The following is a 144179-nucleotide window of genomic DNA, read 5'->3' as shown; positions in this document are numbered from 1 at the left end:
GTCAAGTTGATTAGAATTGTAATGGAGGCTATGAAACAGTCCCTGAGTCAATAAACTCCCAGCATAAACCTACTGATATGTCATTTTCTCTTTATCTCCTTACCCCCTACTTCCCGTCACACCCACAGCAGCAGTCTGGCCTGCGAGTTTAGGATGACGGGATTTGGGGAAGGTGTGCGTGGGAGGAGGAACGACTGGACTCAATCCGCGCAGATTAACTGTACTTTGAGGTTTTTTATCAGCGTATCGCCACCTCTTGCTCCAGATTATACTCTGGCCACATCATAAGGACCGGGCGTTTAATCTACAGAGTGCAAGAACATTCCCTTGAAAAGATATTTGACCTTTCCAGCGTTCTTAATCTTGTGTAATTTGATACTACTGTGCAGGACGTATAAGAGACATATGTTCCAAATTCTCCTCTCAGGTTTTTTTTTTTTTAAAAGGTGACATCATGACTTATGTAACTGCCTCGCATGTGTTTTCCTGCGTGCATGTGTGCATGTGCACGGCTGGCTAAGAGATGATGTATTCCTTCATGGCTAGAACCAACAGATGCTCCAAATATTTTCATGACTGTTTCTGATAAAACTTCATTCACGACCTCAGGCTCTCTAGTCATGGCGGTGTGCATGAAAATACTAGTCAGCAGATTAAAGTGCGGCGCGTTCCTGGAGTCAAGATTGTTGCCTTGACAGTTTTTGTCCGCTTCACCTCTCACTCCCTCGGGCCAGCGCAAATTGTTGGCCTATGATGCAATCCGTCGTCCCTGCTAGTTTAGGTTTCCCGGCCAATCAGAGCGCTGCAGTAGGAGGGTATCCAGTCAGCTCATGCTTGTAAACAGCACTGACAGTAGGAGGGACTTTCAATTTACAGTCCCACCCTCTGTTGTCATCCCTGTTCAGAGTGTGTGTGTGTGTGTGTGTTATGTGGAAAAAGGGCAGGCGAGAGAGGGAAAAGGAAAAAGGAAGAGTGGTCAGCGGGGCCGAGGGGAGCCTGAATGCGCGAGTCAGGGCGTGTGCTGGTTCTTCACCGCTACAAATGACTGAGCACAGGGCTGCCATGAAGCCTTCTAGACTGACGCACTCCTCTCTAATGACAGTAGGTAGCCTCTCTGTCAACTCTGTGTTTGTTTGCTTGTGTGCATGCGTGCCTTTACAGCATCAGCTCAGCTGTCACCTTACTCGGAGTTTGTTTGCACAGACTGTCAGCAGATATTTGTCGGTTCTGTACAAGCGCACCGGAGTGAGCGGGGAACAGAGGGGATAATAGTTTTACTGTTCAACCATCGGCCTCTCTGTCCTTTGTGTCGTGGAACTGAGGAAGAACACATTTCATTTCCTGCCTTGCCTACAGCCTTTCACCCCCCCACGTCATTTGCGACATGTTTGCTGTAGTAAACATAAAGTGTGAGGATCCTGTTATAGAAGCACAGCAGAGGTTTCAGTTCTGAACGAGACAATGAAAAGACTTACTTTTGTGTTCTGTAAAGCCAACAGTGAATAGACGCATTGTGCATTAACTTCACGGGGTGTTAGCTCGTCACACACAAACCTGCTGGCCACACACACACACAGACAATTAGTTACACAAGCAAATACTGTAATCCTGAGAGTTTGGGGAATTACTCAGGCGAAGGTCATCAGCAACGTTACTGCTGTTTGCATGATGGCCGGGAGAATTATAACACGTCTCATGTTTATGGCATTAGTCGGCAGCTCTCCGAACGCTCGCCGTGTCCTCTCATACATCATTTTTGAAGATTCCTGCAGTCCTGCCCGGGCTTGGCTCTATCTCATCCCGCTGCCTTTAACTGCGGAGCCTGAATTCTAAATCTGCATGCCTTCACTCACTGCAAGCCTGTCAGTTAACTGGTCATGGTTACTTTGGAGCTTCAAAACTAAGCGTCATGGCCTACTTAGGAGCTTAAGTGGGCCTAGCTGAAGACATCAAACATGTCAAAACTGCTGAATTCATGGAACCAGAAAGAGTTTCGACTCTTGTGCGTGGTTAACGTGACAGCCACGTGCGTTTGTTGTTGCGCTGTGTATCCATAAAGGTGGAAAATAAATAAAAAAGTTCAAAAGTTATGTAATTTGAAAGCCTCTTTTGTAAGAATTGGTATTTTTTGGGGGCTGTCAAAATGGGCTGACTTGGCTTATGAACAAAAACTAGTTTGATAACGTTGCTACCACAGCACAAAGCAAATCAAACCAGCTAAAATTGCTAACTAGTCTAACAGTAAGTAGGCCGGCTTGGAGTCTTCCTTGCAGGCCTTGTATTTTGTCAGTGTGGCATTTCGTCTTGTTCAGCCTCTTGCTCGGCCCTATTCTCTTTTTCTCCACTTAGCTTCCTCTGTAAACTTCTTCTTCTTCTTCTGTCTCTACGCCCCTGCAGTGATGTCCTGTCTTGGAATACCGAGCTAGCTTCTTGTCATAGCTAGCTGAAGACCCGTATGGGCGTGATGTAAAGTGTTACGCACTTCTCATGGGTTATCATGCCTGATTATCCCGTGCATCCACGCCAGAGCAGGCATCTGGGCCATCTGGAGGCAATGAAATATGAGACACTCAAAATTATTCTGAAGCTTTATGGTAAAACGGTTTAGAAATGACTGACTCCATAACTGACACTGGACACATGTTTTAGCTCTTGTTCATACCCCACTGTTTTGAGACAGAAGCCTTGTTTGGGATTTTTTAAGAAAAGGAGAAAAATGTGTTTTCAAACCGTGCCGTATAAAAACGGACACCAGCCACCTCAGTGTCTGTCAGTCCTAAGACCAGTGATCTTATTTTAGTTTCACTGTCACCGCTTTCCCTCCTGCCCACTAATACATGTGTCTAAATTTAGACAAAACGTCACTGCCGATGATGTTGGTATCGTTGTGCTCTAGTGCAGAAAGAGAACGACAGAGAGGTGTGAGAACTGCACAGAAGATCATAGTACATCCTGTGGTTGATCCCTCCTTAATTCTACAGTCTGTGGAGAGACGTTCAGGCTTATTTTCATCCGACTCCGACAGAGAGAACTGTATACTCTTGAAGAGCCGGTTTAAAGCTCAGCACTTATAGAGAACAATCAATATTTAGATTTAGACCAAACATAAGCTACTTACCACTAATAATTCCTGTGAGATTTACCTAAACAGAGTGTGGATGTGACTGTCGTTCTCGTGGTTGACAGCTTAAGATGTGACCTTTACCCTCCCTGTGTAGAGGCTGTTTGTCACTGGATCCTCTTTGCAAAGACTGGAAAGATACAGCCTGGCTCTTAAGCACCGTGATCGCGCGCGCGTGTGTGTGTGTGTTTGTGTGTCGTGCAGTGGGCAACAACCGACAATAGGACGTGTGCAGAGATGGGACACAAGGGATTGAGAGTTGTATTAGATCCAGCAGCGACAGATGTGCAGCCTGGTGGGGGATGATGATCGTCAGGGTGTTTGAGGGTGTTTTGTGCGCGCACATACGTGCGTGTCCTTTTTGTTGACTTTGTGTAACTACTACTGTATATCATAAAGCATCTCAAATGTTTATTTGAGATGCTATCTGCTCACCCCTACATCAGCATGAGCATATGAGTGCGTGTCTGTGTCTGATACATGAATAATACACGCACTGACCTACTGAGAAAATGTGGCTGAACTACATTGCTGGAACCAGTTAGCAAGAAAGAGATAAAAATGACTCGCACAGCGTTTAACAAAGGTCCCAATTTAGCCGAAAGGTCAAGCCAAGCAAAATAATTTTCTGGCAAATGTGGGTTTGTTGAGTTTCAACAATACTTTCGTCGTGAAACAAAACTCCAGAGATCAGGCCTGTGAGTTTCTAACACAGGCCTGATCTTCCCATTTATTTTACACAATAGGGGGTAAAGTAATGAGAACATGCCTCCGTAGCATATTTCCTGCTGTAATTATTTTCGCCATATGTGTTTGCCCTGATGAATATGGAAGTGGGCCATGTGGAGGCAGCACTGGCTGGTGTTGCTAGGCAGAATATCCATACCCTGCAGCTGTATTTCCATAACGGATGAGATTATATAACGCACGGGATTCTTCTGTTCTGGTCAACTCACAGAGTTTTGCTACTTTTAAATTTACATAAATATATGTGCTTTACAGTAAATCAGTTTTAAGTAGGTAACACGATATGTATAGTCTAAATATAACCAAACTGGTTGCTTTGCCATCAGACTTTTATTCGAGGACTGTATATAAAAGACTGAAGAAGCCACTGGGTCTGAAAAGTGAAGCCAGTGCAGAAGCACTTTGAAGTGCGATAACGCTGATGGTTGCTAGGTGCTGGCTCCAAAATATCTATAGACTCCCCTTCCAAAATTGTCACCCTCTGAAGATAATCTCGTAATTAAGCAGATATCAGACCTAACATCCGTTTGGGTGCATGCTTAGTTTGATTGACATATCTGGTCTCGAGTGAGAAGCATGACCCCTCACCCCTCCACAGCTCCTCCCTCTGGTCCATATATGGTCACTTTTGTGTGCCAAAAAAAAAACAGCCAGATCCCAAACTCAAAAGTGTAGTTGCATTAACATCCACAAGTGCAAGTCTGTGGTTTATGTCACTGTGACCACATCCGTCTTTTAAATAGAGTCTGAGCTCGCACTACACTACAAATACAACTGCATCATCAGAAATGTGTGTGAAACATTTAATGTTCTTACTTACATTAACAATTTATAGATTGGAAATGTGCACCGATCAGGCATAACATTATGACCACCTTCCTAATATTGTGTAGGTCTCCCTAGTGCCTCCAGAACAGTTGAGACTCATCAGAGAACGGACATGGGCCTTCTGAGGGTGTCCTGTGGTGTCTGGCAACGGGATGTTGTTAGTGGGGGGGCTTTGGGTCCTATGGGTTGAGGGGAGGGGCCTCTGTGGATCATCCCACAGATACTTGATCAGTTTGGGATCTAGTGAATTTGGAGGCCAGGTCAACACCTTGTGCTGGTCTTCATGTTTTGTTTTGTTTTAGTTGTTCCTAAACTGTTTTTGAAACCCATTGCTATGGGGTGGGGTGTCTGGTCTGGTCTAGGTGGGTGCTACATGTCTAAGTAACATCCACACAAATGCCAGATCCAAAGGTTTCCCAGCAGAACATTGAATTATCACAACATGGTGAATGTTAGTTCCTTCTCCTGTCAGTGGTTTTAATGTTGTGGCTGGTCAGTGTATGTATAGATGATCAAAATAATCCAAATATTCTGTCGTTCACTAACTGAGTGAACGTAACGATACCAGTGTTGCATATCTTTATTAAATCTAAAGATCATCTGTTTCTGTGGTAGAATACAGTGTAATCAAAACAAAGTGTCCCACTAGTAATTTGGAAATGTAGGTAGACTGACTAGCGAAACATGCCGTAGTCATTCCTCAGCACATTCTGTTGTCAGTCACGTGTGTGTGTGTGTGTGTGTGTGTGTGTGTTTTCTAAGTGTGGGTGGAACTGTCACAACGGGTCCCATTCTTCACGTGCTTGTATTTTTAGCATGTTTTTGTGCACAGCTTTCATTGATGCCTTGTTGTGGACTTGTCCCTTCTTTGACGTCAGAGTGCACTTATTATTTAGTCACAAAGCCTTTTATTTCTTCCCATTCTTTGCCTTTTTAGTTTTGGCAACTGATATTTGAATGAAAAGGCCGGTACATGGACCTGCCTGTTTGTCTACATCTGCTGTGCATACCCACAAGGCTGCACCACGGCTCTCTCAGCGCTCATTCAGATTTCATTTGTCTGGTATTAACCTAGAAACAGCAGCGTAACAATGGACACGTTTTTGTACTGATCGAGGAATTAAACAGCTTTGTTAACTGTGGTTCCTGGTACCTCCTGTGGGAAATTTGCTGAGCATTAGCGGCCGAGGAAATGACACTCGGCTGAAAACCTGAGTCTGCATGTGAGCGTTTCCCCAAAGGCAAATTTCATATTTTCGCCTCTCGTCTTTTTTGCAGGTGCACTGCTGTCATTGTCCGTGGCTTTAAATGTCCTCTGCCATGGCAAAGCGCGAGGCTGGGAGCCCCAGCCCTGTGGTGCGTCAGATAGACAAACAGTTCCTTGTCTGCAGCATCTGCCTGGATCACTACCGCAACCCCAAGGTCCTGCCTTGTCTGCACACCTTCTGTGAAAGGTAACAAATGTCTATGCTCTTTTTTTTTAACTTCAAGAAGTCCTAATTAACTTTCACTCAAGCCTGACACAAACCAACATCTTCTTGTTGTTGCATGTATCCATTTCTGCCTATGCATAGAGGCACAACTCATTTTTGACTCTAGCTGTTTACCTGCTAGCACTGCCCGCCTCACTTCCTATTACCGCAGAATTCATATTTACATATCCCCTAACAGAGGAACCTCATCTATTGCAAATCCCTGCGCAGAATTAAACAGCTCAGACCACTTGTTGCCATTGGCTCCACTGGGATAAGTGCATTCCTGGGCATCAGAGACCTTCAAGGATCGCATTCTGAGAAAAGGCTCATTGTTGGGAGACGCAGTTTACAGAGGCTATGACAGTTCCTCGGGATAGACGCCACCCCCTCACACGTGATAGCGCTGGAGAGCCTCTTCATGCCAAGCAGAGGAGGCTCTCAGAGAGCTCGTTTCTGGTCAAGGTGGGAAGATAGAGAACAAAAACGGGGCTTGTTGCAGATAAAAACAGGATTATGTTTCAAACTGGTTTACTTCTAAACCTATGATCTAACAAATATTTACGGAGCAGTTTTGAATAGCCGCACAGTATGAGATAAATCCCTTCTCCATGCAGTGCGAGGGGCATTTGATCACCGGAGGGCATGGTTTAATCCCCCCGGTTTAACTTGATGGCATGTGATCTGGAGTCCTGCTGAGGTGAACAGATTTTTGTCTGGAGCTGTACATGATGTTGCCCAACAGATGTTTTAATGCTTTAATGTATTATAAGGGGGTGTTAGGCTGTGGCGCAAACACCCGCTGGGTTATTCTCTTTTTCCTCTTCCCTTGATTATCTTCATGTGATTAAATATTTGAACTTAGAGTACAACTGCTTCCTAATATCCTTGTTGTCTGCTCTGCACTGCTATAATGCTACGAGTAGTGATGCCAATATCTGGCTTTTGGCATGTTATAAACAGATAATTGGCAAAAAAAAAACATTAGTTGTGGACTCACATTTTCACCTCAGCCTGTGGTTCCCAGCTTGTTGTTTGTTTGACAAAGCTAAAGTCATGTATCCAGTTTTCAGGTGGTGGTTTTGACAGATCGAGGTAGACCGAGCTGCTGTTCGTGCTCTCACTTGCTCTCAGTACACTGTAGCTTACCAAGCCTTTGTTGATGCAAGCCGTGGTGGTGTCATAAATTAATTGTAAAACAGTGTGAGTCTGTCTATGTTGGACTTTTAACTGTCTTAACCACAAACCACAGAGGCAAATTAAAAAAACAACCTTACGTCACCTTTCGGATGAGGAGCTAGACTGCAGCTCTGGAGTGCGGTGTAATCAGCATATTGCAGCTGAAATTTGCTGAGTGGGTTATTGGTATTGATTGCTAACTAAGGGCAACTAAGCCCGCGGAACATCCTCAGCCTTCAGGGGCGGGTGGCATAGATGTGGGACGTCTGCCAGCCTGAGGCAAAGCCAGAATTCAAACCCCCTTTTTGTACAAACAAACACACGGAAGCAAAGACAAAGACACCTCACATCTATTCTCGACAGAGTATGTCACCCCTCTGCATCGCTGTTAGGTATGTTAGGTAGATTGGTGTGCCAGAGACAATTGCTTCAAGAGGAAGTGTACACGGTTTCCCCTGAGGCTGCGCTCCATGTATTGACTCAGATTCTCTCTATTTGTTGGGACAGGGGCACTATTTAGTTTCTCTGACTAGCGCCTTCCTCTCCTTCTGTATTGACGATATGGCTTTCTTTATTTGTTGGCTCTCTCCCTGCAGTTGTCTCCAGAACTACATTCCCCCAGAGTCTCTTACGCTTTCGTGTCCAGTGTGTCGGCAGACGTCCATCCTTCCAGAGAAAGGAGTCGGTGCTCTACAGAACAACTTCTTCATCACTAATCTCATGGAGGTGGGATTATCAGTAACTTTATATTACAACAAATAATGCATTGGACACATGTTCACCACATGGGACAAAGGAAACACAGAATAAACCAGTTGTGACACAGCAAAGGAAAGAAAACACAGTTGCAGACAATGCTTCTTTTATGTGCAGTTTTTATGGGAAGCTCTTTTTGTGAGAGGGAAGGAGGACGCTGTTGCAGACTGAGGTCATTTGGACAAGCCTTGCTTCTCCGAGGGGTTCTTTACTGGATTTGTTTTAAATTTAAGATAATTAAGTTTACCTCAGGCATGTAGTGGTGATGATCAAGTTTAACATGAGGACACGGGGAGTGACTGTAATGAAGTGAGGCTGCTGAAAATTAGAAAGAAAACAGACAGCCATCTCAGTGATAAACAGAACCTGATTGAGTTTGTGATGTTTTGGACCAGGTCCTTCAACGAGACCCGGAGTGCTCGAGGCCCGAAGCCTGCAGCGTGTTAGAGTCAGTTAGTGCTGCGGCTGCAGGGAAGCCCCTCTGCTGCCCAAACCACGAGGGAAAGGTAAGAAGCCAATTTTTTTTGTGAGTCATCACATCACAAACAAAATCGCCCCACCTCTTTAGTTTCGGACAATTACTGTAAAGGCAGCTGAATCCTGTTTCCCCTGTGATGCTCAGAATGACACAGTTTGTCTCCCTCTGCAGGTCATGGAGTTCTACTGCGAGTCATGTGAGACGGCCATGTGTCTGGACTGCACGGAGGCCGAGCACCGAGAGCATGTGACTGTCCCTCTGCGGGACGTCGTGGAACAGCACAAGGCTGCGCTGAAGACACAGCTGGACGCCATACGCAGCAGGTAGGGCGTCAGCAAAGCTTTCAGAACACGTCTTTCACGTTTTCCTGTTTGGGAGCTCAAGCAGTTGGCCCAGATCCTACCGTAGGTGTTACGCGCCACGCTGTGCCTAGTGCGCACTTAGAATGCAATACACGATGAATACTTCATATTGGGTCATCTTGCAGGCTCCCTCAGCTCACGGTGGCCATTGAGCTGGTGAGTGAGATTTCTCGGCAGCTGAACGAAAGGAAGACTGAGGCAGTGGCAGAGATCACCAGTACATTTGAGGAGCTGGAGCGGGCGCTGCATCAGCGCAAGACGGCCCTCATCACAGACCTGGAGAACATCTGCAGCACTAAGCAGAAGGTTATTAGTGTTTCGCGTGTTTTCACACATACAATACATGCACTCATGGGTATGCACTTGGATATTTGTGTGCGCAGTATATGCCTCGCACTCTCACTGGCAAAACCACAAACACACACACACGCACGATAAGACTCTTGCTTTCTCCCTCATCAGCTTTCTCTCAACTTTGATATGTTACACAAACCTGTCTCTTTTGTGTTCCTTTTCCCCCTGTTCTTCCACTTTCTTGAGAACAGGTCCTACAGGCCCAGCTTTCATCTCTTCTCCAGGGGAAGGAACACATCCAGAGCAGCTGTAGCTTTACAGAACAGGCTCTCAGCCACGGGAGTGCCACTGAGGTGGGCTGCCAAATTCTAACTCACATTAGCAAGCTAACAAACACCATTTGGGAAGCAGCCATCGAATCTGATGTGGCAGTGCAGAATGCCTTGTTTTTCAGATAACTGGATATTTTCGTATTTAAAGGACACAAAGGAAAAAAAATCTCTTGTCCCCCTGCAAGTGTAGGTACTGCTAGTTCAGAAGCAGATGAGTGAGCGGGTAACGGCGCTGGCCAGGCACGACTTCCCAGAGAAGCCGCATCAGAACGCACACCTGAACTGTCAGGTATTGACCGCTGTCTGTTCTGATTCAGACTGTTCATCTGCAACCTGTTTTCACTGTGACGGTAATACTTTCCGTCTTATGTCTGCGCCAGGTGGAGACCGAGGGTTTGCGACGCTCCATCCAGAACCTGGGTGTTCTTCTCACTACAGCAGCCGTGGCTCACACCTCCGTCGCCACAGGGGAGGGCCTCCGCCACGCAGCAACGGGGCAGCACCACACCATTACTGTGACAACAAAGGACAAAGTACTGTTTTTAAGTTTGTAGGGTTAACTATGACTAAATGCAACAGCTTTGCCTTCACCTTTGTTTTAAATTGTTGACTAACTTAGCAACAGCATAAATTCACTAATATTTACTGGTTGTTTTTTGCAAGATTCCGGTTATTATACTTAAAATGGATTATTATTATTTTCAGAACTATCTGTTAAGAGTTTCTGCTGCATCTGTAGAAAGTGTGCATTATGCATAATTGTTTAAAAAATAATTTTTTTATCTGCAGGATGGGGAGCTGGTCCGGACAGGAAATGCTGTTTTAAAAGCAGAGATAACGTCCGCTGACGGGAGCCGGGCTGCGGAGCCAGAGATAACGGACAATAAGAACGGAACATACGAGGTGGGCTACACGTTACGCTCCGAAGGAGAGTACTCGTTCGCCCTGCTGCTGTACGGGCAGCCTGTACGGGGCAGCCCGTTCCGCCTGCGGGCGGTCAAGCCGTCGGACGTTCCGCCATCTCCAGACGACGTGAAGAGGAGGGTGAAGTCCCCCAGCGGGACGGGGGGCCACATACGGCAGAAAGCGGTGCGGCGGCCTTCCAGCATGTACAGCACCACCAAGAAAAAGGAGAACCCCATTGAGGATGAGCTCATCTACAGAGTTGGTAAGACGGGTGACCTTGTAGACTTGTGTTATTGAAGGACAAATCATGGAAGTCAAAAGTTACATTTGCCTGGAAAAATCTAAAACTACTGTTATGTGCATTTGATGAAGATACAATACACTGGGACTAATATTAGATTTAATGAGTGTGTAATTGTCTTTCTGTCAGGTTCCCGGGGAAGAGAAAAAGGGGAGTTCACGAACCTGCAAGGAATCTCGGCCTCTAGTAACGGCAGAGTAGTGGTGGCTGACAGCAACAACCAGTGCATACAGGTGAGACGGACACAGAGAGGAAAATCCATATCATGCATATCAGTGTGGTCATGAGGGAAATGAGTGTAATGGGTTCCGATTGCAGGTATTCTCCAATGACGGCCAGTTCAAGATGCGCTTTGGGGTCAGAGGTCGGTCTCCGGGGCAGTTGCAAAGACCGACAGGCGTCACCGTTGACATGAACGGCGACATTGTGGTGGCTGACTATGACAACCGGTGGGTCAGCATATTTTCCTCCGACGGCAAGTTTAAGGTAAGATCTCAAACGCCAGGCACCAAGCTGGTTTTTGCAACCTCTTGGAAAAACACCCCCCTGCAGCAGTTCACCTCCTCTCCTCCGTCACAGAACAAGATCGGTGCAGGCCGGCTCATGGGTCCCAAAGGTGTCGCTGTGGATAAGAACGGACACATCATCACCGTGGACAACAAGGCCTGCTGTGTCTTCATCTTTCAATCCAATGGGAAGCTCGTAACCAAGTTCGGAGGCAGGGGGACGTCTGACAGGCAGTTTGCAGGTGAGAAGGAGGGCGGGAGATTTTACGACAGACCTATAACAAACCGACAGGGAGCATACAGACGATGTCTCACAGTGCTTGGGCAGCAAACAGCACACAGATAGGCACTGCTTGTGGCCTCATTGCGTTTTCTGAATGTTGATCTCCACCTAACATTGCATATCACATTCTGTTTAACAAAATAAGCCTGTATATACATTATTAGACATAACGCCAGGAGATGCAGTGTCACCTCCGGCCCGTGGACACGCTGCGTCTGCGCTGACCAACCAGCTCTATTTTCTTCTGCTTTTCCTCTGACAACCTATTTTTTTCTGTCTTTCTTTCTATTCTCTTCCTCCTGTTTTCCGATTCAGAAAAACTTGGCCCAAACATAAATAAATCTGGCTCAGTTTTCAGTAAGTACTAAGTGTGGCCTTGCTGCAACCTTAATCCCACAGTGCAGTGCCCTCCGTCTAACCCAAGTCCCTGATCATGTGTCTGACCTCCCGACAACTCTGATTGTTGGACCAATCTGTGCCTGAACAATAATGATCAGAGTAAATGCCATTTTATTATTTATAATAATGAACATTTTGTCATTGTGTTTTTTAGTGTAAAATAACTACGAAAATATCAGCGTGAATGATTTTCACTTCTCCCACTTAAGTGTTACGAAACTAACTGATGGTCCATGTTTGCTATAATCAGTGTTAGGATCCACTACGCTGAACCATAGATTATACAGAAATAGCTACCCAGGACAACATCATATGCTGTGATTACACAGAGCATGCTCTAACATTTGCAAGCGAGGGTGCCATTGAATCTCAGAGCCTTGAGCCTTTTAGCACTGTTATAAAATTATGAAAACTTCACACAACGAATAACAACAAACTACTAAAGTCAAATCAGAACAGCTACCTCTCTGATTAACCTATAATTCCAGTTTTAGACATAACTCATTGAAATTCGTGTTCAATCAGACTACTAACCGTGCAAAGTACAGGAATCAGCTAATCCACCTACAACTTCTTCACCGTCTCTTTCCAGGTCCGCACTTTGTCGCAGTGAACAACAAGAATGAGATTATAGTGACCGATTTTCACAATCACTCGGTGAAGGTAAGACAGAAGAAGAAATGTCACTGATGCGGCAACTCTAAAGATGCAGAGAAAACTCACTCACGTCCTGTTTTTAGGTTTACAGCGCAGACGGGGAGTTCTTGTTCAAGTTCGGCTCTCACGGTGAAGGCAACGGCCAGTTCAACGCTCCGACCGGCGTAGCTGTGGACGTCAACGGAAACATCATCGTAGCCGACTGGGGCAACAGCAGAATACAGGTGAGGAGGCTGTTAAGATCTTTTTATGCGGCAATTCAATTAGAGAAGACAACGACATACAAAACAAACTATTTTTTATATTAATTATTAAAAGAAATATTATCTAAACCTTTGTGTTTCTTCTGTCAGGTGTTCGACAGCACAGGATCCTTCTTATCCTACATTAACACGTCTGCAGACCCACTGTACGGCCCCCAGGGCCTCGCCCTCACCTCAGACGGACACGTGGCCGTTGCAGACTCTGGCAATCACTGCTTCAAAGTTTACAGATACCTACAGTAAACTGAGGGAAGGCATCATCACCTACTACTGGTTAAAAAAAAAACAATGTCACATACTGCTTGTAGACATAGAGCTGCAACGTGGCTGCACAATTTACAGAGGTCACATGTCAAAAGTAATTTCCTTTTCATTCTGTCTGTACATACCTTAGAAGTACTAATATCAAGAATCTACTAAAATATTCATATTAAAAAAAAACAAAATGTGTAATTATAATATTTTTTAAAAGCCAAAATAAGCTAATTGTCCCAAATATTATTTCAAAATTAAGTTCTCTTTCTAGGTGAAAATAATGTCAACAAACTGAACTGTCTTAAAGCAGCAATCTCAAACATTTCTGTCACAGAATTCTCGGGGCAGCCAGAACAAACTATTGTTGTTTCAATCAAAAACTCTAGCAATAATTGGCCTTTTCACATCTTCGCATTCTGTGAGCAACCGTGCTCTGTTTTTACGCTACACATGGCGCGAGTCCGAACAGCAGGGCACCGTGAAAGGATCTGGTTTGAGGTTTGTAGCCCGTCGCCTGCAGCTTCACGTAGCAGCTCACTGCGGCTGCTCCTTCTTGTTCCATTACTCTCCGCTTGATTTTAAAGTATCTCGCTGTCAAAAAAATTACAAAACAATATTTATAAATGCGTTGTAATGAGCGAGAGAGCTACAGCGTTAAGTGCTAAGCTTACTAAACGTTGCATTTGCTGCGACTGCTTCAGCCGTTGCCGTTGAAATGGTTTTAACGTGAAGCCGCAGCACTAGGAAACATTCAGTTTGTAACACCAGCAATCTCTGAACCAGCTGGCTATCATCTAACAGTTTTAGTGTCCTGCATTCATATCCAGATATCTGTTTATAGAGGTGACACTAGCAGCAACTTAATCAACCATTTTCATGGGAATGTCCTCACAGACACCCGGTTTGTAATAATACAGATATTGCAGTGCTTTCATCAGTGGGCTATAGGCTCAGTCACCATCATATTACCTCATTTTAATAAGGAGAGACTTATTTATTTACGACATTTATTGAGGAAACATGAACGCGTGTGGTAACAGTTTGGGAGTATATTAGAAGTGAATCTAAGACGGTGCAGTTAGATAGGGACAGGGCGCCCCTGGGAGACTTCTGGGGTGTAAATGGGGGAGAGGGAATGATTGGCTGGGAGAAGGCGGGCAAATAGTTCATTGGATGGAGGTAGTGACGTGCCAATTGAGGATAAACTGATTTTAACAGCGTGGGAAAATGACAGAGATAAGGAAATAGAGCGAGCGGCCATATTCACAGAAGGGGAACAGCTCTTCCTTACTGAACTTTCACCTAAGCATCATTCGGTGATAGACAGTGACCAAACAGTTATTTATTTAAATAAAAATCTTTGAGATTGTCTCATTCACGCCAGAATCAAATTCACAGAGTGAAAAAAATCATGTCATGTCATTCTAAAGATGGTGATACCCTGCAATTTTCTGGGCAACGCAGGTGGGCAACACTCCCAGCAACCAGCAAACAAAGCAGGACACGGAGGCATGGCTTATTTTTAGCCGCTCTCCCGATGGGAACAGGATGTTTTGTGATACAATTATTAATGCTCAGGCATTTCCTCGAACGCGGTCACATGTCAGCGCGCTCCAAAAAAAAGTAAAATACCTTGTTGTCATTGCCTTGCAGTTTATAGCAGCAAACACATCAGACGCTTAAAAGGAAATGTTTCTTACTCTCATTCTGGCGCCTTATCAGACCGACACAACCCCTACATGTAGATGCTTCTTTTCTAGTGAGTCAGGAGATGAGCTGGCCTGTATGCAAGTTGTTCCGTTTGAAGAAGCACAACCGTTAACGCAACGTCCAAACCAGCCGTCTGAACACTGCAAGCTGCCCCATCTCTTCCACTAACCGGACCTTCTTATATCTGACCCCACTGGTTCTTGCACTTTTGTCTATTCATACCTTATGTAATTGTACATATGCATATTCAGGTGTATATACGGATCGGGTGTCCATGTTACTTCACTATATAGCCTACTTATTCCAGCACTTAAAACAGAATCAAGCTCATGCCAAGTAGTAGCCACGTGGACGGCGTCGATGGAACCAAGTTGTATAGACATTACTTGCTGTATCTTATTTTTTCAAAGGATTTAATTTATTTCTAAGTTTCTTTTTCTACATAATTTGTTCTACAAATTATTTTTCTAATCGGTGCGTTTGAACCGTCTCCTCTTTGCCAAAACATCGTTGTGCATCGTGACCCACAGCACTGACAGCCGCTCCCCTCCTTCGCCCCCTCGCCGACGCGCCCACCTTCAGTTGAACAGTGACTTCTCCTTCCGCCGAAGCGTATTGTTGTAAGTTGTCGTTGAACATTGCACAAAATACATATATTATAAGAGCTGTATAGTTTGCAAGAGTAATATATGCCTCTATGTATAGTTCTTTTAACATAATCAGAAAGTGTACTGTATATTATCATATTCCTGTCGTAGCTGACGAGCACCGTCATCATATATTTTCCAGTATTTGTATTCATTTGCTCTAGTTCAGTGTTTCGGAGGTTGTTTTTTTTTTTTTTCTTTTTCTGCGTGTGTGTGGAACGCAACACCAGCTAATACACAGTGACAAAAACAAAACGTTTCATAAAAACTGTGTGTCTCCAATAACTGATCTCTAATCCGTGCTGTCTTTCCATCTGCATTATTATTCCTGTGATGACAGACTGAGTTCCTCCATTAACTGGATCCCCGTGTTACTACAGTTTTATTATCAGGTCTCTGTCTTTTACTGTCACATGACATATCTGTGTGAAATAACCGGAGCACATTAAAAAAATAAATAAATAAGTAAAACACTGCGTCAAACAATTTGTGTGTACAGTTGTATACTACCAGAGGCCAGAACCTGCAAGAAGCACTCACTGCATTTATGTTATCATGGAAACGGTATGATTGTAAATTAAAGAATGACACTACAAACTGTATGGCGTGCAAATCGTCTTTTTTTTTTTTTTTTTTTTTTACAGTATATTTTGTTTTTATGCATTTCCTTTCTCGCTACTTTGCTGCCTCATAAAGGAGATTACTGTAGTTTCTGAGTCCCATCATCAGCTTTTAATAAATACACTTATACACTTAAGTTTGACAAGGCTATTCAAACTCATCTAAAATCCCAATATGATAATAAAATGAAAGTTTCTTTAATTATAGCATAAACTGACGTACTCTGCATTTCCTCCAAATCCCAGCTTTGCAGAGTCTGTCCCAAGAGCAACAGACCTGTGCTCGGTCAAGTACTTTACTGCAGTCAACTTACTCGATGCCCTACACGCGAAAAGTGATATTATCTGATCTGTTATTGCTCTTGCTCCTTTGTGGACAGCAAAAAAATAACTCTCTTCCCTTTTTTTTTACACCCAAGATTCATCCCTACTGTGGTAGCAGTACAATAACATCATATTAATGCATTTAACTGCTAAACCTACATGTTGCTCTTGACCAAAATTAGATCACGAGAGGCATGATCTAAAACTCTGAGTAATTACCTGTATTACAATGAATTTTAAATAAGAACAGATGAAGTAAGTCCCGATGTCCACCACAGGGGACACAAACAAAATATATTCTGCTCGGTGGTTGAATTTAGGCTCAGACTCTCCTAGACGGACTTTATTCATCCACAAGGGAAATTGCTTGGTAGCTCAGTTGCACATAAAGAAGCACACTTTTGTGAACCACTAGTAAAAAGGAAAACAGGCGAAGAAAATACATAAATAAATAAATAAATAGAAAATAAAATAGTATAAGCAGAAAATTTGCATATGAACAAATGTACAAAAAATAGAGACAGAAGTAAATAAATACTATATACTATATACTACCTGTTACAGAAAGGTGAGTTGTTGTACATCTGGTGTGCATATGAATTAAACTTAAGTGAGGGTTAGCTATAACCCTTTTTCTAACTAAAACGTATCAATTTTTTTTTAAATTACAATAAGTTTAAACAGTTTACCTCTCTTACTCCCATGAAATACGGCTGCTGAGCTACCAGCTCTTTTGACAAAGCAGAGCTCCTGTTGCACAGAACATTTACCACTGAAGAGGCCAGGATGTGCCCTACATGGATCAACATGTTTCAACTCTGTAGCTTATATTGGTTTAAGGTAATTTTGTATACAACTCATTACAAAATAACTTGTTTTTATTACAGCATTTTTTTCTCTTTCATTCATTTTACAGATAATTCAGTCTAGGTGTATATGCATCTACACTTTCTTTGTCCCTCTTTGGAGACTCCTCTGTGAATCAAATAGCAGCGTGCCCTTCAGAAATTGCTGTATAAGCCCTTTATAGTTAGCGCCTTTGATAATGCTGAGCACTTTAGTGTGCTTTGATGAGGAAGATCCCAGGTGTTACCATGGATACCAAGTCATCTCCTACAGAGCATGGCATCAGGCACCCACTGGTGGAGCTCACTAAAATAGTTTTAATCAATCTAATGAGAGGATGTATAATTTACGTTCAAGTTTGCTTCCTGACAAAGTTTATTTAAGAGGCTCTGAAATGGAGAAGCAGCTGGAAACACACAGCTACAGACAGCGAACAGATACCTGCTCCCTTTTATTTCAGTCGACTTACCGTGAACAAAACCTAAATGAAGAGAAGCTCATCAGCAACGTGTTCTCATCCAGTGTTAAATAAGGAGCCTGTGTATCACATCTTATGGTCATTCACGTGTCCAGTCATCAAACCCACGTCTCCATTAAGAGAATGGAATAAGTCACCGCTGAGTCATAACCGAGGCGAGAAGAGGGGACGGAGGGGGACGTTTTCTCACCTCCTCCTCCTCCTCCTTAAATGTTCTTGCAGTATTGAGACTGAATCAACATCAAGCTGCCTCCTGAGGTTAAATAAGGATGTCTGACGAAACTAGCACACAAGACGGCGTTGAGAAAGTAACACGAGGCGACGGCCTTCTTTGAGAAACGTCTTTCCTTAGCAGGAATGTGGACACTGATCCTGTGACAGGTTCACAAGATCAATATGTTGAGGCTGCAGTGGCAAAAAATAGATTGAGATTCCTAATGAAGTGTTAAACTGTAATGTCTGATCACGACAAGACAGAAATCCACACAATGCAACTATACAGTATGTGTTATTTAGTATACACACACAACAATAGACAAGTACAGTGTGACTTGAATGTACAGTATTATTTTTAAAACAAAAAATTGAAGAAAAAAAAAGAAAAATCACAGGAAGTTTTTCCTCTTTTAATGTCACCGTCTGAGAAAAACTGAGCACACTGATAGCAGGTGGCGGGGCCCGGAAACGGGAAATTATTTTTCCTCCCCCAAGCCAAAGTAGTACAAACCCGAAAAACCGCTAAACTGGACAAATGGATGAAATTCAGTAATGACAACTGTGTATTAAATGAGGTACACCGTTTCAGACAAAACGTTTAACAGCCAGTACTCAAATGTAAAGAACAGAATAGTTTTCATTCTGAAAATGTGACGACCAAAGAAAACCAACGGTTTCTACTCTGGTCCTTAATACTGTCATTTAAAAAAATAAAATAAAAATAAAAATAAAATGAAAAAAAAATAGTCACCTCACTTGAAGTTATTTGAGGCCTTAAAGATCTAAAAATAAAAACATTAAAACCAGAAATATCTTTAAAAAAAAAAAAATCATAAACATATGAAAGAAAAAAAATATATAAATATATATATAAACACCGAGATACGTGTATTTTCACATTCAAAATTCAAAACGGCATTAACTGATCAAAAAACGTTACAAAACCAGAAATATGTATATCACACCGGACTGAATCAGACTCAAAATGGCTGCGACAACTTAACTGGATTAATACTGTAAAAGCAGGAACAGTTAAAATAACACAACTGAAAAAAAAAAAAAAACGCTGCCAGGTATTTGTAACAACAACAAAATAAAATAAAATAAAGCTTTCACTCGGTGGTTGGTAGCTTTTCAGTCAAGTCCACCATGCCGTCGCTGTGAGTGTTTGTTGATGGAATGTAAAACCCCATCTATTAAGCTCGAGGCGGCTGCAAAGCTTATTAAATCAGGATATATGAGACGTGTTTGCTTTGTCTTACGCTAGCTTATTCCCACAGAGACTGATGAGACATTTTTATTATCAATGAAAACAAAACGGCAAGACTTTAAGCCTTTGGTGTAGATAATGTTGAGTCTCAAAATGGCTTGGAATAAAAAGAGGAGCTTTAGCCTAAATGTGTCAACGCGCAGAAATTAAAAAAACAAAAAGGTTAAAGATTTGACTCATTTTAAAAGGTCAGTAAAACAGCCACCCTTGAGATTTAAATCATGGAACTCTTAGTCACCGTCAGAGCTGACATCTGAGCAAAAGAGGGAATGTTAACAACTATCAATGTGATAACTACGTCAAATTCAAGTTCTGCCCAACGAGGCGACAGCACTGGCCCCGTCTGGCTTAAACCGACATGAGTTAATGAAGCGTACAGTAGTATGGCGTCGTGGTTGCTAGTAGGATTAGAGCTGTACGTGCTCCGATCAACGAGAGCATCTGAGGCATCTGCAACCCAGCAGACACAGTGATACAGAGAGCAGAGCACCTCTGCAAAGCCCCCGGCCACAGCAGCAGTCAGGGGCACGAGCCTACAGTGTGTGTCTAACTTGGAAAAATAGCAACTTTCCTTCTCAGTGTGACGAGACACTTCAATGTAAACCTTATAATCTAACACCAGTAAGGCCAACAAGTAACAGCTGGGAAGCATGCAGTACACGGCTCTAAGAGTCACTCTGACCTGGTCTATGAGAGAAAGCCTTGCCAACGGGAAAAATCTGAAAACACTGGCATGAGTTTACTCTTCAGTACCTAAATGTAACCACTCCTTGAACCTCTGCCTCAGTAATAGTGGCATATCTGCAGCCTGCTGCCTGGATCATTCTTCCCCGGGCTGAAGAAAGGGTACACGGGCTCTTCGAAGCAGGTGTCAAACATGTACAGTCTCTTCATCGTCACGGCGTCGTAGAAGCTAAGGCGCCCGTTGTCGTAGTCCAGGTACACGCCCACGCGAGGAGAGTTCCAGTAGTCGGCGACCGGTATGCGGCCGTCCTCCCCGTTGGCGTACAGCCGGTCCTGCAGGCACAGGCTCCAGTAACCAGCGGAGGGGGTGAGGCTGACGAAGCCCTTCCTGTTGCTGCACTCCGTGGTGACCCCCAGGTACCACACACCTTTGTCCCTCACGTCCACCTCCCAGTAGTGCTGGCCGCCGGCGTACTGGGCTGTGGCAAGGACGCCACAGAAACGATTGAAGCGGGCGGGCAGGTCTGGCTCCTGGTTGCGAACTCGGCCCTCCTCCACTTTGGTGTCAAAGTCTGAGATGAGCAGGTTCGGGTGAGCGGTGTCTGGGTCCAGGGTGAGGTTCTGAGGCACTGAATGGGAACAAAGAGTGAGCGATTAGAAAGAGGTGCACTTATTCCTGAACAATGATTCTTCCATGTATTGTCATGTGATACTGCTGTTTGCAATAATATAATTTATTTATCACTGCACTGAAAATAATTACACTGAAATACCACCCTCTTTTTCATAAAGTGCTGGTTTTAAAGCCAGAACATTACTGTGGTGATGCAGCAGCAGTGTTTCCCATACAATGTCAATACTATGGCGGCCCGCCAGGGTCTAATGTACTCCACCGTAGTCTCATAACAAATTGGAATTTTTTTTTCCATATTTCAAACAATGTTGTGCTTGCGTTGTTTTTCCTATTGCTCCTGAAAGCACCCCCCACCCCCCGAACACACCGGTCGCCCCCCTGCTCTGTAATTTAACCCGACGGAGAAAACGGCATGGACAACTCACGCAGCATGTGAAGCCATTCGTGTTGTTCACTAATAAAATTTTACGTTACCTCAACTTTTTAAAACCCAAAGTTTGTGCTCAAGTTTTTAAACCATGGAGATTTAAAATTATTTAAAGAGAGTTGGTCAAAACGACTCCAGACGTAGCGTGAACTAGCTAAACTTTATAAGCGCTAGCTAGCTAGCCAAGTTAGATTGCAATTCAACAGTTTTCTTAAAATACGTTTTATTCGCTGATACTTTATTTAATCTTACATACCTTTGTCCACAGAATGCCACTAATACTTATTAATATTAGTGTTCATTGCCGTTAAATCCAATATTCGTGTTATTACGGTAATTTAAAGACAGACCGATATAAAATGCATGATCTTATTTGATGTGTAATGTACTGTATGTATATGTTTAAATAGTTTTTTTTTTTTTTTTGAGTTAAGTGGATTTGAAGTGTGTTCAGTGCATTAGTGTGAACTTACTGGTGTGCAGCACGTGCATCATCTTCTTCCACATGATGAGCTGGAAGGGCCCTGAGAAGTCTGTAAATTCAGTCTGACAATTAACCGGCTCCAGAGACGTGAAAGGCTTACAGTGGATCACTCTGTGGAAGAAACATGGAAGAAAAACAATCATGCATAGGTTCAGTATTTATTTTCTTCTTTTTCATGAAAGAACTATAAGATACTTACTCATTGAATGTCTGAGAAAGGCTCTGTTGGAAAAAAGGACAATTAGTTTTGACATACAATCAGTGGTAAATCAAACACTGCAATAAGCATACTCTTATTCAGTTTTACAGAGTATGAAAGAGAAAAACACACAACAGATATGACGCTGTAGACATGGGAGTAAAAGTATTAAATTGCTTGTGTTTATTAGAAATCTAACACACTGAACTGACCTCAAAGCTTGTTTTCCCATTGACGTGGCTGTGGATATCAGCGATGGCTTTGTCCACAGTTGCTACCTCCGTCTCCACAATTTTCAAGTTGTCATCTATGACGGCCATGGTGGCCACTTCCTCAGCATCCAAGGCATCGAGCAGGGAGTCCCTCTCATCTAGCAAGAACTGGACCAAGGCGCCAACATCTGCCTCAATCTTCTCCTTAAGTCTCTGCTTCTTCAACTAGGAGACAGAAAGGTTTGAAGGAGGAGATACATTTTTATACAGTATGTGACATTTATCATGTTTGCAGGCCAAACAAAAAAAATAAAAATGTGCTGAAAAGGCAAGTTCCATACCCTGACTTCACTTTTGGTTCTCTCATCAGCCGTCAGAACTTTTACACATTTAGACTTGTGCCAGTTGAGCTCCATTTGCCTCAGCTTCAACTCCATCTGTAACAAACATGGACATCAAAACAAATGCACACAAGAAAACACACAGTACATTAGTTATTACGAGACATTCTAGGCAAAAGATATGTAAAATATTGAATTCTAGGAGACTTAAGTATGCATTTGTTTGACTTGCCTTCATTTCATTCACAACTTCAGGCACTGGGGCCACCTCATGGTGTCTGAAATGACAGAAACAGTGATCGGTTAAATAGCAATGTGTTGCAAACACAAAGAGTTTTCTCTTTAGATTCAGACTGAACATTACTGAGTGTATATTCAAGACCTTGCACACAACACTGAGTGCGTTTCCTCCTTATGCAGATTTTAAAAAACAGTTTTCTAGCCATCTTCTTCATTCACGATGTCCTACTGCCACCAACTGTTAGTCAAAAACAACTGTGTTCACATCCAGTGTTGCAGTTACGTGTCGATGTGTGTCGTCGCACGTTACCAGAACAAAATAAATAGCCCTCATGGGTCAACAATGAGCAGAGTAACTCAAAAAACACACTGTCCGTGACACTTTATACCCATTTTTACACACAACGGTGTCTCTCTTTAAAATTATGTCAAAAAGGTGTAAGTCCACACAGTCCACATGTCCTTGAGAAGGGCTGGCTTCACTAAAATTCTGCCTTTCAGTAAATCCACTCTATTTATTTGTCCTTGATGCCAATCTTTCTCACTGGTCCATTTTTGTGCTATCGGTCTCAGAGTACAATAATTTGCTACAATCCTTCTTTTCCCACAACATCCCAACTATGAAGGAATTTTTATCTCCAAGTAGGATTAGGCAGCGTTTAAACAGGTCACGTACAAGTACAGAAAGCGCTAAAAGCAATAGATCACTGTCTGCCTTATTTTTTTAAAAGGCTCGCCGACACCATCCCTGTTTTCAGTTGCCATAGACAACTAAGATTGTAAAAACAAGATCGACCAAGCCTTGAGTCGAGAAACTCAAGTGACCGTTATTAATTTTTATGATATACACCATGAGATTTAATATTTAGAAACGCACAGACTGCACTCATTACCCGAGTGGGGTAATTTCAGCAAAACAGGATAAAAACAACGGAGAAGGACACCGCTGGTAAACTTTGGCATGCCTCCATCTGAAGAGGCTGGTGACTTGCTCAAGGCCAAAAAAAAACAAAAGATACCGAGACAATGATTGAGTTATCTTGTTAACAGTGAAGGACGGACAAAGACCCAACACAGAGAAAGCTGCTTACGTATTTTTTTTTTTTTCTTGAATAGTTCAGAAACTGAATGACCCAGATAAACACCCCAGGCACAAATACTTACTGTCATCCATAAGTAACGTAAACAACTAAAATGAGACGGATTAGGGGTGTGGGGTCATTTGCAAAGAGCATTATATCCAATGTATATACTAGTTCCTTTACCTGTTTTTCTTTCAATGCATACTAATGCATGGACTCAATAAATCTGCCTAAACCAAGGCGACATCACAACCAACCTGTGTGCTCTTGATTCCCTGCAGACCACACAGATAGGCCTCTTGTCGGTCTGGCAGTACAGTTTCAGCTCTTCGCCGTGCTGCTCACACTTTCCATCGATCTTAACGGGCTTGGATGCCGGAGGACAAGACCCCAGACACTCCAGGTCGTCCAGCTTGGCCACCAGGTTCTGCACCAGGTAGTTCTTAGTGAAGGTCCTCTTGTTGAACACCTGAGAGAACAAGAAAAGCGACTGAAAAAAAAAAAAAGACGCAGAAATGTGCTTGGAACTAGGTTAATAGCAGCGTGTTTTATAGTATGAGCCTAGCAGCTAAAGCAAGGTTTGTTTAGTTGGCTTTAACTTACCAGCTGATGATTTAGTGAGAGCTAACGTTAGCTACCATAGCAACTGTAGCCAACAGACACTGCGCAGCTAACTAACGTTATTTTGTAAAAACCATTCGCCAAATAAACACTTTAAAGTAATGCTGTCACGACTGTATTTTGACACAAAATGGGCGAAAAACATAAAAAAATATATATAAAAACAAACGGTGGAGAAAAAAAAAAAAAGCGAGTGTCGTGTTATTTACATACCGTTCGGCACTGGGGACACTGATAGCCGTAGTCTCCGCCATTTTCGTCCCAGTGCATGCAGATGCAAAAGCGGCAGAAGTTGTGGCCGCATTTCAGTATGACGGGGTCCTTGAAGAAGTCCAAACAAATTGCACATGTGAGCTCTTTCCGCAGGTCGTCTCCAGCTGCTCCAGCAGTCGCCATGTTTACAAGCGAGGAACGGCAGCGGCGGCGGCAGCGGCACAACACTGCCACTGCAGGAAGTGAAGGGAGAGGAGGGAGGGGACGCGTGCGCAGATTTGTGGTGCGTCACTCTCCCTCTCGACCAATCAGAACTCTCTCTCTCTCTCTCTCTCTCTCTCTCTCGCTCTCAATTCAAATTCAAATTCAATTCAAAATGGGCTTTATTGGCATGAAAGTTTCTTAAAAAAAAACAATATTGCCAAAGCAGAGCATTAAAGTACAATACAATAAATCAAAGATATATACATTATGAACATTCTATTAGTTATATACAGTGTGTGTGTGTGTGTGTGTGTGTGTGTGCCTCGATCTCCCACTGTCCCTCAGGGTGTGGCATGTTAACACATACTGGGCAGCAAGGTGTGCCCGCTCTCCTTCTCCGAGGAGTATTTTTAATTTGGAGAGGTCGTCCAGCTCTTTGAAACCTGGAACCAAAGAGCTGAACTTGTTCCAATAAATTTTTCTAGTGTCATTTAATTTTGTACATTGTAGGAGAAAGTGCATCTCCGTCTCAACCTCACCTGTCGAACAGTGACCACATTTTCTGTTTTCTTTTGGTTGCCATGATTTTTTGTGTCTTCCTGTTTGGATTGCCAGTTTGTGGTCACTGAGCCTGTACTTGGTTAGGATCTGTCTCTGCTTTCTATCTCTGACAGTAGAGAGATATTCTGCTAATTCATAATCTCTTTTAAGGGCAAGATAACATTCCAATCTACTTTGGCTTTTAGTTGTTTCTTCCCAATGGTCCAGATAGCTTTCTTTACATTGTGCTATAATTTGATTTACCCTGATTACTTTTTGTAGAGCAGTGTTGTTGTGAGGCTGGTCAGACTGTGTCTGAGAGGGGGCAGTTAGCCTCAGTACCAACTGACATAGGGGACTCTTCTCTGGGCTCAGCTCTTGGGTTTGGAGGGCTTTGGAGTGGAGGGTGTCTCTGGGGCTGGATTTCAGGTGGTTAAAGAAGTTGAGCGTTCTCTTCTGAATGTTGATTATCAGTGGGTATCTGCCTAATTCTGCTCTGCATGCATTTGTTGGTGTGTTTCTGTGTACGTGTAAAATGTATCTGCAGAATTCTGCATGTAGAGATTCTGTTGGATGTTTGTCCCAACGGATAAAGCTCTGATGACTGAGTGGACCCCATACTTCACTACCGTACAGCGCAATGGGCTGGATGACACTATCAAATATTTTAAGCCAGATTTTTATTGGAATATGGACATTATAAAATTTTCTCTTAATTGCATATAGAGCTCTTCGAGCTTTTTCTTTTAGTGCATTCACTGCCATGTTGAAACTCCCTGATGCTGTTATGGTTATACCAAGGTAGGTATAACTCATGCTGTGTTCAATGACATGATTATTGATGGTAAATTGGTGTTTGTTCTCATGACACCTGGGGCATTTTTGAAAAATCATGACATTTGTTTTCTTCATGTTTACTGCCAGGGCCCAGTTCTGACAGTACTTTTCTACTACGTCCAGCTGTAGCTGTAGTCCTTGTTCAGTAGGAGACAGTAGAACAAGGTCATCAGCATAGAACAGAGACTTCACCTCTCTATCTAGGAGGGAGAGGCCCGGAGCAGCACATTTATCCAACTCAACAGCCAGTTCATTTATATACAGATTAAATAACGTCGGACTTAGGTTGCAACCCTGCCGAACACCTCTTCTCTGGGGGAAGAAATCAGTTAATTTGTCTCCAATTTTAACAGCACACATGTTTTCCGAATACATTGATTTAACCAGATCATACATTTTGCCACCTATGCCACATTTTAAAAGTCTGTAATAGAGCCCTTCATGCCAAATAGAGTCGAAAGCTTTCTTGAAATCAATGAAGCAGGCAAATATTTTTCCATTCTTAGTTTGTTGTACATGTTTGTTGATTAAAGTGTGAAGGGTATATACATGGTCGGTGGTGCGGTGTTTTGGGAGGAAGCCAATCTGACTTTTACTTAAGACTGACTGTTCCTCAAGGAAATCTAGTATTCTTGTATTAAGAATACTACAGAATAGTTTACCCAGACAGCTGCTGACACAGATGCCACGGTAGTTATTAGGGTCTGATTTGTCCCCACTCTTATGAATGGGGGAAATGAGCCCTTTGCACCAGATGTTGGGGAAACATCCTGCCTGTAGTATAAGGTTGAACAAATGTAACACTGCACCCTGCATTTCTGGGGTGCTGCTTTTGAGCATTTCGTTTCTAATGCTGTCTGGACCACAAGCTTTCCTTGGCTTCAGACATTTTGTCTGTCTGGTTATTTCTTCCCAAGTCATTTCGAAATCAAGGGGGTTTTGGTTGTCTTTAATTGTTTCTTCTAATTTTTGGAGTTTTTCTTTCATAATACACTGATCTGAATTGATTTGATTGATTGGTATGTCTTTGTATAAATTTTCAAAATGCGATCTCCAGATGTCACCGTTTTGGATGGGTAATGTCTGCTGTTGCTTTGTGTTGAACTTGTTCCACATATCCCAGAATTGATTTTGGTTAATGGCATTCTCAATATCTTCAAGTTTCAATTGGGTATAATTTTGTTTTTTGATCCTAATTGTGTGTTTATATGTGTTTAAAATGTCATTGTATCGAATGCGCAGGGCTGGGTTGTTCGGTTGGCGATGTTTCTCATTTGCTATTTTTCTCAGCTCTTTTCTGATTTCTTTGCATTCCTGATCAAACCATTTGTCGGTATTTTGCCTTTTAACAGGTCTCCGTCTTTGCTTTATGAGGTCAGCCCTAATAGCTGCCTTATGAAATATCATATTGATATCATCAGTGGCCTTGTTTACCCCATCTCTGGTAGGGACATATTGATTTTGAGTATATGTTGATATGTAGTTCATCAGATCAGGGGAGTTTAGAGCCTTGGTGAATTTGTCTCCACTGTCTGGGGCCCATCTGTAAGAAGGATTTAATTTATACAGCTTACTGGGCTTCCTTTTTGTGTCACTAATTTGACCTGACAATTTAAAGAACACATTAATTTGGTTGTGGTCTGAAAGGGGGGATTGCTGTCTGACAGTGAATGCACTGATAGTTGAGGGGTCCATGTCAGTGATTGCGTAGTCTACAACACTAGACCCAAGAGCTGAGGAGTATGTGAACCTCCCCAAAGAGTCCCCTCTGAACCTACCGTTAATTATGTACAGGCCTAAGGCCCGACAGAGATGCACTATCTCCCTGCCACTTTGATTCAATATTGAGTCAAGGTTATTCCGACGGGTGATGTTTGGTGTGGTAAACAGGGGGGCCTGACCAAATACATGGTTGTTGCCCTGTGTGTCAATGATATCAGGTTCAATTCCTGTACGTCCATTCAGATCTCCAGTGAGAAGTACATTTCCCTGGGCCTGGAAATAGGAGATTTCTGAATTTAGGGTGTCAAAAATGTCCTCTTCAAAATAAGGAGAATCCACTGGGGGTATGTAAATTGCACAGAGGTATAGATCCCTATCGGTTATGCCTAGGGTTTGATCTAACCTCAACCAAATGTGCGATTTACCCTGTTTTACTGGTGAGATCTGATTGCAAAGATCTCCTTTATACCACACCAAAATCCCCCCCGATGTTCTGCCCTTGCGTATGTTTTTTAGTTTTATGGAGGGCACCATGACTTCATTATATCCTGGGGGACAGCGAGTGAGCAAATCATCTTGACACCATGTTTCCGTCAATACGATGATATCAACGTCTTTGATAGATTTCAGGAACTCAGGGTCTCCACTCTTCAGCTCAAAGGTCGAGGAGTGGAGACCCTGAATATTCCAACAGCTTATGTGAAATGAACGCATCAAAAAAGAAAACAATCAAAATGAACCTGCACAGTGAGACAAAAACAAAACAAAACAAAACAAAACAAAAAAACCTATCTATATATGTATAATAATAATTTGATATTAATTCCATGGAGATGTACTATTTTCAATAATATTGCCATTGTTCTGACTACTACTATTGCTATTACTATTACTAACTAACAAATATATGTCCATGTTGTTTTGTGACTCGTATGGGAATATATCTTAGCTGGACAGAAGCCGGCTGCACAGGGTGTGCAGCATCTCCCTGATGTCTCTCAGCTCATAGGTAGCAGGGGGAGGGGCTGTGACAGCAGGCCGGGCTACAACTGCAGCATAGCTCTGCTGCTGTGGGTGGGGAGGGGGACGTGCTGCTCCATGGCTCTGCTGCCGATGCTGTATAAGGGGTTGTTGGGCAGGGACTGAGGAGGGGGAAAGTGGCCTCAGCTGGTTCTGTTTCCCAGTGGTGAGGCGGTGGGCGTGTGGGTAGTGTGGGGTCTGGGCAGAACTGGTGTGTCTCCTCACCGCAGTGGGGATGATCCGGGGCTGGAGATAGGGGGGAGGAGGTCTTTGATGGTCTCTGAAGCTTCTGGTAGAAGAGAGGGTGGAAGGGCTGCGTCCTAGAGCCGTGTCTTTGAGGGTCTTTGCAAAGATATTCACCTTCTCTCTGTGTAGATGGAGTCCATCGTAGAGGTCCCAGGTGCCAATGGTTGGATGGAGGGCCAGGTGGACGTTGGGTAAGGTGGCACAACCTCTTCTGATCTCCATATTGATGTCATGGATGACGTGAGGAGGAGTGTCTGTCCTAGGCAGCAGGGTGGAGATCACGATGCGGGTGTCAGGGAATTCCTTGGTGGCCTGTTCCGCCATCTTCCTTACTGCCTCAGCAGTGTTCCTTCGGAGGTTGTGCAGGTCGTTTGTTCCTGTGTGGATCACCAGGCATTGAGGGCTCCCGAGGGTCTCCTTTCTCAACAGCTTCATTGCTTGGCCTGTGGTGCTGCAACGTTTAGACAGCACTTTCTTAGAAGGAAAAAGCTTGTTAGTGTCCAGGAATTTCCCGTTTGAGTCAGCCAGCAGGACCACTTGTGGGGCTTGTTCTTCAGGCTGAATGGAGGGCAGCTGGGATGGACAGGGTTGGCTGCTGGGAGCTGGCTGTGTGGGTGTTGGTAGGGTGCAGAGCAGAGATGGTGGGACTGAGACAAGGGAGGGGTTTGGAAGACTAGCAGGGAGAGTCTGTGTCTCTGTCTCTGTAGTTGTCTTTTTGGGGACTGATGAGAGTTGGTCTGTCAGGTGTCGGACTTGCCTGATGAAGCTCCTTTCTCTGTTCTCAGCATCCTCTTTCACTTTGGCTAACTGAGCCCGGAGCACACTGTTCTCCTGTTTTAGTGCCTCTACACTTCCTCTTAGCTCAGATGTCGAGGCCTGGTTTTCACTCTTAAGCTGCTGGAGCTCCTCTTGAAGCTGCTGCACAATGTTGTCTAGGGGGGCAGACAGCCTGGCCTGGGTCAGCTCTTTGAATTCAGCAAAGTCCAGCTCCAGCAGGGCCATACTCTCCTTCAGCTGGTTGGTGGAGCTGGCAGGTGTGGGAGGGGCAGAGATGGACATGGTGGTGGGGTTCTCTGTTGGGCTCTCATCATCTTCACTGTCACAGAGAACATTGTACCTCTTGGTCTCCACCTCAGCTTTGATCAGGGAGAATACTTCTTCAAAGGATTTCAAGTTTGCTTCGTCCCCCTGGACCATCACCTTTCCCTTTGTGTAGTAGGTGATGGTGAGCAGGGGGTCATCCTTGTTCATGTGTTTATCCTTACAAATCTTCAGTCGGCCTCCTGAGCCGATGCCCTCACTGGAGATGTAAGGATATTTCTTGCATAGACTTTCCTTCCAGGTATATATGGAGTCTGTGAAGAATATGAGGTTGTTCTTCTTTCTCCCTTCTTTGTGTAGAGCACAGTCCGTGAACAAGACTTCTTTGTTCTCCTGAAGTGTCTTTTCCTTTAACTTCTCCCTGGCTGCTGCACTCTTACACAGGGCAGGGTATATAACCTCCCTGCTCTCTGTTCTCTGCTTGGCTGTTTCCATGGCGACCACTTTGTTTGTTTACTAGTGGGCTAACGCTTTACTGTTGCTAGCTTTTTTAGCCTTTAAAAACAGTTATTAATGTTATGGTTTTTGGTTTGTTCTTTTCTTCTCCTCCTTATCTTCATAGAACACCTCTTCTGTTATCTTATTTAGTCTGGTTCCTCCTTAGAAATGTTCTCCACTGTGGCAGGTGGTAGCCCACAGCAGTTGATACACAGTTGCCAGCTAGCTTTTGACAGTCAGCTGGTTGTTTTCATTTAAAAAATATATCCAAAAATGGTATTTTCTTTCTTCTGTTTTGCTGCTAAAGTGCTGCTAAAGTGTTTACCTTTTCTTTAGAGTCCTTTTTGAAGAAAATTTGATGGTCTTGTTTTGCAAAATGTCCAACTGTTCAGGTCCATACTTGAGATGAATTCAGGAGCACATTTTTCATGCAGCTTGTCTCTCTAACGCCTCTCTCTCTCTCTCTCTCTCAGTAAAATATTATATGTGAAATCAGAAATCACACTTTATTATTTATTTTTATTTTTTGATATTTATAGGTTCTGCTACACGGACTATTTGTTGATTACGTAACATACTTCCCTTACACATTGGTGCCTTTTAATTCCGATTCATAACAACTGTTTAACATGATTTCCCTACGCTTTATTTATTCATACATGCTGCATTCATTGCATATTCACTTGTTTCTTAGATTTTTTTTCTTATTGTGCTGCAGCTAGAGCCCTCTTAGTACCTCTTTCTCTTTCATGTGTTTCAAGCTTTAATAATGACAATACACCTTTACCATTAAATTAAAAGCAATTTATGTGTCCATTCAATAACATACTCTATTGTTGTTGTTATGCGAAGCTTGGTTGTCGTCCGCCTGTCTATTAAAGGGGAATTTTTACAACCTGGACCTTATTTCTGACATAAAATACGATTGTTTACTCACCCATATAACTTTGGTGTCATTTGGAGTCGCTCTGAAGATATTTAGATCTGCATATATCCATATAGTGGGAGTGAATGGGGCACCGAAACACAGCCTCTAAATAACACATTATCTGTTGTGGAACTCATTCATTCCACCAATATTTTCTTTTGATACGCTAGTGGTATTCTCTGTTGAGTCCAGAGTTACCCGTCATCATCATCCAGGGTCTGTACATTGACCTACTAACCTCTGACCTGGATGATGTCATCTCTGAGCGCTGTGCAGACCCCGCCCGGCTTGTTTACCTGTAATTTGCTACTGCTAGTAGGTGCTCACTGAAAGGAGGATGTGGAGGCAGAGAGAGGAACAGCTGGCCAAAGAACAACAAACCGCTGCACATCCACAAATAGACAACAGGTAACTCCGGACTCAACGGGGAATAGCACTAGCATATCACAACAAAATATTGGTGAAATGAACGGGTTTCGCTACAGATCATGTGTTATTTAGAGGCTGCGTTTCGGTGCCCCAGTCACTCCCACTATATGGATATATGCAGATCTAAATATCGTCCAAATGACTCCAAATGATACCAAAATTATATGGGTGAGTAAACGATCGTATTTTATGTCAGAAATAAGGTCCAGGTTGTAAAAAATGGTAATTCCCCTTTAATAATGATCCAATAATTTAGCATTTTTGGATGTTTTCCAGTGTGACGTCTCGTTTTTTGGGCGTCTACGTCTAGTTGAATGTTAAGGCTTAATTTTTTTTGATTCAAATCCAAATCTCGATTCTGGCTCTACATCACACGTACAGATTGAATCAACAACAACAACGCACCATCAGGCACCAGTAAACAATATTTATTCTTAAATACATATACATAAAAACCCATTCATAAAAAGACACAAAGTGAATATCAAGTTTGATTGTTTGTGCTAAAATTGTCGTATGCTGTACATGGGGATATAAGTGGCTGTGAAGTATACATTACATTGCATAGCTTGTACTGGCATGTGAGGGATGTGACTCAAAAAAGTGCATTTGATGTCAGACATGGTGTTATTTCCAAATTCATTTGGGCCAACGGCAAAAAAATAAACAAAATAAAAAAACCTTACAGCTGGGTTTCAGTCGGCGATTATAAATCCGCACATCCATCACTGATTCACTGATTTCCGGCTCACGTTGACATCTAACCCTGACGACTATTAGAAATAATAATAATACAATGATGACTTACAACACCATAATCAGACACATATTTAGGAACACTGATCTCAGCATGTTGTACATCCACAGCAGAGTAAGAGACTGGATTAACAATACACAGAAACATGAAATGTCAGCAGTGGCATCAATGAAATGACGACATTATAGCAAACGTCTCAAACGTGGCTCTCTTCGTGGTGACATACTGATCTGTAAGCAGCTATTCTGGGTTTGCATCGTTCGTTGCATGAGTCAGAACAGTGAAATCCCACACAGCACGAGTGACAAGTAAAGCTAAGAGGAACGTAATGTGAGTGGAGACGGGGGTCAAATCGTTGCATATGGAGACGGCATTTGAATGTTCACAGCACCACACTCATTAACGGTGTTAACACAAAAGACCGTAGTGGGTCCGTGGAGATTTTCTTCAGTTGACAGTAGTAAATTGTGTTACAACACACAGTCCATTTTCTGTAAAAGAAATAACTCCTGAGATGATTGTTTTTAACATACGTACCTTAGCCAGTGTTTTTTTTTTTTTTTTTTTTTTATTCAATTTTTTATATTATGCCCTATTATTTAATAAATATGAGAGAGAGACACGGTGGCGAGACAACACCGCGAAGATGGACAGAAGTGAAACACTGTGGCACCGGAAGCAGCGATGAACAGTAAACACACTATAGAGGAAATAACAAAAATACAGACCGTTTTAGAAATGAACAACCCATCTCACCAGCAAAAGACATGCTCGATACAATCTCAGAAAACATTCCTCATCACGTGGCAGACAAAATAAAGAACAGCAGACATATGTTGAAAAGAAAAAAACGCTTAGCTGATTAATACACATAAGTTCTTGTTGGTTGTGGTGTTCATCTCCCAGGCGCAGAAAAGGGAATTCTTCAGGTTTCGTTGACACGTCGTCCTGTTCCAGCAAATATCTCATCACAAAATATTAGGCACAGTTCACCCCAGAATTATTACTAGAAAGTACTCATGCAGCATAGTCAAATGTTATAACCCAAAACACCTGGTAGGCTAAGAGTACATTATTCAGTCCTGTATTTAGGTTTAATTTTCCAAAAAAAGATGCCAATTGAGTTTATAGGACAGAAAGTGAGGTGATATAAAAGATCCTGCAATCTTGCATCTGTAATTTAATAAGGTATGGTTCTACCAGTTAGAATGTGCCGCACAATATGTGTGTTTGTAAGCTTTAGAAAAACCATTCATTTGTTTGGGAGACACACAGAAGTACTGTAAGTTTGAATAAAATTTTGACTGACGTGAGGGTGGGTCAGTAACACCTTTTTGATGTTTTTCAATGATCGCTCAGTACCCTGGCATCATCTGAGTTCTAACAGCAATAAATCTCACCTGTCCTGAAGTGGTATAGTTGCTTCAGGCACTTTAACACCACAAAGCCAGTAAGAGAGACAGAGAGAGAAGAAAAGCCGCGCTACTAGCAGCACGAGCTGGAATGTTAAATAAAAACAGCAAATAGGACTGTCGCGCTGTTTGCTGCCGCCGTGGTCAAGGTATGTAATGGTGTCAGTGTTGTAGAAATCTCCCCCGTTCACAGGCACACATAATAACTCATATGATCAACCACATTTTTTTGGTGTTCGGAAAGTGATTCAACAGTTTTAAAAAAAAAAAGAAAGAAAAGAAAATCCAAAAGACTATAAAAACCCTCACAAACTCACTGTCCATCTGACCTTACACATATTCACCGCTCAGACCTCTGAGCTGTTGTGGCAGTCTTGCATCCTCACCACCAGCATGGGCTCCGTACTGACAGATCCTTTCACCACCTCCTGCACCCCCTCCCTCCATCCCTCCTTGCCGTCCTTCTGTCTGGATCTCAGCGCCAGTACGATGGTGACGATAATGAGGACGGTGAGCAGCAGCCCCACCAGCACCCCCACCACGGTCACCAGACCCTCGTCTTCCTGCTCGGCGTTCAGCTCACTGGGTTCCAGCCCATTAGGGAGCAGCTCGCTTGACCCCCCTGACCTGCGCTTGGTACGGTCCAGGTCGATGTGCATAATATTGGTGCCACGGTTGTTGTCTGCTCCAATATCTTCAGCAACAGTTGGGACTTCATCGCCGGCTGACCTCCGCCGATGGCGATGGCTCTTGCCGATCGATGGGCTCAAGGCGAGCTCGTCGCTTGCGGAAACCAAGGAGTGGTACTCCAGGCTGCGCTTTCCAATGCCTCTGTTGGCGTTTTCTTTGGAGCGAACTGTGTAAATGGTGTGAATATACCACTCACGGCCTGCAGCAACCTGAGGAGAACACAAAATTATTCATATTTTAGAATTGTGTCTCAACTTGCACTGAAACAAAACATTTTTACATGACAGAATGCAAACAGTATTACTAATTAAGTATTAAATATCCAGCAGTATTAAGTATCCAAAATAAAATCTTGTCTGGAAAACTTAAGTGATTTGGAGGACAGAAAATCACAAATAAATGACTTAATAAATAAATTAATATGCAACTTCAGTTAGCAATATCCTAACCATAGTAGTAAATATCTATTTATGTCCCATTTTAGGAATTAATTAATGCCTTGTTTAGTTTTATTATTATCTTTGGTGCATTTAATGTAATAATTTCTGGCAACAGTACCAGCACTGTCTGAGTACACAACTGTATCCTACAGTGACACATGCACAGCAAACCTTTCTCGACAAAGTAGCTTACTGCTGTAGCCGTTATCAGTTATTGACTAAAAGAAGCTGTCAGATATACCTGGAACATGGCTGTAGAGTCCAGTCTGAAGCCATCAGACCCAGGCTGCCTGACGAGAGACATGGCAGAGGGATCATCCACCGCCAGCAGAGCATTAAAACTGACATCGCCAAAGCGACGTGCCTGAGTCTCAGGCTGCGCCTTGTCCTGGTGAGGCGTTAGATTGAAGAGGGAGAGAAAAAAAGGATTGTAAAATATTTTGCATCTATGTTCTCACTGAAATTGCGGCATCAGAAACCTTAATGTACTCACAATAATCTTGAATCTGTAAAGCAGTGAAGGGGAATCAGCCAGGCAGCCAAATTCAAACTTTGTTGGGTTATACTTGGGGACGTATCCATCAGCGCCAGTGCAGAGAAACACCTTCTCTATGCTACAGAAGAACGAATCTCCCAGGTTCTGCACGGGGTCCACCATGACACGGCCATATATTGTATCACCTGAAATAAGTCACGATGATGTGAAGCCAAGTAACCACCGCTTTCAGTCCACGTGAAGAAGCCAAATCTTTATCAAATGAGTTTCTTCCAGGTTTGATTTTTCAGGTTTCTTTAGAACAAGCAACAATATAGGACAGTATATTAAGCTAAACATGCACTGTACAGGTATTTTTATATCTTCACTTCACTAGTCTTTAATATATAAATCATAGGTTCTACCCTCAGAGAAGGCTATGTCACTCTCTTGGCCGAAACCCATAGATCCATCAGAAAGCCATAGGCTCCTCTTGGACAGCAAGAACATCTGAGTGTTCAGACTGAATTCCACCGCAACTGGGTCGCTCACCTAAAGTATGCAGATGGTTAGCAAGTGATGGCATAATGAAAGAAAACAGAGAGCAGGCGATATCCAGAGACAGAGACAGCAATATGTCACTATGGGATCTTTAAAAGTCTAAACTAAGACGGCCTTACTTGCTGGAATCTGATGTCTAGGTCAAAAGTGACCGGTTCTCTGGGACTACAGACAGGTGGAACGGTGTACTCCATATTCTGGGCCGTTGTACAGGGGATCAGTTTCACTGTGTAGGTCCCAGAGTAGTCTCTCACCTATATGCAGCAGACGGGACACACACAAAAAATAGTCAGTCTTTTCAGACACACAGGATTAGAGTGGATGTCTCAGGTTGTGCACCAGCGTATTAATGAGGTCTTACTGCAAAATCTGAAGTGAAGGTCCATTGCTGGACTGGCTGGTTGTAGGTGGGCTCACTCCTCACTAAGGTCAGGTTAAATGTCAGGCCAGGGTGGTCCACGCTCATCACCATGGATGACATGGAGGGTGCTAGGTAATTTTGAGAGGAGAAATTCGTAAGGGATATAAAGCTGCTGAAATAACCAGCACTGGTGAAGAGGACTACCAACGCTGATATAAATATCTGTCAGTCTCACCAGCACTTTTTATTCTGCCTGAAGAATGCGCCTCCACAAACAGACCCCTGAAGTGAGCCTTGGTGCGGAAGTTCACCACCAAACGTCCCTGCTCATTGATGCGCATGCTCGTAGGATACAGTGCACCTGGAAAAACACACACAAATGCACACTAGATCCAACAAGAACTGCTGTTTTTTTTTTTAATGGACACTCTTATTTTATACAGAATCACAAACTATAATCATTTTGGCGTCTTGGAGACCCACCCTGTAGTTCTGCCTGCGGCGGGCTGCCAATGCCATCCTTCCAGAGAATGGCTGTGTCATACACAAAAGTGAGGCGCAGCTCGGACTGAAGGTCAAAGTGCTGCCAGCCACCGGTTCCCACCGGGGAGTGGAACACGTAAGACACGTAAAGAGGAACACGCAAGGTCACGTAGGACTGGACCAGGTTCAGCACCTGCAAGGAAGTTTCAGTCAGCAGTGAGTGAAGTTATTTATCAGGCTGATAAACTGAATGCAACGTGTTCTGCTTTGATTACATTTCAGTCAGAGGATGAAATTCATGAAAGGCATCGGATGCTGCTTATTTACTGGAAATGTAGGTTACAGCTATGAGCACTAAATCCTCAGCTTGTATTATCCTTTCAGATTCAAGGGCGACAGTGGGTTGATGAAGCTGTAAGACTATAAGACCAGAGAAGATGTAACATTGTTCTCCTCCACAGTGCGTTTGAACTCTGTCCCTCCTACTCAGCGTTGTCGAAATGCAGAAAGGCCTTCTTGTGTTGTACACAAAGAACCACAGTGGGCAGTGACGTGGGCTTGTATTGGGCCTTGCTCAGAAGAACTATTAAAAATGTGAAAATGACTGCTGATCATTAATCAAGCGAATGAGTAATCCATCCAGTATAACTAATCAGACTAATAGCATACTTAAATTTTCTAAAAAATATTTTTATAATTCCACTAACATTTTTTTTATGTTAGAAAACTGCCTTCATATTATGAAATCTTAGTTGCAGTTTCACAAAGTCCACCACTAGGTGTCTCTGCTCACCAACAAAACTTCCAACAGTTTTGCCCAAGAGCAAGTTTGTCTTAGAAACTGATGGCACTAGTTTACCTTTATTTGACATTGTATGATGTGACTTGACTTTTTATATTCATACATTATGCCAGCATCTTCACTATTTATTATTGAGATTTGTTGTATTCACATAGTGTCCTCCCTCTCTGCCTTTACTTCTCCTTTTAACAGCCACCTCATGGAAATAAATGCTTTAGAACTTGTCTTTCTTTCCTTTTACGGGTTTTATTTATATCACATATATTTGCTGCATGTATGCTTTACCTTGATGGATGTATGAATTTATCTGCTTGCTTCTGATTCTCCCTTCTTCATTTGCCACATATAAGGAGTTTTTCCTTGCTACCCTAGATAAGTTGCCGCTCTTGGGGTTTCTTCATCTGGGTCCTGTGAAGAGTCTTGATATTTTTCTTTCTATCTTTTTCAAGAAAATCTATTTGGCAAAAGATGTTTCTGGTACAATTTTTTTTTTTTACTAATAATAGAATTTTGATCAGTCACCCATTTCAACATTCAGTTGCATTTCTAAAACAGCACTTGAACACAAAGTACAGAGCCCGGACATTCAGTGAGACAGAGGGTCTTCCACAGTGTCTATGAAATCTACGAAGTAAATTCTGCGAATCACTGACCGATGATTGAAACGATTAATTTAATGGCTGCTATAGTGAAAAGCAAATTACCTTGGTCCTGGGCATTTACAAAGCCACCAGACCTGCTACAAAATGTCCATGTTAATTGGAACAGAATAAATGTAGAAAATGTTCACTAAGATCCGAGATCAAAAATTTTCATTACTTGGTTTCTCTTCTCTTCTTCATATAGAAGTATGCAGATACTCACCAAGTTATAGCTTAATGAAAGAAGACAGAGAGACAATGACATTCAGAGACATGCCCCTTTGGGATGTTAAGGGCTTAAACTCAAGACTGCCTCACTTACTGAAGTCTGATCAAAAGTGACCGGTTCTCTGGGACCACAGACAGGTGGAGCATATTGTGGAAAAATACTTTCCCCTCTCTTCACCTTTCGAGTGCATCCAAGCATTCAGTTTTAGGAATGACTCCCAAGAAAAGAAAATAACTCAGCAGTTATGTAGAAATATGATGCAGCCATGAAAAAGCAAGAGTAAAACACTGCTCCACATCATTACATCCAAAATCGAGTGTTTGTCTAGTGCATTAAATCTGCTCTCTTTGATGTGTGCACTCTGCTGGAGCTGTAAGGAAGTGACTACCTTATTTATTTATTATTTTTTTCAGCACTCCTCTGCAAAAAAAAGTGACAGTGTGACAGTGATCTCCCTTAACGAAGAGGACTTAAGGTCTTGTGGATGACGGGCATCGTGTGTAACTAATGTGTGCAAGCACTTCTTGCAGTGACTGGGGACAAGTAAATTCAGTCCTTACTTCCTCTCCATCTCCATCCCTGTCATATGCATACACACACACACACACACACACACACACACAAAAACACACATGCAGCAGTCTGATCAGCAACAACGAGCTCGTACATCAAAGGCTGGAGGAGCACAAAGGAGCAGCAGGACATGAGCGAGGGAGCAAGGGTCTGTCTCCTAATCCACAATAACAACAAGAAGTAACAGGGTACTGCAGAGTCTAACGTAACAACAGTGGCAACATCTGCCGCACTGATGCAACGGCAGCAGCTGAAAGTTTGTTAGGATCTAATTGACAGCTGGCCAATATGCCGGAATTAAACAGAAACGTCTGAATTCTCTGGTGAGCTCCACAGTCATACCAGCAAGCCAATTAAAGAAAAACAGTGAGGTAACAAAGATTCTGCTCATACCCATGACAGGATGTCGGTGTAGATATCCAACAAAGGTTTTTCTTCCACAATTTTTCACAGATTTCATGTGACTTTAAGCCGGAGACGAGGACACTGAACAAACTGTTATCGATCATGAATAACCCTGACCACCTTCTCCATCATGTACTGGACAGGCCACTGAGCACCTTCTCCAAGAAAGCTCAGACAACTTTGTTGACTAGAGGACCGCTGGTGCACTTTATAAGAAAAGGCCAGAGCCGACTCTACTTATTAAGGACACTTAGGTCCTTCAGAGTGCAGGGAGTACTCCTGAGGTCCTTCTATGACTCTGTGGTGGCATCAGCCATCTACTACGGAGTGATCTGCTGGGGTGGCAGCATCTCACCGGCAGACAAAACGAGACTGAACAGACTGGTGAAGAAGGTTCTGTTCTGGGCCGCCCTCTTGAGCCTGTGGAGGTGATGAGTGATGGGGTGGATGATAGCAAAGCTAAAGTCATCCCTGATGGCAAAGCTGTGCCAACCCCGTTCATGGCACTATAACAGCACTGGACAGCGCCTTCAGCAACCGACTGCTGCACCTGCGCTGTTAAAGCAAGTCGTTCCTTCCTGCTTCTGTGGGGCTATACAACCAAGCCTGCTTTCTATTGAGTTTGATTTTCTATATATTTTGTTGTATTGCATCATATTGTATCGTATTGTATCTTATTTTGTTTTATTGTACCGTATATCGTATTGTATATCGTATCGTGTCTTATTTTATCGTATCATACCTTATTTTATCACATTGTATCATGTCATATTTTATTGTATCGTATCTTAATTTATCGTATCGTATCCTATCGTATCGTATCGTATCATATGGTATGGTATGGTATCGTATCTTATCATATCTTATTTTATTGTATCATAACTTAATTTACTGTATCGTATCGTATTTTATCGTATTGTATAACGTATCTTATTTTATCATATCATATCTTAATTTATCATATCGTATCTTATTTTATTGTATCATATTGTATTAAATATTTTCTACTACAAGCCATATCTATCTATCTATCTATCTATCTATCTATCTCTGTAATGCTCCATATTGAGAGCAGTGGCGGGCATCAGCGGAGTGACTGTCAGGTTGGCAACACTTTGTTTTACGTGTGGTGTGTGTTTCCCTGTGCATGTGTGTCCTTTCACACTAAAAGCTGTCAATCATGTGCTGTATAGGGCTGTATAGGGCTGGCAAACACACACAAACATTCAGTGAATGAGGCACACAATGGAGGCAAACAGGTATGGTGCCGTTCTGTCTGCGCGTCCTTCGTCTTCAAGCGGCTGTAAACAAACTGAACATACAGACAGGAACACACACGGAGGTGCACACAAACACACAACAGAAGCTAGCAGCCAAACAGATGCACATACAAACCCGAGATAGGAATTTATACCTTGTGTACAATAGTACACAAAACACACACACCTGTCCGTCAGTCCCTATGGTTCCTCCACAGTCGGTGAGCAGCTCAGACATGTGGTAGTAACTGGTGAACTCCCACAGACAGGCTTCCAAGTTGAGGTTCCTGTAGAAACGCAATGTGCTGTTCCCCCGCAGGGCGCCGCTGAACTGATATGGCTCAGAGTCTCCCATGCTCTCGGGGCTGCGCGTCGAAGCGGTGATGAAGCTGTGACCTGTGGTGACCTCATTGTAGTCGAGCAAGTTGGAGCAGCGGTGGTTTCCCACCCGGGTTCCGTCCGGACTGAGAGTCAGCTCAAAGTTCATGAGAGGGCGAGTGGAGATCACCGGAAGCATACCTGCAAGAGAAAGGGGTCGGGGGTGATTTTGAGCACGTCCAACCATCTTTGTTCCGAGATGAGGGAAGGAATAGTTGAGAGAAAAGGGGAAAAGTTATGAAAAGGAAAAGGAAATGTGGAAGAGACGAAGCAGAAGGGAACTGATTAAAAATCAAGAAGGGGATGTCAAGTGAAGGGGGTGCTGGAGGGTCTCAGCAGCGGGTTTCGATAAAACCCTGGTTAGATCTATATTCTGCCTGCCACGCTCCTGACGATCCCCCCAGACGTGAATATTACACACACTACATTACACTTCACTTCGTCTGCGAGCACGAGCGCCGCCGCCTCCAGCTCCTACCTACCATCTATGTGAGGCATGGTGACAGTCACTTTGATGAGGTTGGGGTGTTTCGGGTCGTCCGCTCCAGTGTAGCGTAGCTTGGCGGAGAAAGGCTCAGCGCCGACAGTCCCCATCTTACGTGGCTGACACATCCCTTTTTTATAAGACAAGAGCAGAGAGGAGAGACGCTGAACACGAGGACAAGACTGCAGAACATTTCCCGAGACTGTGTCTGGATTACTTACGTAACACATCCGGCTTCAGTTATTTTTACACATTACATATTTTAAAGTTAAATCAATTTTTCTCATGAGCCGTCTGAACTGCTACAGAGCCAGGTGGTGCGGTTTCCACATTTCTAAGAATACCGTGCGACCACGCCGAACCGAGAGAGAAAGTCTGAACTTGTTGCATTTAGGATGTGTAGGTGGGGTGAGTGCAGCGTAAGAGATGGCATAGCAACAGCACAAGAGGGAGTTTATTTATTTTTTCTGGTTGAGAAATGAGTGAGAGCTTTGACCCGTTCGCATAACAAGTAGCAACACTGGATTATGGATTATTGTTGTAAGCGGTAAAAATGGCACTGTGCCATCTGCTTTACCTTATAGAATATGTCTACCAGTCAAAAGAAAATTAAACTAAATCAGCTCCAATAATCCAATTAATTTCCAAAAGCTAATTTTCTGTACGTGTGATGCATTATGTGCATTTTGCCACCCATGCTTAAGGATTACTAAAACATTACTTTGACAGCAGGATTCGATACACTTAGACATTTTATATTTTTTTGGCACTTGTAATAAAAATAAATCGGGACTAAAACACTGCATTGTCTGCAAAGGAAATGTGTCATTGTGTTTTACATGGCTGTTCTGTGCAGTAGGTTGTGCTCATCGAAAGCACTATTCCTGAACATACGGGATGCTCGGAGAACAAAGCCCCTTTTGTCAGCGCACGATGGGACTAAATCCCTGTTGAATTCCCTTTCTAGAAAACTGGATACATAAGACACAGAGACAGATTCGTCCATTGTTCGTTTCTCACCTTCCTCCTGGCTGATAGTGACAATGGGGCTGCTGAGCTCTAAACCCTCATCCCCGTTCGAATTCACAGCCCGAGCTGCGCACTGGACCCTGGAGCCCGCCTGGAAGTAGACTGAGTCCAGAGTGATCATCTTGGAGGACGTGAAGAACGTGTCAAAGTCCACCTCCCTCATGGGGCTAGTGACGCCATCGGGGCCAGCTGGGGCGCTGATGAGCCAGCGGTAGCGGGTCAAGGTGTTGTTGATGTGCTCGCTGACACAGATCGAGCCCGTCTTGTCATAGTCGGGGTACTTCGTGTTGCACGCCTGGGGGACGGATAAGGAATTTAGCGGGACTGGGTGGGCGGGCGGGGACAGCGCAGAGATGGGAAAGACACAGCAGATGCCAGAGGACAGCGGGAAGAATACAGAGCGAGCAAGTGAACGTTGCCATGGAGATCCAGATGTTTTAGTGCGCTCAGATTTTGTATTTGAGTTCTTAAAATTAGAAAGATAGCAATACCTGAGGTGTGACGAGAATTTTTTTTTATACTTCCTTTTAATCCTGTTGACACTGAGACTTCCTAGTGCGGCACTCAACACTCAGTTTTGACAAGAAAACTTCATTTTGTCTCTGCAGGGAAATAAACCACATGCATTCTCTCTCGCACACACACACACACACACACACACAGCTGCAGCCACGTACAGCACTGACTTAACACATCACACAAATCCATTTAAGTGTCCCTCTGGTCTGTCTGTTTTTAAGACTGGAATGTGTGTGAGTGTGACTTACTAAACAGTGGCATTTAAGGACAGGCCGGCCAACTCCTGGAGGACGGTTTTACTTTAGCTGCAGAGAGCAATATGCTCTAATCCCCTAGAGGAGGTGGGTCCTTATTAATGCGGTCTAACTTCATTACAAGTAAAACGTTCAGTTTGCTTTTCAGGAGTTTTGTTCAGTTTCATATACATTGACCATCTTGTGACAATTCAGTGTTCTGCTAGGACACATGTGGACCTGGCATTTGTGTGGATGTTACTTAGACATGTAGCACCCACCTAGACCAGACCAGGCACCCCCACCCCATAGCAATGACACTCCCTGATGGCAGCAGGATGCAGCCTGACACAGACACACACACACAAACAACTATCTGTATCTGTGGGATGAACCACAGAGGCCCCTCCCCTCAACCCATAGGACCCAGAGGACACCCTCAGAAGGCCCATGTCCAGTCTCTGATGAGTCACGACTGTTATGGAGGCACAAGGGAGACCTACACAATATTAGGAAGGAGGTCATAATGTTCATTTTGACTCACTGTGACGCAGACGACGGGGTAACCAGCTGGTGGGTGGAGGTTGTCAGGCGTCCTGGCGACATCGTCGTAATGGAGCAGCGAAACCACGTGAGGCAGGGAGGGGAAGGTGACGTCAGCCATGCTGTTGGTCTCCTCGATGTAGACTATCACTTTAGTCACCTGTTCCACAAAAAAAAAAAGGCGCTTTAAGGCGGATGAGAGCCACCGACACAGAGGCATTTGTGAGTCAAGACACAATGAATTACTGTCAGCGGATGTGTTTTCAATCTCACTGTCACGGCTCATTCGCGGCTCATCTCTTATTTCTCTCTTCTGCTCGCCGTGTTTTCTGGTAAATCTATTATTTATGGTAAAAATGTTTTTGTTTTGCTCTTTTGGCTGCAACTAAAGCAAAAGTGCTGTTGTTGTCTCTGCCAGGACACCCTTGAATAAAAAAAAAAAAAAAAGAGCGATCCCTGATCTCAGTGGAAGTGACCTGGATAAATATGGGTCAAATCAGTTTCGAATCCTTTTACTTTTTCATCAAGCCGAGGCTCCATAACTGTCAGTTCGGATCTTGTGTGATTGTCGCGCGCCGGTTGAGCACGTTTCTGACCTGGGTTTCAGCCACCATGTTCTCGTCGGGCTTCAGGTGGAGAGTGAAGGCTTCCCTCATTTCTCTGACTCCGTCAAACAGGACCTCGACCTCCACCACATGTTGTTTTTCCCCCTGTTTGAACTCAACGTCTGGGCACACCCGCAGAGACACGCACACACACACACACACACACGCCGATGAATCAGTATTAAATACATCTCATTAATATAAAGCACATAACACATTATCACTCTGTGCTGGTCACATTATTTTTATGGTTGTAAAAAGAGGTGCCATCAAGGACAGGCTTCTCCTGCTGAATTTAGATTTTAACAGAAAATGAAAAGGCTTCGCAGATGAGTTCAAATCACCATTTATTGCTTCAGAGGAATATATCACTTAGCGAAAAAAAGCACTGCAGGTTTCTATTTGCATAGTGCCAAAGGTGGTCCATCTCCTCACAAAGTAAGTAATGGAGCTTTGCATTAGAAATGTGCTGCAGTGAAAAAAAAAATAAAAAATACTGTGCAAAATGAGAAATTCACTGCTGTATAGTTCCAAAGTGCTGGGAAATCTGAACAGCAGGCATGCATGTGTGATTGGAGCAGGGTGAATGTATTCATATAAATATTTCAAGCCTTGATTAAGCTAAGAAAGGTTCACTGCACTTGAAGCTGAATGGACAGAATGAAAGATTTTCACCCTGCTGCTGACAAAGCCTGAAGAATACCGTAATTCCATTAAAAAATGACATGAACCTCCATCGGTCTATTTCAGAAATTAACTTCTCACATTTTGGATAAAATTAGAAATTGACGACCCACGGCCAAATAAACCCACCAAGCTCGCTTTCATTACTTTCACGCTCCTGCGGGGAACATTGGTTCAAACAAACTCCCCTTATTAGCTGATGCAAATGAATAATGGAAATCAATAACAGGGAGGGCGGTAAGAGCAAAGCCGATGTATCTTCTGAAGTTTTGACCACAAGTGGTAGTTGTAGAGTATTGATTAGTGGGTTCATGAATTTCCCCGTGCCTGCCAGGTTTTCTCCAGGTGCTCCGGCTTTCTCCACGTCGACAGGCACGTCGGATTACTGGCGAATCTAAACTGGCTGCAGGTTCGCATGTGAATTTGAATCGTTGTTTGTCTCTCTGTGTTAGCCCTGCGACGGGCCGGGAACTTGTCCAGGATGCGCACGGCCTTTCACACACGCATCCCTCTACACTCAGGTTGTGTTTTGACAACAACAGCATGCCAACGAAAGAAAAGAAGACAGCAGGCTTTTGCAAACAATGAGGATTTTAAAGTTGTTTGACGAGACAAGGGTTTGTGAAAGTCATTTAACAGACCGTACATGTGCAAACGATTCTCATTATCTACAGGGGTTTCCACTATTTCATGATTTTCTTTCATCAAAACTACATTTGCATTCTCCAGCTTTCAGTTGCAGCTTGATAAATGAAGCTCGTTCATTCATTTTGAGCTTTTCACATAAACACGCCGAAGGAGGACACGCGTCGACTCACCTTGAGACACGGGATAGTAGTCCTCTCCCGAGATCGCAGACCCGTCTTTGGTGTGAACGCGAACCAGCGACACCTTTGACGTGTCGCCCACCCGTACCACAGGGATCCTCACAGTCGCCACAGCTCCAGCTTCCTTCGGCTCGCTAACGCTGAACTTGGTTTCCAGAAAACGGATAATGGGCTCTGAAGTGCACGGAGAAGGAGAAAAACAAAGCTTCGGCACTGAAAATGTGTTCCGTTACACCTCAGCCTGCAACATTCGGCTACTCCTTGAATTTCACTTACTGTCAGACGTGTCCTTGATTTTCACCAGAGTCTCATTCAGAGCTCCGACTGATGCACCAAACTGCGAGTTGCTCCTCGGGTTCCCCAAGACCAGCCGCAGATCCTCTCCTTCTTCATACAGCGTATCATCAACAAGTGACAGAATGCACGGCTTCTCCGCCTCGCCTAGGGTGTAGAAAAAGATAGTTGACAGGACACGTCAGAAAGTTGGCGGTTTAAGAAAGGACAGAATAAGTCTTTTCTTCATACACATATATCTTATTTATGAACTAACTAGTCCCTCTTTTTTAAAGTTCTTAAGTTTTTGAAAAGAAAAAAAAATCTAAATGACTGCGTGTGCATAAAATGTGTGACAAATAATATCTTGGAGGAGTTGTTTATGTAATTAAAAAGGTGTCAACTTTTTAATATGCGTGTGATGCACCCGGGTGTGATTACCTGGTAAGAAAGTGACGATAGAGGCGTCTGTGTTGGGTCGCTCGTCAAAGTCAGAGGCCACCTGCGCCGAGCCCTGACGGGTGTAACAGCGAACGGACGATTTGTGTCTGATGTCCCCGCTGCGGTACACGGCCGCCGTGATCTGACCGTCACTCTCCTCCCCGGTGTACACGGGCTCTCGGAACTGGACCTTTGGCACTGTCAGTCAAGAGAAGTCAACGCAGATGACGAGCTTTTGTTTTGTTTTTTCTGGCTGAACGCCGGGGAACAATAGCAGCAAAAGGAATGTGACAAATTAATTGCTAGGCTGCGTTTGGTAAAGAAGCTGAAGCGGAGTGTAAAGAAGTCGTGATGGCAATCTTGAAAAAACATCAGGGCGACAATGAGCGTCACATTTGACACACACAAAAAAAAGATGCAGTTAAATCACAAGCCGCTATTTGCCGTTAACACAGAACGTGGCACGCGATATTAATGCACTGTTGAAAGTTCAGGTGATGAATGCAACCAAGCCAAGAATTAGGCACGTATAATTTTTGACCTGAAGATGGTGCAAGATTAAAAGTCGAACATCCCCACAGTTCAATAGAGATGGGGTGCATGAACTTCTGCACACAATTTGATGCCAATGAGTAGTTAGTGATGAATAACAGCAGAGGGTAACTGAAAAGTGCTTATGGCAGCAGGGAAAAACTATGATGAAGACGGTCAAACTCATGTAAACGGCAATTCATCCAGTAAACCAGTAAAGATCATCTAACGTCGCAGCATTCAACCCTCTGTGGTCCATAAATGTCCGTATAAATGTATGTATGAAAGTCCTGGGGAACATCGAATCACTTACAGTCGGACACCGAGTCATTTATGAAGACCGCAGCCTTTCCGGGTTCTCCCAGGACGCCGTTCACCGGCATCCGCAGCACCAGCTCGAAGCTCTCCGTTCCCTCCAGCTCCGGCTGTCCCAGGTCATCCAGAATGGTGACCCTGAACGTCTGCATGCTGACGCCCGGGGCAAAGTCCAGGTTGTGGCTGATGCCCACGTAGTCGATGCCAGCTGGGAGGAAGGACGGGGAGCAGGACGGACGGAGAAAACAACAAAAAGCAATCATGAGAGGACAAAAGAGATCGCAGAGAGACGAGCATGAGGTCAGATTTCACGGTGAATAACGTCCCATCGGTCAGAAATAATCCCGCATTTGGGGCTTACCCTGTGCGGAGACGGGTTCTGACTTGCGCGAGCGGACGGTGACAGTCCCAGTCTTGGACAGATCGGTTCCTGTCCTCCACACTTTGACCTCCACGTACCCATCACTCTCATCCACGTGGTACTCGACCTCTCCAAAGTAAAACACTGGAGCTGGGGAGCAAAGGATAGCGGTAATTAATCTGGTTCAGGACTTCCCTGTCGGTGCAGCTCGTGATCCCGGTCCATGAATGAGTTTCTTTTATTTCCAAAGTCTTTGACACATTAGAGTAGATGTGTTCAGAGAGTTACTGGATGTTTTCTTTGTCCTGCTCTTGTCTCAGGCTGCTTAATTCTGTTTAACGGCATTCAACCTCTTAGGAGCTACCCTCATTAGTATCTGCCGTTTAGATCCTTCACTTTCTGTTTGGTGTTACTGTTACTTATCCTTTCTACTTATGAGCGAAGTTCTGCTTACCTAGACCTGTCAGCAGACACCCGCAGCCTGCCATGATTTATTTGCAAAACCAGCAGTCGGACAAAGAGGTCAAAAAGCGACAACCCATTAGTACGTAGTTAAACCGCGGGGAAGCCTGACCTTTCGACCTCTCCCGTCCTCACGTCCAGCCTCGTCGTTAATTGTCATTGTGTCTCCTGACAGAAGAATTAAGCACTTTTAACAAACAAGGATGTGGTTATTATCACTGTGTGCCTGAGTCTGTGTTTTTTTTAGTGAGGCAGTGAGACAGAGAGAGAGCCCCCACCACCACCACCGCCACCACCACCGCCACCGACTGCTCGAAGGCTTGTTTGAACTGGCATTGTTTCCTGAGGCAGCAAAGTGGAAGCAGTCCAGTGTGTATTTGACAGCTTCATCTTTCACCATCCCCCCTCAGCCAAGAAAAAATAAAAAAAATAAAAAACTGACAGAATAAAACTTCTTCCGTTTAAAGCTCAAACCAGCTCTCACTTGGCTTTTTTTTCTTTTTTCTTATATTCTGGCATTTAATCCAAAAATAGTACACATATCTTTTTTTGTGTGTGTGTCATGATCAAATGCTCAACCGTCCACGGTACAGAGATGTTTCTTCTCCTTTAATGATATATGAACTTTCATATTTTATTTCTATACTTTAACTGGGCCACTTAACAAAAACCGAGCGTGGTGTACACAACCACGATGACGGAGACAAATCACTTCAACTGCCTTTTGACTCTCAACTTGACAGAATAATTGACAGCTCGGGGCAACAATATACAGCGAGCATCGCATATCAATTGCAGCCTGTGCCCTCCCTATCCACCAAAAGACTTGTTTCCTCAACGCATCTGTCTTTTTCTTTTACCTTTCCCGCCTACGCACTTGGCTTTACCTAACAGATGCAACTAGAATTTGTGTATTTGCACAATGGCACAGCAAAAGGCTGCGTAGGTGGCAGAAAAACACACGGGTAAAAACATTTGACCAAACGCACCGGTAAACAGGGTGGAGGAGTGTTTTTCTGCGCGATTATAACTTTAACGCTAATGCATTCCCTCAACGGCGATAAGTGGAAACAGATCCGTAAACACTCCATGTAAGCTATCCGGCTAACGCTCGTTTCGCGGTCAGAGAGGACACTTATGCTTTCAAACGTGTCTCGACTGAGCCCGACTTGACACCACGGGAGGGAGTTGAGTGATGACTGATGAATGAGAGCCGCATCCTCTCTGCACTCCGGGGCCACGCGTGTGGTTTAGTGCTCTGAGGCGTGTGGTGTAACGGCTGGGGAAGGTGTATGTACAGCCAAATTGGGATAATTACTACCGTGTGGGTGTCTGCAGCCATTTGTGTGTCACTGCACCTTAAAATACAGTTTACTGAACATTCTCAGCTGTCCTTCGCTTCTGGCACCTGCTCTTAGAAGCAGACTGGCAAATAAAAGATGTCTGTAAACACTACGTTAGAAGCCAAGGGCCTTTTCTTTAAGCTATAAACTTCACATTAGTGCTCGGATTTAAAATTAGTAAGGGATCGTTGAATGCTCCGATCAGGCATAACATTATGACCACCTTCCTAAACTCCAAAACAGTTGTGACTCAGAGAATGGGCCTTCTGAGGGTGTCCTGTGGTGTCTGGAAACATAATGTTGTTAGTGGGGGCTTTGGGTCCTATGGGTTGAGGGGAGGGGCCTCTGTGGATCATCCCACAGATACTTGATCAGTCTGGGATCTAGTGAATTTGGAGGCCAGGTCAACACCTTGTGCTGTTTTTCATGTTTTTCTGAGTTGTTCCTAAACTGTTTTTGTGTGTGTGTCTGTGTCAGGCTGCATCCTGCTGGGGATGGCTGCTGCCATCAAGGAGTATTATTGCTATGGGGTGGGGGTGTCTGGTCTGGTCTAGGTGGGTGCAACATGTCTAAGTAACATCCACACGAATGCCAGGTCCAAAAGCTTCCCAGCAGAACATTGTATTGTCACAAGATGTTATTTACTTCTCCTGAGTATGAGTCATAATGTTGTGGCTGATCAGTGCAGTGTCTCTACATACATCATGGTTATTGATGCAGTTCTCTCTCTCTCTCTCTCTCTCTCTCTTTTTCTCTCTCTCTCTAATGAATTCAGCCTTTTACAATCAGCTCAAGTGAAACATCGCTCATTGGCTGAATTGATTTATTCACAGTAAACCTCTCACGGAGGAGTCTGCGGGCAGACACTGATCACTTTTAAGAGCGCAAATATAATATTTTATGATTTGTCTCTTGTTTTGGGTTCATTATTTCCTCCTTAATTCCTTTCCTTTTTTATGAGCAATTCATCCACTATAACAGGAGGTAAATTTAAAGGGGAAAAAAAGATGATGGGAGAGAAGGTATTTGCCATAAATTACTACTTGCAAATTAAATGTGGACAGAAAACTGATAATGAACAATATGAAAGCAATTTGGTTTAAAGGTTCAGTATATGAGACCATTTAGTTGCATCAAAACACGATCCAGAAACATGGCGGTGCACCATGGTGGGCTGCATGTAAGACAACCAGCTCCCAATGTAGATATGAAAGGCAGATTCTAAGCTACCAAAAACCGAACTATTCAAAGTTATAGGCGATTATACACTAATGAAAACATAATTATAAATACTATAATACACACAGTTTTTAAGAGTGGACTGTGTTGCCTTATACTAACAGGTAAAACAGGGTCTCTCCTATTCCCCCAACCACTGAAAGTGTGAAAATGGCCCGAACTTTTCCGCCCCCAGCAAGGCCGTACAAACCGATACTGCTGCTTCGGTGTGACCAACAGCAAGGCTGCCCCGAGACTGAAATGAAGGACGGAGGTCCCCGAGAAATGCTCGGGGCTAATCTGCAATTCCACAAACTCAGCTGTGGCCGTATGCACCCGCATGAAAAGCCTGAGCGTCCTCTCTCCTCGGCAGGGGTACAAGGAGATGTCAACACTTACTTTGAGTCAAAGTGTGCAGCCATGCAGAGCGCAACACTCAGGGAGTCAGGTAGTGTAGAGCTTAATCTGATAAAGTACTAAATCGAGCAGACATCACTGGCGTTTTTTTTTTATTTTATTTTTTTTATCCCTGGGATGAAGCGAGAGAGGGTGTGACTGAGAGAGAGAGGAGGACTAGATGGAAGCAGACTGAACTTGACTTTGACCTGGGGGAAAGGGAAATGGGGCTAGAGAGAGCGGTAGAAGTCACAGCTAAGAGTTTTTCAATTGCTTTTCTCAGCATTTACCTTTGATGCAGAATTTAAGGTCTAGAGCTAACTTCGTGGGTGCACTTGCGGTCACGTAAACGTACACGCCGACACAGGGAACAGCGCACACAACTAAACACGTGACCTTTTACCTCTTGTTTTTCCTTGGCGATCGGAGGTTGCACCAAAGAGACGGAGGCTGCAGTTTGACTGTCTAGGTGCAGGTATTAGAGAACTGTCAGACAGTATATTATCCTCTGGGATGCTAAAAATGACACATCATCTCTCGGCAGAGTTGGGCTTTCACAAACACATTTCCATTCCTTTGAACTCAGCACCGGGACTGAAGTCTTCTGACAATTTACCTAACAATCAGACAGTGTGTCGTGTTTCTTGTTAACTAGCCCCCAGATGCCACAACACACACGCACACACAGTCAATTTGGCACAATAGTTTGTCTCCCTAAATGAGCTCTCAGCTGTACGTCGTCATTGTTTTATTTATCCCAGTTTGCAATTTGGCGATGGCATGATGGGTCCTCTCTGACACCGTTCATTCTGACAAAAAACAGTTCCTGACGAGATGAAAGAGCTACTGAAAGGGAAGACTGATAATCTCCTGAAAGGAAAATAGTCAGATGTCTGCGAAATAAATTGTTTTTCAGACTCAAACTTTACGTGACACAGTTTCCTCTATTCAGAAGTAATCTGTTTTTAATATTTCCTTCCTGTCACAGACGTCGCAAGTTCAAAAAACGGACGCCGCTTTAACTAAACACGTCTAACTGAATGAAGGCGTTCAGTGCGTCTCCTCTCCTTACTCTGCCGAAGAGTGCCGGAATAACATTTTCTCTTTTTCCCCGTTAAAGTTATTTCATATGGCTGCTAAATATAGACGCGCTACAGAATATGACGAATAATGAGGTCAGTTTCTGCTTAACAAGGTAACTGTGCACTAAAATAGAAAGCACATTTGTGTTCGCATGTCTGAGCCGGTGAAAACAAGTCATTTACACTCCTTGCCTTCATGCAGGTAAGCTCTTTGTCGGTTGATGCAAGCTCGGTGCTTGAAGTCCGACGGTTGACATTTGCCTGCTTAGACGCTGAATGCATGTGTGTGCTCATCACCCTGTGTAATGAGGCCACGGTATGCATGAGATGTAATGTCAAACCCTTTGTTACACTGCTGGTATTTAACCCGAATTTATTACACTGGTGCTCCCTCGTCTCTAGAAGGAAGACAAAAAAAAAAGTATGACTTTTACTACAGCGATCTATAGTATGCTTTAGCAAAAAAGCCTTTAGCAGAGACATTAATCTGTCCCTTTGAAGTCTGTGAAGTAAATCAGTGCAAGATGGTGTAGATTGGAGGAGGTATCTCCCATCAGGCCTGTCAGTGCCCACTTAAATCTTCCACACATTTCTCTGCCTTTCAAAGTATGCAATCCGCTCTGTCCATATGATGCCGTAACTGGATGAAAGCAGACAAGGGACACGTGTGATAACGTACTCCCACCGGACTCTCCCTGTGACTCTCGCCTGTAATTAAAAGCTGTCAGAGTAACGGGAAGACGGGGAGCTCGATTCCATCTGTCGGCTGCGGGTGCAAGGTCTTTGTCGGGGTGTTTCCAGCGCTCTTATCCTTGCATGCTTCAACACGCAGCAGGATTGTAAACAAGCTTAATTAAGAGAGAAACTCTGTGTTATGAGGGCCCCGAAGACAATTACAAAACGCCAGAGCTGGTGGCACTGTGACGCGACACCCACACTGTGTTTAAATGTGTCTGAATGTGTGCATACACTGTAAGCATGTGCTGTTGAACAGAAGTTAATAAAACCCTCTCAGTCTCCAGACTGAGACTGAGGCAAAAACACAAAACAAATGCAAAGTTTACTACAATTAATTGAAACCCTTCTTTATGAAATCATTAGAACCTAACAGAGTAAGCAGATGAACAAAGAAAATTAATCATCTGTTGACGGACAGATCAAGCATGCCTTACCATCATCCATATCCTCCAGGATGCTGACTTTGGTGGTGGGGTAGTGCATCCCCAGACGACCCCCGACGGGCAGCGACAGAGTGACATTGAAGCTCTCCTCCCCCTCGTACAGAGAGTCGTCGATGATCACCACGCGACACTGCTTCTCCCTCTCACCCTTGTCGAAGCGAAGGACGCTGCCGTGCTCCTCCGGACGGGAGATGTAGTCGGAGTAGGACAGGACGGTCGAGGGAATCGTCCCCGAGGCAGAACCTTCGGAGAGACGAGGTGTGAGGAGGAGGTATTAAAACTAAAAATGCAAACACAGAAACCTGAGCCCTATGTATGTAAACTTGTAGTAATCAGCTTCTAATACTGATCACATTTGTGCCACTATCACCTCTTATAAGGCTCTTCAGGCTCAGATTCTGCATTCGGGATGTTTGCAAGTTATCACCTTTTCACAAACTGTCGACTTCATCATCTGCAAACCGAGACTGTTTTGCATTAAAACGGAGAGAAGAGACTGTTGTGGAGGTTTAACGGACGTTCGAGTGAGCTACAGACGAACAGCTGAAAGTGTGAGACTGAGCTTATGCTGCCTGGTGATTTGTGAAAAAGCAAATGCCGCGCAAACTGCTTCTCCTCCAGTGAGGTGACTGTAACCTTAAACAGATTGTCAAACAGCATAGGCAGCGACAAACAGATGCACCCGACACCCCGCCCACGCATCGGGCATATTAACGCTAAAACAATATGGATACCAGATTTTACACGAGAACACAAGACTGATGATTCACTCTCTGGCTTTTACTCCTGTATAGCTGAAAATCCTTTACTTATATATGCTCATAAAGCATGTGTAGTCAAAAATGATTCATTGGGCTTTAAAGAAAACGTCTGATTGGATCAGTTGGACCAGAAAGGGGCAGGCAGCCAGGGTACACTTAAGGTAAACAGGTTACGTGAGGTGAGAAAAGGCTAGTCCGTACCCTGCTGTGTGTAGCAGACCACCATGAGCTCCTCGCTGATGTCTCCACTGCGGTGCACTGGGATGAAAAGCTCCCCGACATCTTCCTCTATTGAGTGGATCTGCTCGGGGAAGAAGACGGTCGACTCTGTTCGGGGCGGGGGGGGGGAGAAATAAGAAAAAGATAGCCGAGAGAGTCAGAGGAATAACGAACAGGGCAATGATATGCATAAATCTGCAGAAATCCACAGCACAATAACCGGCTTTTGTCCTTGGCTCCTGCATTAGCGAACCACATCCAGCGTTTTAAATATATTTAAGTGGTGGTCCTACAGTGTGCTTATTCATATTCAAAAATAACCATCGCAGTTTTCGGAGTATTGCAAACAGAGGCGATCGCCTTTCCGGAAGTCTTTCTCACCGCCTCATGCACACAATTACACATGTGGGCCTCTGAGTTCATCCCACGGAGTGAATCAGCTGGGAGTTTCACACATTGAGTCTATATACACAGAGGGGTCAGCCATCTCTCTTATTTTCTTTCCCCACTCCTCTCTCCCGTCTCTGACAGCAGTTTGTGATTGAGAGAGCGACTCAGAGCCAGTGAAAGCATCATCTATCAAAGCACAGAACTTACTGTCATCATAGAAACAATAAATGTTGGGAGCTATTTTCCGCAGACGCACTGGGACCAATAAAAATACTAAAAGAGTGGTCTACGTTTCATCTCGCCCCAGTTCTTCTTGTTCGCCACCTCCCCACCCCACCCCACCCCCCACCCCAGCCTGCCGCTCTCTGAGAGAATGGGTGACTGAACGACGGGAACTGAAAAACACTTGTGGACCGCTTCGGCGTCAAAAAGTTCAATTAAAATGGCAAGTGCCGGAGCGTGAAAAATCAGAAGAAGCTGATTTGTATTTGATTCGACAGCCCGCGTAAAGAGAGATCAACACCTGGGATGACTCTTCGGGATGAAGTCATCAACATAAGACAATCTCACACACAGCAGGAGATCAAACATGTCGCTTCTATTCCGATAACTCTCACTAAAATCGCTCTCTCTCAACTCAATCTTCTTCCCTCTCCACCATTTCTGTCCACACTCCTTCACTCCCCAGGCGGGGGAGGGGGGTTTGGGCTACAGGGACTCATAGCAGGAGATTGGGAGATCCACTACTTACCTATTCTACACACACACGCCGAGTGCTACACCCTGATTTTCTTCTCTCTTGCCACACGTTTACTGCACACTTCATCTCCTCGCGCTTATTACACATGTCACCTCACCCTTCGACTCCTTACGCTGCCTCTAAATCCACTTTTAGCCAAGTGGTTCGAGTTTGCGTCCCGGAGGGAAACCACACATTTCGAATGAAAACATCCATGTGAAGAAAAGAAAAAACACGCGTGATTATTTAGTTTACTCATTACCGAGGCATATGTAAGGCTGGCCATACCTCAAGAGTAACTGCATATGTAAAATAAAGTAAATAGCGCAACATAACATTCCAGTTCAAAGCAAGAACAACCTCCCAAGATGCAGTTTCTTGTTTGATGTGGCCCACATAAGTCAAGAGGTTAACCTAACGGAGACAACACTCTTATAATTACATGATGTGCAAGACTGCAGTTGGCCTTGTGGAGCCCAAAAAACACATAAGATAATACAGTTCTTCATCATTTAAAGTGCAAAATGCTCCTATATAATAAATGCAGCTTCCTTGCTGTAGAGGAAGCAAAAAAAAAAAGATAACAACCGACTGTGGTAAGATGCTGCTGCTTGCAGCATGCAGTCAAACAGCAGGCTGCCACCTTCATCTTTAGTCAGCACTCTGCATGGATTATATATGAAAGAAAGTCAGAAAGTTTTGGAGGAGGAAAGCTCTGCAATCACGCGGGTAAACCGCAGGCAGACGCGCTACAGGATAAGCCCTCTCCTCCTTAATCAAACTAGCAACAGTCTAATAGAGAACTGAGCTAAACCAAAAGACACACAAAACAATAGAGAACAGCTCCAGGCGTCAGCGGAGACAAACAGAGACTGTCCCTGCTGTTAGAACAAACTCCACTTGTTATGCTCTCCCCTAATTTTGGAAGACTTTTACTTAAAGCTTAGCGATCCTGCTCTAAAGCTGATGTTAGCCAAGCTGACGTGTCCTCCAGGGAGGGAATCTCCGAGCTAACAAGAAGACCAGACGAAGCCAGTTTTCATCATTAGAGGAAGAAGCTGGAGTACAGCTAACGCCACCGGCATAGCTAAAGCTTCACTGGCCCATTAGAGTCCGGAGTGGCACATCTCTGTCACATTAGACAGTCCCCGGGGATGATCGACAACAAACCAGCGCCTGCCCTCCACACACACACCATAATTAACCCACGGGGGAGGATAGATTGGGTGGGGGAGGTGGTGGTGGTGTTGGTGGTGGGGGGGGGGGGACTAAGGAGTGACGCTGAAACAGAGGGAGAGAGTTTGATGAGAGCAACTGTATTTCACTATAATGGAGGCTCCATCATTACTGCACATCTATAATTACTTAAAAGTTGCACCAAGGTGGCGGGTAATGCATACAAAAACTGAATGTAAAAGCGGCAGCGGAGTAAATCTGGCCTTGATGGAGCAGAGCCGCTTGTCGCCCTACTCAATATTCCATTAACATTTCAATTTGCAGCAATAGACAAAAAGAAGCAGGAGAGGGAAAGTGGCAGATTCAAAGGAGCAAAGTGAAAGACTAAAGTTTGTCGAGTGCACGTTGGCGGCAGAGTAAGAGTGCACTTACGGTGAGTTTAAATCCAGTGCACTAATGTAACAGGCAGAGATCGTCCCTATAGCAAATAATCTCTATTGGTTACCGTGTGAAAACTGCATTTCTCCTTCTTGCCTGAAGGCACATTTGACAGGACTCCATATCTACAAGACAATGTTTATATTGACAGTTCTTCACTCTGTGTGGACTGACGCTTCATGCAGTGTGGCGTACAGTAAAAAGGACGTGTCTCAAATGCAACTGACACTCAAGAAAGCTTGAGTGGCGTTCGGGGTTTCAAAATATAAATAGTACAACTTCTGGAATGGCATTCGTGGGCAAATGCTTGTAGACGTCTGTCAGTAATGTTTTTTTTTTTTTTTTCCTATGAAGAAAATACTTAAAATAAGCAAAAGTGCTGCTGACCATGGGATCACAATCATGTTGTTTGATCCCACAGACATCGAGCAACAGAGCCAAGATGGAGGACACAACCTCAGATGTGAACGGCTCATTTAAGACACTGCGGGACATTGACGGCGTAACCTACGTACGTAGCCAGCCGACGCCGGTGCGAGCCACTTATACTTGTGCGCTCATCAGTCTGGCTTTCTCTTCACTAGTCGGGGCTGTGTCTTTTTTGCCAGTCGGGTTCATTTTGGTTTCTACTTCCTGCTTCGCTTTCCACTTCCTGCTTCACCATGGCAAGGCCCCCACTAACTTCCTGCTTCGACAATGCCAACTGAAACATTCGCCAAACTTTCACCAAAGACGAGTCATACAAATGTTTGTACCTCCGAACCTCCTCGATGTGTTCCATCTTTGTTCATCCAAAACAATCAATTCGAAAACTTCGGAGATGGAAAAGCAGCCGGAAATACTACTACGAAGTGAACCAGTCGCAGCTCTTGCGTCTGCGTTGCCGTGACAGGTAGTTACATTTCTGGGGAGGTGCACTTCAGCCTTACTCCGTTAAGGTCTGCATAGGGTCTGGGATGTCGCCATAGCTAAGCTTTCTGACTCTGGTGTAAAGAATAAACAGCAAAATACCCTAAAACTAACGTATCTCTTAACTATCTATTGAACCAGATAACACGTCTATAGTCATTTCTATCTGATCTCGTTTTGCTATGAATGAATAAATTAAGTTCAATATTTGTCTCCAAAATGTCTCCAAGTAAATTCAAACTAAATCTCACTGCACCACTAATTATTACTAAATAAATAAATGCTAAATGCAAGACATAAAGTCTGCATGAGCTGCACTGACCGTCACTGGGATCCAGGATCTCAACGGTTGCCGTGAGAGGGAACTCCATCACTCCCATCACGGGCTCCGACAGCAGTATCTGGAAGGTCTCCGCCTGCTCGTACTTCCCGTCAGTCAGGATCCGCACGCGCCACGTGGCCGCGGTCTGTCCTGGGTTGAACTGGACCTGCCTCTGAGACTTACCCTTGAAGTCCTCCTCCCTCTTTGCGCTGCCATCCTGCGTACCAATGCCTGAGAGAAACAGACAGCGACGGACATAAAAAGGGGAAAAGACGAGAGAAGAGGCAGTCAGACGAGTTTCAAAAAACAAATAGGGGAGTAGTGGAGGCAAAACACAGAGAAATGACCACGAAAGGGTGACAGTCAGAAGGGTGAAACAGATGAAAACCAGATTAAATATTCACACCCTTTAATGTTGTTCAGAGAGTGGTGAGAAAAAGAGTGTTGCGTCTGTTTTTCTCCACTGATCACTTACAGAGCCTCAGGAATGTGTGAAATGAATTTGTGAGTGAAGCGTTTAAATAAGCATATTCTACCTTACTGCGACGGATTAGCTACCACAGTTGTTTCCCAAGGGTTAGGAATGCATGCAGGAGCGTATGTGTCACATCATTTTCTCTTCAAATGCCTCTTATTTCATTTATAATGGGCCTTTTGTGTGAGAGCACTTCACGGCGACCCATCTGACATTCATGCTCCCTGACACACCTTCTACAAAAGGTGCAGAGCTCACTGGCACCACCGGGCTACACATTAAACACAAATCAAGGAGCCGCTGTGGATTAAGCCGTAAAATGACGTATTAAATTTGGAAATATAATGCTCATATTCCCTCGTCTACGCTCACAGGCGCCTCGTGAGTACAAGGTGAGCGGAGCCATGCCGGGGCTGATGCATGTGCCAGTACATGAAAAGGATTTGTTGTCTTTGTTCAGACACTCTAACGCCTGCACAAACAGAGGAGGAACAACGAGGTGACAAACAAATGCAGATGAGCCCGGAAACATTAGATGAGAGCTGCGCACAGTAAGATCTGAGAGGCGAGCACTGTATGCAAAAAAATTAGGCTGAAAATAAACGCACGGGCAGGGATGCGAGTTTACACGGACGACCCGCTCACGTTACAGCAACTGTGAGGTCAGCCGGTGATTAACAGTCATTAGCAAACCCCTCATATTGCTGTAAATGATTTTAGAGCTAAGCTTTTATTTTTGCAATCACTCCATTTGCGAAAAACCTCAACAGTCCAGCCAAGACTTCTCTCTAGGCTCAGTGTTTCGGGTGAATTTCCACAAGAGCGAAAATGAAAAGAAGAGCAGAGCAACTAGTTTCTACATTGACGGTCAACCCTGCCAACTTTGATACCGTGCTCCCCTTTATCATATTTAACCTGATCGGTGGCCAGCAACAACACATTTGCTGCTTCTTTTTTTTTTTGTCAACAACACAACATTGCACACCGAGGCACTCGACTTGTATTCTGTCTTTCTTATTTCTTTTTTTTTTTCTCTCACAGCAAAAGCCAAAGATGCTGCTTTGGTTCAGTGCAGCTGAAGTAACACAACATAAAAAAAAAAAAAAGTACTTCTCCAGGGGGTTGTTGAAAGTCTTTCTGGGAAAACTATGTAAGACGTGTCTAATGGAAATTCTGTCTCGATTTCCTTGTTCACTTGCTGAGTGGTCCTAAACCAGGGCAATTTATATTTTATTTATTTAGTGTGGACCAAAGCTGGGAACATCAGAAATGCCAATTAACTGAATACCTGCATTGTCAATTAACACTGGTTGCTTGTAACATCAATCAGCAACGGCAGTAGTGTAAAACTGTGAGACTGACACTAATACCGCACATGTGTAAGTTTAACAGCGACGCCGGTACACCCTGAGGAGCGGCACTGTCACCGTTTGCTGTTCACGCTCCACACCTCAGACTCCTGTTTTAACTCGGGCATGTGCCAGTTACTGAAGTTCTGGGAAATTAAAAGAGGAGTGCAGAGACCTAAAAGAGAGCTTCACAGGATGATGCCACAACCGGAGTTCTTCGGCTTTCTGGGTTGGGGAAAACCTGGTGAGATGAGACGGTGGACGCCTGCAAGTTCCTTGGGGTGTGACCAAAGAAAAGGCATTTGTGGTCGGGCAACACAGAAGGTCAGGTCACTGTCATCTTCTTCGCTGATGTGTGCTGGGGGAGGTTACACGGGTGGGACAGATGGTACCAAAAAACTGGGCAAGCCTGTGAGGTGGGCCAGGCTCTGTGGTGGGGATGGAGCCGGACAGAGCAGCAGCAGTAGTGGCAGAGAAGACGGAAAAGAGACGGAAGCTGCAAACCATCATGAACAAACCCTCTCATCCTCTCTCTATATATCGGGCTGAGGCAGCTCAGGAGCACGTTCAGCCGCAGACTCACCCAGCCACGAGCCTCAAAGCATTTAGGAAACTCTTTCTTGCCAACGGCAATCAGTCCGCACAACGCCACATCAACCAGTACCTCCATTCTCAATTGACTGTGAACCACCCACCTCATCAAAACGAGCTGTAGAGAATTCTCTTGCACTTGTATGAGAATAAACTTGCAGGATTTCTACTCACTGCTGCATTTCTGCTGTCCTTACCATGGCAAGGCCCCCACTAACAACATTTAGTTGCCAGACAACACAGGACACCCTCAGAGGGACCATGTCCATTCTCTGATGAGTCACAACTGTTTTGGAGGCACAAGGGAGACCTACACAGTATTAGGAAGGTGGTCATAATGTTATGCCTGATTGGGGTCCCTACCACAGCCTTTGCACATTTTATCAGACACTTGGCTGCCTTTCCACAGCAACATATTCCACAGTCTTTGGTGGTTTTTCAGCGAGCTACAGCACAGGCAAGATGTGTATTAATGTTTGCAAGTTATATGAGGATAAAGTCTTTACCAGGAAATGTAAGGTTGGTTGCTATTTGGCTCTGGTGAAGTGTAGCAGACAAGCCCTCTGGCTGACTGTGATCATTTCTCAGTGTGTAACAGAAGGCTGATATTGGCATTTCGTCTAATTAAAGCAAAACTCGAAGGGCGCTCCGGTATCACTCAACCACACACATAGAGTCAATAATTATCAAAATACATCCTCCTGGATTCTGATTTCACGGACCAAATGTAAAAAGGACAGAACAAAGCCAATTAAATTTAATTGGACTTTAAGGTGTGCCTCGCGCAAGAAAACCCATTTCTGACGGGGTTTGCCGGTTTTCATACTCTGATCATGTACATCTTCGTTTCTTTGATTTTAACTGATTAATTGCGAGTCTCTTTTAACAGCTAGAGTTAACAAGCTTTGATTTCGGCATCGTTTGAGGGGCTCCCTTCATCATGACAAACCTCTCGGCCACTGAGGGCGGCAAACTCGCCCCGTTCATCTACTCCGTCAGTAACATCGGTTACACAGCACAGAACAAACGATCCCACCTCTGATGAAGAAGACTAAAGAAGAAAGTGAGCGACGTTGCCTGAAACCAAAGTCCAAGTGCACTGGGTTTGTTTTCTCAGTTTCCTAAAGTCAAGGATCATTTCTTGTGAGTCCAGAAGCGCAAGACATTTAAGTGTGTTTGCGAGCCCGTCTTCAGCTCTGTTCCGATGATCAGTTGATCCACATCAAATGAAATGCACACCATAACATGCCTCCAGGAGGAAGGAGAAGTTGCAGATCTTAAAAAGGTGGAGCCTCATTGCGCCACCGTTGCTGGACTCCCTGGAGGGGAGAGACACGCCTTTTCCTGCCGGGTCGCACCGGGGTTCCTCCTCAGCAGGGGAGAAATATTCCCTCCTGAGGGTTTTTGATCTCTATGGCTCTGTTCCTCAGAGCTACAGTCCTTTGTGTTTGTGTCAACGCAACACACACACACACAACCCTGCTCACAAACACAAGTTCTTTTTATAGCTGCAAACTTTGCTTTTTTTTTTTTTGTTTCGTGTTGAAGCTTCTTTCACTATTGTACCAAATACTGCAGTAACCTGAGTTTGTCTCAGTGTAAAATCTACAGTTTTGTGCATTATATCATGAAGCTCATTTCACCTCAAGGCAGCGGAGATGAAGATGTGCCAAAAAGAGACTTCGGGGGTCAACGGTTTCTGTTCTCTCCTGGTGAAATACAATTATCTTCTCATCCACTCTGCTTAGCAACACATCCCACTGGAGATGACATATCTCCACCCGGTAAAAAGTACACCTTGTTAACGATTTCCCATTTACGAACCGGAGCAGGGGAAGACAAGAAAAGGCCAGTGCAGGAATAAAAGAAGAAAAAAAAAGAGCCTTCAAGGCGAGCTTTGACTTATTCAAGGGGTTAAAAAAAAAGGAAGAATCAAAATTCAATTCCATCTTGTTTCCCTGTGGGGCTCCTCATAGTACTCACACGGCAAAGAAGAGAAGAAGAATGATGGAAATAAAAAAAAAAAAAAAGGAAAGGAAAGAAAAGGAAAGCCATGCAAAACATATGAAGATTTGAGAATCGGGGGGGTTCATGAAGGGAGCAAGAGCAAGACGACGCGGAAAAACAAAGACGGAGGAGAGCCAGCAGAGATGCAATGCAACGGGTAACAACCAAAACACACACCAGGAAGTGAGAAAATCAAGACGGAGCAAGAACAAACTGTGAATGAGTACAGCGCAGATAAAAAGGTAGAGACGAACTAGATATACGACACAGAACATGTAAGATAAAGTCGTGTGGACTCAGTAGGCAATAAGGGAGAGCGGAGATGAGAGGTGATGATTTTAATGAGTAAAAGCAGGTCGGGAGCTAAATGACCTCGCAACGGAGCGATGAGGTGAGGAGAGATTACGGATGAAAGGAAAAGAAGGCGAAACGAGTTAAGTGGGTTGACAAGTCGGCGGGACGGCTGTCACCGGAGAGAGAAGAAAGTGTCGGGACTAAATTAAGCGGGTGAGCTCGAGGACACACGCCCGTGAAGAATTAGGCTGGATGTTGATATCTGAAGTGTGTGTTTGGATTTCCTCAGAGGGAGATAAGAGCTAGAAAACAGCTGAATCCAGTCTAATCCCTTTCCTCTTGTCCAGTCCTGCTCTGCCTGCGCTCTGCTTGGCGGGGGCATCTTTGAACCTTGATCTCATCTCTGCGTTTCTCCTTCACTGATCCCCTCTACCTGTACGTCCTGTTGTGATGGACTATGTGTAACAGCCCTCCACCACTGTTGCCTGGCACCACACCGGCTTTCATCAGCTAACCCATGCAACAGCATCAGGCTTCTGGCAACATCGCCGGGCGTCCTTTTCTTTTTTTTTTCCCCCTCTGCTTTACCGTCCCTCTCCGTGACTGATCTAATGCAATCTATCAGTGCATCCAGAGATATACTATCTGCATTTACCAGGACATTCAAAGTGCCTTTTTGTTTTTCCATTCTATTTATTTTTTTTCAATCCAATTATCAATTGCAGCTCCGGTTTTCATCGAGACCTTTGAGCTCTGCTACCACTCTGCCATATCCTCCATTAGCACGCTACATATAAAAACTGACAGATGGCGGAAACAGAGGTTCATATTTATCGTCAATTTGCGACTCGGAGCGCACAAACAATTCAGTGATTAAAGCCGGAGTGCCAGATTTTAACATATAAATGCTTTCAAGCCCCTGCCAACCGGTTCCAGACAGCGCTTATTAAACTAATCAGAGCCAGGTAAGTCTCTCTCCATACTGCAGAACGTTGGAGTTATAAATCTGGTGCGTGAGGCGACTTTCCTGGCTGGTGCACCGCTAGCTATGCGTTCAAGCCAACCAGCAAAGATTGGTTTTCCAGAGCTGAAAAGTGGAGCAACCACAGTGATGGAGACTGAGAAGCCTGCAGCAACTACGGTGGAGCATATGGTTGGAGAAATAAGAGATATGAGAGTTAACAAGGTTCTGCGAAGATAGAGGGTATGTAGTACGCAGCCATGTGGCGTGCAGTAGTGTCTTTTGCGACAAGGACAGATAAAATACAATCTAGGAAGCATTCAAAGGAAAAGTTTCTGCTCCCCCAGATAACTCTGTGTTCAGAGGAAGGATTGCATTCTGAAAAAGAGAGCGATCGCCAGAGAGGACAAACGCAGATTACTATTTATAGAGTATCACTGAAGAGTATTGACTGAGTGGGAGTATGCGCATACATCAGCAGTGTTTGTGTAATCACTGGCAGCTTTAACCAATTAGTCAAATGACATAAAAAAGAATAATCTGCATAAAATGTAATAATTGATTACAATTTCTTTATCAACAGGTAAAACATTTACTCTGTTATAGCTTCCCAAACTTAAGGATTTATATAACTTTAAATCATTCCCCCGATCTCAGCCATGTGGCGTGCAGTAAAACAGGCAAGTCATTTTTAGACACTGGCTGCAAAAGATTAAAGACCAGGTATGTCATTATGAATATATACAGGAAAAATTGTTGCGGAGTTTGCATGTTCTCCCTGTGTCTGCGTGGGTTCTCTCCGGGTACTCCGGCTTCCTCCCACCACCCAAAGGGATGCTCATTAGGTTAATTGGTGATTCTAAATTGGCCGTAGGTGTGCATGTGAGTGTGAATGGTTGTCTGTCTCTCTGTGTTAGCCCTGCGATAGACTGGAGACCTGTCCAGGGTGTACCCCGCCTCTCGCCCGATGACAGCTGGGATAGGCTCCAGCAGACCCCGCGACCCTTCACAGGAACAAGCGGTTACAGAAGATGAATGAACGAATGAATAAATTGTTGCTGACGTCAGTGTGGACATTGTATAAACCATTCAATAGAGCTGATTGAATACAGCGGTTGCCACTTCAACCTTTGAGTCATTATGTTGTTAAATGCGTCTCAGTCTTAAAATACTTTTCTGCACACTTCCCGTTTCATCAGCGTCATCAACGTTCGTGTTTTTGTGCGCTTAGAAAGGTCTCGGAACTTCAACAAAGGAATTCAAACAGCAATCATACCTTCAATTAAAACAGAATCTATATCGGTACTTCTTACATCATTTCTCAGTAACCGCTGGGAGTCACGGTGCTAGATACCGCTGATGGCGCAGCTAGCTGACAATCACCAATATCGAGGCAAAATGAGGCAACCCACGAAGAAGAGCGATCGAGTGAATCCTTCGTGCACACTGCGAAACTGTCCACCGGGGGGCGGGGAGAAACTCTCAAAAGTCATTAAGACGTAAGCTGAGCTAAATTAGCCAATACTGAAATCTATGAAAGCTATTAGATTGATTACTTTATGTTTTCACAATTGCATGTCGCCCTGGACGGGACCATATTTCATTATCAGCCCTGAACAGAATTTGTGCAAGCAGGCATACAAGAATCATGAGATAAAATATTAATGTCAGAGGGACTTAGGCTTGGTGTTGTGGAGTACGGTGCACCTATTTTCTTACAGCCATGTTAAATATTCATTTTTTTTAATCTCCCTCCAAACCACACACAGCTAAACATGTTGTCGCTACATACAAGGAACTTTCACACTGATGCATTTTAGCACCGTGTCAACATGCCATGTTAGACATCCCGTGTAAAAAACCTGGCTTTAAAGCGCTGCGTATTATGTGTGTGTCGTCAGAGATAACCAGGTGCTCATACGCCAACTGTGTAAAGAGATGAGAGTCAGAACGCGCGCTTTCATGTGTGCCCTGGAGATACACTCAAAACCTCCCCGAGAGGAATCAAACATACAGTCGTGCATGCACACACGCAGATAGATAAGTCTCAAAGCTTACATAAACTGCTACGCCGTGATGGAAACACATGACCTTACGATTAGCGGGGATCAGAACGATGATGAGAGGTGAGCGAGAGGGGAAAAGCTGCTTACAGCTGCTACTTCTCCCAGAGTGAACCAGCTGAAGCATGACAAAGTCAGTGCTGAGAGGGGCATTCAGGGACAAGATCATCATCCTTTTAACCTTCCAACTTGCACAAACACTCAGACATAAGCACAAAAACATGCTGGCCTGTTCTTTCCGGCATCAAATCACCTCCATCTGCTGGTCAAAAGGCTTATTAAAAAACTCTGGCATTGATGTTTGTGTAGCTGGCGGGATTTGAGATTGGAGCGACACACAGCAGCGCGATCTCTGCCCACTCTGTGTTTTGTATACGGATGAGCGTCGCAGGCAGCGGGATGCTCACTTCATTTTAAGTTTCCCGATGATTCACCTTTTGTCTGTGTTTTGAACGTGGGGGAAAGTTTTTGTTTGTGTCGTCGTCAACCGCTGTGAAAACCCATTCCACAGCTTACTATCGCTAAAAGGCAAAGTGTAGCCACTCTCATGCTGTCTACGTTAGATCAGTGGGGCTGAATTTTAACAGGAAAGCAGGTCTCATTTGGAGCACAGGTGCAGAGTACATTGCAAGATTGCAAGTTTGTTTTAAGTCTCGTCTGAATGTCATCTCAATCTCTTCCCTGCTATTTAGGGACCTGACTCGATAAATCTGCCTGCATTAAACCACCTTTTGCACTACAAAAAAAGGTCATCAGTGAGGTTGATAAGTACTTCATCACTAGGGCTGAAACGATTCGTCGAGTTACTCGATTAACTCGATTACAAAAATTGCTCGAGGCAAAAACTCTGCCTCGAAGCCTCGTTAAATTCCTATGACGCGCACTATACGCGCAGGGATCTGATTGTTCCACACGGACCGTTGTTTTGGAAGCACCTATGCAAGCACACCACTAGCGCGAGATACATTTTGAATTTAGTTGGCGCGATGGCGGAGAGTAAAGATGCCCATAAACGGCAAAAAATGTCTAAAGTTTGGGATCATTACATTCTAAAAAAGGAAGAGAACAAAGTGCAGTGTATATACTGCAAAGTAGACCTGGCGTACCACAGCAGTACAAGCTCAAATGATCCAGCATCTAAACAGAAAACATCCACATGCTGTTTCACCAAGCGTCGCTGAAACAAGGTAACGTAACCTAAACCTATACATTGATGTTCGCTGATTTTAATCGCAAACTGTATGTAGCGATGTCATGATGCAGTTTGACTAGATATGATTTTTAGCTTCAGGGGCGGAGTGGCAATCGGGACGACCGGGCCGGCCGAAGGATTTACGCAGCGGATCACAAATTGAGCGGCCGCGAGGCGAACGCGACCGGCCTGAGCTTATCAGAATCATTGAAATTCTTGGCACCCTCATCTCTCTCACTCTTCCTCATGCACAGCACGCATTCACAAACAAACACACAGGTTGCTAGGTTACCATAGCAAATAGGCTCACCCCAGAAATTATGTATTATTTGTTAGTAGCCTAATGGTAAATGCTGCAGGTGTAGAAATCTACATAAAACGGATATTTACTTTGATGTCAGGGCTAGACTACAGCATGAAACTTGTTGTGCATATTAATAAATTAAATTGCTTTTTGTTTTACAGTAAGTTCGCTTAACTGTATTGTTATGTAATTGTTGGCACTGGCACTTTTAATGGGTAAATTGCAATACATGGGCTTAGTTTTGGAGCCAAATGTTGGAGTTGGAGTTCTCTGTTTTTTTGAGAAATAAAAGGCAAATGCTTGATCATTTTACAGCCACATAATTTTCGTTATGCATTATTTGTTTTGGTTGTTTAAAAACGTAAAAAAAATATCCGATTAATCGATTAATCGATCGATAAAGTGCTAGATTAATCGATTACAAAAAGAATCGATAGCTGCAGCCCTATTCATCACTCAATTGAATTCAACTGAATATTGTACCTTATCTTATGATATTCTTGAACTGATCATAGTATATCACTTCCTGACTCACAAAACACTATAAACACTTCAGAGATTCATTATCTAATCATATAGTTTCTCTGGATGGCTTTACCTTGGCCTCCAGTACTACTGCGAGAAAACTTTGTGTTATATGTCACGAGGATATGTCCTTTAATTCACACATAAAGTAACTGACCAGGACTGCCGTCTTTCTGCCACGTAATATCGTCAAAATTAGGAACATTGTGTCTCAGAGTGATGCTGAAAAACTAGCTCATGCATTTGTGTCTTCCAGGCTGGATTGCCGTAATTCATTACTGTCTGGCTGTCCAAGTAGCTCTTTAAAAAGCCTCTGATGGGAATTATTTTTGGTTCCTAGAGTTTCAAAAAGCAGAATGGGAAGTAATGTCTTCAGCTGCCAGGCACTTCTCTTGTGGAACCAGCTCCCAGTTTGTGTTCGGGAAGCAGGACACCCTCTCTACTTTTACGACTTTCTTTTTTGATAAAGCTTATAGTTAGGGCTGGCTCAAATGATATCAAATCAATTCCTTAATTATGCTGTTTTAGGTCTAGGTTGCTGGGGGATGATACACTGAGCACCTGTCCTCTACTCTCTTCTCTCTCACACCGAGCCCTATACTCTAATGTCTTTTCTCCGGCACCAAGCTCCTATCCTCTTATGTCTTCTCTCTGGCACCGAGCTCCTATCCTCTAATGTCTCCTCTCTCACACGAGCCCCTATCGTCTAATGTCTTCTCTCTCACACCGAGCCCCTATCCTCTAATGTCTTCTCTCTCACGCTGAGCCCCTATCCTCTAAAGCAGGGGTCACCAACTACATTTGTCGGAGGGCCAGAATTTTACTGGACACTCACCTTGGGGGCCGGACCCCCAAAAATTGAAATAAAAATATAATTTTGGCATAAAATTATCACTTAATGTTTATTATTTGTTTATATTTTTTCATTTCATTACAAAACTGAAGGCATTTTTAGCCTTTATGAGTCAGGCTCCTATCACTTGTACCACAGTCAACCACCAGGAGTGATAGAGATACTTTGTCTCAATTCAAGTAAACTTTATTTATAGAGCACTTGAAAAACAAACAGATAAAACAAAGTATCGATATAGGGCTGTTGTCCCTGGCTTCAGCGCTAATACAGTTTCAGTTAGTGGAACGAAAAGGCCTCTTAACACAGGTAGGCTAAAATGGCACTCTCAAAGGCCATGAAACGAAAAGTTGACGCGGAAAACAGATCCTTTAATGACGAATGGACTGAAAAGTACGCATTTATCATGCCAACCTTCAGAAATGCGTTACCTGTGTGCCTCATTTGCAACGAAACTGTTGCTGTCGCAAAAGAATATAATCTGCGCCGTCACCACAACACTAAACACACAAATTTCAAGGATTCATATCCTGAGCAGTCAGAGGCCCGAAAGAGACAAATTGACACATTGAAATCTGCGTACTCCCGTGCAAGTGGCATTATTACTCGAGCTTTAACTGATCAAGAGAGAGCAACGTGTGCATCAATGCAGGCTGCCTGGGTGCTTTGCAAACATAATCGACCTTTCACAGAAAGTGAGGTTTTCAAGGAGTGCATGGTCACAGTTCTGGAGGAACTTGCCCCCGACAAGTCCATGGACAGAATTATTGCAGCTGTCAAACAAATACCTCTCTCTGCTTCAACTGCCGCGCGTCGTGTACACGTCTTGGCAGAGCATGTCCAGCAAGTTGTCATTGAAGGGATCAAGGAAGCCAAATACATTTCGTTGGCCATTGATGAGTCCACGGACAATACGGATATCTCACAGTTGTGCGTTTTTGTCAGATTCTTTGATGGCAAAGATTTCCGAGAGGAGCTGCTGGCATTGCTTCCGCTGGAGGACAACACCACTGCTGACATCATCTTCGGAAAACTTGAGGATTTTTTTAAAAGTCATGGATTGTCCTTTGATAAAATCAACCTGATAGTGACAGATGGAGCACCTGCTATGATTGGCAAAAACAAGGGTCTGGTGAGCAGAATAAAGACTGTCGCTCCTAAAACTAACGCGCTTCACTGCATTATCCATCAAAGTGTGCTGTGCGCAAAGCTAAGTGGGGAGCTCAAAGAGGTGATGGAGAAAACAATGAAAATTATCAACCACATCAGAGGAACCTCAAGCACACAGCATCGCCTGTTCCGCAAATTTGTGCTCGAATCCGAGGCTTCTCATGATGACCTGTTACTCCACAATGACGTGCGCTGGCTCAGTAAGGGCAAAGCACTGGAGCGCTTCGTTGAACTCCGTGCCCAGGTAGTGGAGTTTTTGAAACAAAGCAAAGCAAAAGCGGCAGCTGACCATCTCCGCACCATGCAGGACAGCGAATATATGTCCAACGTTGCATTTTTGACAGACATTTTCTCGCATTTGAATGCACTTAATCTCCAGCTGCAAGGAAAAGAGAAATCAGTGGTGGATCTGGTGGAAAAACTCGATGCGTTTGGGAACAAACTTGACCTTTTTAACGCAGATTTGTTGTCGGGGAGGCTGTTGCATTTCAGCACACTGAAGAAGGTGGGACAAAGCCACGTAACAGACAGGATGAATAAATTCATCACACAATTAAAAGACAACTTCTCCTCCAGGTTCGATGACTTTTTAATTCCCAGGGATGTCATTGGATTTGTGCGTGATCCTTTCAGCATCAACCCAAGTGGAGAATTCTCCACAAACGCAGTGAAAATGATGTCTTTGGACGAAGCGGCCATTCAGAGCGAGCTGGCTGAAATCCAGGCCGCAGGGGACCTGAAGGCTGCTCTCCGTGGTGCTGAAAACCTGGGCGCATTTTGGTTGTCCTGTCCCGAGGAGTATGGTACATTGAAGACGCTGGCTATGTATGTGCTCACCATGTTCGGTTCGACGTACACCTGTGAGGCTGCGTTCTCCAAAATGAACAACATAAAAACACATGAGAGGAACCGGCTGTCACACCAGTCCTTGGAGGACTCTTTGCGCATAAGTCTGACAGCGGCCAAGCCTGATGTAAAAAAGTTGGTGTCAGAGGGGAAATGTAATTTTAGCCATTGAGCAGTGTGAGTAACCTATTTCAGCCTTGTGATTTGAAATCGCTATAGCCCACTTAACGTTTTATTTGATGTGCAAACATTATTTGTATCCTGTTTTTGTTCGGATACCAGGTTAGTATTTATTTACCATGCTATTTTAAGTTATGCCAGCCAGTTGGTTTTCTCTCCTTTTTTTGTACGGAGAAGTCTGGTTTGAAGTTTGTTGAGACTTTGAAATAAAAACCAAACGTTAAGTAGGGGGCATAAGGAAAAGTTATGTGTGGAAAATAACAAGAACTGTGTGAAACAATAAATGTAAAAAAAAAAAAAAAAAAGTGGAGCGAGTTTGTCCTCATTTCGGAATAAAGCCTAAATAGAGTCATAATTGGTGGGGATTACTGATAGTTAAGAGTCTCAGTCGTTGTTGCTATTTTCAGTTGCTTTAATAGTGTGGACCACATGATATATTCTCCTCTTTTTTTTTTCTCCTCACAATTTTCGAATCCAGTCGCGGGCCGGATTGAACAGTTCGGCGGGCCAGATTCGGCCCGCGGGCCGCCAGTTGATGATCACTGCTCTAAAGTCTTCTCTCTGACAATGAGCGCCTATCCTCTAACGTCTTCTCTCTCACGCCGAGCCCCTATCCTCTAATGTCTTCTCTCTCACAACGAGCCCCTATCCTCAAAATGTCTTCTCTCTGGCACCAAGCTCCTATCGTCTAATGTCTTCTCTCTCACACCGAGCCCCTATCCTCTAATGTCTTCTCTCTCACGCTGAGCCCCTATCCTCTAATGTCTTCTCTCTGGCACCGAGCCCCTATCCTCTAACATCTTCTCTCTCACGCCGAGCCCCTATCCTCTAATGTCTTCTCTCTCACAACGAGCCCCTATCCTCTAATGCCTTCTCTCTGGCACCGAGCTCCTATCCTCTAATGTCTTCTGTCCGACACCGAGCCCCTATCCTTTAATGTGTATTGTCTAGCACCGAGATCCTCTAATTTCTTTTTTAACTTCTTCTCTACTTTGTCTCTCTCATTTTTGTACTACTACTGTATCACATGGTTATAGCCTTCCACAGTATACAGTGGGTTCTGACTCTAAGTAGCATTATATAAGCAATACCTTTATTTTCTTTTAGAAAACAATTACTCCAACATACATGTCTTTGAACTGTGGGAGGAAGCAAGTGCACCCGGAGAAAGCCCGTGCAGGCACAGTGAGAACATCCTCCACACAGAAAAGCCCCATCTAAGCAGCAGGTTTAAAACCCTAAATTTCTAGCCGCATGCCAACCACTGCTCCACCCACTACAGTGATATTGTTGGGGTTATGTATGTTCGGTTTAAAAAGAGTTGCAACCTCCAGTGCAAAGACAGCAAGTTATAGAGGCAAAAAATAAGACACTCCACAAAGGCTGAACAACCACGAGCCAACAGTGTTTGGCATGCAGTAAAAAGTACAGACAATCAGGCAATAGACATGGACAGCTGAAAAACTGTAGGCGAGCTTGGGTTGTTTGATCTCTTGTGATCACCAGTCATTAATATCTACAGTGCTGCTTTAGTTAGAAACAAGGAGATGATGGGGTGTCAATTCTGGTGATTGTAATAGTAATAATGTCAGTATTTTTATGTTTTTATCAGTAACGTTACGTATCATTACTCATCTCATCAGTGTTTTCTTTGTAGAGCTTGTCAGAGTGGCAAAGCTCTTACACTGCTTTTTGACATGGAGGCTACTTATTCCGATGACTTCATTTGCCAGTTTGAAACAAATAAATTAAAACTTCGAACAGGAATTAAAATCATTGTAAGGCAACATGAGATCGACACTGTTTGCTAGCACATACGGGAATACAGTGTTGAGCAGTCTCATGTTGCCATGCAATTATTTTTTGGAGTTACATGCCTGCATGAGCCACCATGCCACCTCATCTAGCTTCCTCAAACTCATAACAACATTTTTTTTTCTCTCGCAAACTTTAAATGGCCTCAAGGCCAAACAAAATTACTTTGACTTAAAGGAGAAATCTAGTTATTTTGTGTGTTGAAAGGAAATGTTGCAATTGCTTTTTGGTTTGGTCACTTGCGCTGGAGAGTAATATTCCAAGTAAATGTGAGGTTTACATTGAAGCAAATGACAGGATGGTGTATGATATAAATATAGCACAGTAAGTAAAACAAAGTAGGACATTATGAAAATAAGGTTGTATGCCATTTCTTGAATTCCATAGTTGTTCTTATACCCTTCTTTTGTGTTTGTACCACAAAGAAATAGGAAATTAGAACCATAAAACAGAAAAAAAGAGTTCAAACCGCCATATTGAAGCTCTTAACGTGCTGGCAATCAAAATGCTTGTATTCTGTAACATGATGCTGGCCAGGTTTACTGTGCGTAAGCTAGTTCTCTATTTTTGTTTAGCATCTTAACATTTGCAAATCAGCAAAAACAGCTGAGGGTTATAGGAATGTCATTAGTTTTGCAAATTAGGTCCAAAATCTAAATATTGGACAAAGAAATGGGGATGGCAATAAAATGAAAAAGTTCTCTCTGGACACCATGAACGTCTGTACAAAAGGTTGTGGCAATCCTTCCAGCTGTTGCTGCGATATTGCTTTTTGCACAAAAGCAGTGGACCAACAATTCCGTCCTCGGGGCCATCGCACTGGAGTGGCTAAAACACAAGGCTCAGATCAGAAAGGGAGGGAGACAGAAAGACAAACAGACTCACCAATGAAAGAAGTCTCCCCCAGGTACCCTCTTCGTCTGAGGACCACCTCCAGGAACTTGTCCTCTTCATCCACCACGTAGTACTCTTTCTCCAGAGAGATCCAGGCCCAGTCCAGACGAAACTGTTGACCCTTAAGCTTGTTCCCACCTGGACGAAATATATAAGAAAATGAATTAAATTCTAGCGTTAACATGCAGCTAGACTAAAATGAGAGCCGGGCCTAAGCCTATATACTGTATTTCTCTGATTTAATGACCAAATGCTGCATTCATAAAAACTGGGAACGAAACATGTGAGGGGAAATTGTGTGACACAGGGGGGCATTCCTGCAAAACTGTAATGAAGAAAAAGCGTTTTAATTATTTTCAATGTGCATCCTAAATGTTCACAACACATCTGCTGCGGAACATTTGCAGATTCATAAAAAAAAAAAAAAAAAAGGGAAACCATCTGATCTCAGACATTTCCATAGCTAACCATTTTATGCGCCCCATAATTAAATACAAATCAATCATCCTGAGGATTTGAGCGTGCCAGCCAGGCTGTGTTAGTAAGGAAGAGTTAGAGTAAACGGTCATGTTAACGCTAGGCTAATAGAACTACTCAATAGCTGACACTTCAACAAGCGGACAGGAAGGATTGCTGTTTCCTGTGGCTAATTTACCCTCCTACTCCTTGGGGTGAGGACGGAGCTCTGCAACACTGAACGGAAATAATGAGAAAACACTGTAAAACTGGAATAGAAAAGAAGTGGAGGGGAGATCTTTTCTTTCTGCTTTTGTGCATTGATGAACAATGACTAACTCTGCGTGGCGTTCCTGTAAAGTGCCGTTATGAATGTCAGATTGTGTGTTTCACTGGCAAAGGGAATGTGCAGAGGTGGACTGTTTGCGGTTATGTTATGTGTAGGCTGTCAGAAAGAAAATCTAATCTCGCTCTATTGAGGGCAATTTCAAAGTTGTGTGTTGTTCCAAGTCCTTTGTGCATCTCACAGGCTGAAGCAGTACGGCTGTTAAACGCACACAAATCAAACTGTAGCGCTTCACCTCCATCATCATGATAAAGGTCATAATCAGCAGCAGAGAAGCAATGTTGCTCAAACTCTCTTCAGCAAAAAGGTGGTGCTACTCTATGACGCCGATAGCAGAGAAAATAAGGATATATACCGGCCTCCATTAATAACGAATCACGAACAGTACGACGAAGAGCGGACATGATGCTTTCCACTTCCACATCCAGTTCACGCTCGGGTTCAGCCTTCCGTTAGAATAAAGCACTAACGTGGCTCGCAGGCGTGGTGCTAAAACACAGCAGAGGTGAAAAGTTCAGCACTTTCCGGCTTGGCAGACATGGCTACAACATGCTGAGGTGAGGAGACAGCTAATGCAATCAGAGTTCGCGTACCCTCCAAAAGCCCCGTAGGCCAAGTTCAGGCTTCGCTCGATACGAAATCGCACACATCCGCCTCTCCTCGACTCCCAAGCTTCACTGCAGCCTGCAACCTTAGATTGTGTGCGTGTTTGTGTGTGTGAAGGAGGACTTATGTGTGACCTCTTTTGGAGGCGGAGGGGGGGACTGTGCACAGACAATAGGGATCTGAGCCAGTGGTCTTCAGATTGTCTTTTGGAAGGATAAAAGACCTCTCACATGTGCTGACCAAACAAAGCAGTAGCTTTGAAATCATCCTCAGAAGAGCTAAATTCACAATGCACCTCCTTTCAAAGGCTTTCCCAACAAAAACTCAGCACACTGTTTCTTTTCTTTTTTTTCTCAACCAATTAGGGATCACAGTTTCTGCACGACAAATTTCATCGATGTGAGAGTGAAGACTTTCGATGCTGGCTTTGCCACGGTTCTGGTGCTGGCTTGTGATGCTGTCAGGAGAGATTACTTTCTTGCCACAAGTATTAATATCAAGAGGCATTATTAAAACTGTTTTTGTTGACAGTGTTACCCAGGGTTTCTTACTACTTCTGATTTTCTCCTCTACTTCCTGATATTCAGTATGTTCTGCTTACGTGGTCTGAGATCTTTTACTATCAGCTCTTAACTTATCTTGCAAATCCCCCTGTCACGACTCACTGGACAATATTTTTACATTACGTTACTAAATCCAATTATTACATGTGGTGTGAAATGTTTTCTGGTCTGAAAATGACTGCATGTTTCAGTCTCATTAACCCCACTGCATGCTACCTGTACAACCCTAAACTGCAGAATTAAAAAATTAAAAATCCAAATAAAGTTACAGTAGTTAGTGAATTGACTTGACTTTTTTGAACTCAATGCCCTAAATCAATGCTTGGCTACTTGAAGCATTTGCTGAAATTTTAACCATAATATTTCACAAGTAAATAACATCTTTCAGTTTATTTTGATTGGAAAAAAAAAAGTCCAAATTCCTCGGTGGCCGGCCTTGAGAGAGACACTCTGCTACACAACAAAAATCCAACGCTGCAGTGCAATTACTGACAAAGTGTTGACAACAAAACCACGGAAGTGCCACGTCTATTTTCCTGTTGAATATAATGTACTTTCAAATAAAGAGTATCACTACAGGCTCTCATCCCACAGTCACCCACACCTCTCAGCCTTCTGCTTCTAAAGATATTTGGGTTATTAACCTGTGTAGAAGTACATTTATTCAGTCAAGAGGACATAAAACAAGTGCCGCTACCTTTACAAAGCCCTGAGTTTCTATTTTGTTCTTGAACAAGCTGCGGGGACCACCTTAAATTCTCACACTTTGGGCTTGGAGAGTTGTTCAAGTCATAAAAATTGAGGTCAAAATGGAGTTGAAAGCAGTTTTCCGATTTCTTTAAAACAGAATCTTATCAAATTCTGGATCCGACTCTGACTTGTGTCAATGTCTTTTGCAAGGCTGTCCTGAAAATGTTTTTTGGGAATTTAATTTATTTATTTTTTTTAATCACAGACTCAATGCAGGTTAAATAAACATGACATGCAGTCGCGTGGACCGCACAAAAAGATGGAAGCACCGTTTAGAGACGTTGGAGATGTGTGGAGGACACACAAGAAGAGATTGGCAGCGATGTGGCGACAAGGAAAGATGTGAAAACCAATGGGATGTCTTGACATGAGACACAAACAAATAGTTCCCCAAAGGTTTACTACAGGGAAACACCGCCCACTACTTTGGTTCCTGTCACCAAATTCACCATGCTGATAGCTGACTTGGAGCATCAGGTGAACGGAGCAGCAGCGAGACGAAGCGCCGGCGGTGCTGCATTTCTTCTTGCGGCAAGAAGAGCTAGCTCCGTCCATACACCAGCAATACAGTTAAGTTCTTCTTGTTTCATTCAAAAACATTTGGGGAGGGAAATATACAAGATGGTTACCTAGGCAACCACATCAGCAACCAGCTATCAGCTATAAAAAGATGGGTAGCGAGCAAATCGCTTTATACGTGGATGGGGCTTAACAGGCAACGTTGTAATTTTTTATTTTTTTTTCAAACTAAATGTGAGATTAAGCTCTTGGCTTCGACTTTCTTGAGTTTCATCTGTTTCTGTATATGTGTGTGTGTGTGTGCATGACAACTCACACCCAAAATCAAAGCCATTTTTTACAGAAAGACAGAGCTGTCAGCTGCACGCTACATATATTCTGCTGCCGGCACTGTGGCCTTTCCCTCAGTGCTACGTCTCTTTCTGTGTTCCTCTGCCTATGAGTCCCCAACTCCCAGCGCAACCGGGAGACAAAGGCCCGTGCAATGATCTCATCGCCACGGAAAACTTTCAAGCAACGTTGGGCTAGTAAGTAAATGGTAAATCATCTATTTATTCAGTTGGTTTCATGTTCATTTTCATGAACCTCATAACATGTGAAGAGCTGTGACACCCTCCCTGCTGAAATGGACCACCAGTAATATTTCAGCACTAATAGGAGCCCACGCACCATCCATCTGACAGGAGTGCCACTTTACATACATTTTCACAGCTGTCAAACTACTAATATGTAACATCCCCCTAGGACATTACAGTACCTTTTGGTTTATCTTGACGGATGCGTGACAGTCACTGCAGAGAGAGGCTTGGCATGTGTGCAACTGGTGGATCACAAAAAAGTGTGATGTGTTGTGCGCTCAGCTGTGTCCTTCTTCTGCAAGGTGTGTGTGTGGCCAGGCATACAGTAGACCGAAAGCAAATCATTTTACAAGACTTTTAGAACCACAATCTAGTGTCTGTGTGTGCAACCTGCACTCACACTTTGCTCAAGGCAATCAGCATGACAGCGGATATCTCCTGAGGGGAGTTACCAAGTAGACTGACTGGGAATTCATAGCCCCGGGTGAGTATTTAAAACTCTGCTCAACTCAAAGTCAAATTGAAGCCAATGCAAGTTAAGTTCTTTGTTGTTAATTTACAAGGATCAAGCATGGTCCGACTATCTGGGTCGATACCATGCAAGCATGTAGGCAATTACTTCTTCTAGTCACTGCGTTCGATTAATCACCTAACAGGACCGCAACCCAAACCTAGAGACAAATCTGATGCTGCTGTTTGCGCTTCGGAGAGTACGACGCGTGCCCGTGGGCAACAAAGGAAGTGAAGTGCACATACATCAACCCGCCTTCTCCCACTCACCCACAGGAGATAAAAGTTGCGTGTGACAGAATAATGCATTGTTTCCTCCCTACATTCAATAGCCATCAGGCATGACTGTGCTGCAGAGACACCTTAAGCGACCCTTGCACATGAAACCATAAGAAACCGATACGAGAATCCTTCACTCCTTTGAAGTTCTTCTTAATAATACGCTTAATAACTGTGAGGTTCTTCCACTGATGTCTACAAAGGCCGCCGTATCCCGCCATGGGCATAGCTTAAAGGGAGAAGGCTCGGGGACGGAAATGTCTCAAGCTCTATATGTGCATGCAGTTTTAAAGCTCTACGTGTGCGTTTGTCTGTATCCGAGCGTAAGCGATTGCACGTATGTGTGCATTCTGCAGAACAAGTAAAAGCATTTATTTTCCTGCAGGATTTTATTGTGCTCAAGTCTCCCCATGCCTCCATTATGATGTTTAACAGAGGGTAAGTTTAATGTATCTCAGGACAGTGGCTGGGACTCTTGAGAGCAGGACAAATGTAGCCGCTGAAAGCTCTGGTTTCTCCTTCTCTCTATTTTATCCCTCTGCACTCATTTCCCTCCCATTATCTCCTCAGACTCTTCAAAAAACAAAATTTTTGTCCTGCCAGAAAATATTCATTTTGACGTTAGCCGTTTTCATAATGTTTACTTTCAGATATATGGTTTTTATTAGAAGCCTCTCAAAATACAAAATAATAAAGCGGAGCTCAGAAAAGCTCCCATGTGCTGCGTAGTTTTATATTGCAACGCGAACTGAAAAATGGGTATTCATTTTACGTCGTGATGCTCATGATTTAAATATAAATTAAAGGCCTATGAGGATACATTAAAAATGAAAAGGCAAGAAACGGAGTGGGTAAGGATGATGTATGCAAAACGGAGAAACTGCGAATGAGATTTTATGTGAACTGGAAGTGTCACTTTCCTGCAGTTTCGTTTTGTAAAGAGAGGGACTCAACCGTCGCATGAGAAGATGGAAGGACAGGGTGAAAATGAGACGAAAAGACACAGCTAAGAATAAAAGGCAACATGGTAACTGAAGATCAAAAAAATCTAGTGCTGTTAATTGGGAGCAATGTAATGTATTCACATAGTCAAAAATGTAAATCAGAACATTTTTCATGGCAAAAATGCAGAAACTTTTTTGCAGCGATCTTTTCATGAATGAGATGAGATGGTCTTCGGTCAAGTTTGAGCGTTTACATGTCAGGCATCAGCTGTCAAGCGCTGAGAAATAAAGAATCAAAGATGATTAAGACACTGAAATAAAAAAAAAAACTCAAAGTCTAACGCTCTCATCTCGAGGTTCTAACAAGACGCAGATTCAACATCGCAGAATGCGCTGTAATCCTGCAACAGAGATATCCATCGGTAGCTGACGGACAGACTCGGCAGGCGGGTCTGGTGCCGCCGGTGTGACAGTAAATCCCGATGACTGAGACAGAGTCGACGCTTGCTACGATAAAACCCCAACATATTTTGAGGTTTAACTCAACGAGACTCTAAAGCAGAATACTAAGAACGCACCTCGGGAGGGAAAGAGGACGCCCATGCGCGAGACAGGCAAAAATAACACCAAAGGGACAGACGCCGAGGAGGGCAAAAGAATCGAAAATGAATAAAATACGCTGAACAAAGATCTTAGGGTGACAGTGTGCGGAGAGGGAGATGAAGAGGATAAAGACGGCGGAGCTAGGGCCATGGGAGAAGCGAGTGACAGTAAATTCCTGAACAGACAGATGAAGAGAACCCTCTCCTAAAGCCTAAAGCCGAGGCACATTTTACTCTGTGCATGTGTCTTCGTGCGGCGCGCTGATGTACTACCTTGTAATTCGGCCCTGATCAGAACACGCTGCCTTGACAATAAACGGTCGAGGGATTAACCTGGTCCATTTGTGACCACGGTGACAGCCGGTTCAAACATGTAATTGTTACTCTGAACTTCCAAAGCTGCTGAGATCTAGTTGAACAAACTGCCGGGAAGCACCAATATGTTTCAGCTCTCTGCATTAAACACGTCCACAGATGAGTTTAAATTGATTCATTCAGCTATCGAGTTGAAGAGTTTAAAAGTTATTAGAGAAGCGGTTTAAAAGCAGCCCAGCTCTTCTTCTCCTCAGTCACGGTCTCTTTCATCCATTAGAAAGAAAGTCCGCGCGTACATAAATAATTTGCCGCGCTTATCACCGAACAGAGTGGAGGGCAACCCAAGGAGGTCATTTCATCTTAAGCCTTGGCGCTGCTCTGATGAAAAAAAGGCCTTTTGATGAGACGAGGAAAAAGTGACAGCGGCACCACAGACCCGCAGCGAATCAAACAAACAAAATTGATGATAACGATGTGGTGCCCTTGCAGTGTATGTGGGGATACTTGGTCTTCTGGATCTAGCGGAAGAAAAAGTTTTACACAAAGTGTTTTGTTGTGATTAACGGAGATGTGCGAAGAAAAGCATGTGACGCCCATTGTGTGCAAAGAAGCGCGGATAAAATGGGGATATAAAAGCAGCAAGTGGTAATTTAAGAGGATGTATCGTCGTAACCCGAGATGCAGCAGTGGGAAGTCTGGGCTGCTCCAAAGCAGGGAGGGGTGGGGACGGGATGAAAGGAGTCTATTGTAACAATCAATCTCATTTGCAGTGGAAGAAGAAGCACGGAGATAAAATAAAAAAGCAAAAAAAACGTTTGCCTTCACAAAGGTTTTTAGATGTGCGTTGATGAAATTCCTGCTGCTACCCACTGTAAGTGAATGAAATTTTGTTTTCAGTGCTAAGAGACTTAAAAATCCAACGCACACAGTTTGTCCTGACAAAATGTATCTGTTACTCTTAAGATCTCACAAACCATCAACTTTCTAATGTATGTTTTGATTGGAGACCATAATTCCTTTGTTAGATTTTGAATATTGAGGTATATGTACACCGATCAGGCATAAAGTTATGACCACCTTCCTAATATTGTGTAGGTCTCCCTTGTGCCACCAGAACAGTTGTGACTCATCAGAGAATGGACATGGGCCTTCTGAGGGTGTCCTGTGGTGTCTGATAACCGGATGTGTCAGAGGGGGCCTTTGGGTCCTATGGGTTGAGGGGAGGGGCCTCTGTGGATCATCCCACAGATACTTGATCAGTTTGAGATCTAGTGAATTTAGAGGCCAGGTCAACACCTTGTCCTGTTCTTCATGTTATTTTGAGTTGATCCTAAAGCGTTTTTGTGTGTGTGTCTGTGTCATTGCTATGGGGTGGGGGTGTCTGGTCTGGTCTAGGTGTGTGCGTCATGTCTAAGTAACACCTACACAAATGCCAGATCCAAAAGTTTCCTAGCAGAACATTGAATTGTCACAAGATGGTCAATGTTATTCACGTCTCCTGTCGTAATGTCATGCCTGATCGGTGTATGTAATGATCATGTTATGCCCGATCGCTGTATGTTTCATCTTCTGGCTCCCTGTGAGCCAGAAGATCAGACTTCAGACTGCTCTGAACGCGCGGTATCAAACGCTCTTTTTCTGCTTTTGTGATGAGCTGATGTCAGCTTGACACAGATTTCTTCATGCAGCCATGTGCTGCAGACGCGGCACTCTACACTACATTCTTCTTGGTAAATACACGCACACATTCTCACAAAAATAGTCTACTTGAGCAGTATTATAGGCATTTAGCGTACAAATAACCACCGGAAATTAAGGTTTCCAGTTTCCTTTAAGGAAACTCCATAAGAGCAAGAGGATGAGATGGTGCTCACAAGCAGAGGATTCTGCAAAGCCTGCCAATTACAAAAAAAGTGGTCTTTTAGTCAGGGTGGTCTTAAAGAGGAGGAGCTAAACACTGAAGCTAAAATTGCCTGTTTTCTGTCAGAAGCTGAGCTAGGGGCTGAATAACAGGCAGTATGAGATAAATAAGGATTTCTCTTTAACTGTGACTCCTTCAAAGTTGCCCTAGTGGAGCGAGAGGGGGGAAATGCATAATAGGTCCCCTTTAAATCCGTCCAACTGGATTGTGTTATGTGTGAGGGGAAGAAATCTTTGAGACTCATCTCAAAGCATGGGAAATGAAAGTAGAGCTTCCTGCATAATGGGGAAAAAAAACACTAAAGTCAGGCTTAAAAAAAAGGTGTGTTCAGAACTGAAACAATAATCTGCACTGTTGTGATGATCAATGGATCCGTTTCCAGCGCCAGCTTTGGAGGATTTTCCGCTTTGTTTTGTACATAATGGTAAAAATCATTGAGTTTCCAAGATTTAGTCAGAAAAAAAATAAGACATTTTCTACTTTTTAATGATAATTTACACACAATAATAAACAAATCACCTGATAATGAAAACCATTGTTAACTTCTTCATTGTAAGTCATTTGTTTTCATGACCATATTTGTAATTTGTTGTTCTTCTGCACCATTATAACTTTCTCATCTTCCCACAAAGCCAAAGAGAAGCCTGGGAAACAGGCCGTGTTCCAGCCCATTACAGTTAATAACCAGAGTGATCCTAGCTGGTCTTAACCTGTGACAGAAGGTTCTTCCTGCCACTCTGCCCCTGTAGATGAGCCTGTAATAGGGCCACATAATTACCAGTGGCTGCCTCAGAGCTCTGCCCCGCTCAGACGCCCAGGGCTCTCATTACCCACAATGCTGCCTGGGCTCTTAAATATCAAACACCTCTTTGTGCTGGAGGCCCGACCGCCCCTTAGCCCACGGCTATGCCTCTGAGCCCTGTTGTGCATGCATGTGTGGGATTCTCTCCAGAGGTTTGTGTCAGCAAACATGAGGAGTAGGGTCTTAACACATCTTTATAACGTATAGAGATACCTGCTTACATGTACATTCATGTCTTACATGGACATAATCATCACTTCCTGCAAAACTGAGACTTGTAGACTATGAAGAAGTGATTTGGGGAATTTTTGCCGCCGTGATTCTCTGCAGAACAGCATGTTCTTAAATACTTTTGTCCTTCCTATACAAATTCTATATCCGAAATAAGTTTGCTCTCGAGAGGAAAGGAAGCCCAAGTGGATCCGGGAAAGATATGGATCGCTAATGCACACGCATGCACTTCAAGTAGAGTTCCCCTTAAAAGCCTCAGGCCTTTTGTAGTTAAGCAGGAAAGTTGCCAAGAGCAGAGAAAAAGAAAAAAAAACATGTAAGAACTTTACAGGAGCATGGTCAATCAATTAGTCAATGTTTCTCTTTTCATGTGCATAAAGGAACTGTTATTCTTTTACGCCTTTTAAGAGCATCAGAACCACAGTACGAAAAGCGCTTCTGAAAAGTGGGCAATTCTGAAGCCATTTGTGAAAGTGTGCAGTGTGTGGTCGTAGTGTCATTTGAGAAAGCGCAATTAATTGTTGGATGTTGGTGGTTAATGCGTAAGGTTCTTTAAACTACAAGAGGGAATCTGAACAGGTCTTTTAAATCTCACTCTACTCAAGAAAATGCCGGCTCCTTGGAATGTACAAAATAACCTTGGAAAGTAACCCATGATCTCAACATAATACAGCGCTCGATGATACATAGTCCAGCGATTCACTGAGAAGAACTGCATCAATTGCTCTGTGAGCGAGTACAGTCTTTAATACCGTTCCCTCAAACAGGAGTAAAATGGACAGATTGAGGTCTGAATGTGAGTCACATCTTGTTCCAGATGCATCCTGCACCTAATCACGTTTGTACTGGATGCACCGCTTCAGTTCTACGTTACATCATTACATTTTGAGAGGGAATTACACAAAACGGGTGGCGAGCGTGCAAGTAAGGCTTCTGCAGATGTAATCTTCACACTTTTTATAAATGCACAAGGTTATGGTGGAGAGAAGAAGATGATGAAATGAACCTATAGTTGGAGCTAAAGAAAATTAGAAAATCTTATTGCTCTAAAACACAATTTTGTGCAAGAAACAAACTTTTGCATGTGTTTTTGTATTTGGAGAGCGTTTCTGAAAACTATAAATAACTGTCTGTTACACCTAAGACGTTGCCAAAAGAGTTTGCACAACGCTAATTAAGTTAATCAGTGTCAGGCAAATCTCTCTGCATTTCACAATATGCCAGACTTTTAAATATGGAGTCTTTGGCGACGGTCCTACGCTGGTGCAGTTGGTGCTGATGCATTTTATATCAACTAAATTGGACTGAAGGAAGTGAAGTGGGAAGGAACGGTACGGACAGTGACAGAGCAGCCCACAGCAACTGGGAATGGGGAGTTACTAAAGTTACAAATGTAAGCTGGGTTCTATGAAGTCTCTGCATCTCATGGTCAGAGGATGAAATAGATAGATAAAGTAGTTATGATTACTGCCAGAAAGGGGAGACAAACGTCGCACATTGTAGCTTTAATCTTCTAATCGTGTAACTGTGTGCCCCATTTCTTCACTTAAAGTCTCTTAATGTTTCCCGTGAGTTTACATGTCTTGGTCTATGAAAATGTTCTCATTTTTTTAAGTTCTGATTCCATAATGATCATTTCTGTTGAGCAGTACAACATTTGGACTTCCTTCCTGGCTTGTTTATCTTGAACAAATGCAACCTAACCCTTAAGCTCTCTCACTCGCAGAGATTTCCTGCACGAGACTGCCAACTGCTGATTGCTCAATTAGCTGCTGCCTTCGGTAGGCAGCTTAGGAAGCTAAATTCATGCACATTGCAAGCACTCGTATAGAACAAAATGTACTGATTTTTAATTTCATGTGCATAAATCGGGCCGCAAACGGCAGTTATTACGAATGTGCAGTTGGTGGTAGTAAAAAATAGGGAGGAAGGGAAAATGTGCGGTTATTTTCCTCAAAGTGAAAAATGCTTATTGTTCTGCTATACTTTCAAATAGATTATATATGTGCAGTTTATGTCAAAGTTCTAACTATTCTGATCTATGCAGCTCGTGTTTTCAGTAAATGCGACTGTGACAAAGAAGCCCGGAGATAAAAGATACAGTAACACCACTTGACATGTCTTCCAGACATATTTACAAATTACACAGGCGGTCTCATTAACTCCCTGAACTGTGAATGCGATTTGTGTGTTAATCTTGGCACCGCGCTGTCTGTTCCTGATGAACCTGGACATCTTATCAGCTCCCTGTTCCCTGTAACTGCATTATTTGCAGCTACAGACAGAGAACCTCTGCGGCAGATTTGTCAGGTTTGATATTCGGTACCACGCCGGACGGCTAACACAGCGAAAAAAGGTAAAAATACACTGATGAGTTTATAAAATCTGACTGTAACAATTTGTAAAATTAATATCACCTTGAGGTGGAATATAAAATTCGAGAGTGGGCTCAAACGCTACTGAATGAGGGGCGATTTGTATTCTCTGAGCCTTAACAACTGCTCCAGAAATGGGAGTTACAAACACAGAGAAGTGCAACATATATAACAAATGTAAAGAGGGTAAAATCTCACCGATATCTTCAACAGAGAAGTGGAAGAGATCAGACGTAGCATTCTCTTCGTTCCGCAACACGTAGCAGATGTTCAGGTCATCGATATCAGCTGCAACAGAAAAGCAGTTTTAGTTTATTTATTTATCCTCCTGACGCGGAACGAAGAACATCTGCAGAAAGATTAAATGAATAAACAAATAAGTTGGAATCAAACGAGGGACCAACACTAAATCGCTTTACTAAAAAGTTTGATATAATTACTTCCTGAATGTAAATGACGATCGGCGTACCATTTGTTTCAAAGATACACTGCAGGATGCGTAATGACTATCGCTTCGCTCCATCTTAAAGCAAGGTGATGGCTAAAGTTTAAACTGAGAAAGACTTGTCCTTGTCAAGATTTTAAAATAAACACTTACAAAAACAATTTGCATTTCAAGATTAAAAAAAACCTTCATGTAATGTTTCATGCTGACTGCAGAAATAGCCTCAAACGCACTTTGAAGCTGTATTATGGGTTTTATGGCTTGTTCAAACACTCTCCCTGTCAAATAATTGTTCAAAGATGGAAGCTATCCCGCTCCAGCACCGTATCAGCCACAGCAACAGCAGGTCTCTAATATCACACTGGTTCAGTTCCTTATCAGCACTCAGCATGAACAATTTTCTACCAGAGAAAGCATTCTCAAAGTCATGCATCTGTAATCCACGGCGATAAGGGCGCAACCTCGTATCGGAGGCCGCTCGAGCTAAACCAAGAGCCAGCGTTCAGCTCCGACACCTGCCGAACGCCGGTGTCGACAGCCCTGAAAAACCAGGTGACGGTGGATCATTTAATAACAGAGGAGGTAAGAATGTTAAAAACAGGATTGCGGTGGGCACCTACACTTCCACAGCTGTTTCCCTGACTGACTCTGAATTACAGGGCTCTGCCTGCATTTTTTTTTTTCTCCACAAACATCTATTACAGCACAGAAAAATCATCAAGACTGCGAAAGGGCTTGGCCCCTGCAAACCACCTCCTTCAATAATAGATGTCAGAGGAGGGAGGTTCATAAAAGTATAAACCCCTGACTTCTGCCCGGGACGCATCTAGAGCCTCTTAGGTGGCTTCTCCTCACTGCTGCTTCTCTCTCTCTCTCTCCTCCGTTCTAACGCGGAGACTTGGACAAAATAATTTTATTTCTTCATACATTATACAAGCGATTTTTGTGAGAGTAATATTTTACTTTCAGATTCATCTTTTCGATCATCTGTCTGTTCGTGCAGGCGATGCAGCGTGAAAGCATGAGTTTCTCTCTGTGGCACAGACTTGAACCCAAGGACCTTACAAATATAGAGTGTGAACGAGGGGCACACTGTTCATTAAATATGTAAAGAGAGTGCCTCACGGGATGTGCCCTGGAAATGTGAAGAGTAAATAAAGAGCAAGGGATTGTCTCTTTCACCTGACTGGTTCTTCTGATGAGCCTGTTTGCTCTCTCCCTCAATCTCTCACGCCCCTTCCCTCATTCTTTATTTCTCTCATGCCACCTACACCCTCCCACCCCCCCTCCACCCCCCATCTCCCCCTGCCTCTCCTTTGCACTCTCTTCCACTTTACTTGCTCTCTCTTCACCCTTTTCTGCCCTTTGCTTTTCTTTCCCGCTGCACCCGTGTCTCATCTGTGCCCTTTCTTTTTCATTTTCAAAGACCGCAGCCGCACAGCGGTTGTCAGAAGTGTCCGTCTCCTGCAGGCTGTAGAGCTTTGTGTTTCACTTTGTGTTCCCAGCCCATGTCGGCGCTTGTCCCAAGCTGTGGCAAAAGCAGGTGAATTTTCTTACTTGTTGGTTTAATTGCCTCAGCGTGATATGAAATACGGCATTGATTGCGTCGCCTTGAACCTCAATCAGCGGCATTGTTGCCGCGATTCTGTTTGCAATATCAGTAAACACACACGCAAAACTTGGAGTCAGGGAGAAATATTTAGCTCTGTATGCTGGCGGCGTATGGCCATGTATTTTGCTGAGAGCTCTCAATCTTTCTCAGTGAATTTTTATTATGTGCAAGTCTCAATAAATTGGTAAAACTATCCGAACGCGCCGCAACTCAAATGCCATCCTGTCATTAGGAGCTCCTCTCTGACCTTTTCATACGATCCTCTCCTTCTGTCCTGCTTCATTTAACAAACCACTGTAGAGAACATCAGATGTGAACATTTCCCCAGAGATGCAGGAATAATAAATTATTCATCTCTAACCGTCTACAAGACATTTGCGCGAAACATCAGCCTCTAACTTTGGTCTGCTAATTATGATTTGATGAGCAAGGCACATCTAAATCAGGCCCCCACAAATTAACTATTGAAATTCCCGAGCCGGAACTTGTCACACATATGAATAATTATTACTCCATAAATTAAAATCTGGTAGGCTGTGTGAAAAATTATTCAGAACATACAGGTTTGCAGGGAATTTAAACTTCTAAGCTTCTGTTTCTTTGAAGTATCACATGATACATTTGGGTAATATAATATTTAATTAGGGAAATTATGATTACAACTACTTCTATTAACCAAATAAGTGCTTTTTACATTTTTAAGATGGGCGTTTTTCATCTGTCTTTCACCAGATATGACAACTTAACTGACAAAATCATTTGATTGTGTGATCCACATGCAATATTCATGCAAAAGTAACACATTGAAATACTTGTGGGTGTTTTGTCAGAGCGTACCTTGACTGAATGTGTTGATGGAGTTGTTTCCTTGTCCCGTGTTAACGATGTAACCGTGTTTGGGCTGGGCGGTGATGTGGAACACCAGGGTGGCCGGACTGCTGTCTCTGTCCTCTGCCCTCAACGCTTTGGAGCTGATGGGGAACCCCAAGTGTCCTGTGTCCAGAATCTTCAAAGTGGGTGCTCCTTTATTCACCACAATCTGTGGGACGCCATTGTCCATCGGCACAATGGCGATCTTCATGGTCTGAGGGCGCCTCGTCTCGAAAACAGTGTCGGGGAGAACGTAGAAGTCAGTGTGCGTGCCGTCGGTGACAGTAAAGGAGAAGGAGTCCTCCGATGATTCGGTTCCATCGTGTTTGTAGCTGATGAGATTTTCATTGAGGTCTTGTTTTGTGAAGCTGGTGACGGGCGTGGTGTTGTTGTGGAGCAGTTTGCCGTGAACAGGCAGCTGGGTGACGGTAAATTTGATCAGTCTCTCGGCCGTGTCCTGGTCCTCAGCAGTGAGCTCAAACGGTGTAATCAGCTTGAGCTGGCCTTCAGTGACAACTAGGCCGTTCACAGTCACAACAGGTTTCTTATTATCGACATCCACAATTGAGACTCTGAATGTTCTGAAAATGGGATTGAAGCCGTCAGTGACTTCAAACTCAAAACTGTCCATCTTCACCTCATCATCCGAGGTGTGGATGTAGTAAATCTTACTGCCAGCCAGTTGGAGTTGAGTGAAAGACACAATGGGCATCCCAGGAGTATCTGTACACTCCAAGTGGCCCCTAACTGGGGCCCTTGTGACAGTGAAGACCAGGTTCTCATCAGGGCTGTTGAGGTCCGTGGTGCTGAGAAGATCTGTGGTCAAAGTGACTCTGCCACCCTCTCTCAGAGACACACCTTTACTGACCACATCGGGGAAAACCATGTCGATACTGCCCACAGTGATGTAGAAGTAGCGATCAATGAGAGGGTTCATTCCATCAGTGACATCGAACTTGATCAGGTCTCGGATGCCCTCCTGTCCATTGTGTGTGTAAACTATGAGCCCTGCGTCGATTTCAGCTTGTGTGAAATTCATGCCAAGCGTGACGTTCTCCACAAACCCAGAAGGGGTTTTTCTCTGCAAGAGTCCCTGACTGGGGCCGAACCGGATGATATATGTGAGCGCACTGTCATCTGAGTCTAAATCGGTTGCTTTGAGCACTTTGTTGTTGATTTCTTTGCTCTCTCCAATTTCCACCTCCAGACCGTCATTGATGAGCATTCTTGGGGTCTCGTCATCGACAGCGATGATCATAACCATGGCCGTTTTCTCAACAGAGTACTTTCCATCAGTCAGAACGACATCAAAGCTGTCCTCTGTTGTCTCTGAGTCATCATGCTCATAAATAATACTTGATGCCTCTCTAATCTGCTCTAACGTGAAATTAGTCACCAAAACGGAGCCAGTGGACAGCTGGTTTAAAATAGCACCATGTTTGGGAGGCTTGGAAATGATGAACATCAGCTCCTCAGGTGGTATATCAGAATCGGCTCCGTTCAGTATTGGAGTGTCGATGACGATGTTCATCCCCTCCATCACAACTATCTCCCTCAGGTAAATCTCTGGCTTTTCGTCATTCGTGGGGATGATAACTATTGGAAAGAAATGGTTCTCCGAGAAATTGATGCCATCAGAGCATCTGAATGTGAACCTGTCCTCCACTGGCTCTACGCCCTTATGAATGCTTTGCACATAGTGAATATTTCCCTCCCTGATGTCTCTGATGGTAAAAGCACTGATAGCTGTTCCTGACCTGGACTTTTCTGAGCCGGGGGCAGGGGCTATGTTTTCCACGTAGCCAGCAGTGGGCTGGACAATGATGGTGCAAAGGATATCATCTGTTGGAGTGTCGTTGTCATCAGCGTCCAAGTGCTGAGGGCCAATGGCATATTTTTCTCCTTCAATGACGCTGAATTGAATCCCAACTCCGACCTCAGGCGCCTGGCTGTCAACAGGAAGGATAGTGACACGGACGTGGACTCCATTGACCTTATTGCCACCTACTGTCCAATCATCAGACATGTCTGTGAGAGTCAAGTTGAAGCCGTCCTGCTGAGAGATAAGCCCTATCTCTCCACCAGTGTGTGCATACACCACCACACCGTTAATTATGTCAGCCTGTGTAAACCTAGTGGCGGGCACTCCCTTGACCAATATCTCACCAATAACTGGAGGATTTTCCACAATAAAGGTCAGCTGCAGGTCATCAGTGTCATCATCGTGGCCTTGAATCACATTACTTGTGATTTCTGTGGCTCCGTTTTCCAGCACATCTATATGAGAGCCGATCGTTCCCTCGGGCAAGCTGACAGTCGGGGTTTCGTCATCGACAGGCTTCACATTAACTTTGACCGTTATAGTTACAGTATGAATCCCATCACTGACGTCCAGCTGAAATTCATCGCTCACTGTCTCCTCTCCACCGTGAACGTACAAAATCTTCCCCTCTGAGATGTCCTCGAGTCTGAACACCCCTTTTTCCTCGAGGTCAGCGAACGCAACCTGGACCTGGCCATGCTTCGGGGGCTGGATCAGAGTAAAGGTAATTAGTTTGCTCTCCGTGTCGAGGTCTGTGGCATCCAGCTCGGCGATGGTGATGATCTGCATGCCGCGTTCGAACACGGTGAAGCCGGTGTTTGTAATCTGAGGGGGTTTGTTGTTGACGGGCTGGAGGTAGATGGTGAAAGCCCCCTCTGCGCTGTTCCCAGCTGTGTCTTCAACGGTGTAACGAAACTGCACGACGTGGGCAGTGATTCCGAGCTCAACATCTGGGGGGCCGTAGGAGATCTTGTGGTGGTTGATTTGGGCTTGCGTGAACTCTGTGACTTCAGTGTCGGGGCTGTCTGTGAGAACCAACGAACCAAACAAAACCGGGTTATTTTCATCCGTGTCTGTCGGGGGCTGGATAACAGTGTATTTGAGGTCACGGTCCTCAGAGTCCAAATCAGTGTAGCGCAGAACCTCTTTGCTAAAGTGAGTGAGCTTGTACTCCTGAACGGTCATCTGCAGGGTTGTGCCTGGGAACAGCTCAGGGGGTACGTCGTCGATGGGCAAAACACGGATTATGAAAGCGCTCTCTCCTGATACATTAGGGGGATCATTGTCATCCTGAACTGTGAATACAAACTGATCCATGACTGTATCGGTGTTGTGAGGGCCTGTGTGTTTGTAAAACAGCTTCCCGTCGGTGATATCTTTCTGAAGCCACTCTGTAACCTCCTTCTCATAGACTTCATCCTCAGCATTGAACTTCCAAGAGGAGGGATCCTCTGGTGCGTCTGATTGTCTTACGAGCACAGTGCCAATTGTAGAAAAAGGGGGGATAATGGTGAATTTAATAGTCGAGTCCTCAGAGTCAATATCAGCAGCGCTGAGCATGAGGGGCGATATAGGCATCATTTGATTTTTGAACAGCACCAAACCAGTGTTGGCATTTATAATCGGCGGCTCATCATCGGTGGGAACGACTGTAATAGGAAAGAGGAATTCTACTTCATTTTTTCCATCCGTCATCTTGAAGACAATGTTGTCGCTGTACGTGTCACTGCCGTCATGCTGGTACACAACAACGCCCGCTGTAAGGTCGGCAGGTGTGAAGAATTTCCTGTGGGAGCCCAGCACCATGAGGTCCCCGTGGCGCAGCCCGTCCACCACTGCGATCGTGACAGTGTCCAGGTTGTCCTCGTCGCTGATCTCCAAGTTGTGGGCGCTGAAGAGAGGCCGAGACTGGCCCTCGTACAGCAGCTGACCCGTGTTGCGTGTCACGACGGGGGCCAGCGAGTTCATGGGCTTCACGACGATCATAAAGGCAAACGGGTCTGAGACGGCCCCGTCCGTGTCCACCACCTCAAACTCAAGCTGGAAAATCCTCTCAGTGTCTGAATCCAAGGAGGGTGGCTTGTAAGCTATTTTCAGATCCCGCAAGTCTCTCTGGTAGAAGGACGTGATGGGGAGGTTCCTGTCATCCGTGCTGACTATGTAGCCCTCCTCGTACGATAAAGACGAAGTGATGTTGAAAATAAGCTCATCTGGGTCTGACTCTGCATCTTCAGCAGCGAGCATATCAGGGGTGAGGGCAGTCATGACAAACTGGCTGACCTCCATCATCATCATGGACACAAAGCTGGGCTTAGGAGGAGTGTTTTCTTCTCCTTCCTTGATGCGAATCATTAGATGAAAATACTCCTGCTTCACTAGGTTGCCTTCCTTATCGTGGAGCTCTACAACCATGGGAACGTAGTCCCTGTTGGGAGACTTGCCTTCAGATGTGTGCTCATAGCGGATGTCAGCTTGCGTGAATTCATCACAGTCCATCATTCTGGAAAGTTTACCACCATCAATGAGTTTTCCGTATCTGGGCAGGGGGCTGCCACTGGACAGGGAGGTCACCTCACATTTATAAGAGTCTCTGTCATAAGTAAACTCTAAAATCTTATTATCGATATGACTGCTGATCCCTTTGAGATTATCAACAATGAGAGGCATATTTTTGGTGAGCAGCTCCAGCTGCGTAAAAACTACTTCCACCTCCATCATAAATGGGATTATAACGGTTTCAGTTTGCGCGTCATACCTGAGCTGCAGCCTCACTCGGTCTTTAGCCGGGCTCCTCGATCCGTAGTGAGAGTATGTCACATCACTGGGGCCGAAATCGCATGGAAACTTTTTGGGAGAGAGATGCCCCGGTCTCTGAGAGAGAGGATCATTATCCAGGACGGTGATGCTGCACCGGTCTCCCGGCTGCGTCTGAATCACCAAATCATTGATTGGATCGATGAAAACCGATCGCCCGAAAGGCACACGTATTCCGTTGTTGGCCACCAAGATAGCATCTTCGGACAGTTCTGATCTCAGCGCGTAAAATAATCCAGAGCTGTCGGCTTGCGCGAAGACAATACCTGTTACTGAAAAACACAGGAGAAGTCTGTAGAGCAGCATCTTCGCAGCCGATCCTCAGACAAAAAAAAAAAAAAAACAGCCTGTCTCTGCCAAGGTGTAGTTGGCAAACGCCTCGGTCGGTGTGTCTTTAAAAAATAAAAATCCCCAAAGTGCTGCGGGGAGTCAGAAGGATGCCTACGCGGTGACTCCCATGCATCTATCCGCCCGGACCCTCGACATGCTCAGTGAGAATAGCGCGCATGAGTTTTAACTTCAGACACTTCAGAGGCTGCGTAAAGCGCTACCGCCCATCTCTGCGCATATTGGAGGATTTTAAAGGCTTGTTACCTCAGCCTCGTCGCAAATGGGCAGCTCAGCTGACAGTCACGGGGAGGTGGGGACTACTGGATGAACTGACACGCACAGATGCAATTGATTGTATTCCAATTACACAGTGTCCCCTGTTAGAATGTGAAAGATATAAGATTTCTTTAAAAAACATCTTTTTGAAGTAACCTTAACTGATGAAATTGGGAGAAACAAAATCATATCCTATGTGGCTTCAGGTATTTTCCATGACAAAAGAGAAAGTTTAACACCTCCACTAACTTTCTTTATGTTAAAACAGATTTAGTTGCAATGACTCATACGAAATAAATAATTTATGCAACCGCAGGTTAATATGTCAAAGTGGCCATTTATAATTATTATGGTCAGGCCTATTAATTAAGACATCCTAAGAAAACTACACATATTGATTGGGTTCCTGGGTCCGGTGTGACCATGGATCATTGTTACATGCCATCCATCGCCCCAATATTGATGATACAAGTTTTAGGCTTAAGGCTTTATTCCCTAATTAAAGGGCCACTCTCATTAGTCAGCCTGCTCCTGGCTTATTAATCCTCTGTAATGTTCCTCCTCGTTTGCTCTACTGTAACTCCACAAGCTGAAATGTGAATAAGACGATGGGAGCAAAAAAAAGAAAAAAAAAAAAAAAAAAGCCAGGGCTGCTTATCTGTCATCTATGCACGGGTCCATCCATTTATTCATTCTGCTGTTTATTTTAAAGGCGAAGAAAGAGTTCAGTGTGGGCCTCCAAAACACTTGCTGACCTTCCCTCAAGCAAGAAAGAGAAAGTATAAAAGCCTCCCCTCGCCATCGCAGCGAGAGAGAGGTTGACCCTGTCCTTGTCAATCTAGACAAGTGAACTGTAATGCAAAAATAAAAAATAAAAAATAAAAAATAGCAAAATTCCTGACATAACCGTCAGCATAAATATGTGAAATACACATTCAGCTGTCACCGACAAAGAAGAATTGTGGATTGCTATTTAAGACTGGAGAAAATTTATCTTACTAGACCTTGGTGGTCTTACAGAACAAGTCAGAACATGTGTCAAGCATAAGTCATGAGCAAATAAACCAACTTCTATCCCCCTTCTCTGTAAACAAGATTTTTTGAAGAGATGTTCTGCGCACAACGTACACTTTCTACCATTTCAACATCGGCATTTAGCAGTTTGAGGAAAGCGATTTGCAGCAGCTCTCCAAAAACTACCCCGGTGAAATATGAAACACGCGCTTTAGAATTTACATCACTTCATCTAATGGGAGGAAAATCCCCACAGCATGAATAACAACTCATTCCGGTGCCATTGCCGGGGTTTGCTGCAAACCAGCCGAAAGATTTTTTTGATTGCTATGAAACCGGTTACATGTTTCCAGCATGAATATTTGAAACGTTGCGCACGCTTTCAAACCTGACGGGCTCGAGCCTTTAAAATCCTCACACATAACCCCCGAACATTGGAAGCGATGCTTGTGACTGCATTTTGTTCCCAACTCTCCACCACCCACGTTTAAAAAGCCAGGTGATTAGAGGGTTTCTAGTGCCTTGTTATTTCAAAGTACAAGGCACCCCCAGCTTTTTCCAGCTGCCATACGCTTTATGTGCCCAGAAACATTCTTCTTGTGACTTTACATGAGAAGAAGCCACTCAGATATTTGCACACGTTAGGTTTGCACTGTGGGGACATAAGCAGATTACACCGAATGCTGAAAATCTGATGAGAGGCGGAGGGTGGGACGAGAACAAAGGAGGCATATAAAGAGCATCATTAGGTTGACAAAATTAGAGACTGGTAAACATGTTCAGCTGGAACTTTGAGCTGCAGTGTTTGTTCGCCGCGGAATTGTCTTCATAGATGAGGTCACAAGCTGTCACCAGTTTATGTGCCTCTCATTATTATTTAGACGGTCCTGATGGTCATTTCACAAACCTCTCTTCTCTTCCCATCTGACTAATTAGCGCAAGAACTTTAGCTCATCCCCGCAGCCCATCTCTGTCAACGGCCAAGCGCAATGAAACTTGTTTTAAAGTTCAGCCTCGTCCTCTTGACATATTCGAACGGTGCACGGGATGCGGGGTTCCTCTGCTGGGATACGGCCACACGTGGAGATGCTGGGGTCTGAGCCTTCAAAACGGATGACAGCGTGAGGGTTACCCTTCATATCGCTGCATTTGCATAAAAGTTTGGCATGCACGTATACCACAAATGACAAAAGAACGCTCCCTAATTACAACTAACTCATTTGAGCAGACAATCTGTGATGAGCTGGAGCCAGACACACCACTGAAAGTCAAACGAATGTTCACCACTGAAGTGAGCACAGTTTTTGCACCATTTTACGGTCGCCGTGAAAATGCCTCGAGGTTGTTGTTGTTGTTTGGGCTCTACCCGGGGTTTTGTTAATGGCTTTGTCTGGTTTACAATACAGATTGTATGCAAGGCGGAGCCCATAAATTCTGTCTGTGCCGCGAGGAGAAAATTTGTTTGCAGACAAACACCACCCACACACCTCTGTCCCAACAGAGTGAAGAGGTAGGAGTTTAAATCTTTGATGCAGAGGAAGTACACGGGATGCTTTTCTGGGGACGATATCTGAGCTTGATTCGTCTCTGGCATCGCGAGAAGACCTCCAGCAGGAGCCAATGCGAAAAATCAGCTAATTGTTCAAGATGCTTCACGTTTTGCATCACCTCTGCTGCTCAGGTTGATCTAATAAATGGCGCATAAGGAACCTAATGAGTAATGAGTACATCCAAAAAGTGAAGAGCATCTTTGGGTTCTTGACTAAAGAACTTTATTGGTATATTTCATTAAAGATGATTCAAAATTAGGCACTTTGATGGGTTTGTGGCCAAATGTACACAAGGGAGATGAGTCATACAGCTTTTGTTCCATACATGTGAAGGATCCATGGCGAAAGTTTGAAGTCAATAACTTTTGTGGTATTTCTGATTCGGGTAATTGGAAATTGCAAGTCACCATTGTTAGAGAAAAATGGACAACATCGGCCTTCGCGCTACCTCAAACTCAAGGGCTCATCAAGCGGGATGGTCGATGAAGACACACCTTGAGTGGCAACAGTGGGAAAACAGGCGCTTTCTTGCAGCACGATGAGGAACTGAGCCGCTGAATTCTGCATGTATGCATGATCGCTGGACCAAGTGTGTAAAACGTAAGCCATAAACGTACCAGTCACTTCATGTACTACATTTTATATAGCCACTTTTCACATTAAAGCTTTTTTAGTATGTAAAGTAGCTCAAATCATCAGTCAAAATGCTGATTACTTATTAAAAATAGTAAAAGACTCTGTTTAATGCTTTACCTTTACCTTTCTTAAGTATTTTTTCCAGCTCGTTATCTGTACCTGTACTTATTTTTACTCAAGTAAAAGGTCTGAACGCTCCTTTGCCTGCGCCAACATCACACAGCTGTTCCTCTTATGCTTTCAACAGTCATCGTCCATGAAAGGAGCCGGGCCTCCTGTCACTCTCTGCTCTGTCCACACTATCTCCATAACCACTTACGACCTGTTCCTTCTTGAGGAAGCAAACACATAAAAGCAAATGGCTCGACATGCAAAACCAGTGGTTATATCTCCCCGCAGAACCAACCTGAAATTACTTTCTGTCTGGGTCAGCTGAAAGTGTAACAGGAAACCCCCCACAATTTGCACATTCACAGCAGGGACGTACAAACACGTTAAAGATTCACATCTGGTCCGTCTTTGTTCCCATGTTACAGTCGTGGAAACGTGGGCATTCGGAGGACGCACCAGGAACCCTTTCCTCCAAACAGACACGTTAGCGCCGCCGCTGCTCTGTAATCATCAGCACAATGACCGTGTGAGTTTACGCAAAGTGCCATTCCGGCTAACGTTTACTGTCTGGAGAAACTGCCAGTTTGTTCCTGCGTCTCACACGCTCATTTCCATTACAGATGACAATGCTTCTGCAGGCTTTCTGCCTTTCAGTTAGGGGGACAAGGTTGTCATTATGAAGCAGAGGAGAATTGGGTAAATATCTGCTGTATCTGTCAATTTGTTTCTTGCTTGATTACACAGAAAAGCTGTGAGAAAAGATTGACTTTCAACAAACCACTCTAGCACTTTCGGGCTTTTGAAAAACACTCCAGTTTTCATCCTTTTCTGTCAGGACTAACAGGTACTGCACTTCTGCAAAAGTCTTTGTTTCCCAGGTTGGCGTTCACTGAAAAGACTTTTACCTTCAACCGCAGAAGAGACAGTATTGCAAACTGCCAGGCATTAATGACTTGTTTGCAGCGTGTGTGCGTGATACTTCTTTCCGGCTGCTTGGCTCGGTGACATGCACCCTACGGAGTACGTTCTCTCTATTTCATGTGATTTCGCAGAGGTGATAAAGTCTAATAAGGGACAAGCCTGCCACACTCCATCACACATCAGACAAAGCACTCAGCCCTCGGCCCTGCGGGCGGTGTCACTTTGCGCTGCCTGTTGTCGGCTCTCGTGGCTTGTTGGAGGTGAACATTTGTTACACTACTTTTGCAGCATTTTCTTGCTATGGCGCATTGTCACGCAGTGCACGGACTGACGATGGGGAAGAGGAGAGAAGAGAAGAGAAGAGAAGAGAAGAGAAGAGATTTAAAAGAAACCAATTAGAGTAGATATAAGAATAGAATGATTTGCTGTCTCACAGTATAACCAAAGATTTTCTGTAAGACAAAAAGAGAAAGAGAAAATAAACACATCTATTCTTCTTAAACCGACAGGTGAAAGCTTTAAATGCATTCATGTTTTCCATCTAAAGGACCTGGCAAAGAAATGGTACAATTATCATTATTATTATTATTTAATAGGCTACTGCTCTCTGGTGGCGAAGAACAGCACAGCACCCCAGGCATTCAGTCAAGTACCAAAGCTGATGATATTTTAAAGGCTGCATTGACAAAAAGTGAAAAACATCCAGCGATAGGATCTAAATCAGAAACGAGACATTCAGACCTACATGTATCTGGCATTTTTGTCTTTAAAGGGGATTTGTATTTTTACTCTGGCCATGGAACGGCTTTAAGAGCTCTTGCTGCATCAAGGTCGAGAACGGTTGATTCTGAATAAAGATGAACTATTAGAGAGAGAAGTCAGCGACCTCCGCCGACTCGCACAGAGTAAGCAAATCCACTTTTCAAGCGCTCTTCAAGTGAGGATCTTCACCGTGACCTTTGACATTACTGGCATGTGTTTGATCTCTGCGTTTTTGTTTTGTTTTTTTTCGCCTTCGCAAAAAATGTGCCAAAGCGACACTATCGCAGGTGTAAAAGAAAGGAGAGAGAGAGAGAGCCCCCGTTGCTAATTACAAAGTCTCATCCGCCGACAGACAGTACAGCTGGTTTGAAGGTTAACAGCCCCTCTGTATGACACCCTTTCCCTTTACTCCAGATCTCTTCTTTCCTCTCCGCTCCAACGAGCTGTTTCTCGTCTACAAACACACATGCACATGCAGCACACGGTCCCTCTGACATTTAATATCAGAGCGCCAGTGAGATCTCAGTTACTGGAGGAAGACGCCTCCGGGGAGTGCTTTAATGCCTTTATCTTACCAGCGGTCACACAACATTTCACTGTAACTGGTGACAAACACACTCTCACCTGGGAAGTTGTGTGCGTAGTGGGATGAACTCGCGCTGCGGAGCGAGAAGAAGAAGAAGAAGAGGCGAAATGAGGACTCTTTTCTAAAACAAAGTGCGATGTCTACACATACTGCCCAAGGGCTTTCTCTGAACTTACTTTGATGACTCAAAAGGGCCTCACGGGACAGAAATCAGAGGACAGGAGATGACCCGTCCCGCCTAACCTCACAGACTCCCACCTCAGACAGAGCTTATCTCTCTTTAACACAGAGGCAAAGTCCCCACAAAGGGATTAACTTTAGCAGGGGCGATGAAGGAAAGTTGGATTTAGTCGGTTAACAGCGCAAAAAAAGACAAAACTTTCAGGGGGTGCAGTACATTCAGCAACTTCCTCCATCCTGAATGCCCATTTCTCTCAAACCTTACGCCTCACAGTTGTAATAAAGGCTTCCTGGAGGACCGAGTCGACGACCCTCATGACGTCAGCTTGTTTTGCAATGTTCCTACATTATAGTATATGTGCTACGAGCACATAGAGGTTTAAAAAAGGCTGTGTGACCTCTTTCAGGGTGCACACGCGTGCCTTGAGCAAAATGCTAACTTTAACATGCTAGCAGGGAGCAGAGATTAGTGTCCCGTCTACTCCGAAGTGCAGGTGGATATACAATATACCTCTGCACAGCGACTGAACACGATATCACTGAGCGTAAACGAGCCGCTTTTGGAAACGCACTCCGCCAAAGATTTCGCTCGTGTCTGTTTTGACCAAACTGTTTGGATAAAGCACACAGCAAAGCCCAGCCCGTGGCTGTTTTGTACTTAAAATACACACTCCGAGCGATTTAGGAATACTCCCACGAGCCCTTGATGCACGCTGGTGTCGGAAGTTAGCGCAGAGAGAGAGAAGAGATAGGGAGAAAGAGGGGATTATAAAAAGATTAGCTGTAGGACTTCCTCAACAGATTTAGGAGACCACTTAACTCAAAAACTGTTCCAGGCGACTTTCAAACGTTCTCATAAGTCGCACAGATTCTTCTTTTGTAGGTGGAAACAATACGCGCACACTGTAAAATCACAATGCATTGTTGTTGTTGGATGAAAACCTGCAGCACGTCCGATAAATTTATTTCAGTCAGGACTGAACCAATACTCCATATGAATCAGTTGCTACGGTACATCACATCCCATACCTCTATTTCTTTTATGAGGAATTCAGCAACCTTAGGTTAACTGGTTAATATTAGAAAAACCAGTATTAATATTCAGTATTAATATAGAGTGCATGTCAGTGCTGCATATGGAGCTTTATAGTTTAGAAGACCTGTATCACCCAACTAAAATTACAGGAGTGTTACACACTGATCAGGCATTACATTATGACCACCTTACTAATATTGTGTAGGCCTCCAAAACAGTTGTGACTCACCAGAGAATGGACATGGACCTTCTGAGGGTGTCCTGTGGTGTCTGGCAACAGGATGTTGTTAGTGGGGGCCTTTGGGGTGGACCATCCCTCAGATACTTGATCAGTTTGGGACCTCATGAATTTGGAGGCCAGGTCAACACCTTGTGCTGTTCTTCGTGTTTTTTGAGTTGTTCCTAAAGCGTTTTTGTGTGTGTGCCTGTGTCAGTCTGGCTGCTGCCATCAAGGAGTGTCACTGCTATGGGGTGGGGGTGCCTGGTCTGGTCTAGGTGGGTGCTACATGTCTAAGTGACATCCACATGAATGCCAGGTCCAAAGGTTGACACAAGATGGTCAATGTTAATCACTTCTCCGGTCAGTGGTTTTAATGTTCTGGCTGATCGGTGTATCAAACGGCTAGATTTCATGGGTTGCCATTTGGACACAGAGAAAACGGATCGTTTTGCATCTGACAGCTGTGTGTGTGGGGGGGCCTTCTTTATAGATGATGTGTTATAAATGTTGTCATGTTGGATTTTAAAATTCATATCAGTCACAGATGCATTCATGTTTGAGAAGAGAACTGCAGATGGGGTGTTAAACATCCCATAAAAATTGTTTCATATCAAAAGACATGTAAAAAAAAGAAACAATTATCAGCTTTTGTGTAAAAATCTGTACCACAAAGAACAATAACACTTGGCACTTGGGTGTTTTTTAGTGTTTGAGAACCAAGAGATAAAGCAACCCCAATTTAAAACCACGTTATCTGTCTTATTTTCGCCTGAAGGATATCAGATGCTTAGATAAAAAACATACTTTTGGCATGCACATGAATTGGAGAGAAAATTACAGCGTATCTGAATATTCTTGGCGCCTAAATATCTATACTCTATCAAGATTAATTGGGTTGATGTTTGGCAGTGGAAGCCCTACCGCCTGTGAATCTGTGGGGTTTCCTCCAGCTGTCATACTAAATGTGTGACGGAAGGGGGCAGAATTAGGTCACCCACATAATTAAATAATCTGGATGGTGGAGCCTCCAGTGGGTTTTTATCAGTGTCCCGAAGGCGTGATAAAACCTGATGCACACGTGTTCGGAGTGGCTGCTGCGTGCGAATGGAGTGAAAATGAGCGGGACAGGTTGCCAGAAGTGAGGCCGCTTCCATCCCCTGACTTTCTATCCGGCTCGCCGACCTGTGGCCACAGCGATGGCCTTATCTGTGCCGAGTCGGAGAAAGATCACCAGATCTCATTTTAGATCGGCTGCCTTTAATGGGAGGCCCGGGGTGCACACTTGACGCACCGTTTATAAGCGTAGGGGGTGAAAAAAATAAAAAAGAAGGTTGGGGAAAAGGGAAAAACCTTGTTTTATTTTACACACGGAGGCCCGTGCGCTGCCGCTGCCATCAGTCACTGCCATCCTCTTGACAGCATCCCTGCATGTGTGTCATGTTTAAACTAAAAGACAAAAAAAGCAACACTGCTGGACACTTCAAACCGTTCTCTCACTCCAGGCAACCAGTCAATCAATGTGACAAGTTTAAAATTTAAAATCCTGCACTGTAACTCTTAAACAATCAACCACAAACCTACTGTTTTAAACAAATTACACTGAAACAAATATCGAGGCTCCAATTTAAGACGAATCCCTTTGTGTTTCACCAATCCTCTCACATTTCCTCAATTTAGCATCAAAAATGCTAACTCAAGCCACAGCTGCACCACACACTCCCTCCTCACTTTCTCCCACTGTTGCAGCCGAGACTTCGGGGCCGTGCAATGTGACATGTGCCCGGAGGATCTGTTTGGCAGCGGAGCCAGCAGACTGTGTTGTGTCGTGTTGAAGAGATGTTTTCCTGCACGGTGCAATTGCTGAAGCCTGAAGTGGGCACCTCCGCCTCCGCTGATTAAAAAGTTCTCCTCATGTGTGAGTTTCATGGTGACACTACAGCGGTTTTAACTGAGCATTGCTGACACATCCTGCAGCTGGCTCGGGACAGAGAGCTCTGAAATGTCTGAAACGTGATTATGAGCCATTTCTTTCCTGATTAATGTTAAACCGTAGCACCCGTTAATGTTTAAAGTGTGATTTTTCAATTTCATGCCGTCAGGAGCACAAACTCAGAGGGTGTGAAATTAGCAGATTTCTTGCTTTTGTGTTTAAACAGATTAAATGTAAGTTTATTCCGCATGGGAAAATGTCAAATATCTTTATTCAGACCCGAAGACAACCATTAACATACAGGGGAAGAAAACACAAAAACTTGCTTTTTATTATTTTGCATTTTTCTGAAAATTACCACAAGCACGGCAGCACTGTGAAAGATAACAGCTGCTGCATTCGGGGCACTCTGTGGTCTTTTCCAATTCCCGAAGTAAATTTCTGGTCAACGTGCCCAGCAGCGACTTTGATTAAAATAAATGAGAAAATCCATTTGTGATGGCCCTCCTGCTCCTCCCCACCATCTGAGTCTGCATCCTAATGGGTGGTGCCACACAACTACGAGCTTTCTGTTGTGTATTACAGCGTGCACATCCCATTACTCTCTCCAGTGTGTTTTTTTTTCTTCTTTATTTTTTTTTGGTCTCGGGTTGAGGAAAAAGGAGCCAATCCAGGAAACAAATGGTTCAGACCTTTTCAGACGATAATGATGAATGTGGAGGGGATAATAGACTGCTTCTTTGCATTTATCAGGTTCAGAAACAATAAAGCAAGCTGCAGAACAAACTGCTAATCTGCCTATTAGTCATTATGATTTAGATGGGAATGCTGTGGAATAAAAAGTTCATTTTCTGTCCAGAACTTGTCAAAAGAAAAAGACAAACAACTGCAAATGCTTAACATTTATTTCTTAAATGAAAATCAGTGTGGTAAACTGATGAGTGACACATCCTCCTCATTTTTAATCTAAGCTTTTCCAGATCCCAGTCATAAAGGCAGCCGCGCACATTAAGACGTCAGTATTAGTCAGTGGAGATTTTCTGCTTTTATTGTGTGAAGATGCACGATGAACGACTCGAAATACAGAAGCATTTGGGATACACGCTGGCGTCAAAATGTAACCTGACAGAGGGCAGCAAAGAGCCGCGTGCGTGCACACTTGATGTTTTTTTTTTTTTATCAGAAGACGTGATCCTCCGGTTAAAGCATCTGGTCCACAACACAAATACTAATCCATAATGTGAGTCTGGTCATGTTGTGTCTGAGGAACACTTGACAAAAAAAAAAGAAAAAGACAAACTGCATCGATCAGCAGTCACTCAGTACAGTGTAAGCGGTACAGTATACAGTCACTCGCCAATGCATTAGGTACAACAGAGCACTAAATCTCACATCATGAATGATCGGTTTGCGTTGAATCTGTGTAAAAAGGTGGAAATTCAAGCGTATGCACATTTTGGAGGATGGAGTTTGTGGTGCTGTTGAACTAAAACTATTAGACGTCATTTGTTTTCATCCCAGTACCTAATGAACTAGCAAGTGAGGATATTCTTACATTACAATTCTTCAAAACATTGCAAAATAAACATGTCCGGTTAGTCATATTGATCGTTCAATGTAATTTACAAAGATACAAAAGCTACTGATGACTATGACCTAATGTTAATCTTAGCTAAGTTTTTTTTTTCCCATGATGCAGCTGTGTTTGCTCTGGGTGTCTCTCTTGACGCCGCTCCAAACCTCCGAGCTCTGAGGCTGGAGACGCGGGGAACATTCGAATGTGTGCGAGCATGTCATCGATACGTTTAAATATATCTCCTGTGAGTCACTGTCAGTTGTGGGCCAGAAAATAAATAAGACACACGCTGAGGTGTTTCCTGGGTCTCAAGTGTTATATATGATTCTGCTGGGTGAGTCACTATGCCGTCGAGATGGGGGGGGGAGAAGCAGCATCAGTCTCCCTGTCCTCCCACTCTGTCTCTGGGAATGATGCGGAGCTCCGAGCCGTGTTTTAGAAACACGTTCCCTGCAACACAGGACAGAGCACCGTTTAAAGATCACAGCTTGGAATCGGTGAGCTTTAATAATAGGGGGGTTTATTGTCAATACACAAGCCGGGGGAGACGCCTACAGATTACCTTTTACTTTGGAAAAAAAAAAATGATTAAAGTGTGTGCAATATCCAAGATGGGTATTCCCACAGATATTTAGACCAATTTAAGGATTTAAAAAGATGGTCAGAGAGATGTCTAAGCAGGTTTTCATCTTTTTTTTGTCCACCTTCACCGAGCACATAAAAAGGTGGATTTTAAGGCCACGTCCATTTAAATCACTTATAGAGCTGCATTAAGGAACCACAGAGAGCAATTTCACTCATTAATTTGCTCAATCAAGCAGCAATCACGCTGAGATCATGCATGTTTAATTCAACCTAACCATTAGAGTAACCTCTGTTACGCCACAGGAAAAAAGTGTAATATTGGTCTTGCGGAGATGTGCAAATACAAATAAATTATAACATTTCATTAGATCAATTTCCACTGTGTAGTCAAGCCTGTGAACAAGAGGCACTTTGGCTGCAGTGGGTGAAAAAAGGCGATCTCGCAGAGGTGTCTGAACCGAGGCTATTCTTGGCAGCACGCAGCCAGTGTGAGTGTAACGCAGATAAAAAGCTGTTGTGAAGGCCCTCCACCGTTTCCTTTCTCAGGAGAAGAGACCTGGGTCGGAGCAGGCGTTACCACATCGCGCTCTGTGCAGAAAAGCCAGTCACCCATCAGCGGTCTTTGAAGAGAGCGATCATTTACATAAAGAGAGGTGAGGTATGAACCTCGGGGAAACACCAAAGAGGCTGACGCAGAGAAAAGTAATTCACCAGCGACGATGTGAATTCTGACTAAACAGATTTGTGAACCTACTTTGCCTCCAGTTAGCGGTGACTTTTTAATTTAACTTAACATCTGACACCGCTTCTCTGGGCCTGTTACTTATATTCATGATTCAGTAAGGACCATTAAAACACAGAGATGCCGTCTGTGGAGGCAGGATAATGTCAGTAACTAAATTTTTCAGATTTCGCTTCAGTTCGCCTCCAAAAGGAGATGAAACCTCGCGCTGTAATGCTAAATTAGGGGCAGACTGGCACAGTAAGGCTTTCACAACGTCCTTCCTCAGGGGGCATTGTGACATCTGCCCATCTCAGTCAGAGGGAAGTGAGAGGATGTTCAGTGAGTGGTAACAGTTTCTGCCCTATTTTGAATCATTTTGTCTGTCATTATCATAAATTTCTCTGCATTATGTTATGAATCCACAATCTCTGCATGTCTCCTGGTCTGCAGATTATGTGTTAAGTATATACACCCATCAGGCATAACATTATGACCACCTTCCTAATATTGAGTAGGTCTCCCTTGTGTCTCCTAAACAGTTGTGACTCATCAGAGAATGGACATGGGCCTTCTGAGGGTGTCCTGTGGTGTCTGGCAACAGGATGTTGTTAGTGGGGGCCTTCGGGTCCTATGGGTTGAGGGAAGGGGCCTCTGTGGATCATCCCACAGACACTTGATCAGTTTGGGATCTAGTGAATTTGGAGGCCAGGTCAACACCTTGTGCTGTTCTTGATGTTTTTTTGAGTTGTTCCTAAACTGTTTTTGTGTGTGTGCCTGTGTCAGGCTGCATCCTGCTGGGGATGGCTGCTGCCATCAAGGAGTGTCATTGCTATGGGGTGGGGGTGTCTGGTCAGGTCTAGGTGGGTGCTACATGTCTAAGTAACCACCACACGAATGCCACGTCCAGAAGTTTCCCAGCAGAGCACTGAATTGTCACAATATGGTCAATATGGTAGCTCTCCTGTCAGTGGTCATAATATTGTGGCTGATCGGTGTAGGTTTTAATTATGATTTATAAGATTTGAAGCTTATCATTTGTTACGTTTCAAAGTTTGTAGACTCTGTGTTTTTTCATATGGATTTGATTAATTAATGACCATCCAATCAAGTCACGTTGTCTTAAACAGATAAGGCAGTTGGTCCTGAAAGGTGTAGCGAATTTTCAAGATGGACGAAGACATGGACCCATATTTACATGCATGAATAACAATGAAAGTCCGATAATAAAATCGGACTTAAATGACTCTGATTATATTATCTGGAACGGCTTGATCCCAGATCGGTTAGTTACACCACCTCAAGTAAAGCTTTTCACATTAAGCCTTGTTTTTTTCTGTGCCTTGTACCACCCACACAGGGACTGCCTCTGTGGGTTTTATCAAAAGTAATCTTTTATATTATTAAACCAGTGCCTCCAGTGTTACAAAAATGCATTATTAAATATGCTTTGTTCAAGTTCTGTATTAATGCCTTAGGTTATTAATGAAAGCACACTGACAAGTGGAACAGAGCTTTACAAAAAAAAAAAAAACCCAAAGGCTGATTAGGCTTCCAAGCAGCTGAATATAACTGAAAAGAAGGCAAAACAACATGTTACACCACCAGAGAGGCTTTAGTGGAGACGTGAGAACAACCAAAAACCCAACATAACTCACCTGCAGTCTGGGCAGGATTGATTCCTATTCCGTCTGCAAGGAACAGCACGTAAGAAAAGAAAAACACACATGCAAATGAGTAGCATAAAAACAGGAATAACAATTTACAATATCAACAGCTCATCTGTTAATAAAGCCGCTCAAGGCAAACCAACGTTGGGCCTCGGCGACAGGCAATTCTATCTAGCATAATAACAGACCAGTCATTAATTCTGATAAAACTGAAGTTCATAATTGACACTGTGGTCATATCGCAACAATTGCGTGTTAGTGTTAGCAAAGTGTTCGGTGGTGACAATCACTTTTCCACAGCATGAAGATTATCTCATACATTCTCTGTGTGAATATTTGTAGTTTTTATGCAACAACGCGTAGTTTAATTGCTGGAAAACAATGAATGAGCTAACAATTTTTTTCTTCCAATGCCCAGAAAGACAATTCACTGCAGTTTGTTCTAGTGATTATTGTGACAGGGCCGATAAAGTGTTATATTGGTACATTTTCAGGCTCAGATATTAGAAACTCTTTCCTGATAGATGTTGCAAGCCAGAGTTGAAACCGCTTCATTTTTGTTGAATTTTTAACTTCAATACTTAACTCCAAATTATCAAAGTTTTCCTGAAACTTTAATGTATAAGACAAGTTTTAGGCACAACAAGCAATCAGATTAATTTTTTAAATGCACCATCTTGCATCTTTAATAATCATTTTGGTTTTAAAACCGAAACCGAAGCAATCGATTCTAAAAACTCCTGCACGGGAACTAGTGGCAACAGGACACTGCTCATACTCCCGAGGCATGAAGATCAAAATTGCTATACTCTCAGAGTTTTAAGGGGATGAAACGCAGTAATTTACTCCTTTGAAATCTCAGTAAGAGAACTAAATAAATCGATAAGTTCAGTTCACCATCTATTCCACAGCGTGCTCATGTAATGCTCCAGATAGTGCCTCTGATTCCCTCTTTGACATTGTACTCAAGCACACTTACAGTATGTCTGATCGTGTTCAATAGCAAGAGAGACAAGATTTTGTAATGAAAAGCAAAATTACGAAGAGGCTTTCCCCTTAACTGAGAATATCTTACAAATATTCTTCTTTTTTTCTTTTTTGGAACTGACAGATACCAATTACAGCACTTCACAAATATTTCAGATGTCCTGTAAACATTCAGTTCATTTCACAGATTATATAAATAATGGTTGTAGCCACAGCGATTTCACTCAAGTGAAAAACTGTTTTTTGAGCCAGGATTGACATGATTGGATGTGATGGAGGAGCTGGGGTGGATCGAGGGGTGGATCTAACTGAGAACAGATGAAAGACTTTTTCAGTTACTACAGTCGAGCCAGATATAACCCAGAGATACCACTCTTTGAGGCCTAAAACTTACTTCATTATAGAATTACTATTACTATAATTCAATAATGTTTATTTGTATTTCTTTGTGTTGTTTTTTACAACCTGGACCTTATTTTTGGCATAAAATACGATTGTTTACTTACCCATATAACTTTGGTCATTTGCAGTCATTCGGAAGATATTTAGATCCAGCGGAGCGCCATGTATATCCATATAGTGAGAGTGACTGGGGCACCGAAACCCAGCCTCTAAATAACGCATTATCTGCCGCGAAACTCATTCATTTCACCAATATTTTGTTATGATACGCTAGTGCTATTCCCCGTTGAGTTGAGACGTGGATCTAAATATCTTCCGAACGACTCCAAATGACCGTAAAGTTATATGGGTGAGTAAACAATCGTATTTTATGCCAGAAATAAGGTCCAGGTTGGAAAAAACAGTAATTCCCCTATAAAGCACCTGGTTTTGTCAGTGACTCTCTGAAGAACAGTAAAATTGTCCTTAATGACTGTCGAGCTGGTAAATATGTTATTTCGGTACTTCAAGTAGTCTGACAGAGAGACAAAAGCTTTTTAACTCACCATTTGTTATTATCGCACTGGTCGCTGATGGCACTTTGAACTGAAATGGAGGCAAACACAGATGATCACTTTTAAAGCCACACAAGTGAAACTCACAACAAGAGTTGCCACTTTACACTCCAGGAGATCCAGCAACATTAAAAGTATTTTGGCTAAATAATCAGGGATACGCTGGCATCCGATTTCACTCGGCCGGAAGACGCAGTGTAAAAAATACATCAAGACAGAAAGCTTCGCCCGCCGAGTCAGTATTCTGAGATTCTCCTTTGTCGGATGACAACTTCAAAATAGGATCTGTGTCTGGCTTCAGAGCCGTGCTCGGCGAAAAAACAAGCGAGGAGGAAATGCTGTGTAGTGTGTTTTGTTTTCAGCCCTTTGTCTGCCAACTTTCGCGCTCGTTATGCGTTTTCACCCCAAATCACGCATGCACAGACAGACAGACACACACTCATACAAACACTGAGGCGAGAGCCTGAGGCGAAGATAGCCACGCTTGAATTTCTGGAAGGAAATCACTTAGTACGGTCACAATGCATGTCCTACTTATGGGTTCGACAGGAGAGGATGTGGGCAGGTGGGATTTGCAGCGAGGGAGCAGTCTGTCAGCGGGGAGATAAGGTTAGCAAACTACTGCTGGGTAGCACATACAGAGGCCACGAAACACAACAAGTATCAGATCAGTCTGAACTCCTGTTGGTTTATCATTAAATAGCTCACATTCTCAGGAAATAATGGTTTTGTGATTTATTATCTATTTTTTTTTTATTTAATTATTTAACACAGTAATCTATAATTTTCAACAATTTCATTTTCCTAATGATTGTCATTTGTCAGACAGACTTAAGTTAGAGCAGAGTGACAATTGATATTTCAAAGTTAAAATAAAACCACAGATGATTTTATATTTGCTGACATTCTTGTATTAACACCTACATGTAAGTAAATAGCATTATTTTCATATGGACCCGTTAAATGTGTGTTTTTTTAAAGCTACACTTGGTAGCATTTGTTTTAAACACTGAATTTAAACGTGTCCCATCAGTGTTCAAGCAAACAAGAGAGTGAATGAAGAGAAGGAGCGGCGTTTGTGAGATTAAAATAGATAAATACACCACTACTGAGTTTCAGGTAAGGATTTTTTTTCTCTCCATGTTATACCTCTGGAGATTTTTGACAATGTGCATTCTGCATGTCACGTGAAGATGGTTTTACAAGGTCTGACGTGGAGCGGACCGTCGTGCCGTCAAAGCTTGCAAAGCACGATTGAAAAGAACACATGGTACTCATTTTCATGGTTGAAGAGCCCAGTTTTTTTTAGGATGTTGAAAACTATTGATTTCAAATATGAGCCACTGCAAACATTCCGCAGAGGGAGCATGTCCACATTTATATACAAAACACAAGAGAAGATGGTGTTTTCCTCTACAGCAACGATTCTAGGAACCAGCATAACCAGACAACTGTACAGTTAAGTTTACTGACAAGGACAAGAACAGAGCTTTGTGTCTTGCAAACCCCAGCAAGCGGTACTATTTTTTCTTATTGTCCATTAATTGTACTATTAAAGTACAGTTGTTCCATCATGTTAGTAGCAGCACATTTAGAGCACAGGCCAAACAGCAGACTTACCTCCTCAGCTGCAAATTTCAAAACTGCTGTGAAGGGCGTGCTCTCCGGGACACTTAGTCTGCAACAAAGAAATTAAAAAGGATTTTAAAAACAGCATAAAATTCAGTCTTTGTTTTCTAAGCTTCTGAGCAGCAGAGAGGCCACGTGATTAAATGTCATCTCTGTAGGGTAGTCTACACCTTTTAATTGTCTCGTTAGGGCACCACCTCCTGTTATCGTAGGAAGAACACGGTTTAAATCAATTTATCAGTCTCAGTTCAATAATTTGCATATCTGAAGGAGTGAATCCTTTACTACAATTTGTACCAGTCATTCTCTGCCGTAAAATAACATCACAAACAACTTCTTAAGTGTGAACAAATATTTATTTAATAAAGTGACAACTATGAATAAATGAGGGACTAATAGAATATAGGAGTGTATCAAATGAACGAATATAATAAGGTATGAAATAATTTCTGGAGCGATGGTGAGAGATGGAGATGTTTAAGTCCTAAACTAAAGGGAATGGATTTGATATCTAATCTAATCAATCTTCTCTAAAAGATGTTAGTAGGGAGTTTCAAAGTAGTGACACCAACTCTTTGTCTTAAGCGGTAGGAACGATTAAGCCTACTTTTGTAGAGTCTTCTCGGCGTCGGTGGTGGCGGAGCGTCGGTGTGACGAGATGGTGACGAAGCGGCACAGCTGATGCAGGTCTCTCTTGGACCGGTAGACAGGACTTGTTGCTTGGTCTGCAACTCCAACACCCAGCTTTGCTTGAGAGCGCTGTAGGTGTTCAGTCAAAGGCAGATGACACTTGGCAATGTCTTTGTGTTTGAAGAAAGAAGTCGGATCGTCACGTCTTCTTGATGTCGTTGCTATGGCAACAGCTTCTTGATTTCTTGATCCGTCGAAGAGATTGGGTCTTTCTCTGATATCCCAGCTGACTACGCTGGCTAATTTATAAACGATGTTGGTTAGTACTTCGGTTCGTAGAGTATAAAAATGAATAAAGCTAGAAAAATATTTAAGTCACTATAAAAATCGTACGTCGGGAAAAACATCCGACGAGAAACAAACAGAGCTTGAAAAGGACCGTATTGTCAATATTCAAGTTGTTCTTAAAGTTACTAAGTATAAACGTGTACGTAAAGTGGAAAGTGCAAAAGTCCGGAGAAAGTGCAAAGAAGTCTGAAAGTATAAAAGTCCGGAGAAAGAGCGGCGGAAAGAGCCAAAGTATAAAAGTCCTAAAGTGCGGAGAAATGGGTGCGTCTCTCTGGTTTTATGAGTTAATTATTCAGGGCGTGTTTTGGATCGGGTTTCCAGAATCTTCGCGCGGAAAGAGAAGAGAACGCCTTCTCCTTTGTTTCGAGGTGTCTTATTGCCTGATCTTCTTAACCTATTTTATATTACTAAATTTAATCATTCCATCACTCATCATGGCTCGTTAGCAATGTTTTCCGTATGCGACAACACTCAACATTACAACATGACAAGATGACGTATCAGAATGACTACATCAAAGTAACTCAAAAGCATCAATAAATTAATAAACTCAAGTTCTCTTTACATTGACATTTTGCTAATAAAAGGTCGGGGTTTCTAAAATAACAATTTCAACAGTTATGATTTCAACTAATAGCTACTATTAGTATAAGAACATACCTAAGTTTCAACATTCTTTAACTTCAACAATTGGTTAAAAGAGAGATAATACTTTTAAAGATAGCCACTTGATGGCAATGTTGATCCATCCTTACTGTGACAAATTATGTGAATTTGGGCTAGCATTATCGTACAAGGATCAAAATCGTCTCATTGTGATCGTAAGCACTTCCTGAACAATAATATATAACTTACCAGGTTATTACATTTTCAATAGTCATATTATAAAACTTAGGTGCTTTTCAGAGGAAAATGCATATCAGAGTCTGGTTCTGGGAAAAGAAAGTTATTTACGACCGGCTTATCAGTGTTTCGCTCTCTTGGTCATTCCAAGAGAGGGGGCAAAACCTGTTAAAATGGTATGTTTGCATTCGTCTCTGAAAAAGAAAATTAGTACATCAGAAGTTTAAAACATAATTGAACATCACATTAAGGCTTCTAGACTTTGTCCTTCGAATCCAAAAAGGTGAGTCTTTCATTAAGATCCCCCTTTAATTCCTGGGATCGTATTGATGTCTCCTCAAGTGAAAAGAGGAAGATTAGAAGAAGAAAGAGGGTGTGAAATTCCAGAGAACTGTAAATCTGTCCCCTTGTGGCTCAGATGACGTCCAGAGCATCAGGGAGGTCCGATAGCGCGGGCCTGTACCACGTTCGGACATGGCACCTTTATGGCTGAGGTGAAAAAGGTTGATCTGTTAGGAGAGTTCTTCTGCAAAACAACTCCGTAAATTTAAATTCCAGAGAGGGGAAGAATTGAGAGGACCACAGGTTCCTACATATCCCCCACTCGATTCGAATGATCGCTGTCCAGGGATCTTTCGGATCGACAAGATGGGACCTGTTGTCATCGAAGGGACGTTGACTTGATAACCACCTTTAAGACCAGAGTTGGTGTTTTTTTTTTTTTTTTGGAAATATCAGTGAAAAGGGATCTAGTACAGGGTCACTATCTAGTCCTAACTGAATTTCTGAATCACTTGGTTATCTAGGATGCTAGCTCTAGGATGGCGGGGAATAATATGTTTTACTCTAGGGATCTAGGAATAAGATATGGGGAAATCTTACTAATGGCTAGGCTGTCCATTGAGGATCTCTCGCAACATATCTGTCATTAGCATGCTAACCAGTTGTGTATGAGCATAGTCAACAGACACTATTAAGAAAAGAGAGACTATCGCATAGATAGTCTTGCTCAAGGCTTCACTATGAACATTAACCACCAGAATGGTGCTCTTCAATGATTCTATTACAGTTGCAACTCGTCTCGTTGTCTGTACATTTGTGCTCTTATGTCTGCAATCAGACATAATTCCAATGAATCGTTTAGGTCTACGAACATACCCATTCAGTTTTGATTGTGTGACAGTGAACTTCTGCAACCGCAGCGACATGAGAGCGTGTCTGCTTTAGCATGTTCTATAACTTACTTGTTCCATTTCTTACCAGCCCAGCTGGTCAGATCAGTGGTTGTAGGAAAGTTTTTCCTACATGCCTTGCGAGAATTCATCTTAACAAATAAAATTTTGGGTGTGCAGTCGATAATTGGCGATCAGCCAAATTATCTTTACGAAAAGAACACACATGGATAGGGTTCTGTTAAATGTATAGAGTTGAGCCCAAAAGGGAACTGTGTTGTGTGAGGTGTTTGACCCCCACTTGTAGCTAATTGATTATGTCGAGTTTAATTTGGTAAGAAACTCAAGGTTGGTGGATTAGGATAGGACACCTATCTTACAATTAATTTTAGTAGTTTGCGTTAACAGCAATCTTATTTGTTTTTCCACTATCGATTGGCACCCTTGGGTGTTTAAATGTTTCTCATCGTTTATGACCTAATTAGGACGTTGGAGTCCCCGACAAGTCCCATGGGGTTTTTGTGTGGTTTAATCTGGTTGCGATTAACCCATTTGAAGGTTGGCTCTTTTTGACCTTTGCTAACCTTGATTTGGTACACGGCGGAAGAGACTTGGTCCCCCACTTGTAATTTGTTATGGAACGCTTTTTGGTTGTTACAGGCCTTGTGTCCTTCTGCGCTCTTGTCCAAGTTTTTCTGGGCAAAGGCGAAGGTGGCTTTGGGATGAGCATTTAGGTCGGTCATATACTGGTGGGTTGTATATGCCGTTGCAATGTTGGCCTCGTCTGGCTGGTAGAGCAGGTGCTGTGGAAGCATCATCTGTCTATCAGTTGTCATTTCAAAAGGTGAGAACCCTGTCACTCTGTGTGGGGTTGCTCTGATTCTTTTGTGGCCTGCGCATGGAGAGTCAAGGGCATGCATTGGCATTACCCCCCTGTGGCTCTGAGGCACCACGAACTCAGGAGAAGTGAGTGTGTCGGAGACATGGACAAGAAGGCCCTTGATGATTCGAGTAGCATAGACAACTGGGGTGGGAGGGTGGGGAAAACATTCAGTGTCAAGTATCCAGGGATACCCGTCAGGGGCACCTGTTTTGGCCAAAGTATCTGGCAAGTCATTGAGCTCTTTGTTTTTGAACGGTCTTCTGTTGAAGCGTATAGATACGTCCTTTGTTTTAGCAGGTATGTGCGGGTGGCGTTCGTTGGCCACCTGGCTCGCCTCAGGAATTGTTTTTCCTGATTTCATGCCATCATGGTCAGGAAGGGTGGTTTCACCTCGTACTCCTGTCTGAGACCATGGAATGTTTTTGATCGTGTCCACTTGAGCAGTAAGTCTGACAAGTACATCACCGCCAATGTGGACAGAGTGTGGTAGGTCAGGAATGACCAGAAAAAGATGATTCAGCTCCCTGTGGTTCCATATCACCTTTAAGGTGCAGATCCCGTCGGCGGTCGCTATCGCCTGAGGTGTGGGATCTAAAGGGAAGCGGAAGGATTTCTTCACAAACGGAAGATTTGGATTTGTCCGTGACAAGGACTTATACAGCTCTCGGCTGATGGCTGATTTATCAGTCCAGAGAGTTAAGATCACATCGTTGACATCAGCATCTTCAAGTTTGATGCCTTTTACTACCTGAGGGTCGTAGCTGTATGCTTCAAGAGAACTGGTCAACGTGCACAAGAAAGTGTCTCTCTGAGACAGAAGTTCTTCTTTGGGCCACGAGGGTGGTGGCTGGATGTTGTTTGTTTCTTCTGACATGTCATCAACCTCGGTGGGTTGCTTTTTGTCAGGTAGGTTATCAGGTGTCAAGGACCTTGTCTCAAGGGTGTAGCACTGAGCTGCAGTGGCATGGGAAAGAGAAATAGGCAGAGGTCGACGGACCTGTGCCCAGATCTTCAAACGCTTGAAGTCAATCAATGGCTCAAATCGGTTAAGGAGGTCTTTACCGATTAGAAGAGGAATGGTGTCAAGGGGAGACACATACACGGGGTGGACAAGGCTCATTTGTCCAATAGTGAAGTTAATCACTGCCATGGCCTTCAAGACGGTGCTTGTGGAAGAATATGGTTGAGTGTCAAGAAAGCAGCTCTGCAATTTCAAGTTCTTGTTGGATTGGTGTGTTACCATTTGCAACTTGTCGAAAAGCGCTGATGACATCAAAGTGATATCTGCACCAGTGTCAAGGAGTGCTTCATGTTCAAGCTCGTTTTCAAGTGTAGTAGGCAAGTAGAATTTTCGAGCGATTCCTTTTTCTGTGAGGTGGCACAAGAACTGTTGGAAAGGTGGCTCACCTTTAGTGATCAAAGAGTCCTCCTTGAATGGTTCTTCTTTTGAGTCCGACTGGACTACCAGAACTGCACTAGGAGGGGTTGTTTTCTTTCTCCCTGCGTCTGATTGTTCAAGCGCAGTGGTTGAGGGTGTTGGGGCCTGAGTCTGAGGCAGCACCTGCTCAGTTTCTTCGGGGCCCAAGTAGACTTCTTCCACAACGACGTTTGGTTGGTCGTCTGGATTCTTCTGAGGCGAAGGTTTCGGATTTACTGAAGCTACAGAAAAGACGTCGACTTTCTTTTCTTCCTTGAATATATTTTCAATCATTTGCCTGATGACTTCAAGATCTTTCTTGGTCAGACTTGATTGATTATACTTACCGTCAGTGCTGTTTCTCTTTTGTTGGCTAGTTCGCTTGTTCTGGTCTGTTGCTTCCTCATCAGAGGAGCTCTGATCATGATGTTGCTGGTCCCTAAAGGTAGTGTTTCGAAAGTCACGTGGATCATGTCCTCTATTAGCACGAGGTTGGCGGTCCTTCCACTGGTTAGGTGGCGGCTTGTCTCGGCGGAAATCAGGAGGCTTCCAATTTCTCTCAAAGCGTGGTTGGTTCTGACCTCTGTCAGACCAGGATGACTGTGAATGCCAGCGGCCTTGCTTCTTTTGTTGAAAGGAAGGATATGGCCTGGTGACAGGTTGACATGGTTCAGCAGGATTCGTGGTGGGCTGCGAAGGTGCTCTCTTCGGAGCTCCTTCTAACTCCAAGGGAATTGACCTGGTGTTGATACTCAGGATGTGGGGTTCTGATGGTTTGCCCATGTTTTCCTTTTGTTTTGCAAACCCTTTCATGGCTAGCTCGCGCAGTTGGCGACTTGTGAGGGTTTTTGGACATGCCATGACTCCGAGGTGATGGCTAGTTGAGGGATGGAGGTTTTGCACGAACAGAGATTTGAAGTGCATTTCTTCTTCCATCTGTATATCATTTCTGGAACCAAAATAGGCTTCGTGGAGCCGCTCATAGTATTGTTGAGGAGATTCTTGTCTTCCTTGTTTGACAGCTAAAGCAGCTGCTAGACCTGTCTGTGGCGTGTAGCCAGAGAATTCCTCCTTCAATACCTCGCAGAGGCTTTCATATTTCTCCTTGACATGGGGAGGTTGTCGCTCGATGAACCTGCTAACTCGATGATTTGAGGTTACCTTGATTAGGTAGATCCTGTCATCAGTTGTAGCATTTGGGAATTTCCTCAAGTAGAACTCTATGTCCTTTAGGTAAGCGTCAGTGTCATGAGTTCCACCGGCTTTGGGCTCAAAGCGAGTTATGTTGCGGGCGATCTTATCCAGGTCTCTGTCAGAAGGACCTTGTGAATGATAAGTGTCCAAAGATGAGTGAGGTTTAGGGGACAAGGTCTCCCTAAATCGGTCAGGTATAGCTGCGCTAACCCGAGTATGAAGGTTGAGAGCAGGGGGCGGCGGAGGATGAGGAGGGGGACGGTCTCCCTGAGTGTACCTGTGGTGCGTTGCACCCAAAGCTTCTCCTTGGTGTAGGCCTAACTCAAGAGAGTATTCTAACTCTCTTTTAACCTCTTCCAGCTCTGATTCTGTCCTTGCTTGTTGTCGTCGGGATTCTCTAGCATTATCCCGGACTTTTTCTAGTTCCTGCTCCAAGTGGAGGAAGCGATTTTTCTCAAATTCTCTAGCTCGGTCGTGGACTTTGAGCTTCATTTTTAGGTCTTTTATTTCATTTAGTGTGTCTTTAAGACAATTGTCAGAATGGATGAGAAGTTTGCTCAACTCTTGAAGCTGATCTTTTGTTTCCGCTAGCTCCTGCTCGCGGTATTGGAGGGTTTGTTTGAGTCTAGTATTCCTACTTTCAAACTCTGTACCTTCGTCGTCCGATGATTTATTATCTACCCCCCTTTTGGTGTTACATTGAGATTCTAAGTCATCGTTGCGTTCCTTTGCTGCAGTTAAAGACTGTTTAGTCTCATCAAGTTGTCTTTTGAGGGCTTTATTATCTTGTTGCTGGGCCCTAATTTTAGTTTGGCTTTGTTCCAACAATTTTGCTGACTGTTTGAGTTGCGCTGCCATGACAATAGCCATGCTTCCTAACATTTTAGTTAGCTCTTTATCTTTAAGTTTTTCAGTTAAAGCTTCGCACACGAGCACAGACATTATTTCTTCTAGATCAGAGGGATTTGTTTCTTGGATCTGATTTACATATCCAGGCATCAATTCACCAGTCAGATCGATCAATGCTGAATCTAGGCTCTCGGAGGGATTTCCTAAACTGGAGGGAAAGGATTCGGTTGGGTCCTCCATTTTCAGTTGTGGTAATTTAATTATGCTATGCTAACCTAATGTGGTACTAGGTTGAGGAACATGGAAAATTAAAAAGGACTCAAATGACAAATTTTAAGAAAATTAGAAAAGTTTACTTTTTGATTAATAAGTTTTTTTTTCTTTATGATAGAATAGATTAAGTAATTAAATCTTGATTTAATTTCAAATTAAATTTCAATAGCCTGTGTGTATGTTGACACACAGTGGCTTTAGCCTTTATGAGAATCTGTAAACACAGAAGCATATAATGTGTTTTGTTAACAATTTCCAAATAATATTGATACTTTATATATCTTCAAACATGTAATCAAACAAACTTAGTTTAGTAAATTGGATTAATAGTATATCTCAAGGAAGTTTAGGTATAAGTTTTAGTTTTAACAAAACCACTAGTTCAATAGTGATAGAGTGAGTTACTTTAGGCTCTGTCTCTACAAGCTCAGACCTTCCATGTTTGCAAGTCGAATGCAATTAGTCGAATCAACCACCAGAGGCGGTGTCGTTTATTTTACTCTACAGATGTAGGGAAGTTACGTCTACAAATGTAGGGAAGTTACGTCTTATGCGTCACGAGGGGGCGTTTCTAGCTCCGCCCACTGAAAGACCGCCCTGTTCAAACAGAATCTGATTCAGTGTCAGTTTGGGCACGACAGGGTTAATTTCTCAGCAGCGAGAAATCCACTTTTCACACAAGAGAAACTCTAGGGCACGGCGGCCTCCTTTAAAGTTTCAACACAAAAATAATTTTTCCAGCTCACCTGGACAGACAACAAGCACAAGGTTAATTCAGCTCGTTTACGAGCACAACTTAGGAGTTATCTACTCCTGTTTTCACAAATACGCGTGTGGTAAGAATTTCGTTACCACAGCAACAACCCGTCTCATCACTTAAGAGGGGAAAATACGGCCTCTTTCACTGTCTTTAAAACAGCTGTTTTGGGTTAGGTAGCTAATCTAACCAGAAAACACAAGAGGGTCTGAATATGTCAAACTTTCTGGAACCTCGCAGCAAAGTGGACTAATATTCAGGGCGACGTTAATCAGTTTTGGAACTTCGCAACAACTGATAACCCACCAACAGGCCTTTTAAAGAGAGCGTGCTTACAACACTCTAGCATGCAAACAGTTCAGAGTCCTGGAAACTCGCAGCGACTCGACTCAGACATAACGTACGGCGACGTTGTTTCATCAAATATTGCTCAATTTTATCCTTGCAAGGTTTCTTTTACACGTTTAACGTAAGGTAGTGACTCAATAAAGAAAGCTCATACACAACCGAAGCACAGAAAACAAGCAGCGATGTTGGATCGCTCAGCGGACCCAAGAACGGCATTAACTCTTAATTAATTATCACAGTTAAGTTTTGTCTGTAATATGAAATTACTGCAGAGAAATCAGGTATACGTAGCCTCACACGGGGCACCATTAATATGTAGGGTAGTCTACACCTTTTAATTGTCTCGTTAGGGCACCACCTCCTGTTATCGTAGGAAGAACACGGTTTAAATCAATTTATCAGTCTCAGTTCAATAATTTGCATATCTGAAGGAGTGAATCCTTTACTACAATTTGTACCAGTCATTCTCTGCCGTAAAATAACATCACAAACAACTTCTTAAGTGTGAACAAATATTTATTTAATAAAGTGACAACTATGAATAAATGAGGGACTAATAGAATATAGGAGTGTATCAAATGAACGAATATAATAAGGTATGAAATAATTTCTGGAGCGATGGTGAGAGATGGAGATGTTTAAGTCCTAAACTAAAGGGAATGGATTTGATATCTAATCTAATCAATCTTCTCTAAAAGATGTTAGTAGGGAGTTTCAAAGTAGTGACACCAACTCTTTGTCTTAAGCGGTAGGAACGATTAAGCCTACTTTTGTAGAGTCTTCTCGGCGTCGGTGGTGGCGGAGCGTCGGTGTGACGAGATGGTGACGAAGCGGCACAGCTGATGCAGGTCTCTCTTGGACCGGTAGACAGGACTTGTTGCTTGGTCTGCAACTCCAACACCCAGCTTTGCTTGAGAGCGCTGTAGGTGTTCAGTCAAAGGCAGATGACACTTGGCAATGTCTTTGTGTTTGAAGAAAGAAGTCGGATCGTCACGTCTTCTTGATGTCGTTGCTATGGCAACAGCTTCTTGATTTCTTGATCCGTCGAAGAGATTGGGTCTTTCTCTGATATCCCAGCTGACTACGCTGGCTAATTTATAAACGATGTTGGTTAGTACTTCGGTTCGTAGAGTATAAAAATGAATAAAGCTAGAAAAATATTTAAGTCACTATAAAAATCGTACGTCGGGAAAAACATCCGACGAGAAACAAACAGAGCTTGAAAAGGACCGTATTGTCAATATTCAAGTTGTTCTTAAAGTTACTAAGTATAAACGTGTACGTAAAGTGGAAAGTGCAAAAGTCCGGAGAAAGTGCAAAGAAGTCTGAAAGTATAAAAGTCCGGAGAAAGAGCGGCGGAAAGAGCCAAAGTATAAAAGTCCTAAAGTGCGGAGAAATGGGTGCGTCTCTCTGGTTTTATGAGTTAATTATTCAGGGCGTGTTTTGGATCGGGTTTCCAGAATCTTCGCGCGGAAAGAGAAGAGAACGCCTTCTCCTTTGTTTCGAGGTGTCTTATTGCCTGATCTTCTTAACCTATTTTATATTACTAAATTTAATCATTCCATCACTCATCATGGCTCGTTAGCAATGTTTTCCGTATGCGACAACACTCAACATTACAACATGACAAGATGACGTATCAGAATGACTACATCAAAGTAACTCAAAAGCATCAATAAATTAATAAACTCAAGTTCTCTTTACATTGACATTTTGCTAATAAAAGGTCGGGGTTTCTAAAATAACAATTTCAACAGTTATGATTTCAACTAATAGCTACTATTAGTATAAGAACATACCTAAGTTTCAACATTCTTTAACTTCAACAATTGGTTAAAAGAGAGATAATACTTTTAAAGATAGCCACTTGATGGCAATGTTGATCCATCCTTACTGTGACAAATTATGTGAATTTGGGCTAGCATTATCGTACAAGGATCAAAATCGTCTCATTGTGATCGTAAGCACTTCCTGAACAATAATATATAACTTACCAGGTTATTACATTTTCAATAGTCATATTATAAAACTTAGGTGCTTTTCAGAGGAAAATGCATATCAGAGTCTGGTTCTGGGAAAAGAAAGTTATTTACGACCGGCTTATCAGTGTTTCGCTCTCTTGGTCATTCCAAGAGAGGGGGCAAAACCTGTTAAAATGGTATGTTTGCATTCGTCTCTGAAAAAGAAAATTAGTACATCAGAAGTTTAAAACATAATTGAACATCACATTAAGGCTTCTAGACTTTGTCCTTCGAATCCAAAAAGGTGAGTCTTTCATTAAGATCCCCCTTTAATTCCTGGGATCGTATTGATGTCTCCTCAAGTGAAAAGAGGAAGATTAGAAGAAGAAAGAGGGTGTGAAATTCCAGAGAACTGTAAATCTGTCCCCTTGTGGCTCAGATGACGTCCAGAGCATCAGGGAGGTCCGATAGCGCGGGCCTGTACCACGTTCGGACATGGCACCTTTATGGCTGAGGTGAAAAAGGTTGATCTGTTAGGAGAGTTCTTCTGCAAAACAACTCCGTAAATTTAAATTCCAGAGAGGGGAAGAATTGAGAGGACCACAGGTTCCTACATCTCTACGCCCAGCGACCTGGTTTCTGATTGACAAGCACTCGGCTGCTTCGCTTAACAGCCTTAGAAGGGGCAGCCTGGAGCGGGCAATTTATTTTGACTTCCTCGAAGAAAAGGAGAACAAAAGGAAAACTGAGTGTAACATTAGTCTTTTCAGAGTGGTTTCTGTTGGAGGATTCAAAACCTTTTATGGAATAAATAGTTATGCGCCATGCACTTTCAGACAGATGCTTCTCCAATGAATCCTGCAGTGCAGTTTGCAGAGGGGAGCAGAGACCTCCCAGGGGCGAAACAAGCAAAAAACCAACAGATACATTTCAAAGGGATGTGAGATAAAAATAAAAAAAATCACAAAGCTCAAAATGCATTTGCCAAGTAAGGTAATGTAGAAGGAGTTGAGGTGGTGGAGGGCAAAATCAATCAACATAGTCGGTGCAGCAGTAAAAAGCAGAGAGAGCGGCCAAGCTGAAGCTTCAGTATTACGTGTGAGAGGGAAAACATGTCGGATTATAAAGATAAGCATACTGTGTTCACTCCTCTGTCAGCACTGATGCAAAACTTCATTATACTTATTTTTCCTCTGCTGGTGACATTAACAGACCCGGGGAGGTCTTGGCTGACTTCATTAGAGAAACAACTCCCTGTCAACATGGTAAGATTAGAAAAGGCTGCAGTATTTTACAGCTAATTATTCGCAATTACTCACTTGAAGCTCTGCTGGAAAAGCACGCATAAATGTGCAGAAATGTCTCTGAATTAAGTTTTTACTTTCATTGCACTATGCCAGTATGCGGCCAAAACCATGCTGTTTACTGCAACAGTGAGGCCCATTTTGAATGTGTCAAATAGCACCATGTGGTCTCTTACATATGTCACTGATAGTGTGGTAGTCATTAAAACAATAATAATAAAATAATGAACACAAAATAAAAGGTCCATACGGTAGTATAATGTGTTCTTTTAGGGTTTCAGTGAAATAAACAGTATAAAAACACATCTGGAAGTTTGACCGTCAAGATTTATCTGTAGGATATAGTACTAGTTTCCATATCTATCAAAATGTGCATTTGCAAAGTATTTTGTGACACTGCAATGATGTGATGTGCTCTAACACAAACGTGAAGTAACTGCCTGCAGTATGCATCGCTTATTTAAATATTTGCATAATCAAAAATTTGTGAATGAGACTGAACAGATGCAATCGTTTTAAGTTCTAATTAATTAAAAAGTGTTGTAATTTAAAACTATTTAATCTGCTTCTATGAATCCTAAAACATACATGTACTTGAGTTTGACAAACCACTGCAGACACAGATAAAACTGGACACACAGTAGCACACATTATTATTCACTATTAAATAACCGAACTGACAGGACATCCACCTATAATGATGTCAGTTTGGGATTTTTATCATTGTCACAGATAAACGAGCTCAGTGACAAAGTGGCATTGTTTTTATTGATGGCGGCAAATCAGTTCCTTTGTAAACAGAATTAACAAAAGGGAAACTTTACAATATGTAAAAACGGAAGTTAACTGTGACTCATCTGTACAGTTAGCTGGTGTATTCACTGTCCGCACGTGAATCACAGCTTCACACTTAACAGATGTTCCCTCAGGTACCAAATTTTAAATCACTCGAGTTAAATACGTCGGCAAGAGCCTCAAGACGGAGATATTGTGGTAGCAACACGATAAAACGGCTAAATAAACTGAAATCTAACAGGATGTAAGCCGTGACTGCTGAGCTGTCAGTGTATTACTCACACTTTGTATGGCAGCCGGGGGTCCGACGTCAGGGTGATTTTAAACGTCACTTTAGACCTGATGAAAAGATTGAAAAGAGCGTTATCACCATAATAATGTTGGCTAATGAATCTGAAATACACTCACTGAAAAGTCACGTTAAAAAGGCGAATACTCACATCTTTTGGGAGAGACGATCCCGTCTGTGATCTGTTTACACACACCCGGAAGTGAAGAGGACCCAAAGATACACGTCATCCCTCTACTTTTACTTTTGACGCAGATCTTTGTGTGTTTAGTGCTTTCAGACGTGACTCGGGGTTTTTCCTAAATTCGGAAAAAAATTGCAGTAAAGGCTTTGTATTACTAGAAAAATCCAGGCTATTATTTGCGCTAATAACTGACAGGCATTCACGTCGAATACCTAACATTTGCCGTAATTGACAACGACAAGGCGCACACACATCCGTGACGCGCACTGACAATTGACGGCGCGCATTCAAATCATTGAAGCTGCATGCATGGCACTCATTTGCAAGGTAAACCTAAATCTAGTTTTAGTTATTTTAATTTATGGGTGAACTTCAGCCTGTCAACCAGTTGTCAGCTCTGGATACTTACATCTAACGCATTAAAACAGGGTCTGCTATGATTATTTCAAACATAAATCATTTCGGCATGATTATGCTCGGCATGCACAACATTTTCATTTTCATGTCTGAAAATGGTAAAGATCAAGGTCTGCCTCATCAAGCTGTTCACTCTTTTCCCACAATACGTTTGTTTTGTTGTTACAAAACTGACATCAAAGTAATTGGTGACAAATATTCCCATATTGTCACCATGTGAACTTTCTGGAAGTTGAGAAATCAGTTTATGTGCGGTATATAGGATGATAGTACTAGTTCAGGTCTGTGTGTTGGTCTCACAAGAATACAAGTACTCTGGTTTGGTTTTGATATAATTGCATTAAATCAACTAATCTCATCAAGTCGGGTGATAATTTTTTCTTCAAGGGCAGACACTGCATGTAATAGATGTTCTAATGACTACCCTTTGTTCTAAATAAACTGTGTTTCGTAAGTAATACACATTATTTATTGCTGATCTGCTTGTTTTAAAGACAAAAAGATAAGAATTTGACCCAACATATGCCAAACTATGCCTGGAAACATCGATCATCGTCAACAGTGACCCAGTGGGACACACCGACATGGGTCATATAATGACAACGGAGCCAGCGCCCTTTGGATTAAGGCTGGTAAGTGGTCAATTTGCTTACTTTATTTTGTCACATGCATAAAACTTGTAAAGTGTATCTAAAACAACTAAGAAAAATGTTCACTTTTAAAAGTCCATGATTTAGAGATTATGTAGAAAGAAAAATAAAGTGAAAAAGTGTAGGCAGTGGAATGACAACTGGCAAAGAGAATGGGAGCAGGCTTATCATGATGACTCAGAGATAGAGTGCAGACACTCAGGAACGCACCGCTGGGATTTCAGCGGTGAGACTTCCCCAGAATAAAATGCAAATGAAAGAGAAGATGTAACAGGCTGGAAAAAGAACAAAGGAGGACATATTATACGGTAACTTATAATGGGCTCTTGAGGGCTTCGGCATGTTAGCTAATGAAAAATGATGCACTGCAGAATTCTTTCTGCAAGTAAGACATTTTATAGATAGTGTGTTATGTACACAGAAAATATCAAATGCTCACAAAAGTCCTTGAACATATTTTTATTTTATGTTCTATGGTTTTCATGAAAAAAAAGTGACTTAATTCAGCATTTTTAAGTAGTCAGAAGCTTCTCGCCTGATCTTCCTCTCCTTGATCATAAATAGAGCTGAATAATCAAAGGGGTTCCACGCAGGACTGTCTGAATGCCTTGCTGTCGTAAAGAGGAAGAGCTGGCTTTGAAGAATATGACAGTTGTCCATCATCCTCATGGAGGGAGTGTGTGGAGGGTGTGTTCAAAATGCAAAACACATTAACGGCGTTTGGCGTGTTGTGCAGCCCTCTGCTGAAACAACTGATTATCATACGAAAAGCAAGTCCCATGAGCAGAGAGATAAAATCCCTGTTCCAATTACCTGCAGGAATATAGCGGTAAGCAATGCTAACACTGCTGCTTATGCACGCGGACATGTGCACAGACGGACACGTGCACGTGCAGGTGCAAGCATGGAGTATATCATGCATAGTACACGTGCCCGTGTACATGTAACAGGCCCCTATTTAGAGATCCAAAAGGTCACAGTTGAACCATCTGTATTGATATTCAGTGGGTAAATACATTCATTGACATTAATGCATCTTCTCAACGTCAGGAAAAGGGCATGGACGCCATGGTGATACGATTGGAAAATGCAAAGCAACATGAATGGTAAGTAATGCACAATGGTTAAATGTATTTCAGTGTCGACAGCTGCTGTTGAAGACTTCCACAGTTATCTATTTTTATGTTGGGAATTCTCTCTAATCCAACCATCGTTGATTCAGGGGTTTTAAGGCATATTTCCCTATTTCAACATGATTTATGTACAGCAGTGTTATATAAATAGTTGAAAAGTAATTTAGATATGATGTGAAAACCCTAAACTTAACGTTAATTCACTTTCTGACCTCATCTCTCTGCACCGTCACTGCTGATGTTTCCAGATATTCGGAAGACATCCTGCTCGATAAGCCTCATTTTTCTTGCCGTTATCGGTTTACACTTGGCTGCTCCACTTTCCTTCATAGCTGAAATACTCTGGAAACCCAGCGAAGTCCTGCTGCTCTAGACGGTGAGGAAGTTCATTATTAATGCCTTAATAAGGAGCCCCTAACCTCTTAGCGCCCTGCTATTTTTAATACGGCGGTGGAGTTAAGACTGGATTCAGAGCCTGGGCTTAGCTTATCAAACAGTACCTTTAACACCGGAACAAAATGTCATCACTTCAGTCCCGAAAGATAATACCACAGTTCATGGACCTGGGGTTGTGAAAGTGAAATCAGTGTCATTTGCAAATATCACAAAAAAGCCTAAACTCTAATCCTGAGCCTTCACGTCTGGGTTTTGACCATGTGCGCATGCTCCCTCTGCGTTATCTTTAGCTACCAAAGGGCAATCACTACAAAATACGGTGAAATCTCACTATTTCCTTCCTTTGTATTAGATAACCTGCAGCTGCTCACTGTGCGTGTGTGTGTGGCTGCCAGCAGTATTTCTTCATTCTGGCAGTGGGTGGGATAACGCAGCATGTTGCTCAGATGCAACATATAATATAACCCATATATGTGTTTGGTCTCATAATTAACCTCTGAGGTGAGCTTCCAAAATATTTCTGTTACCAAAGGCACACATTCAGCACAGTATACTTGCAGAACATTTAACACTCTCTGGTCTTCATGGTGACCTCAGCTTATCTTTAATTTTTTTTTTTTTGGCACATAATTGTTATTCTGTTGTCTTAAAGGATTACACAATGAAATCTAAAACACGGCATGCACTCACACATGATGCAAGTGTTCTTTTTTTAATTTTCCTCATGCAGATTGAATTTTCATTAACTGGCTGACTTTGCACTAAATCATCTGATTCCCAAAAGATTCTTGTGCATTTATTACAGATCTGTATAATTTAAATTTCTTCCAAAGTGCATAAAGTATTGCTATAATGCTGTCACTGATAGTTGGGGTTAGAATCTTTTCAAACATCCACACTAAACAGGTAACACATGTGAATAATAATAATAATAATTATATCTAAGCTACTGCAAATACCCCTCAGGAGACAAACTCCCCCATGTCACTCTCCTAATGTTTACTTGCTTTGCCTAATCCCCATCATACGGAGTTGTAATTAAATTTGAGCCTGGGAATAAGTTGCCTGGGCTGTGTTAACACGGAGAGGGCATGATAAGCAAAAGCAGCTTTTCCGAAACAGACTGATAACTAGATGTTTCTCCGGGGAACGCTGCGCAGTGACATACTCGCACGACTTGTTGTTTATTTAATAACTCCGGTATACCACCGCGTGCCGCGCTCCCAGACCGCCATTAATGTTATTGATAGACCTATTTAACCTTCCTGTTGTAAATGCGTCCCCAAGATGTTTTTCAGGAGACGAGACATTATCCTGCCGGTACACAGAAACTAAACGAAATGAATCACTGATGCAAGTGACTGGCCAAGTGCATATATCATCGGAACATAGTATCTCTCAAACGCACACACAATTACCAAAATCTAATGATGCATGACGGAATAATTTAGTGAGATGCATTAATTCTGGGCTTAGCAAGTGAAAAGTAACGGTGAAAAAAACACGTTTTTATTGATTTGTTTTGCTTATTCAAACATATTTTTACATGAGTAATTTGCTGCCTTTCCCTTGATAGATGACAGTTTGCGCTCATTTGTCATTTCTCTGCATAACCCCTACTTATATACTCCATGTACACCGATCAGCCACAACATTAAAACCACTGACAGGAGAAGAAAATGACTATCTTGTGACTATACGACTATATGTTCTGCTGAGATACTTTTGGACTTGGCATTCATGTGAATGTTACTTAGACATGTACCTCCCACCTAATCCAGACCAGACACCCCCACCCTATAGCAGTGGGACTCCTTGATGGCAGCAGCCATCTGGATGCAGCCTGACACAGACACACACACAAAAACGGTTTAGGAACAACTCAAAAAACATGAAAAACAGCACAAGGTGTTGACCTGGTCTCTAAATTCACTAGTTCCCAAACTGATCAAGTATCTGTGGGATGATCCACAGAGGCCCCTCCCCTCAACCCATAGGACCCAAAGGGGGCCCCACTAACAACATCCTGTTACCAGACACCACAGGACACCCTCAGAAGGCCCATGTCCATTCTCTGATGAGTCACAACTGTTTTGGAGGCACAAAGGAGACCTACTCAATATTAGCAAGGTGGTTATAATGTTATGCCTGATGGCTGTATATACTTAACACATAATCTGCAGTCACCAGCGTATCAATCCTCGCTCGGGGAGCAGGCGAGTAAAGAGGTGTCAAAGTGCTGTCGATGTAGGAGCGCATTAAAGGGCAACAGCCACGAGCAGACGAGCATCCATTTTAATTACACGCTCCGTTCAGAATCGATCACATGCTGCCGGGAGGTGCTCCAGCGCAGAAAGGACGCGAGGATACCTGAAGGTAATGAGGAGATTGGTGGCGATAACGCGAAGCCGCGCACGCTGAAGATGCGTGTTCGAACAGACGGCAGGAGAGGCAAAAGCAGAAGGCAGCAATCAGACATCAGAAGTGTGGAAACTTTGTGTGGGTGTGTGGCCCTGGTGACGAATCCACACATCAGAGAAATAACTAGCAGCAGCCGCTGTGGCCAGTTTCAGACTAACAACCCAAATCTATTTTTTGACGTGTCTGAAATTATTTCAGAAAGTTTGAGAACATAAACAAAGTAAAAGTGAATTTTACAAATCGTATGTGAACACATTCGGTGGGGTTATTAAAATGTGTTTCCAATACGATTTCTACAGGTGCATGTCAGGTGGGACTGTGGCAGTTCAAATCAGATTTCAAAGTGATAGAGGTGATGAGCAGAGTCCTTGCTGCTACTAGCTGTGTGGCCTCCGTACAAGCTAAATCCGGAACCACAAAATTTAAAGCCACATCATTGGCGTAGTGCGTTACAGTTACCACAGCAACCCATGCAGATAGGTTCTTGATGCCTGGACACACAAATCCAATCTAATCACTTGCCACCAACTGCAAAAACTCGTCATAAAGATCTGATTTGAGAAACAAATCCGAATTGCCTGCAGTCTGAACGAAGCCTGTTTCTGCGTCACGGTTTGTGTTATAAGATATTAAACTCTAAATGTGGCATTTGCAAAGTTTTAAGGCCGGTCAAGATCATCATCAGGTATTGTCAACCGACCCGGAGGTGAGGAAAGCTTTGGCTCTTCAAAGTTGGTGGTAAGGCTCAAGAACCACGGTCTGCTCTAAGCAACTGAAGGAGAATCTGAAGCTAATTGACGCCGAGACGGAAGATAACAAAGCACTTCCAGCTTGCAATTTCCCCTGTGCAGAAAATGTCATTAAGAAGTGGCAGCTAAGTTGAACCGCGGAAGACAAGATGAGATCTGGAAGACAGAGAAAACTTTCAGAAAAAAAGACAGGATGTCTGTGATTATCATCTGTCAAAGGCGGGTTACTAAATACTGACTTCATAAGGTGTCCAAATGTTTGCATACTGTATGCCAGTTATATTTATGAAATAAGCAGTACATTCTGTTATTTGCTGTCTTATTCCACTTCAAAAATCTTTAAATAATTGTATGCTGCATTGTGGTATCCAGTGTCCTTTACTTAGAGAATAGTGTTGGACTAAGTTGTGCAGAAAGTCCTTGTACGATACAAGGTGCACAATTTGCATGTTCAAAATCTGCTGCTTGATACTATATGAAACCACACTATCTTCTCTTCACAGCCCCTCTCTCCTTCTCCCTCGCTCTTGTCATTTTTAAAAACATCCTCACTGATGTGCTGCCACGACTCTCCAGATTTAGCTCCTCTCTCCTCCCCTGTCTCCGTTCGTCGTCACAATTCTGCCTCCAATTTGTCATTTGCTGTCTTTCTTTCACCGATGTCCTTCCTCAAAGTCGGCAATTGAGCGCGCCGCTGACAGTTAAATCGGTCTCTCGTCGCCGTGAAGCGGCTAAGTGTGGAAGGTCGCCTCGGAGCCGCTCTCCCCCTCGGCGCATTCCCCAGGGGTCAGCCAGCAGCACCAACAATTGCGGAATCGAGACAAATAAGACCATTATAAGCGTCGGATGGCTCTTTTGAGAAGCAGTGGCAGCTTACAAATTGGTTGTTATTATTACCTACCTTTTAAACTCTTCCAGTGGTAGTACTTTTATGGAGCTGCCCACCCCTCATGGTTATTCTCCAAAAGCATGTGCATAATACACCGATCAGGCATAACATTATGACCACTGACAGGAGAAGTGAATAGCATTGACCATCTCATGACAATCCATTGTTCTGCTGGAAAACTTTTGGACTTGGCATTCGTGTGGATGTTACTTAGACATGTACCACCCCCATCCCATAGCAATGACACTCATTGATGGCAGCAGCCATCCCCAGTAGGATGCAGCCTGACACAGACACACACACAAAAACAGTTTAGGAACAAACAACGCAAGGCGTTGACCTGGCCTCCAAATCCACTAGATCCCAAACTGATCAAGTATCTTTGGGATGATCCACAGATGCCCCTCCCCTCAACCCACAGGACCCAAAAGCCCCCACTAACAACACTCTGTTGCCAGACACCACAGGACACCATCAGAAGACCCATGTCCATTCTCTGATGAGTCACAACTGTTTCGGAGACACAAGGGAGACCCACACAATATCAGGAAGGTGGTCATAATATTATGCCTGATCGATGTAAGATCTGTATTTGCGTGTGCCTCAGCTACCTACAGAAGATGAAACCTAAAGCACAAATTAGAGTGTCTCTGATTACAGCTGAATCCCCTTCATTTCCAGACGTAGCCGTAGCCTCTATATTTAGCGAAGGAAAATCAGTGTTACTGCCAGAAAACAAACACAGCTCCACAATTAGTCCGGGATGTGCATGAGTGGCGTCTGTAACGAGGTTTGTAGATATTTGGAAGGCAAATTCTCCACGCTATACACTGGATTTTGAAAGGCACGCTTAAGGCCCGGGGTTGCAGAGTCTTGGCCGCCCACACCGACCCGTTTGATCATCCGTTTATAGAATTGCAAAGTTTGCGTCAGCACCGTTTCTGTCCCTAGTTGACTCACTGGAGCAATTTTATCTGCTATTACATAGTTTTTTGTGAAGTCACTACCAACCTAAGTAACCTAATACTAAGCCATAAGGTGTTTTTTAAGTTTTGTGATTAAGAGAGCTACTCAATTAAAACTACCTTCTAGTTTATTGGCCACTCTTATTCGATATAACTTAACCCATCAAATAGGCTCGACGGATTCATTTTTAATTACACAAGTAGCTGAGAAAGAAAAGGACAGTCTCCTCTGCAGGAGGTCAGTGGCATTTAAAAGTGAGAGCGGATCGATTAACAGCTGACCTCTCTTTTAATAACTTACTGCTGTTGTGACCACGCTGTCGTAACTGAGCAGTGATTCAAACACTAACAAAAAAGGAGAAGACGATATTCCGTTGTAAATATCTGTGCGGATAAGAGTGGAATAGGATTTACATGCCTAAAACATTGCGGTCATTTGGACACTGTTGTACATATTTGGTTTGGTGCATTTGCAGCTTGTGTACATTTACTTTGCAAGTTTAATCAGACGCGAGGAGCTTGAAGCTGAAGCATTAATTCAGATTGTGGGTTTACTGCAAAAAATGGGATAAAAATACAATAATAAGAAAACATTGTCGATCTAGGGTGTTATTTAGTGTAGAACACATATTTGTCATATCAGTCGAAAGAAATGCAAATGTCCACGAACGAATCTGTGTAGAAAGCTGTGTCCCGATGATGAAATCTGATCTTGTAATCTTTGCAAATCTTGAATCATGCAGTACCCCACTACTATTGACCTGCAGAGAAGAGCTCTATCTACCAGACGTGTGCACAGTGTTCGATAGATCTCAGTGCAGCCCGGTGGTGATGCACTGGCTAAGCGGCTATGTTTAGCTCTAATCCGCCTGGCACTAACATCCCCGCATCTCCTGCCATGTAAACACCAGCCAGTCATTGCAGATGGTCAGTGTCCCGTCTCGCGCTCGGAAATGTCTCGCACGCACAACCTTATAGGCACATGCTTTTCTGACACTCATTAGCCCGAGGAATTATTTCCACCTTGCTGTCCTGTTTATAATTATTATGCGAGGATGTTCCGTTTGACGGCGTGTTGCACCGTGGAACTGCAGCACCCTTGTTGCCACAGCCACGCTGCTGGAATTCACACGGCAAAAACTGTAATCTAACTAAGATGAAATATGTTAAATTGAGGCAAAATGTGCTTGTGTTTTTATCTACCAAGGTAATTCTTCTGACAAGTCAGTTTTTATGTTAGGAGCATTTGACTCGCTTTAAGTGAATCATCTTAATAAGCTGTTATTCGTTCATTGTTATTATTATTTGCTGTACATTTGAGAAACACATTTAATAGGTTCTTGTAAGATGAATCACATTGACGGACAGGAGGGGCGGGGGGCTGTCAGAGCCGACCATCAAACATTGTTCTCTGCCAAACATCTGGCGGAGCTGAAGCTCTGTCAGAGATAGTGTGATGCCGTCACCCTTCATGCCCCAGTTATTTGCCAGGTTATTTGCCGTAATTGTGAGTTTCACATTGGGAATGCCCGTTGAAGTGTTGCTACAGTGAATTTTAATTCAACAGACAAAATTAGAAGCATATGAAAGCAGAGGTCCGTCACCCAGCTAATACTGGCGGGGATGAAACGGAGATGAAAGGCAGGGCTGAGCGCGCGGCACAGTCGTGCAAAGTGCACATCAAACCACAGTGGTGCAAAGAAGCGTTACTAAAATTACACAAAGCAGAGAAAGGGCATTAAATTCGGAATTGCCCCACTGTTATAAGCAATCCGCTAATGGCAGATTTTTTAATTTCATTTATTTATTTATTTATTTTAGTGATAAGGATTTTATTAGAGGTAAATGATTTGGACTCTGCAGGTGTGCTCCAGTAGAAGAGGAGGTTGTTCCACAGAGATGAGTCCGTCTCAAAAAATAAAGGTGAGCTTTGAACCGCCTGAGGGAGGTGCATTTGGTTGGCACGAGCAGAACTTGGTAGCCTGGGATACTTTCAGCAGGGATCTGTTTCATGCAGCCTTGATCAGGTGACATCACTGGAAACATACTGGAAACATGCCTCCGCATTAGCTACTTTAGGTGCATTTGTATCGATAATGGTAGGGAAATAATAGTTTCTGTTCTTTTTATTCTGCTGCTAAATGAAAGGTAGTTTGTTCTGCAAACCAACATATCTGATCTGTCGTGCTGCTGTGTAGTCGCTGAAAAGAAAATAGGTTTAACATAAATCAGTTGTATGCCCAATCCAGGCGGAGAATCATTAGATAATTAAGCAAAAACATAACGTGCTATTAAGAGAAGAAAATGGCTAGAGAATGAACATGAAACAAACAAACAACAAAAAAAAACAGCCTTGAAGCTGGTGGAGATCAGGCTGCTGTATTTGGCACCAGGGTGTCGGTACAGAGTGTACCCTGGGCTTCCTTCAGCAATCAGAGTCTTAATGGATGACTGGACTGAGAAACTGCAGGCGCTATACTGAAGTAACGGAGAACTGACTCAGGATCTGTTTCTCACACACACACACACACACACGTATCCACACATAACTCGGGAGGGGTTGCAGGATTTTAGGCGACTTTGGTCCTCAGGGGAACATTTGATCTTTCAGAGACATTCGGGCATAAGTTCTGCACCGCGCGCAGAGTGCTTGGCAGCTTCTTGCGCTGACAAAGTGCCATTTTGGTCAGATGCACACGCAGTGTTGACAGTCTGGCAGTCTGTGATTTGCACTCGCAACGCCCCCCCCCCCCCCCCCCCCCCCCCCCCCGCTCATCAAGACAAAACGGCATCCAGGGTCCCGTGCCATGTTGTGAAAATACCGTTTGATTGCCAGTTTAAATTGTCATTGTTGCTCCAAGCAGGAAAATAAAATAATTATTCCTTCTGATTGGAGTTGGCTGTATGAATGAGTGTCAGCTGCAGAGCTAACAGTATGCGTGTATTACATAAAGTAGCGAAGAGTGCCGGCACCCTGTAGCTGTTGGAGGCTGCATCGGAGGTGTTATTCCTGTAGCAAAGCTGTCACTGTGGTTCAGCTCTGCATCTGTTTGGCTATAACATAAATGAACCATTTCTTATGCTGGGCAACTATCCTCCTAGGAGCAGAGTAACTCAGTAAACACATGCGTTATCTTATCTCCCCATAAGCTAATTTAATTTTAGATGCCGTATGTTAGCTTGTGGTGGTTCTGCTCATCTAAGACAAGGATATTATTTACCTCCGGGGGACAAGCTTGGTGTCAGGACTTTCCCCTTTTAAATGCACCCCAGGGAAAGAAAATAGGCAGTAAGCTGGTCATGAAATAAACCCCTGACACACCTGAAAATGTGCTCCTGCTAATCCCTCTTCTGCCGTGGAATCGCCAAATCCGATGCTTTGTTCTCTCCATTGCTCCACGAGAACAGAGAAGAAGCCCAGTTGCTCAAATCCCTGAAACAAAAACAGGATTCTTCTCCATTAATTTGCAAAATTGCTTTGGTTTATATTCACACAGGCCTTCGCCCAGCTTTCTTAACCAACTCAATTATGGAAAGCTGCAGGGAATAATTGCAATTATGTGTCCTTAATGATGACACGTTTCTCAGTGTTTTGCTTTTTGTAGAGATTTGCAGGCGGGCCGTGCTAAACTTGCTAAATCAATATTTGATTAGGTTATTAACTTTATCAAGCTGTAGGGACACAAGGTATTTTATTCTCAATGGGAAAATGTGTTGATCTAAATTTAGATGTCAGGTCTAGAACAATGAGTCACAACATAATGCCTGTAGAGATAAAAAAAAGAGCCATCTGCGGGCTCCAGTGACATCTATTCAGCTATTCAGTCACAATATTTATGATTGTTAAGCTAAGGAGCTGGTGTCTTGTGCACTCTTTTTTCAACCCTCATGCATGTTGATCGTGACTTTCAGGCCATTGTTTATTTCGCAGCAAACCAACTTGCTTGGTTAATATTCTGTCATGCATATGTTTTTTTTTTTCTTATTTTATTTGTCATCGTTTCTGTCTAGTTGAATTTTTTTTTTTGAAAAAAGCTATTTTCTATTTATTTTAATCCACCACTCTTGCCATATGCTGTTTCATGCAACAATTTGCAACCGGATTAAGAGATTCCCCGTGCCCTAAGGCTTCCTAGCTTTTGTCAGTCGTGTTTTGTTCGCGTTGGCACGGTGGCTCAGTGTTTCCACTGCATCGTGCACTCTGGTATAATGTGCTTCTATATGTTACGCGGCCTCTGGGAACGCTAATAACCACTTGAGAGAAACCAGAGATCCGGGAATGTGTGTATTTGTGTGTGCATGTGTGTGTTCAAAAGGCTTGGACTAGAGGTTGTGCAATAGTTAATAGAGAGTCAGCGAGCAGTATAGATTGTGAGCAAAACTCATTTACGATCCTTAATCTATTTTAATGAACAGACTGTCTTGATGAGATGCGCAGCAACAACTCATCTTACAGCCATCATGCATGGCTGCACTTGTAGCGGCGGGTCAGATCTGGTCTTCCATAATGCGCCGCCGTAAGTACCCATACATCTGAAACCTGCATGCGGCGTTTTAGGTAGACATAAAAGAAAGGACGGCTCACACAATTAAGACGGCTTAGGGAAAGACACTAGCCAGCATTGTCCATTACACACCTGGTAACCATGGAGACAAGTTTTGTCTCATTATCTGAGAATGAATAATGTTTCGCTATATTTAGTGGTCACCACAGGAGATAAAAGAGAATTAGATAAGAAGTGAGAGAACTGAAAGATTTTGCAAAGTCATGACTTCAGCTGAGGATGAGCTCAAATAAAAAATAAACAAAACACACGCCTTTAGGTGGCTGAACAAGAGTGTGTAACAAGCCTCCTAAACTACTTAATCATATACAACTATCAGGCATAACATTATGACCACCTACCTAATATTGTTTAGGTGTCCCTTGTGCCTTCAAAACAGTTGTGACTCATCAGAGAATGGACATGGGCCTTCTGAGGGTGTACTGTGGTGTCTGGCAACATTGTGATACCCTTTAGGTCCTATGGGTTGAGAGGAGGGGCCTCTGTGGATCAGACTTGTTCCAGTGCATCCCACAGACTCTTGATCAGTTTGGGATCCTAAACCATTTTTGTGGGTCAGGCTGCATCCCGCTGGGGATGGCTGCTGCCATCAAGGAGTGTCATTGCTATGGGGTGGGGGTGCTACATGTCTAAGTAACATCCACACGAATGCCAGGTCCAACAGTTTCCCAGCAGAACATTGAATTGTCTCAAGATGGTCAATGTTAGTTATTTCTCCTGTCAGTGGTTTTAATGTTGTGGCTGATTGATTGATTTTACTGCACTGGCATCAAAATGGAAACATCACTCATTATTGTAAAATTAGTAGCTTCTACCTGGACTTTACGCAAAGGTCAACTGAGAGAAATCTCTACAAAATATAATTAACTCTACAAGTTATTTGAAAATGTCTGCTCCAGTTCATCACACTGTCATTCTTGTAAAGCTGCTTGTATTAACATATAAAACGCATAGCAGAATTGATGGAGGAATAATGTTCGTACAGTAAAAATGCAATTTCTATATGGCTGAATGTGACAACACTGAGCTGCAACAACGTGTTTTATTATATGAAACATAAACAGCAAATGTACAGTTCTCTTGCTGCGGAATAAATGTAAAAGTCATTTGTCAGCTGAATTACTTTGTTGTGGCAAATTATTTTCATTACTTCAGAAGCTGGCTGCTGTGAGGGAAATGGGATACTGTTAACATGCTCTATGCTTTCCTATAAGGAGGGGAGATGGGATGGAAGTCAAACTGCGTTGTCATAGGTTAACATTTAGATTTCATCTTCTCTGCTTTAGTGAAATTAATGGTGCACGGAGCATAGCTAGGTTTGCACTGCACTGTGGAAATGGACTGGGGAAATTGCACTGTAATCTATGACAGTGCTTTTCAAAGTAGCTGGGGGGCCGCCAGGGTGCGCTCGGGGGGTCTCAGACTTTGGCTAAGCCCCGCCCCCCTTAGTTACTGTTGCTACGTCCGACATTCTCTTCTGGGCTGTGGTTTTCTGGTTATCTATAAGGCTCTGGTATCAATATCAAGGAGCAACACTGTTCATGCAAAGCTGGGTACGTCTCTATTCACTTCTATAATCGTTATTACGAAGCAAACAGACTAACGTTACGCACGTATAACGTTGTATTTCTTCAGCGTGTGCTAGTGTATCAACAACTATGCAACTTAAGCTGTAACGGTGATGTTTTGGTTAGCTCCACAGGGTTTTGCGCGCACATCATTGGGCTTATCCATACCCTGGATGCTGGATATATACCGACAGTATAGCCTGCTGAGACCGAAAATATGAGACGCCTGCGTTAAAGTCAATGGAGCGCTGTGGAAAAAGTGTCGGACCCCTGTGGGAGCTCTCTTGGCTGTGATTGGTCAATCTACATTCTAGGGCGGGGCTTAGCCAAAGGTCAATTGGAGGGAGAAAAAGAAATGGCAAAAATAAAAAAAATATAATCTAATTATTTTTAATCATTATCATATTATTATATAGTGAATAAAAGTAAGTAAAAACATTCTAAAAGTTGATGTTTATTTACATATTTTGTAGCATTGTCTGTGGATTTGCAAAGGGGGTCCTCGGCCAGAAATTAATGCTGTTTGGGGGGCCTTGGCATGGAAAACGATATGGTTTTTTACACAAGAACGGTGCATATATGCCTCTTTAAATGTGTTTAGACATAGACTGTATAAAGATGGACGGCGGAACTGCTCCTCAAAAGTGAAGCCAAAGCAAGTAGAGCTCCCCCTGGTGACTGGCTGCAGTATAGGTCATAAGCTCCACCCCCTTCATGTTAGTGGATGGACTTGGACCAAACTAAAACATTAAAATACACGTCAAATAATTTTTTTCAATGATGGTTTCTCTCATTTTGGGTAGTTAATAGAATGTAGATGCATGTTCAAGTGTCAATTTTTTGGATAAGTTTAGTTTAAGTTAGCTATTTGACGCTATAGAAACAGCAACTACCAGTTGCCATGCCAACTGATCCCGTGAGAACCGTGAGTTGTTAAAAAAAAATAAAAAATTAAATGAGTACAGTGTATAAACCAACATTTCCTTGTAAATGGGGGAGGTAGAGCAGAGCGCAGTATTAATTAGATGAAAATGTAAGTGAGTCTGGAGGAAGTGTGGTCGGGTCATCAATATCGTGGCTCCGCGTGGCTCCGCGTGGCTCCACTCTCGGACCGTGCGGCGCAGGCTCCAAAGTTGCAAGATGGTGCTGCGCGTATCCCCGGGAAAATAACATCAGTTTGGCCAGTGCAAGGAAGTGGGGACACATTGTCCATATTTATATACAGTCTATGGTCCAGACACCATAGATTGTATAAATACGAGATATGATAACATTAAGCGTTATAAATAGCTGTCTGCTGGTTAAAGGTGGTATACTGTATTAAAAGAGGACGTGGGTGCAAATTAAACCAATGTGAAATATGTAAAAAAATAGCCATATGTTTGTAATTTGATTGAGTTCATCTGAACTATCTCCACAGACTTGAGTCATTTCCACCAGTGTCCTCAAGCAGCTTTTACACAAAGAGAGTGTGGGCTGAAGGCAGTGCAGAGGTTCTTTGCTGTATAACCACATCAGACCACATCTACTCACCCACTGGAACACGGTTATGTGTCCAGTGAGTCAGTACTTTGTCAGGATGATTAAGTAATGTTTTTCGATTATCTAAAGGTGTGGATGGTGCGTAGACTGGGCACTTCATACAGCTCCGGGCTTCCCGTTATTGTTCCCTCATCTGAAAAAAAAGACTGAAGCACGCCCACCTGTTTTGCTCTATATTTTGGAAGCTATAAATACTGCATGGAAAATGAAAACTCAAGATGACTTGCACACTCTGAAACACATTGCCTGCCCCTGACTCTGAACAAAATTCACAGAATAATAACTTTTCACCTTTTTTCATCTTGAGTTCTGACTGATCAAAATGGATGTAAAAGAGTGATACCCACTGATTGCTGCTGTGATGTTCATGCTCTCTCCCACTAGGCATCATTATATCCATCATCTGTCCTTATACCGGCACCCCGTGTGTGAAGTGGAAAGAGTGCTCGGCTTGATGGCACTGACATTTACATTTGTTCAGATTGTTCATTCAGATTTTGATGGGTCTGTTTGGATGTCTCATTCTATTCAATTTCAGCCTCTCAGCACACTCGTTCTGCGTATGAGAGGTTCTGCGTGTGTGTTCCTGTTCATGATCAGACTCCTATTCAGGTTGCTGAATATTGCCCATTAATCGCGATAATAAGGATGTCAGGACCCTTCTGACACGAGCAAACTGCAAAGCAGCGAGGGGAAAAATGTTCCGTAAAGATTCGGGTAGAGTTTCTGAGTGAAGTAAATTGCTGATGTGGTCAAGTGGTCACAAACGGCAGTAGGGAACATTGAAGGTGCTTAGTTTCATTCTTCACCACAGGGACCGCACAGATAAACATGATTAATACAGCTCACACCAGCTCAGTTAGCTCCTTCAGAATAACACTCCTCCTTCTCCTGAAGAAACAGATGAGAAAAAATAGTTTTGTAAAGCAAATCACGACCTTTCTCCCTCCAAGACAGATGTTGCTCTCCCCTTATAATGTGCACTTGTTGACGATTGTTTGCAGAACTCTTTTTATTGGGTCATCTCCATGAATTCACCTTTAGACTGAGCAATAATTTGTCTGGCTATATTGTTTACGGAGTCGGGCGTAATAATAATATGATGGATTTTTTGGGTGCCTGGCGTCAGCCCTGAAATGTCACCGGCGGAATATTTATTAGTGCAGGGCATTTCCAAAACTCTATTCCCTCTTGAGGAAAACACTAAATAACATCAGTCTTCCACTGAGCTCAGTTGGCGCTTAATGGGGAAAAAAAAACAAAAAAAAAAAACACTTTATTAAATGTCACCATGCCAATGTGATGCCACAGTAGGAGCTGTTGACAGTGGCATAAGTCAAGTTTAGGACTTTAAGACAGGAGACTAGAGTTTGTGTTCCATGTCAGACCATTTCTTTTCCAGATAGATTATTCACATATTCACTGGTTAAGATTAGACACAAAAACTACATGTATATTTTAGGGGTGGGACGTTAACGCGGTAATTAAGATTAAATAATTACAAAAAAATTAACACGTTAAAAATAATTAACGCATTTAATCTTTTAACTTTTGTCAGTGCACGATTTCCCGGTACACCGGTTACACTGATGCACACGTCAGAGCTCGGCTAACGGCTACCAAAATGGAGGAATTGGATGAAAACTAGCACCGAAGCATTTCAACCCTGCGTTGCCATCTAAATGCAAAGCATGTTGCAGGGAGCACGGAAACCGCCAGAACGTGTCGGCAGCCCAAACTTCAGGTCTGTTCAGTTTTGGCCAGATGACATTGATTTGCCGCTGTTTTCTTTTTCTACTGTTTTGAAATGAAATGTAATTACATGCATTTTTCCAGACTTAAAAAGGGCTTGAGTTTACAATATTCATGTCTGTGTCTATTATTTGAGTCAGTCGTCCACTAAAATCCATTTAAATTTAAATTTATGCTTTTTGTGGCAAATATTGTTACGCGATTAAAATGTGATTAATCGAGATTAATTAATTACAAAGCCTCTAATTAATTAAAGTCATTTTTTTTTAATTGCATCCCACCCCTAGTATATTTAGAAAGCGATCACGGTAAGGTTTAAAAGAGATCCTTTTGCGACATTAAACTTGTCACAAGGAAAAATTGCCATTATCCTGGCTACCATGGTGTTGAATTCTGCCCCAAAGGGAGATTTAACAAACAGTTATTCTCTGGATGGATTAAGGATGGATGGCTGCATAGTCACTAGCTGTTTAATGGCCTTAAAATTGGACCACTGCTGTTTCTTTTCTGGTGAGGACCAGAATATTGACATTACATTACAAATACAATTGTTACAACTTGCAATTTGACTATACCAATAACTTGTATCAAGAAAGCTTTTTTATTTATTTATTTTTTTACAGCTGCTTATAACTCTTGGATAAAGAATGAAACAGAATTTTTCAACTTGAATCGTGAGGAAAACACTTCTGACATATTTATTGACATAACGGAAAAAACGTGCAACCTCTAACATTGTATTTGAAGTTTAATAGATTTCCAATGAGGACCTTTCATTATTTATTAGACGCATGTTGAACCATTTCAGCCGTGAAGGACGCCCCACAGTGACTCTGCTGATCCTGTGGCTTTACTTCAGCAGTACTATTTCTGTTGGTTTCAGAAAGTTCAAAAAGTCTATACTCTCATGTCATATATCCATTAAAATTGATGAAAATCATCAGGAGATTGTCTCATCATAAATAAAAATTATATAATAAACTTTAAAATTTTCTTGTTTTGCCCAACATACATTGTAGTCTTTCCAGATTATACAACGATCAGGCATAACATTATGACCTAATATTGTGTAGGTCTCCCTTGTGCCTCCAAAACAGTTGTGACTCATCATAGAATAGACATGGGCCTTCTGAGGGTGTCCTGTGGTGTCTGGCAACAGTGTTGGTGTTAGTGGGGGCCTTTAGGTCCTATGGGTTGAGGGGAGGGGCCTCTGTGGATCATCCCACAGATACTTGATCAGTTTGGGATCTAGTGAATTTGGAGGCCAGGTCAACACCTTGTGCTGTTCTTCATGTTTTTTTTTTTTAGTTGTTCCTAAACCGTTTTTGTGTGTGTTCCTGTGTCAGGCTGCATCCTGCTGGGGATGGCTGCTGCCATCAAGGAGTGTCACTGCTATGGGGTGGGGGTGCCTGGTCTGGTCTAGGTGGGTGCTACATGTCTAAGTAACATCCACATGAATGCCAGGTCCAAAGGTTTCCCAGCAGAACACTGAGTTGTCGATGTAGATGCTTAATCTTGTTGTGTAACGTGAGAAAAGACAATGCATTTGACGAAAAACAATATCAATTGATGTGACGTGCCCATCAAAATGAAATCAAAGCAGCTTAATTTGTTCGTCATCTCTTATCCAGATAAGGTGTATTCTTCCAGAAGGAAAAGGTCTATTTTTACATCTACATTGAGTACACCAGTTAAATCCACTGGCTACTCAAAACTTGACATAGTGCTGCACGTTCTGTCTAATTGGCTTAGCTGAGTACATTCTCTCAAAGGAGAAATGTTATAATTGGACTGGAGCATATCTCATGAATACAAAACTTATCTTCTGATTAAAGTGTCAAAGGTTTCTGCAGCACTGTAACTATTCGTGAGAAATGACGACGTAGCAGCCCTGGGTAATTAACACAAGTGAAGGGATATTTTCATGGATATCTTATAACTAATGCACTCTCTCAGACATGCACAAGTACACAAAGACACACAAGAAGCTAATGATCTCTTGTAAAATTTAATGGCGACATTGATTTCCCACTGTTTTCGAACAATGGGCCCTGGTGGTGTTGAGTTGAACGATGCTGCGGCCGGATGGAGAGAAAATCCAATTCAGGGCATTACTTCCCTGAGGAGGTTTTTATTCTTCAGACCAAGGGGGGGGGGGGGGGGGTTCCAAATGGTTGGGCTCAAGTTACACACAACCAGTCATCTGTAATGTCATAACCATGTAAGGAAACACAGACCAGCCAAGTACCTTATACCCTCATTTTGCTGCAGAACACACTAAAAACATCTTCCTGCACTGCAGTTTTATCGCTTCATCTCCCACCCAAGACTTTTATTGTTCAGCCTTATTCTAAAACACTAGCTGGTCATTGGAGAATGAAAAGACATTTAGTATGAATTAAGAAAAGGTTTGTCTTACTTCACAGGACACCACATATCTTGTCCTAGTGGCTCCATGTCTCCTACAGTATACATAACTGCACTGCAGTTATCACTGCACTGCAACATCACAATCCATAGTAACATATACAAGT

At 43.2% G+C, this 144179-nt stretch overlaps 4 protein-coding genes across 5 annotated transcripts; 1 reads left to right on the top strand and 3 right to left on the bottom strand.

Moving 5' to 3' along the window:
• The first annotated feature begins 526 nt into the window (after positions 1–526).
• On the top strand, positions 527–16073 carry trim3b (tripartite motif containing 3b). Of its 2 annotated transcripts, XM_084564803.1 has the most exons (17): positions 527–1101; positions 5975–6150; positions 7944–8073; positions 8499–8609; positions 8753–8904; positions 9069–9249; positions 9489–9590; positions 9760–9858; positions 9950–10102; positions 10359–10737; positions 10906–11009; positions 11095–11262; positions 11356–11524; positions 11881–11922; positions 12557–12627; positions 12705–12845; positions 12975–16073. In XM_084564803.1, exons 2-17 carry the CDS (start codon positions 6005–6007, stop codon positions 13125–13127), a joined length of 2301 nt encoding a protein of 766 aa, XP_084420929.1. In that variant the 5' UTR covers positions 527–1101; positions 5975–6004; the 3' UTR covers positions 13128–16073. The 2 variants fall into 2 exon arrangements, with proteins under 2 accessions (XP_084420929.1, XP_084420930.1); XM_084564804.1 differs by lacking the exon at positions 11881–11922.
• A 2303-nt stretch (positions 16074–18376) lies between these two features.
• trim47 (tripartite motif containing 47) lies at positions 18377–24580 on the bottom strand. Its single transcript, XM_084564434.1, has 8 exons — positions 24388–24580; positions 23811–24022; positions 22464–22509; positions 22232–22327; positions 21891–22115; positions 21679–21701; positions 21469–21590; positions 18377–20563 (listed from the first exon to the last, which is right to left on the bottom strand). Exons 1-8 carry the CDS (start codon positions 24568–24570, stop codon positions 20034–20036), a joined length of 1437 nt encoding a protein of 478 aa, XP_084420560.1. The 5' UTR covers positions 24571–24580; the 3' UTR covers positions 18377–20033.
• Positions 24581–33831: 9251 nt separating this feature from the next.
• frem2a (FRAS1 related extracellular matrix 2a) lies at positions 33832–93981 on the bottom strand (the record flags this gene model as incomplete). The annotated part of the gene is made up of 24 exons (XM_084564710.1): positions 33832–34920; positions 35393–35539; positions 35645–35832; positions 36052–36178; positions 36307–36441; positions 36549–36676; positions 36784–36909; positions 37032–37224; positions 41128–41459; positions 41801–41932; positions 42823–43126; positions 44128–44286; positions 44723–44853; positions 46234–46416; positions 46519–46683; positions 46957–47154; positions 47801–48010; positions 48164–48313; positions 53837–54088; positions 54808–54933; positions 58800–59030; positions 74307–74453; positions 86311–86400; positions 89007–93981. The coding sequence occupies 24 exons, from the start codon at positions 93979–93981 to the stop codon at positions 34369–34371; spliced, it is 9381 nt and encodes a 3126-aa protein (XP_084420836.1). The 3' UTR covers positions 33832–34368.
• Positions 93982–104114: 10133 nt separating this feature from the next.
• On the bottom strand, positions 104115–125067 carry ufm1 (ubiquitin-fold modifier 1). Its single transcript, XM_084565489.1, has 6 exons — positions 124566–125067; positions 124408–124464; positions 111343–111400; positions 109714–109753; positions 107768–107800; positions 104115–105253 (listed from the first exon to the last, which is right to left on the bottom strand). Coding segments are annotated over exons 1-6 (264 nt in total). The 5' UTR covers positions 124568–125067; the 3' UTR covers positions 104115–105179.
• Between the last annotated feature and the right edge of the window lie 19112 nt (positions 125068–144179).

The sequence above is a fragment of the Chelon labrosus genome, assembly GCF_963514085.1.
Source record: "Chelon labrosus genome assembly, chromosome: 17".
Lineage (NCBI taxonomy): Eukaryota > Metazoa > Chordata > Actinopteri > Mugiliformes > Mugilidae > Chelon > Chelon labrosus.
Note: the sequence above shows the minus strand (reverse complement) of the source record. Positions and strands in the feature narration are given on the sequence as shown.

Excerpts from the sequence above, each read along its gene's own strand:
- trim47 (XM_084564434.1), bottom strand. The coding sequence starts at position 24,570 with ATGGCGACTGCTGGAGCAGCTGGAGACGACCTGCGGAAAGAGCTCACA. Across the intron at positions 22,510-23,810 it reads AGGGAATCAAGAGCACACAG|ACACCATGAGGTGGCCCCAG; the intron begins GTTGGTTGTGAT and ends CTGTCATTTCAG. Across the intron at positions 22,116-22,231 it reads GAACCAAAAGTGAAGTCAGG|TTGAAGAAGCAGAGACTTAA; the intron begins GTATGGAACTTG and ends TCTGTCTCCTAG.
- trim3b (XM_084564803.1), top strand. The coding sequence starts at position 6,005 with ATGTCCTCTGCCATGGCAAAGCGCGAGGCTGGGAGCCCCAGCCCTGTG. Across the intron at positions 10,738-10,905 it reads TGAGCTCATCTACAGAGTTG|GTTCCCGGGGAAGAGAAAAA; the intron begins GTAAGACGGGTG and ends TCTTTCTGTCAG. Across the intron at positions 11,923-12,556 it reads TAAATCTGGCTCAGTTTTCA|GTCCGCACTTTGTCGCAGTG; the intron begins GTAAGTACTAAG and ends GTCTCTTTCCAG.
- ufm1 (XM_084565489.1), bottom strand. Across the intron at positions 109,754-111,342 it reads TGAAATTTGCAGCTGAGGAG|TTCAAAGTGCCATCAGCGAC; the intron begins GTAAGTCTGCTG and ends CCTCCATTTCAG. Across the intron at positions 105,254-107,767 it reads CAATCCTGCCCAGACTGCAG|GGAACGTGTTTCTAAAACAC; the intron begins GTGAGTTATGTT and ends CCTGTGTTGCAG.